Here is a 125,783-nt window from a genome sequence, read left to right as displayed (position 1 = left end):
AATCAAAGTTTTTAAAATCCTTAAAATTTGAAAAGACACCCAATTCACCCCCTCTTGGGTTGCTAAGTGGAATTTCAAAAAGATATACTCCCGCAAACAAACTTGGTAGGAACCAAAGTAATTTCGATTCCAAAATTCCCCATTAAAACTATTCATTGAATATGTTAATGTAATGGGTTGTGCTTTAATTTCTATATCATTTGAATTCTCTCTCGATACTATTTTAATGTTGCATTTATTTTATCTAGATCACATGTGCTTAAACGATATATCATTTCATTTTTGAACTTAGATACATATTTTTATACATGATTTAATAGAATGTATCTTTACTCATTGTGCTTTAATGATCACATCATATTCATGCTATAGTCTATAAGTAAAACAAAGTTATAGTTATCTTAGACTATATATTTTGTGCTTTATTGAACATCTTTTAGAAGAATCCATCTAAGTGCAAAAAAACATCACTATGCACTAAATATTCATCCACAAAGAAAACCCACAATAGAAAATTTCAATGTGAAAGTCATATGTGTGCTTCCATGAAAATCAACCACTCCTTTGCCCATGAGTTCAACTTGATCTAACAAGTTCAATTTCTTCATATTTAAACTCTATCTAGGACAAATTTGGCACTTGCTATATGTTAGAACATTCAAATTGGTTAGGATGTAACCTCTAGCAAAATTAATGAGTTAAAAGCCATGTCTAAGGAAATCCTCTCAAATCATTTCTTAGACATCTCTTGTGCCCTAGGTGAGTAGTCATGTCTATTTCTTTGCACCTAGTTGTCCTTCAGACCCATTCTTGTGTACTTAATGATTATCATTAAATACATAAGAAATCTTGAAGGGTTAAAGTAGATGCGTTCCAAAGACTTAAAATGAATATCTTCTTATGGCTAAGATGAAACCATCTAGTCATAGTAGTTCATTTTTTAATACATTTGTCCAAGGTGTTTATCTCTTGGTATACTCTAAAAGAGTCCTTGGATCTTTCTCTAAAGTTCATATAGGAATATATTATATAGGAAAGTTGGAAATGAGTCTAGATTCATTAAATGAAACTCACTTGGGTAATATTGAAAATCTTATAGGAATCTAGTTTCATTTTTCGGCATTTACTCTAGCAATCATGCATTTGTAGCCCAATGGTTGATTTTAAATCATTTATCTATAAATGCCTTGGTGACTATGTGGTTGGATAGCCCTTTGGATTCATAATTTGTATGAGTCACTAACAAAGGGGAGCTTTACATATAAATATTTGTCCATCTATCTTATCATATGTTGTTTGATGTGTATACAACATCACATATGATAAGTGCACCCATTTGGAGCCTCATTGCTTCATTTATGATGCAGTTAAGGCTTGTCTTGTGGTTTTACTTTGAGATAGCTTCTCATTTATGATAAGTTTCCTTAGCCTGAGCCTTTATGGCACATTCTTGTAGGCTTTATACTTATCTTTGATGAACTTATATGGTTTCATTATTTTTAATGATAAGTATCTTGTTCTAGAGTTTCAAAACTCTCTAGAACTCTCCTTCATAGGATAGGCTTAAATTGATCATATCATTGCCTATGAAGTTGTCTCTTATCATGTGGTTTTGAAGATAATGATACATTTATCATGATAAGTTCCTGTGGCTATACATTAACATTCATATCTGTAGCCACTCTGTATTGTCATGCCTTACATTATAGGCTGTATCAAAGCCTATGACAAATACTTAGGGGGAGAGCTGATGGCCTGAAGGACTTCAGTAAATTGATTTGCTCATCAGCAGACTTGTCTGTAGAAGAAAAGACCCATTCAGATAATAGGTCATTCACAGCTTGTCTAAGGTACTTGTCTCCCTCCATCTGTAGACACCCCCATTTTGCTACGCTTTGAAAAGTAAGAGATTCAGAAGTTTCATCGAGTCATGAGCCTGTCTTCTGCATTAGACTAGGTATTCTTACATTTTAGGATAATTTTCGCCCCATTTTAGGATTTTTAAAGTTGATTCGCAATCCTAACAGTCTCTAGGGGGTTCCATTGGACTCCGAAAGATGAAAAATCAAGTTTCCAATCAAGTAGGAAAAACTACTATCTTTTGAATTTTTAGGGTTTCCCTCATTTTTGCCCATTTTTGTTCTACAGGGGTATTTTGATCATTTCCAATGTGTCCCATTTGACCCCCGAGTTGTGTCTGAGAAATCTTGAATGATTTCATGAATTTTGAAAAACCTACTAAATTTAGAACCTCTCAAGGGTTTCGGTTGATTTGAAATTTTGAGTGTCGATGGCATTATGGGTATTTTCAGGGAATGCCAAATGATCCTGTTTGATAGTACCCATCAAAAGAAGCAAACTTAAAAAATTTCTATTTTTAGGTTTGACCATGAGGATTTTCTATTTTTAACTTTCCCCTTTAAGGGTGAACCAATTTGAGGGTATTTTGGTCGTATTTGAGTGTGTAATGGTCTTGAAATATCTACCTTTTAGGACGGGAATCTTTCATATATATGTTATATTTATCTTGTGAGAGCTTCTAGAAGAGTCTTGAAATATCTACCTTATGCAAAATGGCATGCCTTGCTTTGCAAGTAATCCTAATTAGAAGCTAATCCAATTTAGAAAGTAAAAACAAAAGAAAGCTAGAGGAAAAATTAGGAAACTAGCTAAAGTAAGAGTCCTCACATTGGAAACTCCTTATGCCTTGGTAACCCTAATCATTTTCTATTTAAACAACACCATTCAACCCTAAGGGGGAGTGGCAAAAACGCCCAACCTTGCTCTCTGCCTTGAGAAAACGCCCCACCCTAGTTGGGTGAGTTGGATCATCTTCAAATTTCATCTTCTTCAAAAGTTTCATCTTATTTCTTCATATCTTCTTTTATATACAACATATTGGAGATTATTGGATCGTTCTTCGGGGTTTTTTAGCATTTATAAGGGTGTGACAAAGTGAATATCCCAGAATTACACACCCTAGAGACAAGGATTCGAGATCAACGGTAGGTGTTATTCCACTTTTTAATTTTTGGTTTAGAAAACATGTTTAGGATGTTTTTTATGGTTTGAATTTTGAATATAGTCTAAACGGATGAATTATTCGACAAAATTTAGTATGTTGTAATATGAATCATAATATCATTAATTCTAGAATTTCAATGGAAAATTAATTTTTCTTCATTAAATATTAATTTTCTTTTGTTTTTCATTCGAGATAAATTTCAAGCTTCGTTTTCAAAGCAAGTGTTTAAAAACATGATGCTTTTATAAAACCTCATATTTTTTGAGATTAAAGTAAATCCTAAAACCACTGGAAAATATAATTTTCACCCATGAATGGCTTTTTTTATTTTTCGTTTTACTTTTCGAACGGTAACCCAAAAAAGGGTTATTTTTCGATGAATATAATAAAAAACGTATCAAATCAAATTGAAACAGGGTGAAATTTTGTTTCCAATCCGATTTTGATATTTCCAGATTAGCCAAAAATTTTCAAAATTTTTGGAATTTATTTGACTCGATTTTAAATTATTTTAAAATTGTCTTACTTATAATAAATATTAAATGGTTTCGAAAACACATGACACCTTCCAGATTTTAAGTTTAGACATAAATAGAATTTTACATTAAAGACAATTTTGAAAAATCAATTTTCTTTATGGTTTTCTAATCAAATCTTCGTTTTACGTGTTGTAATTATTTTTCATACTAAAATTACAAAGTTTTGGAATGTTTCTTTACAAACCAGTAACATATGTTACTAGTATGTCATAGAGATATTTTCATGAATTGTTTTAAAGTTTTGATATGGTTTTTGAATTTTTTATGATAAAACGGGCTTGGATTTCAAGAAAACAATTGACCTCTTTCCTTAAAAATTGAATTTCTAGAGAAATATTAAATTTCGAGTTCTGAAATTTGGATATAAAATATTATGATTCATATTCAGTATACCTTAATTTTATCATGATTTTAGGATTCCATTATGCATGCTTTTGTATTTCTTTTTTTGAAATAGTCATTGTTTGTTAAATCTGGAATACATAGAAAATCGAAATATTATCCGATTAAACTTTTACTTTAAAATTTTGATTTGAATTAGAATTCATTTACTATAAGTTGCTTCGTAATGTCATGAATCTGATCCGATTTTGGAAAAATCACTAAAAATCGAATTTAGTCTGTAAAATCATAAAAAAATGCTAGAAAGTCATAATTTTATAGACCACATCATATCCTAAAGTTTCTGAAACAGATAACTTAATTTTATATAGAATGCTTTGTAAAATTATGATTCTGGTCCGATTCTAATAAATTCACCTAAAAATTTAAATCAATTCAAAACCTCATGAAAATTTTCAGAATACTTTAATTTTTCATCATTTATTCAATCCATAAGCCACTTAAACATAAACCCTAAATATTACATACTTCCTTTGTAAAATTGTTATCTTAGGTTAGTTTAAGTGCTAGGTTTGAGTTCATGATTGATTATTCATCGTGATCGATCGTTGAATGGTTTAGCGTCTAAATTATAATATGTTGTTAGCTCCGGGGTCTTTGTCCACGGAAATCCTGAGAATATGCCAGGCAATAATATATTATAACTTTTATGTTAAATTGTTAAGGGGTTGAAGGCATAATTCTTTGTCATGAATGAAACCCAAGCACGAGAATGGTGGAACCGTAGATCCATAGGTTTTAGATGTTTGGAAACCATAAAAGAACTGAAAATCATGAATTTAATGAATTTGGGTTGGACAAACCCAAATTCAAGTTGATCGGAACCGTTGGATTGCGGTCTCACCTTGTCAGAGTCCTAGAGTTAGGAGTTCAGCCTCATCACGGCCGGTTGCTATTATTAGCAATTGACCCTTAGATTAGTTTCACTAGTCAATCTCTTTCCCTTATAGGACAAATCTAGTTAACCTAGGATGTAGGGCCCACCTGCATTAGTCTAAGGAATTGTCTTGCACTTAGATAGGACCATATAACATCTTAGATGAAGTCCTAAAATAATAAAATCTATTCAACTTGAACTAAATAATCTCTCTTAAACTGTTAAAACAATTAATCCAGTCTAGGTCGGTGTCTTAGACGTCTTAGGCATATAGCCTAGTTTAGGCCACCAAACTACGTCGACTCTGATCCCAGTGAGGCTAGCGTACGTAGGCAGCTTGGATGCTGGGATGGCATTCCATGCACGAGTCGGTCCTACACATTTCAGTAGGGTTTTTAGGATTTTATTTAGTTTATTTCTTTGTCACTTTCAAATCCTAAATCAAATTGATCAAATCACATAGGATTTTTCCCAAAATTAGATTCTAGGAGAACTTTCACATAGATTGAATCCAAACAAATCAAGAGAATCAAGAAATAAACTTAGGAACCACATTGAAATTAGATCATCTAGGATATATGTCCCATAGTTTGCACATCAAGAGAGTTTAAATGAGCCATTTAAAAGAAATTTAAATGAGTTAATCTTTGGAATTTAAGATCGGATTATCGGGCAAGAATGGTGCATATGGTGGTAATCCGTCGTACCTTCCATTCTCGTAATCAGGTAACGAATCTAGACTTCTGGGATCGCAGATCAATGCAGTGTCACTTATGGGTCCTAGATCCCTTACCTAGGTGGCGACTCTGGTCATTCTCTTTTACGTGAAATTCGGATTTCTTTTGTGATCCCAAGTTCCTGAAAAAGATGATTTGTATCAATAATAAAAAACACACACCATTCGCGTGGGTACGAGAGACCAAGAGAGGGAAGCGGCTCGCGCCCCCATCACGAGATCGGGTCCCACACCATTAAGGGTGTCAATTTTGGCTCGAGCTCGGCTCGAATCCTTAACGAGCCGAGCCGAGCCGGCTGGCCATGCTCGTTAAGCTTAACGAGCCGAGCCAAAGTTAGACCAGGCTCGGCTAAGCTCGGCTCGTTAAGAATTTAATATATTTAAATATATATATATTATATATTAATATATACACTAAAAGGGTTGTCCAGGGAGTGAAAGGGGGAGGCAAAATATGTCACTTCTTTTTTGGAACCCCATTTGTTACTTGGACCACCCCCTAGTGTAAAAAGAGTAGTAAAAAAAACACTAGATAGGGCTGTCCAGGGAAGATGAGGGGTGTGAAATTAATATAATCCGAGCTCGATAGGGCTCACGAGCCGCTCGTGAGCGAGCCTGATTATCAATTTAGGATTAGGTTTAGGGTATAAGTTTTGGTTTTGGATTTGGATTTTCGGTTCAGGTTTGGGTGTTGAGTTTGGTTTTTAGGTTTAGGATTTTTTGAAAAAATTAGTTTATTAATACTTTTTATTTTTTACCCGGTGTTTTGATCGCCGGTAAAGGTATAAAAATTTAGCGGCGGTTACGTAAATACTAATGCAATCACAAGTCCTTCACATCTTCGCCGTCCGGTCAGAACCATCGGTAAAAAAAACTCTAAGCCCCTGTTCGATTAAGATTATAACAACCTATTGTGAATGCCAAACTGATTAATGGAGTCAAATTTAAATGGAATTTTGACTCCAATAATCAATTGGGAACTCACAATCAGTTTTCATTATCTTAAACGAACAGAACCTAAACAAAACTCTATACCACTGGTATATGTACCCGTGGATAGGGGATCTTTCACGGGCGTGATGAAAGCTGGTAAAACCCCACTTTCTTTTAGGGGTGATAGACATAAGTATGTAAATTTGAATGAAGTTTTGGTTGTTTTAGTAGGTACTTAGAAGGATCTAATGAATAAACAAGTAAATAATAGGAAAGTTATGGGTGTTGTTAGATATATTAAATAACCGCAAGTGCACGGATCATGTAAATACGGGTCGAACTCAGGGAAGAGAAATCTAGTTGTCAATCCTATTCTTGTACCGATTAGAATACTAGCTATGATGTAATGTTGCCTGGAATGGACTCAGGATTTCCGTGGACTTGACCTCGGAGCCAACACTATATATAAGCGTATATTCTAATCAATCTAAGAATCAAATTTAACTAAGATCTTTTTTATTTAAAATCCTAATTTAGGCAAAGTGTACCAAGGTTCTAATGATCTCTTTTAACTACTTATCTAATTTAATTAGAAAACCAAAAATTCTAAGGGCCTGAGTTAATTGGAAAATTGCAAAAATAATTTGGTATAGTGTAAAAACCTTAATTCAATATAAAAGATTACTTAGGGTTAGAATCCACCATGGGTTTGGATTAGATTGATTAATTAAAACAACTCTTGAATTGAGTTGAAAATTCGATTAACTAGTCAATAAGGAATAAGATCAAAGGGATGCCATTCCTTATAAGTAATTAATCAAATCCACTCTTCAATTTACATTGATTATATAGAACTTTATATTTGTTAATCAACAATCATTCATACGAAAGGGGAAAGCCAATGGCATGAATGATTGGGATTTTTCAAACACAAAATCCTACACAATTTTTCAATTGAGTAGATTGATTTAATTATAAATATTTCTCCTTCCCCATGGCTTCAACTAAATCCTAAGTAATTAGGATTTAGTTATTCATGAAGAAGTGAAAAAAATAAAATAAAAGAGATAGATGGGAGAAGAATTGCCATATAGAACTTGAAAGGAAATGAAACAAAAGCAAATTACTTCTTCACTAACTTGAATTGAAACAAAATTACATCAAATTGAACTTAAAATAAATAACAAAAATTAAATAGAACTTAGTCTTTTTCTCCTCCAACTTTGGCCAAATCCTCCTCTTCAAGCTTTAGTGTCACCTTGGAATGAACGGTGGATGATTGATCCTTGGTTGAGAGTAGAAAAGAAAAAGAGCATGAAAAAGAACAAGAAAACCTAAGGGAGAGAGAGAGAGAGAGCTTGAGATTGGTAGAGAGAAAGAGAGAATGAGAATTAGAGAATGTCGAGAGCTCTTTATTATTCTTTACACCAATATATGGAGGGAATCTCTTTCTATTTACAAGCCCCAAGGAAGTTCACAAAAATAACTTGGTATCTTTGAAATTTTAGCAACTTCCACCTCGTGTGTATAATTTCAGCAACTTCTAGCTTAACTTTGTAATTTTCAGCAACTTTTACTCTTCTCCTTACAATTTCAGCAACTTTGTACCTTGTCTTGGTAATTTGAGCTATTTTTGTTGACTTTTTCCTCTTCTCTTAGGTAGAAATGGGTGGGATTTTGGCAACTTTCTCTCCTTCATGGTGTGCCCCACCTATATTAAATGTGCAAACAAGTAAAACAAGTTAGGAAGTGGGTCCCATTTGCATTATATAATATATATAATACATGCTATTTTTGAATTCAAAACCGTAGGATGCTATTTTGAAACTTCAAGTGGGTCCCACAAATGCATGTGTATGCATTACACAATTAGAAAATGCTATTCTTCTCCAACGAAAAATGTGGGCTACTTTGGGTATCCAAAAACTTGCATGCTTTTATAATAAGTCCATGTGGGTCCCACTTCCTATTGCTTGGATTAGAAAATAATATTTTCTAACAAAATAGGAAATCCGAGTAGAGGACATTCTTGTTGTACGTGGCTCCAATATGGATTGTTGTCATATAAGTTAAACTTTCAATTTCAAAAAAAAAATCCTTGTTGTCACTTTCCATTATAGCATTCTATTTCTATGGCAATACAAAGATGGGACCCACTTTTATCATCCGATTACCATCCAACTAGCAAGATGCATGCACATGTAAGTAATATGGATTACCACCATGCATGCATATGTGTGTTGGCTTTCTATTTTATCATCCGATCTATGTAAAGTAGTTGTAATCATATCATTCACGCCAAAATGGGTGGCCTTATATAGATGGGACCCACTCTTTAAATCACTTTCGTGGATTAATCTAAGCCGTTCAATTGATGGACCATGGTATAAATATAAGTTGTGTCATTTCCATGGAATAATTCTAACTGTCCAATTTGGTGGGTAGACCATCACATCTTGGGCCCATTCAAGCACAATTGACAAAGATGCCCATCCATTTTAATTGATAATAACAGCCCATAACTTTCTAAATTGGTAATAGCTGGTTCCGTTCCACTTTCTATTGCACTTCTCTATTCAATGAGTCACTATGTAGAGACCTCATGTAGGGCCGAACCATCAAATCAGTGGGCCCCACTATAGGTTGGAATGATCCAAACCGATCAATTGATTAGCCTTAGTGTAAATGGGTTGTACCTCCCAATCTTTCCCTAGGATGATCCATACGATCCAATTATTGGGTTGATCCGAATCGTTCAAATGATGGGTCATCTTACAAAATAATCTCAATCATCCATTTTATGCATCACCAAGTAAATAGGTGGTGCCCCAAAACCATTTTCATAGGAGGATCTAAACCATCAAATTATTAGACCCCTGTGTGAATTGGTCGTGGCCCTACCATATTGATTTCTATGGGCTGATTTGAACCACTCAATTGACGGTCAACAAATGTGAATGAATTGTACTTTCAAAGCATTTCCAAAGGCCAATCCGAACCAACCAATTGATGGGCTATAAAATAATCCAAACCCTGCAAATGATGGTCAACAATGGTGGTAATCCTATGGTTGTTCTCACACTTGAGTTTTCCTTTGAACTTTCATCTTTTTAGCTCCATTTTTCGTGAAATTCGAGAATATCCCTGAAACATCAAAAATAAGGAAAACACATCAAATAGCACTGCTCTAAAAGTAAAAAGATAATCTTTTCCTACCTACAATTCACACATAGACCTGGCAAACGGGTGGGTCGGGCCGGGTCAACCCGCGGGTGATGCGAGTGAGGGTCCACGGGTCGGGTGAGAAAATGACCCGCATTTTGGCGGGTCAAAATTTACGTGACCCGCGCGGCCCGCGGGTGGGCCGGGTCAACCCGCGGGTCACCCGCAAATATGCCGCAAATATGGGATTGTAATAATTATTTTGATTTGACAGCCTCTATTTTTCCCGTAATTGTCATAACCTCGATATGTGATTTGGTATTTTTTTTGTAATTTTAAAATTTTATAACCCTTTCTAGGTAATTTTTCATTCAAAACTTTATAATTTAGCTAATTTACTTTTTGTGGTGTAATGATTACTTTTTTACATTTTCTAGGAACATTTTAGCAACATTTGGATGCGCGCATCTTTGCATACACAAAGGCCACTTGCCGAGAAATTGCCAAAGGAGAAGCTTGATAGCAAATTCTAATAAAATAAAAACCACATTTAAATGTTATCAACACTACTGGGCACTCTCACTTTATGTATGGCCCACACCATAGGATGATCCAAACCGTCCATTAGTTGGGCCATAGCCTAAATAGGTTATGCTCCAAAAATCATTTCCATAGGATGATCCTATCCCTCCAATCTGAATGTTAGAGGGTTGATCCTAACCCTCTATAGATCGGAGGGTTAGAATCAACCGATGAAAATAATTTTGGGGCATAACCTATTTAGGGTATGGCCCATCTAATGGACGGTTTGGAACTTTGGATAATCCTACGGTGCAGGACATACCGTACTTTTTATAAAGTGAGGAGTTACTCGTAAAAAACAAACAGCAGTGATGATAACATTCTCAAAAAGATTAAAAAATACTGTAAAAATGCGGGTGCCCGCGGGTTGACCCGACCCGACCTGTGTTTTTGCGGGTTGGGTCACCCGCGGGTTGGTTTTTGACGGGTCACGGAAACTTAGACCCGTGCCCGCAAATTTGCGGGTGGGCCGGGTCGACCCGCGGGCACGGGTCACTTTTGCCAGGTCTATTCACACATAAATGTGCTCATCAGGTGTATTGGTGGTTGTTTAAAAGCTAGAAGATGAGAACCGTTTTCCCCCACTTGTGTTACCTCAAATGCTGACTTGTGGTAAGAAGTGAACCAATTCTGCACGTGTCTAATAAGAGAACAAAAGAAGGAAAAACAAGCACTACAAGTGACGATGGGAACGAGACTAAAATGGTTGGGCGGCCTGACTTTTTGCTGACAACAACCTTAAAATCTATTAAGAGAAAATTCTATAAAGGGACATTTCTCTTCGACACCAAATAGACATTCTAGTGTAACACTAATAATGGATCTATCCATTTTGATCCTTCTCCTCCTTGCCTTCATTCCTGCATATATCCTAATAAGGAAGAAGCGAAAAAATGAGCTAAGGAATTTACCTCCAGGTCCAAAAAAGCTTCCTATCATTGGTAATCTACATCAGCTCAGCGAGTTACCCCATCTCTCTCTCGAGCAACTCTCACATGAACATGGGCCTCTAATGTTCTTGCAACTTGGATACATACCAACACTTGTGATCTCCTCAGCTGACGTTGCCAGGGAGATCTTCAAGTCCCATGATATTGTGTTTTCTGGTAGGCCAGTTTTGTATGTTGCAAACAAGCTTTCTTACGGATGCTTAGGAATATCTTTCTCCCCCTACGGAGAGTACTGGCGGCAGGTGAGGAAGGTTAGCATCTTGGAACTCCTGAGCACAAAGAGAGTGCAATTGTTTCGTGCTGTGAGAGAGCAAGAGGTGGCTCTTCTAATTGGTTCACTTCGTAGTTTATCTATCTCTTCAGTACCGATTAATTTAAGCGAGTTGATGCTTTCGCTACTGAACAATATTATCTGTAGAACAATTTTTGGTAAGAAGTATGAAGACAATAGTGGAGTCGGTAAGAGTAGATTTCATGACATTCTAAAAGAATCACAAGCCTTGTTAGGTGAGTTCAGTATCTCTGATTACTTCCCGGGCTTGGAGTGGGTCCACATATTCACTGGCCTGAAAGCGAGGCTAGAGAAGAACTTCAGGGAACTCGATGATTTCTATGAACAAGTCATCAAAGAGCACCTAAATCCCGAGAGGCCTGAAGTTGAGAATGATGACATCGTCGATTTTTTGCTCCGAGTTCAAAAGGATCCAAGTCTGGCAACCCCACTTAATAGAGATCACATAAAGGCCATCCTAACGGTTTGCTTCAGCTGTCTCCCTACTCAATTTTCTTCTTGGTTTACAATTCATGAATTTATTCATTTCAATTAACATCATCTAGCATTAACTTGGCCAAATCTACATGGTTTGGGCCCTAAGTGAGTCCATCAGCAACTTGTAAAGCTTGCTCAATTTGATGGAAAAGTAAGCCTGGTCAATGAAAAACACATTTTATCCAGTTGAGTTGAGTCACTCTGCTCACAGGCAACTCCTTGTCGAGTCTGAGTTTCTAAATAGTGTTAGTCGTTTCAAAATAAAAATGCTTTTGAAAAGCTTGTGAAAATAAAAGATTATTTTATTTGGGAAGTGGGTGCTTTTTGAAAGAGGTAAAAAGTGCTTCTCGAGAGGAGCAACATAGTCCGACATCGGAAAGTGAAAAAGTTGGAGGGGTTAATATAGTCCCTCCTACTTCTCTTTTGTTGGCTGTAGCGTGGTAGTGACACTTTTTGGTGCATTTCACTCTATGCATCGTTGAATTGGAGTGCTTAAGTTTGTCCAGATTTGATCATAGCCATTGATCAATATCTGTGTGATCGGATGGTGGTTCCTAACAGCTGCAATCTGGACCATAGGATCGTAATCGGATGTGTCCAACGGCTGGTGCTCCAACGATTATGATCTGGATCGTAGGATCAAGGGAATGGCTAGTGTCCAATCTGGGAGCAATCTTGATTGTCTGAACATGATCATTCGTGTACCAATGGTTAGATGCTGATCGGGTGCAATCCGGGCTGCAGATTTGCGATCGGATGTGATCTAACGACTATGGGGAGGACAAAGGTTTACTCAAGCCAGCAATCACTCTACGAGCGATCTAAACCATAGAATCACGATTTTGTGCGATCTAACAATTAAATGAGTAGCCACTGATAATCAGCTGCCATCAATTGGTGCAATTCAAAGTGAAAAGGCGCCAAAAGTTGTATAAAATTACCAGAAACTCACCATTTCACATGGAATCCAAAAATATCCGTTGTAACTTTGAATTTAAAAATTAAAAAGCAAGTTTCATTCACTTGAAGCAATTCCAAAATTCGTTTTTCCTCCTTTTGAAGTTTTCTCTCTAGTGTACTATTATTCTCGAGAAACAGACACTAGTATCTTACATAATTGTAAAATCTAAAGAGTGATTCGGGGTTTGTTGCTATTTTTCAACAAACAATTGGTGATGATTCACCAGTTTTATTGTATCTTGGAAATCATCACCAGTTTTATCGTATCTTGGAGGCGTATTCGTAGATCTCCTTGCATATAATTGGTGGGGGTCAATATCATCTCAAGGAAAGCAACAGTACGACTTGAAGGATTTCAACTTCCATTTCTATTTTCCATCATCTCCACAGTCAAATTCTCCAACAAATAGCACCTTGAAATGATGATTTTGGGTGATGCAGGATATGTTCTTTGCCGGAACCGATACATCTTCATCATCGCTAGTATGGACCATGGCAGAGCTCATAAGAAACCCAAGAACGATGAAGATAGCACAAGATGAAGTGAGAAGGATTATCGGCACGAAAGAAATGGTTCAAGAAAGAGATCTTCACAAACTAAACTATCTAAAAATAGTTGTAAAAGAGTCCTTGAGATTGCATCCTCCAGCTCCTTTACTACTTCCACGGGAAACAACAGACAAGTGCACTGTTGGAGGATATGAGATTCCTGCAAAAACAAGGGTATTGATTAATGCAAGAACCATTGCTATGGATAGGAAATATTGGGAAAACCCTGAAGAGTTCTGTCCAGAGAGATTTGTAGACAATCCCATAGATTACAAAGGGCAAGATTTTGAGCTCATACCATTTGGGATTGGGAGGAGGGGCTGCCCGGGGCTCCAGTCTGCAATATCGGTAATTGAACTTGCACTAGCAAATCTACTGCACTGTTTCGACTGGGAGTTGCCGAACAAAGAAAAAAGGGAGGATGTGGATATGAGTGAGGTAGTAGGAGTTACAGCTCACAAAAAAATTCCTCTCTGTCTAGTTGCCACTTTCAATGCTATTAATGGCTAAGCAAGTGCTTGTAGATGCTCGAGAGTATTGAGCAGAATGAACTTTTAAAATTAGTGTTCTGTGTTTTGTTTATCTTGAGATTTTGGATCTTCCTCTCTCATGTACTCCGAGTTAGTGATTTTGTCTTGTGCCTATGAATGTAACATCTTTATCTCTATCTAATAAACCAGTTGGGTTCCCCTCCAAACCCAAGATTACCTACAATAAAAAATGCATGTACTTTTTTTTTATGGGCAAGCTTGGGTTTAGCGGAGACCTCTACCGATTTATTTCATAAATAAAGATGATACAATGAAGGCACAAAACCAACCCTAACTCGAAAACTTGCGAGGAAGGGAGAACCAAAGCTCAACACATATGAGTGACAAATACTAAAGCCTAAGAAAAAATCAGAATGCTCAATGCTTATGAATTACTTAATCGGCTAATTTGGAAGAGATACGTTGAGCTCCTTGAGAGCATTTTGGCCAAAGTTTCTTATGAACTTCCTGTTATTCTAAACATTACTTTAATGATCCCTTAACGATCTTTGGTATTGAAAACAAAGAAAATTTTGAAATTGAATGAGATGGGTTTGTGGTACCTTGTGTCATAGCTTGTTCATGAAGGCATGAAATCCGGCGATCCTTGTAGTTTTTCCGATCACAGCGAAAGGCTTAGAAATGCCCCTTGATTCTTCTCTTACCTTCACACCAATTGGTCTATGGGAAGCCTCTCAAAGTGAAGTCTCACTCTCTCAATGAGTTCTTAGGTTAATGGTGTGTTGTAAGAGGGACCAAGGGTCTCCTTTTATAGGCTAAGCTCCCATAGTGCTTCTATTCATATGCCCAATTCGTTTGGCCATTAAACTCAAAATAGAAAGTGATATTTGAGCTTAGTTTCCTTCACCAAACGTTTCCAAAGTTAAGGTATTGCCCTAAGATTATGAAAGGTTGCTAAGAATGCAAGGCCACACCCAAATTAGAAAGTCTAAACATGGAATCCTTGTTCCATTAGGGATTCTAACAAGTTTTAGAAACAACTTTCTAACATTCTCCCACTTGGCTTGCATGGGCTTTATACCTTTCATATCAGCAACTTTAGATTCCGTTCAATAAGTTATACTAGCAATGGACCATGTAATCATTGGAAATTTTAATTATCCAATGACCTCCCCATGATCACAAACTTAGCAAACTTATCAACATGAATAAGGTCCACTTTATGTCATTACCGACATTCTGCTTTCAAAATATTCATTTAATGTGCACAATAAAAATAATGGAAAAAGCAGAAAACTTTATTTATCAGGATCAATTATCTCAAAAGTGATCACAATATAATGTCTATAAACTTTATGCAGACTCCCACTAATCAACACAACCGGACTTACTCACCAACCCCATGTGCGCTACCTGGTCATTAAAGACTTTAGGTGGTAAGCCTTTTATCATCGGATCTGCCAACATAAGTGCGGTACTTATGTACTTGATAGACACTAATTGATCCCGAATCCTTTCTAAAATACAGGTGTGACAATCCATGAGGGGGGGAGTGAATTGGTCAATTAGAAATTTTAGGCTTAATTAAGGGAGATTAAAAATTAAGCCATATAATTAAGTACTAATTAGTCTAACCCTTGTTCAAATATGTATATCAATGAAAGCTAGGATTTAGACTTTCTAATCATGCACATTTTGCTAACCCTTGTTCAAATGGATATTATAATGCTGTTAGGGTTTATAGCATTTAACACAAGTGCATTTACTAACCCTTGTTCAATTAAAGCATAAACATAAGTAAGGTTAGAGATTACCAATCACCACACATGCAAGAGAAGGAAAGGAAGGGGGAGAGAGAGACAATGCACACCACAATGAGGACACTAAGATTTATAGTGGTTCGGTTACAACTTGACCTACTCCACTCTTCCAAGTTTGGCTCCTTGGGTACTTCACTATGGTGAGATTTCAAGCCTAATCTCGAAGCTCTTACAATAAGCTTTTCCATTCTCAAGGGCCAAAGCGAAGCCCATCTGCGCGAAGCCTTCGGCGAGGGAACAAACCCTCATATGCCGTCTTCACCTTTCTTGGGCCGAAGAGGAGACCCTCGTCTTCATCTTTGTTCACGGGCCGAAGAGAAGACCCTCTTCTTCACAATTCTTGCCGGGCCGAAGAGAAGACCCTCAATGAAGAACAAAAATAATAAAAACTCTCAATGCCTCTTAATAGGCTGATTACAAAGTTTAAGCTCACAATCACTCCCAAGAAATAAGCAAAAGAAAAGCCCTATTGAGTGCCTCTCGAAAGAATGTGGAAATACATGTTCAAAGAGGTTTTTGCTTTTGAAATAAAACTTGAAGCTCAAAGAGAAATGAGATTTGATATTTCTCAAATGTTCAAAATGCATGTAGAGATAGGTTTTAATCATGTATATATAGTGTATTTGAAAATATGACCGTTTGGGGTAAAACTGTAACTATTTGGCTTGAAAAAGTCAAGCAGAAAACTCCCCAACGTCTAGTTTGGTCGACCGCAGCGGTCGACCGGGCTACAGCGGTTGCCCACCCCTATCGGGCGCCCTATTCTATTTTCAAATTTCTTACCGTTGGGGTCGACCAGCCACATGGCGGTCGCCCGGTGAGGGTTAACTGTTTGCTCAAAAAATTTGGCTCATAAAACCTATCTCGGTCGATATGCCCACGACGATCGCCCGCCTTAGACCAAAATGGATTGCTTCTGTAGAAACAGAAGCGCATCCGCGGTCGCCCGGATCATCCCGGTCGACAGGCCCGATAAAATTTGAGATGGCCTGGATTTCCAGGTTCCATCCCGCGGTCGTCCAGCATAGCCTGGTCGCCCGGCGCTTAGTGGAATTATATTTTAACTTTAAAATCCAGGGGCTTTTGGGCTATGTAAATTGGTGGTAGATGCTTTTACACAGTTCAGTTTTGTTCCTGCTCATTTCAGTCTTGAGTTGCTTATGCCTAATCTCTAAACAGTTGTAAATACCCCAAGACTTTTGTTTTGGGGATTATTTTCTGCATTGAACTGCATTCTTGATAGTTGTATAAATAAGGAAGGTACACGACAAGCTCTGTCCTGATGTGGAAATGGAGTAGTACTCATGTTGGGAACCTTCCTCTCATGGGACTTCTAAGTATTTTGGAGGATAGCATAATGTCGACCTTAAGGTTATGAATTAGCATGCTATAATCATGCATTTTGGGTACCATGCCACAGTTTGTTTTTAGCTTTTAGAGGGGATTTCAAGGTCCCTGTTCTAGGTTCATTCTTTTGGGCATCCGGTTGACCCTAGTTACTTATTGGTAACATGGAAAAGAGAAGGCAGCAGCTTCTGTCAAGGATTTATGTTTGTATCTTTGGGTCAGTTGTTGGAGTCATTGGGTGGTATTGTTTTCTTTGTGGGTATTTAATTAGGATAGAAGAATAGAATTGATCCCTTACATTGTGCTCACCTTGGTGTGAGATTTTCTTGATTGATGGTCAATTTTTGGTGCTCAGTGATTTGTTTCATTTGATTTGCAAGGATCCATTTAACTAGTGTTGTGTTGTTGTCATATATAATATATGTTTTATCTTTCCTTATGTCAACTTTTGAGTCTTATAAGTAGATAGGGTTTTATTTTGTCTTACTATAAAAAAAAGAAGGGAACGTGTCAGTACCATTATATCTAGTAACAAAGCATGTTTAGTTATCCTTGTTTATTTTTATTAATGCACACAACAAAGCAACGTAGTGTTCTCCTTGAACCCAAACAGGGCAGTAACATAGTGTGTGTCTGTGTATCAATGTATATGTGTGTGAGTGTGTGTGCATGCGTATGGTTTACTGCTTTCTTAGATGTGTTGTGTTAGGATTAGATGGATGTTTAGAGACTGGTAACAGGGTCATCTGTTATTAGATCGACACTAGTCGTCTACGCCTCTTTATGAGATGGTGGATTCTAGTGTTTATTCTAATGACAAATGAAATTGGTACTAACTCTCTTTAGGTATGGATGTTAGACCTGATGTATAAAGATAGATAGCAGGGCTATGTGATATTGGATAAACTCTAGTCTTCTCTGCCTCTTTTAGAGATGGTGGATTCTAGTGTTTAATTCAATGTTGGGTGACACTGATATCATTTCTCTTTAGGACTTGTTTGTTTTCTTTTACCCATCCCCGGGTCATGCATGCTTAGGTAGACGTTATCTCTGGGCAATTTGTTCCCACTTCACATGATTTTTGCCCAAAATTCTTCAAAATTAATTAAATAAATGGCATAAGAGACCGAGTGCTTGCACTTCGGCGGATTGGGTGCTCTTAAAACCTTCCTCATTTGTAATCAGGCATGAACCCATATATATTTATTCTTGGTTATCCATTGCACAAAGGATTTGTTTTTATGGGTTCCAGGGCTGACTTTCCTGGATGGCGACTCTTAATTGTTTAGGTACGTCTTGGTTTCGAGCCCTGGCTCCGGATAAAGAGGTATCTCATTTATATCGCTACTCGTGCTATGCTATGAGGGTGGGACTGTTTCGAGAGTTCCTTGATAGAGCTCTCCTTCACTTGTGGAGATCTTAGAGGATTGACGGGGATTTCGTATCATCGCCGCCATCCTCAGGATCGGGGTCCACAGGGGCACGGAGTGCGAAGTGAGGCTACGCTTCGCAAAAAAAAAGAAGACCGTATATAACAGGTAATTACCGTAGGTGGTTACCGTATTGATACCATATACACGAGGTAATTACCGTATGTGGTTACCCAATTGATACCGTATCTAAGAGGCGAAGAATTTAACGAAAATTACAAGTATGGCAGTTCATCCTCAACCCAAGCCGTCCAGGATATGACGTGTTTCACAAAACGACAAAATCCTGGTCGTCCTAAGCCGTTCAGGTAATGACGCGTTTCACAAAACGACAAATCTTAGTTGTCCCAAGCTGTTCAGGATATGACTCGTTTCACAAAACGACAAAAATCATGGTTGTCTCAACCTGTTAAGGATATGATGCGTTTCACAAAATGATAAATCATGGTCGTCTCAAGCCGTTTAGGATATGACACATTTCAGAAAACAACAAAATCCCGGTCGTCCCATGCCGTTCAGGATATGACGCGTTTCACAAAGCAACAAAATCCTGGTCGTCCCCAGCCGTTCAGGATTTTTCACCGCAATATTCTGCTCCTCTAGGGCCGTTCAGAGTTTTCGGCCGGACATAATATTTCACTTCAATACTCTGCTCGTCCAAAGCCGTTCAGAATGTATGGCCTGACATGATATTTCACTGCAAAATTCTACTCGTCCAAAGCCATTCAGAATGTATGGCCGGACAAGATATTTCACTTTCATGTTCTGCTCGTCCAAAGCCGTTCAGAGTTTTCGGCCGGATAGGATATTTCACATTGATGTTCTGTTCGCCCAAAGCCGTTCAGAGTTTTCAGCCGGATAGAATATTTCAAGTTAAGAGAGAAGGTGGAAGTAATCGAAACAAGGGGTGAAAAGAATCTAATCTTTCTCTCTCTGAGTTGCTTCTTATACATACATATGTTTTACATGACCTTTCACATTGAAGGAATGGGTACGTGACCTTTTTGCCATCTTCCTCCACTTCCTTCTCTACAGAATCATGAGAAACCATGCTGCATTAAGAAACTGGCATACTGCCATGCGGGGCGACAGCTGCTTAGCTACTGGGGGGAAATACTAGACGGTTGCCGCTGTATTTTATTAGTATTATACTATGTGTGTGCTGACTATGGATATGTCCTCTTAGGGTGGTTCCATGTTAGTATTCTACTATGTGTGTGCTGACTATGGATATGTCCTCTTAGGGTGGTTCCATGTCGTTCCCTTCCCTACCCGCCTTCTCTTTTTTTTATGTATGCTGTTATCACCTCTCTCTTTCTCTCCAACATGAACGGTTGGTGGGCCCAACAATTATTTTATTTAGATCTTTGAGCAAGGTAGGCCCCACCCATTTTTTCAAAATGAACCCAACGGCCCACACCATAGGATGATCCAAACTGTCCATTTGATGGGCCACATCATAAATACCTTGTGTCTAAAAAATCATTTCCATAGGATGATCCTAGGCCCCCAATCTAAAGAGAAATTGAATATTATGGAAACCTTATAGATTGAGGGTTACGATCATCCTATGGAGATGATTTTGTATTTATGTTGCGGCCCATCAAATGGACGCTTGGATCATCCTATGATGTGAACCGTACACTTCATTTTGAAAATATGGGTAGGCCTACAATTGGTCTTCAGCTCGTGCATTCCTTCTAGAAGTTATTCGCTCGGGTCCCGAGACATACGACAATTTTTCTCTCTCCTTCGACCGTAGAAAAACATTCTTCTTTTCTTCGAATGCACCAACAAAAAAGTGAGCTTTTATTAGGGTAATGATATCAGCACAACCACATTTTAATAATTTCACAAACCCGGCTTATCTTTTCTTTTCTAATTGCATAGTGATAGGAACTGCAAAAAACTTTTACAGCTCTTTAAATACGACAAGAAGGTTTGTGGGAATAACAAAACATTGCCCAAGATCTATAAAACCAGACGCTATGCCGAAGCAATTTGCACAAATCCAGGTACAAGTGCATTTGCTTAAGATAAATGAAGAAAACGACATTCGTCTTTGTTCTCTCCTTCCTCTCGATGTCCATGGTAATGGTATGGTCAGGATGATCGAAACAACGGCCCATGGGAGAATCTGCAGTTATTGGGACCCCAGGTGTTGTGTTCTCTCTGCTCCGGCCAAGGGTTTACCAAACGTCCTTCCTTCTACCGAGACTTTAAATATGACACCAAACCCCATTCCCATTCCCGCTTCTAAGATCGCGGCACCAACCATTCCATCTGCTGAGGCTTCGGCTAAAGGAGCACCACCAACTATATCCTCTCCTCAAGCTTCGTCTAATGGAGCACCACCAACCTTTCCTTCTCCTCAAGCTTCATCTAAGGGAGCACCACGAATCGTTCACTCTTCTCAATTAGTCATTGGAATAACCGGCCATGGTTGACTCAATTGTTATCGGGACCCCCAATGTTGCGTCTTCTCCGCTACTCCGGCTAAGGAAGCACGAAACTTCCTTCTACTGAGCCACCAAACTCTATTCCAGTTTCAATGTTTGCGACGCCAACTGTTCCCTCTGCTCACTCTGCACCCAAGGGGGCACCACCAACCGTTCCCTCTGCTAAGGCAGCAACACCCAACTCAGTTGCCTAGTTGAAGTTGTCTTCTTGGTATGTCTTTCCGTGTGTTTTCCAGAGAGTGTTCTTCGTGGTGGGTGTGTTTACATGTTTTTCGTTTCAGCATGTTTGCTTGTACCTTTCCTTGTCTCCAGGTGGAGGGTGTGTTTACATGTTTCTAGTTTTAGTGTATTTACTTGTATCATTCTATGCCTTCTGGCTTGAAGCAATGACTAGTAGCTATTGAAGAAATCAAGTGCCTTGTCTGTGCTTTCATTTGACTTGACCATTTCCATTTATGAGAAATTAAAATTGTAAAGATTAAAGATCAACTGAAGGTGCCTGTGTATTCTGCCTATTTGGTGGAGATATGGATACATAGTCCAATTTTTTTGGCTTATATACCAGTTTGCATTATTGGTTTTTCCGAAAATTGACTTATTATAATGTATATATTGTTTTTGAAGTACTTTTAACCAAGGTTTTATTTCGGTTTTGGAATGAGTTTCAGTCGTCACCGAAACCAAAATCTCAGTAGAAATTTTGGGATAATATTAAATAAATAATAAAATCTGATTTTTTGGTCATATCCCTTAAATTTCAGCCTGAAATTTTGAAATTTCGTAATGTTTGGATTTAACCCAATTTCGAGTTTGTTCCAGACCGAAACCCGAAATATCATTTTGAAATTTTTGATTTCGTCGAAATTTAAAAGCTTGATTGAAACCCAGCCATCTTAAGAGCAACTGTTTCTAACTTCATATGGTAGCCTTACCATAAGAGGGTTGAGTAAGCCTCTAGACCTTCACTTGGTCAACTCAAATATCCGTGACCTACACTTCTGGGGCATGATATCAGGATGAAGCCCATTCTTTTTAATCTGTGAAAGAGGCTTCCATGGACAAGTCAAGATACGAGGTTTTCTATTGTCCTGTTTTCAAGGGGCTATATTATTAAGTGACCAAATGGGTCCCACTTGGCTGAAAGAAATTAGTTTAGATTTGTGTTAGTTTTAGATTTGCTTTCTAGTTGTTTAGGATAGGTAGCAGTCTTATTGATAATGGCTAGCTAGATTAGACTCAACTCAAGTCAACAAAGCCTTTGTCCCAAACTAGTTGGGGGCTAGCTAGATTAGAGATTTCTATAAATAATATGTATGCAACCTTTTTAGAAAGTGAAGAAAATTATTTGACAGAACCGTGCCTGGCGCACAAAGAGGAGGACCCTTCCCTCAAAGCGGGTTAAGAGGCTGATCTTCCCTTTAAGAAGATCAATCCGTTGCGATCCGAACCAAGGTCATAACAAAGTGGTATCAGAGCCGTTGATCTTGCGACATGGCTGCGTATCGCGAGATTTTAGATTCCATGCATGACGATTTTTGCAACTTTTTCTGAATTTATGGAAGAACAACTGTGATTTTCGGAAGGCCTAAACAAAATCAAGATGCCGACGGAGATGATTTAGTTGAATGCCATGCCAAGGTTCATCTTGATTTTGCCGACCCACGATCATTCCATCGCTTCAAAGGGCCGCATGAAAAATCGTATTTTCTTCCACCATTGATCACACCTGAATTTGAAAGTGAGATTCGAATGATCGTGGTCATTATTTATGAAGAACATGAAGGTATGGCGGCAGTTACGGCGTTCAACAAAATTGTACCCAATACAATTTGGGATCCTGATAGTATAAAGCATTTTCTCCAATAATCCAACCTTGAGGACAGGGTTGATTCCGAGGGGGTGGAATGTTACGTGACCAAATGGGTCTCCCTTAGCTGAAACAAATCAGTTTTTTAGGATAAGTAGGAGTCTTATTGATAAGGGCTAGCTAGATTAGAAATTTTCTAAAAATAATATGTATGCAGCCTTTTTAGGAGAAGGACCCTTCCCTCGAAGCGGGTCAAGAGGCCGATCTTCACTCTAAGAAGATCAATCCATTTCGATCCGAATCAAGGTCATAACATATATGCATAAATACACTGGATATATGCACACATCCCCCTGATTTATTGTTCTCGTTTTTGTCTCGATAAGGTTATTAATCTCACATGATTATGAGTTGACACTTATCCAAGTAAGAGTAGTTAAGGTGTGACCGTAGTTAGCAAAACATGATTCGTCAAAAAAAATGGGATGGCAAAAATTGGAGTTTAATACGGTACTGGTTCAAAAAAATGAAAGCCATAAAAACGGAAACACAAGAAAATGAGTTTAGAAATTTGTCATTTACAAAATATGTTGAGAGTAAAATTGGAAAGTTGGCCCAAAAAATGTATATAAAACGTTTAAAACACATTTTAAAAGTGTTTAAAACATTTGCCTAAAAACACGGAGTTTTATTCGTTGTGAAAGTTTTAAACGACACACCAATAAAATGCGTTTTTTTCTTCAGAAAAACGTAGTTTAAAACTGAGTTTTGCGAACTATGGGTGTGACTGTTTACCTTCATTTCATTTTTCTTCTTTCTATTTCATTTTCTTTGATATCTTGTGTATTGCTTACTGCTTATCCAAGTGGAAGCCTTTCTTCAAAAAATGCCTTTGTTCACCAAAGAAACCAATGGCGGTGAGAGAATGGTGTTGGAATTCCTTTTTTCTATAAAGCTAAGCTTTTCTCTCAAAGTCTACCTAAAGTTATAAAAGAAAATGAATCTCCAAAAATAAGCACTGAATTCAGCCATTGAAAGGGAATCGGTTGAAATAATTCAGAAATATGCAGCCCTGGGCATTCTCGTTTGGACCTATGATGTGCTGATGAAACTGGAACAATGTAAGTCTGCAGATCTGTTGTTTCTCTGATATGAGATCAACCCGATTTGTAGTTCTTTTGAGATAAGTCTCTGATATGAACAATGCAAGTTTGCAGATCTGGTGTTTCTCTGATATGAGACTCAAATGTACCTTATATGGATGTTAAGACTTGACAAGAACAATACAAGTCTAGAGATCTGGTGTTTCTCTGATATGAGAGTCAAATGTACCATATATGGATGTTAAGTCTTGTTGGAGCAAGCGGTTGAATGCAATAGATCTAACTAGAAAAATAGTTCAAAAACAAAAAAATGAAATATACTAACTTGAATACAGGATGATAAGCAATCTGGATTGCTATATTGCCGTATGTCCTCAAACTCCAACCTTAAAATGTTATTGCGCCCAAGCCTAGTGCAAGGATCACACGATCGAACTGAAATAGTACATCAAGCTCTCTATTGAATTGAATAAGAAGCTTTCTATTACGAAAATAGTGGACCTCATCCACACAAGAATGGTTGGCGTTTCCTCTCCCACGAAAATGGAGTTGGTTCTCTCACTTTTTGGTTCTCTCCGATGCTTTACCTAAGGCACCTATTTATAGGATCCTAGGAGCAAGCTAATTAAGAGTCACCATTAATGGGTTAAACCAAGAGTCACCACTAATGAGAGAACTCAAATCCAAGAGTCACATTAAATGGAATATAAAGAGTTACTTAGAAAGAGTCAATGCTTTTATGAACCTATTAATATGAACCATTAAATATATTCATTAGTCTAACTCATTCACTTATCCAAGCCATGACTCTTGGAGTTTCAACGAATATGAAAAGCCACCACTAAAGCCTCAAGTATATTTTTGAAAATTTGAAACTATTTGATGCAATCCAAAAGTTAGCAATAAATTTTGAGGATGGCTATATTAGGAAGATTCATAAGTGGAAGTTTCATAAGTGGAAAATACAGAAAGTTTTCGTGAATAAGGAAGTGTTTTAGCGGAATGGAAACTTACTAAGGTTACATGATTTTGAGATATGGGAAACTTACATTCTTGGAAAGCTTGCAAGATTACAAGCTTTGAGATTTAGCAAGTTTCAAGATTTGGAAAATATGATATCCTATTCTCTTAAGTATTTTGTTTCCTAAAAAGGTTATCATTTTCTAATTTAGCTATTTACTAGATTTGATAGGCTCTAGTTGCTTTTCTTAGTTTTTAGCTAAGGAAACTTTAATATTTTAGATAGATATGCCAATATCATTTTAGCTACTTTTTAGATTTTGGAAATCGTTTAGAAATGTAATAAAAGAGATGGATGATTGGAGTTGTGGGAGTTTTTAGATTGAATAAAATTTTATCTTCACGGCATACGTGAGATTTCGTATGAGTTCTTCTTGTTACTTGTTCTTTCTTGTTTTTTATTTGATCTTGGTCTTTTGGGCTGCACCAGATTGGTATCAGAGCTACTTTGCTCCTGCGGTTGGCAGTAGATTGATCATGCCACCAAAAAGAAGAGGCGCTCATACTGTTCTGATGGCGGAGATTGATACATGAGACGAACTAATCACGCTTCGAAGACAAGTCGAAGACTTGACGGCCCGGATTCTTCACTTAGAAACTTCTGGCCAAGATGAAGAAATCGAAGAGGAAGATGAAACCCACCTGAACCCTTTCTATGACATGGTGCAAATGGAGGCTCCAGTGAACCCGCTTGAAAGAGACAACCATAGATTGGAATCCAGACTGAAAATAGAGATGCCCAAGTTCCATGGTGGATTGTCCGCGGAAGAGTTCTTTGATTGGTTATGCACGGTGGAAAGAATATTCGAGTTCAAAGGGGTTCCAAACCACAAGCAAGTCCAACTTGTGGCTTTGAAGCTAAGGAGACGAGCCTCGGCATCGTGGACACAATTGGAATTGACACGATCCCATCGTGGAAAGTCCAAAATCAAAACATGGGAGAAGATGAAGAAGAAAATGATAGAAGCCTTTTTTCCTTTTATCTACTTTCAATTCATTTATCAACGACTACAAAATTCGAGAGAGAGAAAGCCATTGCTTGTCGAAGCGAACGAGGAAGACCAAGGTCAACCTATCCATGATGAGTACGAGGATGATGAAGATGAAATAGTGGAACTACAACCCATTATGATGAGTACGATGATGAGGATGAAATAATAGAACTACAAGGAGTTGTTGGGGAAGCCTCTGTCATTCGAAAAGAAATGATTTCACTTCAAGACAATTTTGTGGACTATTTTAGAAACAATATTTTTCATTCTACATGTACTCCAAGAAAATTTGCTCATTTGTTGTCGATAGTGGGAGCTGTGAGAGCAACCTATCAAAGTCTCTCTCGTCCAAGTTGCAGATTGACATAACAAACCACTCAAAGCCCTTCAAGCTTGTATGGTTGAATCGAGGAAGTAAGGATGATTCGTCGAAGGATGGTGTATCGAATTCGAGGGTGAATTCTTCTCAACAGGGGGTGAGTGATGCAGTCCAAAAATTAGCAATAAATTTTGAGGATGGCTATATTAGGTATGTGGCAACTGAGATCAAATCCATAAGGTGGCGTGACATCCAGTACTTGGACCAGTTGTTACTAGAGCTGAATAAGATCTCCTAGTTTAATCGAGTGGGGCAGAGTTAGATGGAGGGCATTTCTGTGAATTAAAAAGTGATAAATTTGCCGGCAAAGGAATAAGACAGGTCGGATGACACATCAGCCTACAATGCGGGTGAATGGGGGAGAGGAGGTTGATTGTGACTTGACGGGATTCCGTTAGTTGTAGTCCGTTTTAAAATTTTAAACTGGACGTAGGTATGCTAAACTCAAGGGCGCCCCTGCATAAATGGGCTGAAAGGGCTCCCTCATTTGCTTCAAGTCACCATCCTCCCTTTAATACTCTCTCACTTGCAGCCATCATAAATTCACAGGGTGAAGTGCAGCCAAAGTGGGTGCCTTCCAGCCCATTTTTGCAAGGGTACCCTTGAGTTTAACTGTTGGGTAAATCTCAAGGAAAAACTCAATTCGAGGTTGAGTGACCTCCAGAAGAAGATAGACAGAGGAAGAAGAAGAGCAAAAGAAAAAATTTGGGGGAAATAATTCTCCGCCCCTCTCAACGAGGGTTTCTCTTTACAATATTGATTCCCTTTTACATCATTATCCAACACTCTCTAACAAACTAACAGGTGTCATATTTTTATTGGTTCCTTTATAACAAACTTAGGCCTTTTTCTCTGCAGAAAATGTTTGAAATGAAGAGCAGCTGGGCTTTTAGCCCATGTACACATAATCGGCTAGGTGACATGGACGAAACCTACGCCTAGCTGGGGCTCTTGCTGATGGTGTCTCACTAAGTGGCTAGTCAACCAGGTGCTCTTGTGTAACATTCCTTCCTCCAACGAGAAGAACCTTGTCCTCAAGGTTCAGTGTAGGAAAGAGGCACCAAATTTCTGCAGTATCCTCCCATGAAGCATCTGAAGATGGCATTCCATACCACTGAATGAGCACTTGGGGATAGAGAGACTGGCCACGTTGAATTGTTCTAGTTGCCAATACTAGAGAAGGTTGCACAATTGGATGGGGCTCTCTGGTTAGAGGTGGTATATGGATGACTTGAGTAGAAGGGTCACCCATACATGGTTTGAGGAGGGAAACATGGAAGGTGGGATGGATCTTTGAGCCTTCTGGGAGGTTGAGGGGATAGGCGACATTACCAATTCGTTCCAGGATTTGAAATGGACCGTAGTAACGGCGAGAGAACTTGTTGGATGTGCGGCTGGCGACGTTGGATTGTCGGTAAGGTTTTTAATTTGAGGAAGACCTAGTCACCGACCATGTATTCGCGTTCAGTTCGATGTTTGTCGGCTTGATGTTTCATTCGAAGTTGGGCATGTATAAGGCTGGCTTTCAGTAGTTGGAGTAGTTGATCACATTGTAGCAGAGCACAGTCAACCTGGTCCACCTTAGCAGGTCCACGGATGTAATCAGGGATGGATGGAGGTTTGTGACCATATAATGCTTCAAATGGGGTCATACCAGTAGCCTAGTGATAGGTCGTGTTGTACCAGTATTCTGCCCAATGTAGAAATTTAAACCAATGGCGCGGTTGATCCATGACAAAAAAACGTAAGTATTGTTCGAGACAACGATTGAGTACTTCTGTCTGGCCATCCGTTTGTGGGTGGTAGGCGGTACTCATTTTGAGTGATGTCCCCTTTTGCCGGCAGAGCTCTTGCCAGAATTTGCTGAGAAATAAAGGATCGCGATCGCTGCCGATACTCCGGGGCATGCCGTGGAGTTTGTAGACATTGTTAGCGAAGAGCTCTGTGTAGATACCCCCATTTTGCTACACTATAAAAAGAAAAAGATTCGGTAGTTTGTCAAGTCTCGAGTCCATATTCCGGAATAGATTAGGCATCCATGCATTCTAGGGTAGATTTCATTTCAATTTAGGTGTTTGGAATTTGAGTCGCAATCCTAAAGATTTCTAGGCTGTTCCAATGATATCTGGAAGATGAAAGTTCAAGTTTCCAAGCAAGTGAAAAAACTTGCTATTTTTAGAATTTTCAGGGCTTTCCTCATTTTTACCCATTTTTGCACTACAGGGGTATTTTGGTCATTTCCGATGTGTCCCGTTTGACCCCCGAGTTGTGTCTGAGAAATCTTGAGCGATTCCACGAATTTTGAAAAAGCTGTTATTTTTAGAATCTCTCAAGATTTTCCCCATTTTGTGTAACTTCGGGTTGTGTTGGTCATTTCTGGTGTGCCTAAAGATTATCTCTAAGGTATGACTGAAGAATCCTAAAAAATTTTAAGTAGTTTAAGGAACCTGCTATTTTTAGAAACTGATAGGGCATTCATATTTTCATTATCTTATAGATATTTCAACCATTTCCTATATATCCAAAATCATCTCGAGGGTATGGCTGAGAAATCATGAGTAATTTCATAAGTTTTGAAAGGCCTGCAAAATTTAGATTTCTCCGGATTTCCCTTATTCTTGCACTCCAGGGGTATTTTGGTCTTTTTCTGTGTGATTCATTTGATCCTTGGACCGTGTCTGAGAAATCCCAGGTCGTTTCTTGAATTTTGGAAAACCTGCTATTTTTGGAATTTCTCAGAGTTTTTCCTAGTTTCACCAAATTTTGTACCTTAGGGGTAATTTGGTCATTTTCAATATGTTTCATTTGACCCCTAGGGTGTGTCTAAGGAATCTTAGATCATTTCATGAATTTTGGAAAGCCTAAATTTAGAATTTCTCAGGGGTTTCGCTTAACTTGAAATTTTTATGTGTCAAAGGCATTTTGGGTATGTTCAGGGGGTAACAAATGATCTTGTTTGATATTGCCCACCAAAAGGAGCCAATTTTAAAAGTTTCTATTTTTTAAGTTTGACCACAAAGACTTTTCATTTTTTACTTTCCCCTTTAAGGGGTGAACCAATTTGAGGATATTTTGGTCGCATTTGGATGTGTAATGGTCGAATAGGGGTATTTTGGTCCGAATTTTTTTTTTTTTTAAAGGGGATGGTTCGACTATATGTTGATGGTGCACCATAAATGTCATATGAGTTAGGTTCATAAATAAAATTTTAAATTTAAAGGATTTTAATGAATTTTTATTGAAAAAAACCCAAAATACATGTCATAAGGCCCATTGGGCTAAAGCCCACAAGGTGGGGTCCATGTGGACCCACCCATGTGGGTTGGCCACATAAGTAAGCGCCTCACATGAGGAGGCCACATGCAAAAATGTCCAACATGGGATGAGGTGGTTGGTGACATCATATTTGTTTTGGAAAACTTATAAAGAAAGGAAGAGTTATAATTAGAAAGGGCTTGTATGATCAGGTTACTAAAATGGGCCATAACTTTTTATCTTCTCGTCTAAAAATTTGTAATTTTACTTCTTTCGAACGTCACGAAAAGATCTACAACTTTCTAGTTTATGACTTTTCCTGACTCAGCCTCTAAATAAGTAAAACATGAGCTCAAACGTCGGGCACCCCTTTTTGGACGAAAATCATTCATAAAAGCTAGTTTCCTATGTGAGGAGGCTTCTAGATTGATCTTGAAGGATCTCCATTGTGTAATTTAGCATTGCCTAGCTTGCAAGAAACAAGGTTTAGAAATAAGTTGAATATGGATATCAAAGAATGCGAACGTCAAAGCACAAATTGGAAACAAGCCAAAGGGAAGAGTGCTCACAATGAAAATTTCCAAAATCATTCAACCTAAGGTAATTCTTTCTCTTGGAAATTGGTGCAACCCTAGGAGGCAAGGCTTGGAAAATTTGTCCCTCTCTCTCTCTCTGTCTCCCCTTGGAATTCATTCCATCATTTTTGTGCTTTGGTGCTCATCTCTCCCACTTGGTTCTACCCAAAGTACTTTCACATATTCAACATATTCAACATATTAGAGGCGAGATTATTATTCTTTAGGGTTTTCTTTTGCGATTAAAAGGGTAAGTCAAAGTGTATATCTAAGGATCACTTACCCTAGAGATAAGGAGAGCTGGTAAGGTTGGTTTTCTAAACTCTCTTCCATGTAGTTTAAACTAGAAGCACGCTAGGAGTAAATTTAGGATTTTTCTTGAAAACTTATCAAAACGAAAGTGTTTACATGTGAAATTTTGAGGAGATGGGATCAGGTTTAAGTTATTTTATAATTTGAAATTTTTCTTGGAAAATCTATTTTTTAATATTAAAATCTTACTTTTGAAAACAAGAAGGTTTTAACCCACTTTACAAAGCAACTATAATACTCCCCTGAAATTTCTTGAATTTTTCAATTCCTGTGTCTTTTGTGTATTAAAAAGTATAGAAAATCTGGAATTTCCAAGAATTTTGATTTCGTTTCGACCGTGTTTTGACCTTTTGAACTTTACCCTCAAAAGGGTAAATTCGAAAGATCAAATTAAAAAGATGTCAAAACAGATCAAAAATCAATGAAAATTTAAACATAACAGACTTTTAAGGTTTTGAAACAGTATAAATTTTTTGAAGAATTTTAGATTTAATTTAAGGGGTTTTAAAAATTTATTTAATTCAAGGGGCTTTTTTGGAAAAATCAATTTTCGAAAAGTATATAGGGTTTCTAGAATTTAAATTTGGATGAGAAATAACTAAAACCTAATCTAATCTCCTGTGAATTTTTCAAGATTTTTGGTTGCTGTTAGATATTTTTTTATGCCAAATCAAGCATGCCATATTAAATTTAAAAAATATAGTAAATTGCAATAAAAAATTCTGAAAATATTTTATTGCAATTTACTACTGGAATGACTTGTCCTCACAGAGTTTGGATTGATTCAGACTATTTTTGCTATGAGTTCCTTTGTAATTGCATAATCTGGACAAATATTTTTAAAATAAAAAATTGATAGTAAATCATTTTTCCAAATCCATAAAAATTTTAAAATAATCTACTCTAGTCAAGAGAAAGCTACTGTAAATATTTCATCTTATTTCGATTAGATTTGCTATAAGTTTATGTTTAAATTTATAATATGAATAGAAATCTTCAACATTAGAAAACTGATAGTAAAACCCATTTAAAATCCATGAAAATTGTACAATAGTCTTTTCTGCTCAAGAGAAAGCTAAAATAAAATTTTCATCTTATTTCGATTAGATTTGCTATATGTTGATGTGTAAATCTATAATCTGAACTGAATTTTTTTAAAATATTTAAGAAAATCGAAATAAATTCAAATTGTTATAAAAACTTCCTGAGAATTCTAATGCTCCATCATGTATTCAATCTTTAAACTATCGAATTAGAAACCTTAGGAATCATTGATTTCCTTTGCTAATTTGCAATGCTATGATAGTTTAACCGCCAAGATTGTATTCATAATCGTATCCTAATTGCGATCAATCCTTGATAATTTGAGCATTTAAATTATCGTATGTTGTTGGCTCCGAGGTCCACTATCCACGAAAATCCTGAGAACTATGCCAGGCAATAACATACTATAACTTACGTGCCATATTATGCAAGGGTGGAAAGCACGATTCCCTTCCATGGATGCAACTCAAGGCTGAAACTTGCCAGTATTAGAGCCATCCCAGAGGAATCAATCAAAATGTCAATCCAATCTAATCCCCAGTTCACCAATTATCAATTTTTGACTCTCCAGTTTTCTAGTAATCAAGCTCTACAATTTCCAGTGAACCAGCTCTTCAACTTCTCAGTTCTTTAATTCTCCAATAATCCGACTATTAAGTCCCTTAATTATCCAGTTCTCCAGTTTTCAGCTCTGCGAATATCCAGTCCCTAAATTTTCTACTTCTCCAGTTCTCCAATTTTTCAGTTCATCAAATGTTCAATTCTCCAGTTTCAAGTTATCCAGTCTTCCAATTCTCTAGTCCACCCATTGTTCGATTATCCGATTTCTCAGTTCTCCGGTTCTCAAATCCTTAAGCCTCCAATTCTCCAGTTATCGAGTCATCCAGTTTTTAAATTGTCATTCCCAGTCTCATTCTCAATTATCGGATCCAATCATAAAGCCATTAGCCTCCCGTCTCGCTCGCAGATAGGCTAATTCTCTCATTCCCTTCAGAATCCATTCAAAAATGATCTCTCATTTCCTCATTGCCCGTTTGAAAATGGCGCTACATCATAATTATATTTCATTATGAGTTGTGTAATTTTTACAATTAGATTGAATCTATTTCTTCGTTATTCTGAACTACCAGCTCATGGTGGTAAGAATAAATGATCTTGATTATGTTCTAGGATATCATCTAGGGTCTTGCATTATGTTAGCTTGCATTGTCAAGAGAATCCTTTGTTGATTAACGCTACGCAAAATGGTTTTGTCACTTTCGCTTTGGTATTCGATGACAATGTCATCTTTACCAAAGAGGGGCATCTGTCGACACCCCATTTTGCTACACTTTAAAAAGCAAAAGATTCGGTAGTTTGTCAAGTCTCGAGTCCATATTCCGCAATTGATTAGGCATCCATGCATTCTAGGGCAGATTTCATCTCATTTTAGATGTTTGGAGGTTGATTCGCAAGCCTAAAGATTTCTAGGGTGTTCCAATGGTATCTAGAAGATGAAAGTTTAAGTTTCCAAGCAAGTGAAAAAACCTGCAAATTTTAGAATTTTCAGGGTTTCCCTCATTTTTGCCCATTTTTGCACTACAGGGGTATTTTGGTCATTTTCGATGTGTCCCGTTTGTCCCCCGAGTTGTGTCTGAGAAATATGGAGCGATTTCATGAATTTTGAAAAAGCTGTTATTTTTAGAATCTCTCAAGATTTTCCCCATTTTGTGTAACTTGGGGTTGTGTTGGTCATTTCTGGTGCGCCTAAAGATTATCTCTAAGGTATGATTGAAGAATCCTCCAAAATTTCAAGTATTTTAAGGAACCTGGTATTTTTAGAAACTCATAGGGCATTCATATTTTCATCATCTTATAGATATTTCGACCATTTCCTATATATCCAAAATCATCTTGAGGGTATGGCTGAGAAATCATGAGTAACTTCATAAGTTTTGGAAGACCTGCTAAATTAAGATTTCTCAGGGTTTCCCTTATTCTTGCACTCCAGGGGTATTTTGATCTTTTTCTGTGTGATTCATTTAATCCTTGGACCGTGTCTGAGAAATCTCAAGTCATTTCTTGAATTTTGGGAAACCTGCTATTTTTGGAATTTCTCAAGGTTTTCCCTAGTTTCACCAAATTTTGTACGTCACGGGTAATTTGATCATTTCCAATACGTTTCATTTGACCTCTAGGGTGTGTCTAAGGAATCTTAGATCATTTCATGAATTTTGGAAAGCCTGCAAAATTTAGATTTTCTCAGGGGTTTCGCTTTACTTGGAAATTTTAGGTGTCAAGGGCATTTTGGGTATTTTCAGGGGGTACCAAATGATCATGTTTGATATTGCCCACCAAAAGGACCAAATTTTAAAAGTTTCTATTTTTGAAGCTTGACCACAAAGACTTTCCATTTTTAACTTTCCCCTTTAAGGGGTGAACCAATTTAAGGGTATTTTGGTCGCATTTGGATGTGTAATGGTCGAATAAGGGTATTTTGGTCCGAAAAATTATTTTTTCTAACGGTGATGGTTCGACCATATGTCGATGGTACACCATAAATGTCATATAGGTTGGGTTCATAAATAAAAATTTGAAATTTAAAGGATTTTATTGAATTTTCAATGAAAAAAACCCAAAATACATGTCATAAGGCCCATTGGGCTAAAGCCCACAAGGTGAGAGTCCATGTGGACCCACGCATGTGGGTCGGCCCCGTAAGTGGGCGCTCCACATGAGGAGACCACATGCAAAAACGTCCAACATGGGATGAGGTGGTTGGTGACATCATATTTGTTTTGAAAAAATAATAAAGAAATGAAGAGTTATAATTAGAAAGGGCTTGTATAATCAGGTTATTAAAACAGCCATAACTGTTTATCTTCTAGTTTAAAAAATTTGATATTGTACTTGTTTCGAACGTCATGAAAAGATCTACAGCTTTCTAGTTTATGACCTTTCCTGACTCAGCCTTTAAATAGGTAAAAAATGAGCTCAAACGTCGGGCACCCTTTTTTGGACGAAAATCATTCATAAAAGCTAGTTTCCTATGTGAGGAGGCTTCTAGATTGATCTTGAAGGATCTCCATTGTATAATTTAGCATTGCTTAGCTTGCAAGAAACAAGGTTTAGAAATAAGTTCAATATGGAAATCAAAGAATGAGAAAGTCAAATCACAAATTGGAAACAAGCTAAAGGGAAGAGTGCTCACAATGGAAATTTCTAAAATCATTCAACCTAAGTCTCTTACCTATAAAATCAAACCTTCCCAAGGCAATTCTTTAGCATGAAAATTGGTCCAACCCTAGGAGGCAAGGCTTGGAAAAAATTTCCCTCTCTCTCTCTCCCCTTGGAATTCATTCCATCCTTTTGTGCTTTGGTGGTCATCTCTTCCACTTGGTTCTACACAAAGTACTTTCACATATTCAACATATTAGAGGCTATATTATTATTCTTTACGGTTTTCTTTTACGATTAAAAGGGTAAGTCAAAGGGTATATCTAAGGATCACTTACCCTAGAGATAAGGAGAGCTAGGAAGGTTAGTTTTATAAACCCTCTTTCATGTAGTTTAAACTATAAGCATGCTAGGAGTAAATTTAGGATTTTCCTTGAAAACTTATCAAAACGAAAGTGTTTACATGTGAAATTTTGAGGAGATGAGATCAGGTTTAAGTTGTTTTATAATCTAAAATTTTTCTTGGAAAATCTATTTTTTAATATTAAAATCTTATTTTTGAAAATAAGAAGGTTTAAACCCACTTTACAAAGCAACTATAATAAGATATTGACATTTCTTAAATTTTGCAACTCCTGAGTCTGTTGTGTACTAAAAACTATAAAAATCTCGAATTTCCAAGAATTTTGATTTCGTTTCGACCGTGTTTTGACCTTTTGAACTTTACCCTTAAAGGGGTAAAATTTCAAAGACCGAGTTTAAAAAGATGTCAAAACAGATCAAAAATCAATGGAAATATAAACATAATAGGATTTTAAGGTTTTGAAACAGTACGATATTTTTGAAGAATTTTGGATTTAATTTAAGGGGTTTTATAAATTTATTTAATTCAAGGGGCATTTTTGGAAGAAATTAATTTTAGAAAAGTATATAAGGTTTCCAGAATTGAAATTTGGATGAGAAATAACTAAAACCTGATCTAATCTCTTGTGAATTTTTCAAGATTTTTGGTTTCTAGATATTTTTTTATGATATTTTATGCCAAATCAAGCATGTCATATTAAATCTAAAACAAATAGGAAATTACAATAAAATATTCTGGAAATATCTTTTTTTATGATTTACTGCTAGAATGACATGTCCTCACAGAGTTTGGATTGATTCAGACTATTTTTACCTTGTGTTCCTTTGTAATTTCATAATCTGGACAGATATTTTTAAAATAAAACATTGATAGTAAATCGTCTTTAAAATCAACGAAAATTTTAAATTAATTTTCTTTGGTCAAGAGAAAGCTACTGTAAATATTTTATCTTATTTCGATTAGATTTACTATAAGTTTATGTGTAAATTTATAATTTAGACAAAAGTCTTCAACATTGAAAAACTGATAGCAAAACCCATTTACAATCCATGAAAATTGTGCAATAATCTTTTCTGCTCAAGAGAAAGCTAAAATAAAAATTTCATCTTGTTTCGATTAGATTTGCTACAAGTTGATGTGTAAATCTATAATCTGAACTGAATTTTTTTAAAATATTTAAGAAAATCGAAATAAATTCAAATTGTTATAAAACTTTTCTGAGAATTCTAATGCTCCATCATGTATTCAATCTTCAAACTATCGAAATAGAAACCTTAGTAATCATTGATTTCCTTTGCTAATTTGCAATGCTATGATAGTTTAACCGCCAAGATTGTGTTCATAATCGTATCCTAATTGCGATCAATCCTTGATAATTTGAGCATTTAAATTATCGTATGTTGTTGGCTCCGAAGTCTACTGTCAACGGAAATCCTGAGAACTATGCCAGGCAATAACATACTTTAACTTACGTGCCAAATTATGCAAGGGTGGAAAGTACGATTCCCTTCCATGGATGCAACTCAAGGCTAAAACTTGCCAATATTAGAGCCACTAGTATTCCTTAGATTTTAGGAGTCAGAAACCTTTAAAGATCTAAAATCATTATCTTCAACAAATTGAATTAATTTCCTCCATGTCTTTTGGGAACTGTTGGATTGCGGTCTCCCATCATAGGAACCTTTAGGACCCCTTAGGAATACTTACGTCATGTTGTGTTCTAGGTTTTAGGGTGTCCTAGAGTTAGGGAGTTCAGCCATATCACGACCGATTGCTATTATTAGCAATTGAGTCATAGATCTAGTTACACTAGTTACCCATTTTTCCCATAGGACAAACCTAGTTACCTAGGATGTAGGTTCACCTGCATTAGTCTAAGGGATGTCTTGTACTTAGATATGACCATATAACATCTTAGATAGAGTCCTAGGTTAATAAAATCTACTCAACTTGAACTAAATAATCTCTCTTAAACTGTCGAACAGTCCTTCCAGTCTAGATTGGTATCCCAGATGTCTTAGGCATGTAGCTTAGTTCAGGCAGCGAACTCTGATCGACTCTGATTCCAGTGAGGTTAGGATACGTAGGCAGCTTTGGATGCTTTAAATGGCATACCAAGCACGAGTCGGCCCACCACAAATGGTTGGGTTTTATATGTTAGCTTTTTTTTATTGAATTAATTAAAATATATAGGATTTTCCACAAATTAGAATTTTAGGGGAACATTCACTTACATTGAATCCAAACAAATTTAGAAAATCAAAATACACATTAGGAATTACATTGAAATTATATTTCAGGATGCATGTCACATAGTTCGAACATTAATGTAAAGTTAAATGAGCTATTTAAAAGAAATTCAAGAGAGTTAACTTTTTAAATTGAAGACCGGATTATCGGGCAAGAATGGTGCATGTGGTGGTGTGGACCCCGATCCGAAGAGGACGAGTGCGGCGAGGGACGCGAGGTCCCCACAGCAATCCTCTAAGATCTCCACAATGTGAAGGAGAGCTCTGCCAAGGAACTCTCGAAACGGATGCCACCCTCACAGCATAGCACGAGTGGCGATACAAAACGAATGAGATACATCCTGATCAGGAGCCAGGGCTCGAAACCGAGACATACCCAAAATAAACTCAGAGTCGCCATCCATGGATAGGCCATGGAACCCTAAAATCAAATCCTCTGTGCAATGGATAACCAGAAATATATATGGGTTCGTGCCTGGTTACGAATGGGGAAGGTCTGAGAGCACCCCCAATTCGCCCGAGTGCAAGCACTTGGTCTCTTATGCCATTTTCATTAATTCCAAAGAAGTTTGAGTAAAAATCATGTGAAATGGGAACAATCCTCAGGAATCGTCTACCTAAGCATGCATTTCCTGAGAATGGAGAAATAAACACGTAAAATGAAATGAAAAATGTGTCACCTAAGCAAAGCTAGGTTATGAGTGACATGCCTAATGGGTGTCTAAGTTTCTGGTGGACACGCACATGCAAGCTACAACCAAAGGTATAGTATCAGTACAAGAAAGTAAGAAAACATATCAAAACATGAGACACAAATCTATGCTATGTATGACGGGACAAGACAAGTCCTAACTCTAATGCAGGACTGGACTCGGACCAGAATGGCCATCCATCCTAGCTGCGCTACGTATCCCGGCCTCGGGAAGAATCGGAGCCCACGTAGTTCGATGCCCTATTCTAAATTATGATGCCTAAGACACCTAGACCTCTATCCTAGACTCGATCTAAAAGAACGGACTAGTTATTAAAGCTTCTTGAAATATTATTTAAATTCCAGTGAATGGTGGATTTTAGGACACCCTATATGCCCTAACTAAATGCAGATTGATTAGCCTTAAGCTAATGCAGGTGGGTCCTACATCCTAGGTATAACTAGGTCGTGCATCCTAAGGAAAACCAAGGGATGACTATATGCCTAGTCTAGCCATCGGTTCGACTAAATGTCTAACCGATCGACTCGAGGCCTCCTAACTCTAGGGACACTCACACGACAGGACATACCATATCAATACAAATCAAGACAAACTCCTAACTCTAGAACACAACCTAAACAGCTAGGACATACTCCTAACTCTAGAGGAAGATCTTTTTGAAAATGGTTTGAATATTTTTGTAACTTTGAAAGATTTAAAATTTTTATTTTTAAAGGTTTGGCTGGACTTGGGATGTGGATCCCAAGCTGCACTACGTACCTCGTGGAAGAGGATCAAGCCAACGTAGTTCGAAACGAACTCTCTACCTATCAAACACTTACGGCAAATCAACTATGCTCTAATAATACTATTATAAGAGCAAATGAGTCAAAGACTCTCTAATGACAGTAACTGGAGAATAAATGAGTCAAAGACTCTCTAATAAAAGCGACTAAAGGATAAACGAGTCAAAGACTCTCTAATAAGAGCAACTGATAACACTGAAATGAGATAACGAAGTCAAAGACTCTCTAATAATACTGCAAATAAAACAGATGAGTCAAAGACTCTCTAAAAACGGAAACACGAGTCAAAGACTCCAATGACACCAACTAAAAGATAAATGAGTCAAAGACTCTCTAAAGGAAAAGAAACACGAGTCAAAGACTCCACTAACACCAACTAAAGGATAAATGAGTCAAAGACTCTCTAAAAGAGATGAAAACACGAGTCAAATCAGATAATATAAGATTGAAAATCTGTGATCAAGATGAAATGAGATAGCATAAGATTGCTTTCAACGGATGGATCATGAATGACTAATCCTATGAGATCTTTGGAAATGAATGGGATTTACATCCTAACCCCAAAGGAAAAGTTTTTTAATCTTCACACATTTTATCAGTGTTACCTGAAGGCATCAACCCTAACCCTAATCTAGCGGAGTGGAGAAAGGATCTCGACTCATGACTTTGTTTGTGTACCTAGGACCGATCGTAGCCATTGGAAGATGGACTACGGCCTAATCTAGACATAAATGGGTAGGATATCCTAAACTAGGCTCACACACGTGATGCACATGTGTTCGTATACTACATGCATGTGTGGGTTAATCTAGGGGTAAGGCCAAGAGTTCCCTTAGCGCGAATCCATGTTCGATATACTGTACCAGTGTCCGGCGTATCAGTACGTGAACAAGAGATCCGTTTACGTACCATAAAGGTACTAGGCTAAGGGTGGAATGCTTCTCTAGCACAGAGGCACCAGGTGATGAAATCCCAGTCAACCATGCTAGATAACACTCCGGGTTCCTAAAATAGGACGTGTGTGCATGTGAGATGCAGGGGTTTAGATGCAAGTGATGTAAGTGTGTGCAATAAGTTCGCGCAATCTATGATACCTTCAGGTTTTGTTAGATTAAGTTTGAGTAAATGTGATTTTATCAATGGATTTTATCAATTTTAATTTCGAATTTCGAATGTTGAAAATCACTTGGTAGTAATTAATTTCAAATTTTCAATGGATTGTATCAATTTTAAGCATATGAATGATTTTACAAGTGAAATTATTGCAAACGAATTCGAAATGAGTTGAAATTTCTACAGCAGCAAGATGGGAATGTATGTAGCTTAATAGATGAGTTTTGCAGATTTTTACATTAAATTCATATTTAATCTTGATTTAACAATTAAATGACCAGATTGCCAAATTAACACAGAAACTACAAGAAATAGACATATAAATTCTATGAAATTTCTACAGAAATAAGATATCAATAAAATGAGCATACGGTGAGAATTTCATAAATTATAAAGACTATTTACTACCGATTTCGGATTTTACAATTTTCAGACCAGATTAAGAATTAACACTACATCCCATATGAAAACAGATCCAAATCACTCGAAAATTTTACAGTAACAAGAAATATGGAAGATAAGACTACTGTAAAAATTTTAAGAATTTTAAGGGTGATTTGATGTCAGTAACAAGTCTCACAAAATCTGATAATTTTCAAAGAAAGCATTAAATAATATACCAAATAAACTCCAAAAATCCTTAAAAATTCATGGTAAAATGAATCAGTACCATATTAATTTCCCACGAAATTGCATTAAATTTGGAATCTGTTTGGTATATAATTTAATTTTTCTTCGTCAAAAGATGTTTTTTTGAAGAGTTTTCTATTTTTAAAACACAATTTGCGGAAAAAATCAGAAAAATTCGGAAAAATACAGAAATATTTTGAGAAAAATGCACCTACCTGTGGTGAAGATCTTGCCGCCGCCGATCCGATCCGCCGTCTTTCGCTTTCTCTTAGAGGGAAGGATTGGGAGGTGATTGGGAGAGATAATGGAAGAAGAATATAGGGAAAGGGATTTGAGGGAGTGATTGGAAGAGATAATGGAAGAGAAAGAGATAATGGAAGGTAAATCTCCTCCTCTTTCTCCTCCCCTCTTTTTTATGGATGGGAAGGAAGAAGATATATATAGGGAGAGAAAGAGAGAGAGAGAGATGTGTTGGTGGAGAGCTCATCATGTTGTCCCTCTTAGTGGAGAATCCATCATCATTCTTCTTAGTGGAGGGCCCATCATGTTTCTTAGTGGAGAATCCATCATCATTCTTCTTAGTGGAGGGCCCATCATGTTTCTTAGTGGAGAATCCATCATCATTCTTCTTAGTGGAGGGCCCATCATGTTTCTTAGTGGAGAATCCATCATCATTCTTCTTAGTGGAGGGCCCATCATGTTTCTTAGTGGAGAATCCATCATCATTCTTCTTAGTGGAGGGCCCATCATGTTTCTTAGTGGAGAATCCATCATCATTCTTCTTAGTGGAGGGCCCATTATGTTTCTTAGTGGAGAATCCATCATCATTCTTCTTAGTGGAGGGCCCATCATGTTTCTTAGTGGAGAATCCATCATCATTCTTCTTAGTGGAGGGCCCATCATGTTTCTTTAGTGGAGAATCCATCATTATTGTTCTTCATAAGAGGCCTCACAAGAGGCCCTACTGAGGCCCCACAATGTGGGCCCCACAACGCGGGCCCCACAACGCGGGCCCCACAATGTGGGCCCTCGGTTGATTCGAATTTTAAACAAATGTTCAATGCGGGCCCACCAAACGGGTCCAAATTCTCCCTCGCTTGGATTCTTATGAATAATCTCTCTCAACCTCTCACGGAAAAATGCGAAACATGGCGGAAATGATCGGATGGGGTTTCTCCCAAGCATAGCGAACTTGGGTCCGGTCAAAATGGGGTGTCTACAGATGCCCCTCTTTGGCAGAGCGTGTGTAACACGCGAATGGCAAAGCTGAACAGACGACACATTTTGACTGACCCGAAACCAAAACAAAGCAAATTTTTGGGTTTTCAGTTTTAAAACGATATTCACAAAGATAAAACTCTACTAACAATAGGGAGATAGTCTCTCACCGACTCTTAACTCGGCAACTAAGACATCTCAAAGAGATAGTCTCTCCCTAATACTCATGACTCGACTAATTAATAAAAAACGAACGAACGATTACAAAAACACAAACATTTTTTCTTTTTCTTTTTTTTTATATATCAGGCTAAGCCAAAGTACACATAACAATTGCTCAAAGAGCACAAACCAAACAAACAAACCAATCACTTCAATTACTCAAAGAGCTTTCATTTTTTTTTTCTTAGAAACCACGTTGCAATTTGTCTAAGACAAGCACAAACTCAAACACTTAAAGAGTTTTTCCTTTTTAGAAACCTGCAAAAATAGGCCAAAGACCAATGTATTGAAACTCGTCCAAAACAAGTTCAAAACCAAACACTCAAAGAGTTTTTCCTTTTTAGAAACCTGCAAAAATAGGCCAAAGACCAATGTATTGAAACTCGTCCAAAACAAGTTCAAAACCAAACACTCAAAGAGTTTTTCCTTTTTAGAAACCTGCAAAAATAGGCCAAAGACCAATGTATTGAAACTCGTCCAAAACAAGTTCAAAACCAAACACTCAAAGAGTTTTTTTTTTCTTTTTAGAAACCTACAAAAATAGGCCAAAGACCAATGTATTGAAACTCGTCCAAAACAAGTTCAAAACCAAACACTCAAAGAGTTTTTTTTTTTTTTTTTTAAATCATGCCGATCAGTCAAAGACTCGACCAATTATTAGGGTAATCGAATATTCAAGCTAAACTCAAACTTCTAATACCCGAGGCGAGACTAAGTCTCAAGCCCAGCGATAGTTATACAGATCATTGCTGAAAATAAATCTGTGTAACTATCCGAGTAACTCTGACTCCTCTCTTTCAAGGTAGCGAATCACTCCGGATCATGCGGTTCTGCTAAACAGTTCCACGTAAATCCAAATTCGTAGGTCCTGCTAAACAGTCCCCTACAAACCTCTTCGCAGATACACATGACTCCTAACACGTTAGGAAGCTGCACATTGCGGGACGATGATTAGGTAAGTCACCACTTGACATTACACTACTAATCATCTGGGTACTAAGTACCAGAGGCGAGACTAAGTCTCAAGCCTAGCGATAGTTATACAGATCATTACTAAAAATAAATCTGTTTAACTATCCGAGTAACTCTGACTCCTCTCTTTCAAGGTAGCGAATCACTCTGGATCACGCGGTTCTGCTAAACAGTTCCACATAAACCCAAATTCGTAGGTCCTGCTAAACAGTCCCCTACAAACCTCTTCGCAGATACACATGACTCCTAACTCGTTAAGAAGCTGCACATTGCGGAACGATGATTAGGTAAGTCACTACTTGACATTACACTACTAATCATCTGGGTACTAAGTACCAGAGGCGAGACTAAGTCTCAAGCCTAGCGATAGTTATACAGATCATTACTGAAAATAAATCTGTTTAACTATCCGAGTAACTCTGACTCCTCTCTTTCAAGGTAGCGAATCACTCCGGATCACGCGGTTCTGCTAAACAGTTCCACATAAACCCAAATTCGTAGGTCCTGCTAAACAGTCCCCTACAAACCTCTTCGCAGATACACATGACTCATAACTCGTTAAGAAGCTGCACATTGCGGGACGATGATTAGGTAAGTCACTACTTGACATTACACTACTAATCATCGGGGTACTAAATACCCGGGAGAAGGAAGAAAAGACCAATCCGTGTAACACAGGATCAGAAATATTTTCCTTATTAAAACATTTCAAAAAGATCAAACCGTGTAACACAGGTTCGATAATTTCCATCTCTATTAAAATCTTTCAAAAGGACCAAACCGTGTAACACAGGTTCGGTAATTTCTATCTCTGTTAAAAACTTTCAAAACGACCAAACTGTGTAACACAGGTTCGGTAATTTCAAACTCTGTTAAAATCTTTCAAAAAGACCAAACTGCGTAACGCAAGTTCGGTAATTTCAAACTCTGTTAAAATCTTTCAAAAGGAATGAAGAATTTACCATCTTTGATCGATTTCACTAATGGGCCAGTCATCTCTTACCAAGAATAACTAGGAGCGCATGATCTTTGCTGAAAGCAAAACTCAAATAGATTGATGAGATTTTCAGGTGCTGACTCTCTTTAACAGGTGAGAAGCATTTTGATGAGGTTTGAAGGATGCAGGAGTAGATTTTATACTCCGCTGGGAATTAAAGTTTCTGAAACTGACTCCAAAAGAAACAATTGGATCAAGGAATTCAACTCAAAGAGCATGTTCAAGCTTCTCTGCTTTCTATTTGCTAAGAATAGATATCCCAGTTATCATTGTGTAATATCTTTTATGACGTAAGTCATAAAAGATGCCCCTAGTATGATGTGCTTCCATGACAAAGTCTTAAGAAGGCAAAAGCAAGGTAAGTAGAAAAAATTTGAGTTTGCATGGGTTCTTTCTTTGGTATAGTGGTAAAACCAACTCTACAAAGGCTGAACGTAAGAATTCTTCATTTTGCTCAGTGTTTGAGGCTTTGATGTTTCAGGCAGGTCAGAATAAAAAATCTCTTGCCCTTCTTTGATTCTTAAACCAGGATCTACTTTGAATTTTCTTTTCACTTTGGAAGGTATACACCCATTCTCTCCAGTGCCAAACACTTTTGATTCTAAAAGAAAACAATGATAAACAAGGAACAGACTCCTGAAGACTCTTTCAAAGAAGACTTACAATATTAAAGGGACTTGACTAAATTCTGATTCATCCTTAGATAAAATGTGTTATTTTTTTAAATGGTAAGGTCAGCCACTCTTAGAGTAGTCTCAAAAACTATGTCAAGATGACCTAATTTCCTCCATCGGGATCTCCGTCATGGTTGTTACCCCTTTCGGATTGCTCGGTCTTAATGCCCCTAGTTTAAAAAGGTGTCAAAATAAGTCTCGCTGACACTACTCGGATTCCAGGATTCTGCCCTGTGCAGAGGTGGCTTCTCCGTCTCCCTGATTTCTCTCTTCAAAAGAAGTCATAACTTTTGCTTTCCAAGCTTTCAGTCTGAAAGACCACTTATCTCAACTTTTGCTTGTACTCAAACTTGGGAATTCTACGTAACTGAGGAACTCCTTCTGCTTCTATTCAACTCAACTGTTCATGGGAAGTCTTTGCCCTTGACTGGATTACCTCTTCAAGTTTTCAATCCAGCAGACCACTACCCTGACTTTTTGCATAAGCTAACTCTTTTGGCTGTTAACTTAGCAAATGTATATCTCTAGGCCGCCCTTTCGGGTTTTCAACCTAGTGGGTCTTCAGACTCTCATTCTTTTCTTTCTGTTTTTCTTTTCATTCGCCTCGAACCTTTGCTTGTTTCACCAGAAGGACTTTCTAGGTGGGCTTGGGTTCGAAAGGGTTGAATACCTAAGGTTCTAAAGATTTGAACCGAATCTGGTCTAGCCAGACTACCTACATACCCCAAAGATGGAGGATCAGATCCGCGTAGTTCGCTTTGGGATTTTTCAAAGAATGGTTTAGCATTTAGCTTCAAAATTTTCAAAGGGGATTTTATCCCAAGGTTTGACCGAACTTGAATTAATCAAGTTGCCTACGTACCCCTGAAGAGGTGGGGATCAGGTCCGACGTAGTTCGGGTGCATAAATGCCCCGGGTTTATAATGTGTTTGAAAAGAAGTTGTTTTAATTTTGCTTTTGGCCCAAAGGGTTTACAAATGGATTTTAAAACATTAGGATTTTGGCTATAAAAGCTCAAACGATCAAGGATGGCCTCCTGATGTATTTGATGTACAAGCCCTTTTGTTTAAGGTTCAAAGCCTTTGAATTTTTTTTTTTTTTTGAGGATTCTGGTGGTTTTCTGGCAAAACTTCAACCACTGTGCTCCACTCCCGTCTCAAAGATCTTGAATTTATGCTCAAGATTCCACAACTCTGTCTGAAAATCTTCTCTCAATATCTCATCAGCTCCACAGGATGCCTGACGCTTATCTCTTTAAAATTTTATTCCTCAACTGGATGTCTAAAGCAGATGAAGTCTTGCTTTGATCAACGACAGGGCATTCCCCTGGTTTATCCTTATAGGATCAAGCAAAACTACCTCAAACCCCTCTAAACAGGTTTATCAATTCTTTGCGCTCCTTAGGAGATAAAGTTTTTCCAATCCATCCATCCCGAGTTTCGGATTTCGATACCACTATCAATGGATTTGATTTCTTCTTTAAGTGGCTATGCTCGACGCGCTTCCTCTCGTTCGACCATCTTTCAGATCTCGAGGTGAATTTCGTTTGCATTCTCATCTGAGAAGGGGGTCTTTAGTTGTTTAAACATTAGATCTAAGAGTGAATCATAGAGTATCAAAGATATGAAATCAACAATTTTATTGAATTGAAGACTGTAAGTACATTGATGATTTTTAACACACCTCATTGGGCTCTTCATCAGTTCTGATAGAAAACAGAATACTGACTCCATATAAGAAAGATTGACAGACATGACTTCTTCTTTTTTCTTTTAACATCCACATGACTGAACTTTTTCAACTTAGAGAGAAGAAAGTTGATGTACGCTCAAAGACAAATCTAAAGATACAGGACACTTCTTCAAAGGTAGTGAACTGACACTGAAAGCTTATAGGTGATACACCTTTCCTCATGATAATGATAACTATAAAGTTCAATCCCGGAGTAGAAATCCCAGAAAAAGCAACTCCACAAGGTCTTGGTTAAATGGGGCAACAAAAGGCTTATGTTGACAATGTGGGTAAAATAATAGACTGCCTAGATCAAGTATGATTGGAAATTGTCAGTCTTTAGAAAGAATGGCCTTTCGCTAAACACAGACTCTTGACTTGGAAGCACACACACTAGATCAATAGTCATGGGATAAAGATTCTGAACAAACAGAGAAAAGAGTAATCTTGAAATACACCAAAGGGTATTTTATTCTAAAAATCAAAGAAATACTGTCTATGAAGGTCAAAGCGAAATAGACAGTGATATTATGACCTACATCAACAGGGTTTCAATGAATTCTCAATCCACACCTTGAAGTCTCATTTGAGTATAACTGCTCTTCTTTTTGGGAATGAAAGAGTCAGGAACGATAAACATCCATAATCAAAATAAATTTTGATCTCAGCAATGATCATGCACTCAAAGAATACAGGTAAGATCAAACTTTTCCATTAATGATTTCGATATGATCCAAGGGTAAAAGATATATGATAGGTAAACATGGATCAAAAAATCAATGGCTCAGATAATAGACCATGGCCATAAGAATGACAAAAGTAGGGTCAAAGACCAGATCTAAAATCTGAATGATGGATATCAACAACTGTACGATCAATATGATCAGAAATGATAGACCATGGTCATAAGGACAGCAAAAGAGCCATCGGCCAGGTCTCAAGATAAAACAGGTAGACAAAGACAAGGATCTAATCCCACTGAGTGATGTATATATGAGAATCAAGATAAGGCAGACTGACTCCAAAGGATAGCAATCATGCTTAACATGCTTTTGGATAAAATCCAGCATAACGGCTATACGAGGAGGTCAAGGTCCAGACTAAGTAAACTGACTCTAAAGAGTAGCCGTCATGCTCAAAATGTTCTGGATAAAATCCGGCAGCATAACGACTATACAAGGGATCACCCTAGCTCAATCGAAAGGTATGAATAACGGTTACTAGAGAAGGGTGATCAACAGATGGACTAACCAAAGGTGAGAATATACAACAATGGGTCAAACCCTATAATCAACAGATCAAGGGCTAAACCCGGCCAAGGTAATGGCGGTCAAAATCCACTGACTAGATCTAGATCTAAATTCGGAATGGATATAACCGACTGAAAGGAATAAGGAATCTCTGACTAAGAGGAGAACCATAATATACATAATCAGTATATATAAGTAAATACACATACACACAAATCCTAACCAGGGGCACCAGCCCTAATTCTAATCTAACGGAGTCAAGGAAGTCTCGACTCAAGACAGACTGGTGAGTGTACTAGGACAGTGTTGTAGCAATGTAAAAATGAGCTACCCTAGTCTACAAATGGGGCAAAGCTCCTCTAGGCTCCACATGTGTAAGCAACAGATGTTCGACCCTATATGAATGCAATATACACACGGGTACTCCCTAGTTGGGCTTCACTAGGTCAGTAAGTATATATATAATATATATAAAACAAAGTAGGGCTCCGGACTCAATCTAATGGGTACTATGCGTATGAAACATACTTAATATGCTGCAGCGCTGGCGCATAGCTTGGAAATAGATTCAATAGTACCATCAGGATGTAATAACATCCCAGTCAGGCACGCATTGAATCTATCCCATGGAGCCAATAATGAAAAACAATGAAAAACAATAAAAGAAATAAAAAAATATGACAATGCATGATGTGCAGTGTGTGAATCCTTTGTTTTAATTACGCACCTACCTGGTGCCCCTGGATTCTAACGATAGAGTTCCCATTTAAAATGATTTTAGCTCAAATTTCTCCAAAGTTAATAAAAATGGCATTTTTAAAGAGTTAGGCAATGTTTCAAGAACTCCCCAGCAGAGTCGCCAGCCTGTGGACCCCGATCCGAAGAGGACGAGTGCGGCGAGGGACGCGAGGTCCCCACAGCAATCCTCTAAGATCTCCACAATGTGAAGGAGAGCTCTGCCAAGGAACTCTCGAAACGGATGCCACCCTCACAGCATAGCACGAGTGGCGATACAAAACGAATGAGATACATCCTGATCAGGAGCCAGGGCTCGAAACCGAGACATACCCAAAATAAACTCAGAGTCGCCATCCATGGATAGGCCATGGAACCCTAAAATCAAATCCTCTGTGCAATGGATAACCAGAAATATATATGGGTTCGTGCCTGGTTACGAATGGGGAAGGTCTGAGAGCACCCCCAATTCGCCCGAGTGCAAGCACTTGGTCTCTTATGCCATTTTCATTAATTCCAAAGAAGTTTGAGTAAAAATCATGTGAAATGGGAACAATCCTCAGGAATCGTCTACCTAAGCATGCATTTCCTGAGAATGGAGAAATAAACACGTAAAATGAAATGAAAAATGTGTCACCTAAGCAAAGCTAGGTTATGAGTGACATGCCTAATGGGTGTCTAAGTTTCTGGTGGACACGCACATGCAAGCTACAACCAAAGGTATAGTATCAGTACAAGAAAGTAAGAAAACATATCAAAACATGAGACACAAATCTATGCTATGTATGACGGGACAAGACAAGTCCTAACTCTAATGCAGGACTGGACTCGGACCAGAATGGCCATCCATCCTAGCTGCGCTACGTATCCCGGCCTCGGGAAGAATCGGAGCCCACGTAGTTCGATGCCCTATTCTAAATTATGATGCCTAAGACACCTAGACCTCTATCCTAGACTCGATCTAAAAGAACGGACTAGTTATTAAAGCTTCTTGAAATATTATTTAAATTCCAGTGAATGGTGGATTTTAGGACACCCTATATGCCCTAACTAAATGCAGATTGATTAGCCTTAAGCTAATGCAGGTGGGTCCTACATCCTAGGTATAACTAGGTCGTGCATCCTAAGGAAAACCAAGGGATGACTATATGCCTAGTCTAGCCATCGGTTCGACTAAATGTCTAACCGATCGACTCGAGGCCTCCTAACTCTAGGGACACTCACACGACAGGACATACCATATCAATACAAATCAAGACAAACTCCTAACTCTAGAACACAACCTAAACAGCTAGGACATACTCCTAACTCTAGAGGAAGATCTTTTTGAAAATGGTTTGAATATTTTTGTAACTTTGAAAGATTTAAAATTTTTATTTTTAAAGGTTTGGCTGGACTTGGGATGTGGATCCCAAGCTGCACTACGTACCTCGTGGAAGAGGATCAAGCCAACGTAGTTCGAAACGAACTCTCTACCTATCAAACACTTACGGCAAATCAACTATGCTCTAATAATACTATTATAAGAGCAAATGAGTCAAAGACTCTCTAATGACAGTAACTGGAGAATAAATGAGTCAAAGACTCTCTAATAAAAGCGACTAAAGGATAAACGAGTCAAAGACTCTCTAATAAGAGCAACTGATAACACTGAAATGAGATAACGAAGTCAAAGACTCTCTAATAATACTGCAAATAAAACAGATGAGTCAAAGACTCTCTAAAAACGGAAACACGAGTCAAAGACTCCAATGACACCAACTAAAAGATAAATGAGTCAAAGACTCTCTAAAGGAAAAGAAACACGAGTCAAAGACTCCACTAACACCAACTAAAGGATAAATGAGTCAAAGACTCTCTAAAAGAGATGAAAACACGAGTCAAATCAGATAATATAAGATTGAAAATCTGTGATCAAGATGAAATGAGATAGCATAAGATTGCTTTCAACGGATGGATCATGAATGACTAATCCTATGAGATCTTTGGAAATGAATGGGATTTACATCCTAACCCCAAAGGAAAAGTTTTTTAATCTTCACACATTTTATCAGTGTTACCTGAAGGCATCAACCCTAACCCTAATCTAGCGGAGTGGAGAAAGGATCTCGACTCATGACTTTGTTTGTGTACCTAGGACCGATCGTAGCCATTGGAAGATGGACTACGGCCTAATCTAGACATAAATGGGTAGGATATCCTAAACTAGGCTCACACACGTGATGCACATGTGTTCGTATACTACATGCATGTGTGGGTTAATCTAGGGGTAAGGCCAAGAGTTCCCTTAGCGCGAATCCATGTTCGATATACTGTACCAGTGTCCGGCGTATCAGTACGTGAACAAGAGATCCGTTTACGTACCATAAAGGTACTAGGCTAAGGGTGGAATGCTTCTCTAGCACAGAGGCACCAGGTGATGAAATCCCAGTCAACCATGCTAGATAACACTCCGGGTTCCTAAAATAGGACGTGTGTGCATGTGAGATGCAGGGGTTTAGATGCAAGTGATGTAAGTGTGTGCAATAAGTTCGCGCAATCTATGATACCTTCAGGTTTTGTTAGATTAAGTTTGAGTAAATGTGATTTTATCAATGGATTTTATCAATTTTAATTTCGAATTTCGAATGTTGAAAATCACTTGGTAGTAATTAATTTCAAATTTTCAATGGATTGTATCAATTTTAAGCATATGAATGATTTTACAAGTGAAATTATTGCAAACGAATTCGAAATGAGTTGAAATTTCTACAGCAGCAAGATGGGAATGTATGTAGCTTAATAGATGAGTTTTGCAGATTTTTACATTAAATTCATATTTAATCTTGATTTAACAATTAAATGACCAGATTGCCAAATTAACACAGAAACTACAAGAAATAGACATATAAATTCTATGAAATTTCTACAGAAATAAGATATCAATAAAATGAGCATACGGTGAGAATTTCATAAATTATAAAGACTATTTACTACCGATTTCGGATTTTACAATTTTCAGACCAGATTAAGAATTAACACTACATCCCATATGAAAACAGATCCAAATCACTCGAAAATTTTACAGTAACAAGAAATATGGAAGATAAGACTACTGTAAAAATTTTAAGAATTTTAAGGGTGATTTGATGTCAGTAACAAGTCTCACAAAATCTGATAATTTTCAAAGAAAGCATTAAATAATATACCAAATAAACTCCAAAAATCCTTAAAAATTCATGGTAAAATGAATCAGTACCATATTAATTTCCCACGAAATTGCATTAAATTTGGAATCTGTTTGGTATATAATTTAATTTTTCTTCGTCAAAAGATGTTTTTTTGAAGAGTTTTCTATTTTTAAAACACAATTTGCGGAAAAAATCAGAAAAATTCGGAAAAATACAGAAATATTTTGAGAAAAATGCACCTACCTGTGGTGAAGATCTTGCCGCCGCCGATCCGATCCGCCGTCTTTCGCTTTCTCTTAGAGGGAAGGATTGGGAGGTGATTGGGAGAGATAATGGAAGAAGAATATAGGGAAAGGGATTTGAGGGAGTGATTGGAAGAGATAATGGAAGAGAAAGAGATAATGGAAGGTAAATCTCCTCCTCTTTCTCCTCCCCTCTTTTTTATGGATGGGAAGGAAGAAGATATATATAGGGAGAGAAAGAGAGAGAGAGAGATGTGTTGGTGGAGAGCTCATCATGTTGTCCCTCTTAGTGGAGAATCCATCATCATTCTTCTTAGTGGAGGGCCCATCATGTTTCTTAGTGGAGAATCCATCATCATTCTTCTTAGTGGAGGGCCCATCATGTTTCTTAGTGGAGAATCCATCATCATTCTTCTTAGTGGAGGGCCCATCATGTTTCTTAGTGGAGAATCCATCATCATTCTTCTTAGTGGAGGGCCCATCATGTTTCTTAGTGGAGAATCCATCATCATTCTTCTTAGTGGAGGGCCCATCATGTTTCTTAGTGGAGAATCCATCATCATTCTTCTTAGTGGAGGGCCCATTATGTTTCTTAGTGGAGAATCCATCATCATTCTTCTTAGTGGAGGGCCCATCATGTTTCTTAGTGGAGAATCCATCATCATTCTTCTTAGTGGAGGGCCCATCATGTTTCTTTAGTGGAGAATCCATCATTATTGTTCTTCATAAGAGGCCTCACAAGAGGCCCTACTGAGGCCCCACAATGTGGGCCCCACAACGCGGGCCCCACAACGCGGGCCCCACAATGTGGGCCCTCGGTTGATTCGAATTTTAAACAAATGTTCAATGCGGGCCCACCAAACGGGTCCAAATTCTCCCTCGCTTGGATTCTTATGAATAATCTCTCTCAACCTCTCACGGAAAAATGCGAAACATGGCGGAAATGATCGGATGGGGTTTCTCCCAAGCATAGCGAACTTGGGTCCGGTCAAAATGGGGTGTCTACAGGTGGTAACTCCCCATACCTTCCATTCTCGTAATCAGGTAAAGAATCTAGATTTCTGGTCACTTAGGGGTCCTAGATCTCTCATCTAGGTGGCGACTCTGTCATTCTCTTTTGTGTGAAATTCGGATTGCTTAAGTGATCCCAAGTTCACAGAAAAGATGATTAAATCAATAATAAATAGCACACGTCAACCGCGTTGGTACGAGAGACCAAGAGAGAGAGGGAGGCAGGTTGCGCCGCCCCTCTCGCGGGATCGAGTCCCACAGTCTGCAACCAACGGTGCGGTGTAGTGTGGCAACAATGGTAAGAAGTGAGAGCCTATCAACGACTACCAGTATTGCTGTCTTTCCATGCGAATTTGGCAGATTGGTGATAAAATCCAAGGCAATATCCTCCCAAACTTTGTCTGGTATGGGTAAGGGTTGAAGAAGGCCAGCGGGGGAGCAAGTGGCATATTTAGTTTGTTGGCAAACTTGGCATTCAGCGACTAGTTTGCGGATGTGTGAGCGCATGTCGGTCCAAAAGAAGCTTTGTTGAATGCAAGCCAAAGTTCGTGTAAAACCAGAGTGTCCTCCAATAGGGCTCGTGTGGAATTCGTTGAAGATGTCAAGGCGTAGTGAAGAATGGGAAGGTACGACCAAACGATCTTTGTAGAAGAGGAGGTTGTCACTAACTCTGTGATGTGGGTACTGACCTCGTTGTTGTTGGATCTGTTGGATCAGCTTTTGTGATTCCTCGTCAGATTGCAAGGCGATTTTGAGTTGGTTTGTTAGGGTGAATTGTGGGCTTGAAATTGCATAGAATTGTGGGCATCGGGATAGAGCATCAGCTACTATGTTGTCCTTGCCTGGTTTGTAGATTATACGGTATTGAAAACCAAGAAGTTTTTGCAACCAATATTGCTGTTCAGGTGTTTGGATGGATTGGTCCATCAAATGTTGCAAACTATGGTGGTCTATGCGTATAATGAACTCTCGACCAAGAAGGTATTGGCGCCATTTTTTGACTGCTTCCGTTATTATGAACATCTCAGGGATGTAGGTGGAGGAGGATTATAAACGGGGTGAAAGTTTCCTGCTATAGAATGCTTGCATGGCCTTGCTGGGACAATACGGCTCCGATGCCCATGCCGGACGCATCTGTATCGATAGTGAAGGGAAGGTTGAAGTTTGGGAGTGTAAGGACTGGAGATGTGGTCATGGCCTGTTGAAGGGATTCAAATGCCAATTATGCTTTCTCTGACCAATTGAAAGCATGCTTCTTTAGAAGGTCCGTAAGTGGTGCGGCAATGGAGGCATACCCTCAAACAAATCGACGGTAGTACCTGTGAGGCCTAGAAAGCCACGAAGGGTTGTGAGCGATGATGGGCGTGGCCATTCGAGGATTGCCTGAATTTTGGAGGAATCAACTTGAACGCCATCAGCTGAAATAACGTGTCCCAAATATTCGATTGACTGCCGCTTGAACTGCATTGGGATTGTTTGATGAAGAAGGCCGAGCTCTGTAGGAGTTGTAGCACTTTGGTGAGATGTTGGAGATGAAGCTCCCAAGTCGGGCTGTAGACGAGAATGTCGTCGAAGAATACGAGGACAAATTTTCAAAGAAAGTTCTTGAAAGTGGAATTCATGGCTGCCTGAAATGTGGAAGGGGCATTGGAAAGCCCAAAGGGCATCACGAGGAACTCGTAATGGCCTTCGTGTGTGCCGAAGACGGTGGCGAGTATAGATGCGCTACTGACACGAATTTGGTGAAAGCCGGAGCGGAGGTCCAATTTGGAGAAGAAACGGGAGCCGTGCAATTCATCGAACATCTCATCGACGGTTGGAATAGGAAATCTATCCTTAACTGTAATGACAGGGAGGGTGTGGTAGTCTACGTAAATATGCCAAGTGCCGTATTTTTTCTTCACTAGGAAGACCGGAGACGACAAAGGGCTTTTGCTCAAGCGGATTACACCGTCATTGAGCATTTGAGACACTAGCTTCTCAATCTCTTGCTTTCAGAAGTGTGGGTACCTGTACGGGCGAACATTTACAGGTGCTGATCCAGGGGGAAAGAGTATGTTGTGATCAAATGCTCGGGGAGGTGGTAATCCATGGTGTGGAGCGAAGATTGGGGGGAAATTGGAAAGGATTGTGGCAATATCGGGATGAATGGGAATATTGGCCGTTGGGTTGGGTTAGATAAGTTCCAGTCGGTAATAGGTGGAGATTGAGGATGTGGAGAGGCATCGATATAATTGGGAGGATTGCAACATATGGAGGATTGGGAATGGTTCTCCGGTAAGTGTGACCGGTTTGGAGTCTTTGAGAATGGAAATTGTTAATTTGGAGTAGTCAAAAGTGACTGGACCCAACTCTAGTAGCCTTTGAACACTAAGAACTACGTCTGCACTGTGTAATGGAAGTACGAATAGATCCAAGATGAATTCATGGTCTTTAATTACGAGGGGGATTTGGAAGTAGCGGCCAATACAGAGGAGAGTGTTGCCATTACCGACTGTGACGGCAAATGATGATGCAGGTTGGATGGGTAGGCGAAGGTGGCGCACCATCCTTTCTTGGATGAAATTATGAGTGCTTCCGCTGTCCACGAGTATTTGGATAGGGGTACTGTGGAGTGTGCCGGCAATGCGGAGGGTACGGGGAAAGGGATGGCCGGCTAGGGCATTGTAGGAGATTTCTGGAGGGGGTGGTGTATCCACAGGGTTGGGGTTGGGTGATGAGTTTCTAATGGAAGTTGGGGAAGGAACTGGCACTTCAGGTGTTTGTGGAAATTCCCCATCTGTTTCATCGGCCAATAGTAACAGAAATTTGCCATTTGGTTTGCAGCGATGGCCATGATGAAATTTCTCGTTACGGTTAAAACAGAGCCCCTTATCTTTCCTGGCTTCCATTTGATCAGGAGAAAGGCGGTGGATGGGTAAGCGAGGGCTGGCTGGAGGAGAAGGGGGACGGGTGGTGATAATTGGGGGAGGTGGTAAAGGGGGCGTGTGCGTATTTGTCAGCTTGGAGTTTGGCGAGGCCAATGGCTTGCGATAAGGAAGAAGGACACCGGGATTGTGCTTCTCGGCAGAGATCCGGTCGTAATCCGGCGACGAAGCAACTTATCATGAAAGAAGGGGGTAACCCCACTGTTTGATTTGCCAAAGCTTCGAATTCCATCTGGTAAGCTTCAACTGTTGTTGTTTGTGTCAGCTTTGATAGGGCTCCTTGTGGATTGATGTATTGTGAAGGGCCAAATCTCACGAGAAGTGTGTCGGTGAATGCAGACCAGGAGGTGAGCTGTTTGTTGTTTGTCATCCACTGAAACCAAGCAAGGGCGGGACCGTCCATGTAGAAGGAGCTAATGGTGAGCCGTTGTTCATCTAGGGTGTTGTGGTAAGAGAAGAACTGATTAGCCTTGAAGCTCCACCCGAGGGGATCGACGCCGTCGTAGCGAGGGAAATCGAGCTTGATGGAGCGGCTATACGGTGGATCTGGGTTTGTGAACGATGATGGGGATGGTGGTGGTGACTGAATTTGGCGCTAATCGACTTGTCCCTTGATGGTTGTAATTGCTGTGACAAGCTCAGCGAGAGTAGTATTTATAGTATAGAGTTGGGTGGTGAGGGAATGGATTTGGGAATTGTGTGAGTGTTTGTGATATTAAATAACCGCAAATGCACGGATCGTGTAAATACAGGTCGAACTCAGGGAAGAGAAATCTTGTTCTTGAATCCTATTCTTGCACCGATTAGAATAATAGCTATGATATAATGTTGCCTGGCAAAATCTCAGGATTTCCGTGGACTTGACCTTGGAGCCAACACTATATATAAGCGTATATTCTATTCAATCTAAGAATCAAATTCAACTAAGATCTTTTTGATTTAAAATCCTAATTTAGGCAAAGTATACCAAAGATTTAATGATTGTATTAATTACCTACTAAATAAGAAAAATCAGTTTTAATTAACAAACAATTTACATCTATTCTAATTAGAAAATCAAAAATAAAAATCTGAATTTTAGAATCTAGAATTAAAAAAAATATTTACTAAAATAGTCATATCTCACTCATCTGAACTCGGATTTTAACCCTTAAGTACGCGTTTCGAAGGATTTTGCAAGATCTACAACTTTTATGTTTATGATGTTTCCTAATTTGGTCGTTTACCTATCTAAAATTGGCTTTGAAAATTGACTAATAACATTAAAACGGGAAAATCAGATTTGAAATCAAACTTAAAACCTATAATTAAAAGATAACTAAAACCAAGATTTGTTTAAGAGATAAAAGATAGATTAAAAACTTACTTAGGGGCTGGAATCCACCATGGTTCCGGTTGGGATAATTAATTAAATTAAAATTTTGCTTTAACTCATTATATAATTGATAAACAAGGTCTATGAAAGATAAGATCGAAAGATGTCATTTTTCATGAGTTGTTATCGATTATCTAACAAGTTTTAAAGAATATATAGGGCTATATAATCTACTTCATCAACAATCAATCATACGAACGGGGAAAGCCAATGGCATGAGTGATTGGGATAGTGCAATTATACAACCAATATATACGTACGCTATATTTGCATCATAAAAGATTTTTAACCAAAATTCTTTCCTCTTCCCATGGTTTCATCTAAACCCAAGCAAGGGAGTTTAGTTGCTCATGGAGAAAGGAAATGAATCCCAAAAATTAATGTAGAACACAAACATATCAATCTAAATGAAAAGAAAAAGAAAATAAAAAAAAACTCTTCTTTAATTGCTCTTATAACAAGATTACATCAACTTGAAACAAACATAAATAAAAATAAAGAAGACTTAGTCTTTTTCTCCTTCGACCAACGCCAACATGTCCTTCTCCGTCTCTTGATGTCACCATGGAGTGGAGCCTTGGATGGTTGATCCTTGGTTGAAGAGAGAAAGCAAGAGAGCAAGAAAGAGAGTAAAAAAGAATGTAGAGAATGAGAAGGAGAATGAGAGAATGAGAGAATGAGAGAATGAGAGCAAAAGAGGAAAAATGGGCAAAAAAGGTAATTCCAAGGGGCTGGAGAGAAAGAGAGCTAGAGAATATATATAATGGCCTCCTTCAATTGCTTTCTTTTTTTTTTTCTTTTTTTTTTTTAACTTGTTCCCCCTCCCAAAAACAGAAGGTTGGATGGGATACAAGAGATCAAAATTGCTAAAGTAATGAGATTTGGCAACTTGCCAAATATTAAAAAAAAATCTCCCAAAATATCCAACCAAAAGGATCTGTTTCTTTTTAAAAAAAAAAATGCACGACCTTCTTCTTTTTTCAAAGTGACCAAGCATTGCCTTTTCAACACCTCCCTTGCACCAATAGAAACATGATATTTATAACACATCTTGCCAACTTTGTATTCCATCTTGCCACCTCATTGAGACCAAAAAAAAAAAAAAAAGCTAGCATTCTTACACGTATAAGAAAGTGCTTTTGCATGTTACTGCTATCTTAAATAGCAACCCCATATGTGGAATGTTTGGGTAATCTCTTATTTATAAAATAAAGGCCTCTCATATAAGCTCCTTTCTAAAAATGAACAAATTTCTAAATTTGAATTCCTATGCACGACAGTTCGGATAAATGCATGGCAATTTGGATTCCCATGCATGGGTTATATAGCCGTCCAAACCGTTCATTTAACAAGCCACCTTATCATTCACCTTATTATATCTGTCATAATAAATTCGACACTCAATATTTGTGGCCCCCACAACTTTGTTCTACATGCTCATCCAAACCGTTCAACTCATGACCATGCCCTCCATTAGACGATCCAAACCGTTCACTTGATTGGGCCACAATATCCTTTTTTTTACTTTTTTACTTTAGGGCAACAATTAATATGTTTCCCATATGGTGGTCGATCCAACACAATTGCCAACGTTGTATACTTATTCCCATTTAACAACTAACCCAAAATTTCAAGCCTCCTTCCACTTATATAATTTTATTGGCGGCAAAAATCTCCCAATTTGGGTAGCCTTCAATCACTTTCCATATGTTCGGCAAGCAATGGATGAAAATATTTTATTCACTTGCCATCTTAGATTAGGAGAGAGAGAGAGTAACCCCAGTAAATTTCCCCACCGAGCATGTCTTTCTAAAAAGAAATATGCATGCATTACATAAAGTGGACACCACTTATGTTACCATAGAGTTAAAGCTTCTATTGTCGACACTCCTTACTGTCGTTTCTACATGCATGTACATGTACGCATATTCATGCAAAGTAATAATATAAAAAATGGAAATAGAATTTTGTTTCCACTTAAAAAATGGTTGGACATTTAATGCATGCATGTGGCCCCTACAATACATTGCTTTTCATGCATATTTATGCATACTTTTCTCCATGCAACACAACAATACCTTGTATTGTGTTTTTATCTATAATAATGTCCTTAATGGCTGGACGAGAATGCATTTGTAACAAGAGAGAGTTGGTGATGGGACATAAATACGGCGGTGCCCCCAAATCTCGCCACGTGTCGTCCATGCACCAATACTGCCTAAGCCATCATGGAGAAAGGCGCTGGGAAACGGCAAGACCGTAGGATTACGACACGTGTCATGTTTCACCGTCCGAGCCTCATCATCACAAATTATGGAAGGGATTACCCAGCAAAGCCACGCGCGCCGCCCTGATAGGAGAACGGTCCAATCCCGCCAAGGAAGGTCTTCTCTCTATAATGATGAAAGGTCCGCACGCCACCCCTTTAAAATGAGGAAGAAGGGAAGAAGAAAGGGGAGGAATCCTGTTTTTCTTAGCTCCCGCAAAACAACCAAAGAAAAGAGGCAAGACAACAACAGAGGAGACTAGGAATTTAATCCCACTCTCCCTGTTAGTCTCCTCTGACCCATCCACCCACACACCCAGAAAAGAATCTGCGCCTTGGTCCCGGTAAACCTGATCAAACCCTCTCCTCTTCTCGCTGTCCTTTATATTGATTGGTCGAAGGATCTGACTTGGGTGTCGAAGTGGTCGTCCGGGACCCACCCCGGACCCCCTAACCCGTGATTGCAGACCCCGCGGAGGCCCTCTACCGACTGCGCGATCACAGACCCGGATTCCGACGCCATCATATTGGCGCCATCCGTGGGACTCGTCGAGTATTGAACGCCTTATGGCGATGAGAAACCACACCCAACAGCAAGAAATAGGGGTAATGACCAGGAGCCAGGCCCAACACGCGCAAGCCTTCCCGGGAGCCGAACTCGCCTCTCTCGAGCCGACACCAGCCCTCCTCCAGCACACCGCAAATGGTCCCCACCATGGAAATGTTCAACGAACGCCTTATGGCGATGAGAAACCACACTCCAACGCTTGCCTCCGCCGGAACCACCGGCCCCGGGGAGGCCCCTGACAACACACGACCAGACGGAAGCCTACGACGAAGGTGACGAGCAACGGTGCCCGCCGGACGCCCTCCCCATCGGCCAATAGCCCTTTGCCTCCCACAGCCAGAGGGCACTAGCGAAATGACGGAAAGCAAGCTACGTTTAGCCACGCTCCCCCTGTCCGGACGGCTCACTTCCAGGAACCGCCCCCAGCCTGGACAGAGGAGGTACCGACCTCAGTTCAGCCCGCCTGGCCAGACCCGATAGCCGACTTGCGAAGGCAAATCCGAGAAGTAAAACTGGAAATGAAAAAGCCTTATGCCCACGGCATCCTCGACGAATGGGAGAAAGAAATGACATCTTCATTCACCTCGGAGGTCTTAAAGACCCCAGTGGAAGCAGGAATAGACCTCTCCCGTTTCAGTCTGTACGATGGGAGCACAGACCCTCTTGAGTTCCTCCAAACTTTCAAAAGGGTAATGACGCTCCGGGGCGCCTCGAACGGATTTATGTGCAGAGCCTTCGCCTCCCTGTTAAGAAAGACCGCTAACGACTGGTACATGAGGTTGGAGCTCGACTCCATCGCGTCCTTCCACGAATTCGGAAGGAAGTTCAACGCAAGATTCGCCAATAACCGCCTCCGCCACGATCCAGCGGATGCCCTCGTAGCCCTCCGGCAAGGGAAAAATGAGACCCTAAGAGACTTCATGTTGAAATTCAACGCCGAGCTGACCCAACTTTCCAACATGGACGTCCAAATAGCGGTCGCAACGCTGAAGCATGCCACCACCGACCCAAATCTCAAACTGCACCTCACCCTCAAGCCACCACGGGATCTGCAGGAACTGGAATCCAAGGTTGACAAGTTCGTACGAGCGGAAGAAGCCTGCGCACGAGAGCGGAGCCGACCTGGCCCCGAGGAAAGAAAGAGCGATGATGGCCGAAGAGTTTTGAGGCCACGGGCCGGGGAAGGACAGGCCAGCCGGAACGTCGTCCCCGTCTTCGAAAGGCTCGGAAGTGCCCCCCTAAAGGTTCCCCTCTCCCATGTCCTACTCGCAATCAGAGATCAGGGTCTCCTCACCACCCCTAAGAGGATGGCTACGGACCCAAAGAAGCGGTCCGCCAAAAAGTTCTGCGATTTCCACGGGGACCACGGCCACGAAACCGACCATTGTTTCCACCTCCGGCTCCAGTTAGAAAAGCTGGCCGAGGAAGGGCATCTAAATCAATATCTCAGAAATGCTGTCGAAAACTCGCACGAGGCCCCCCCACCGACGACGAGCCCAGAGACAGGCACCGGTCGCATAGCAGGCACCGGTCAAGTAGTCGGTGCCGATCCGGCAGCCGACGCCAATCCGATAGTCGACGCCGATCCCCCAGCAGGTATTGCTCCCAGAGCAGACATCGGTCACGCAGCAGGCATGACTCACACCGCCACCAGCGCCTCAAGGAAGAAGAGCCAACTGAACGCCCGCAGGCCCACGCACAACCGCCTATCGTCATCGAAAAAATCAACATCATTGCAGGTGGGCCCGCAGCAGGAGGTCCAACAACAGCTGGCCGACGAGCGTATGCAGAACGGGTGTTTTCCCTAGAGATGCCTTCCAAAAAGGCCCGGACGGATCCTCCACATGAAGATCAGGTCATCACTTTCTCCTCAGAAGACCTCGACGGACTACAAGTCCCGTACGACGACACACTGGTCGTCAGGCTAATCGTCGCCAACTTCGACATAGGGAAAATTCTTGTCGACACGGGGAGCTCCGTCAATGTACTGCATCTCGAAACCTTTGAAGAAATGAAACTAGGCGAAGGGAGACTAGGATCGGCGGAATACTCGATCTACGGGTTCTCTAGAGCATCTGTACGAGTCAAGGGCAAAATCGACTTACCCGTAACCTTCGGAACATACCCCCTCCAGAAAACCATCTTGACCACATTCATGGTCGTAGACATACCGTTTACCTACAGTGCTATCATAGGGCACCCCGCCCTGAGAGACTTGGGAGCTGTAGTCTCCACTCCCCACCTCAAAATGAAGTTCCCCACTCAAACCGGGATAGGGGAAGTCCGGGGGCAGCAGATAATAGCACGCCAATGCTACGCGGCAAGCCTGAAAGGAAGCAATGCCCCGGCCGAAAACTTCACGATCGGGGGTGAGGACCCTCGGGAGCGGGCCCGAACAATCAGAGGAGAGCCCGCCGAGGAGTTAGACTCCATCCCTATAGCCGAAGATCAGCCAGAGAAGCAAGTCCGGATCAGTTCCTTGCTAAGAGGCGCCTTACGAGACCAAATGATCAATTTCCTCAGAGCCAACAAAGACGTGTTCGCATGGTCCGCTCAGGACATGCCCGGGATACCCGCCAAACTCACATAAAAGCTGAAGTGGAGAAACTACTACAAGCCGGATTTATCAGAGAGATCCGGTACCCCGAGTGGCTGTCCAACGTGGTCATGGTCAAAAAGACCGGCGGGGGCTGGCGGGCCTGTATAGACTTTACAGACCTAAACCGAGCCTGCCCGAAAGATCCTTACCCTCTTCCGCGCATAGACCAGCTCATCGACGCCACATCCGGACACGAGATCCTCACCTTCCTAGATGCCTTCTCAGGCTACAATCAGGTAAAAATGCACGAGTCAGACATTCCAAAAACTACGTTCATCACCGATCAAGGCGTCTACTGCTATACTGTCATGCCCTTCGGGTTGAAAAACGTGGGGGCCACATACCAGCGGCTCGTGAACAAGCTGTTCCGGGAACAGATCAGAAGAAACGTGGAGGTGTATGTTGATGACATGCTGGTAAAAATCTTGGAAGCCTCCAAGCACATCTCCGACCTTCAGGAAACCTTTGACACCTTGCAGCGAGCCCGGATGAAGCTGAACCCCGCAAAGTGAGCCTTTGGAGTGACTTCCGGGAAGTTCTTGGGATTCATGGTCAGCCAGAGAGGCATCGAGGCCAACCCCGAAAAAATCCAGGCCATCCTGGACATGGAGCCCCCGGCAACAGAGGTAGAGGTGCAGCGACTCGCGGGATGAATCATCGCCCTCGGCCGTTTCATGCCCAAGTCGGCGGAGAAATGTCAACCCTTCTTCAAGCAGTTAAAAAATATAAGTAAATTTGAATGGACCCCGGCCTGTCAAGAAGCCTTCGACCCCTTGAAATAGTACCTCCAAACACTGCCCATACTGGCCAAACCCGAGCCCGGGGAAGAACTATTTTTATATCTGGCCATCGGCCCTACGGCGGTAAGCGTGGTACTGGCCAAGCAGAGCGACAAGATAACACCCGGTGTACTACGTGAGCAAGACCCTACACAGTGCGGAAACTCGGTACTTAAACATAGAGAAATTCGCCCTCGCGGTTGTCAGCGCCGCTCAGAAACTCCGCCCCAACTTTCAGGCCCATCCCATAATACTCTTGATTGACCAGCCCCTCCGGAGGATCCTCCAAAAGCCGGAGACCTCAGGTAGGATGGTAAGCTGGGCCGTCGAGTTGGGAGAATTTGACATACAAATCCGACCGAGGTCGGCTATCAAATCCCAGGCCCTCTCCAGGGGGCCCACCGGGCAGACGACTCACGAAGGCATGGGGCCCGACTCGACGGAACAAAGCAAAGAGATCCATTGGACCCTGCACGTTGATGGCTCAGCAGATAAAACGGGGCATGGGGCACGGAGCGGGAGTGGTCCTCCACGGCCCTGACGGATTCACAGTAGAATACGCCCTCCGGCTAGATTTCACAGCTTCTAACAACGAGGCTGAATATGAGGCCTTATTGGCAGGGCTAAGCCTAGCCGCGGAGCTCGGCGCTGGAAAGTTAAAAGTCTATAGCGATTCCCAGCTGGTCGTCAATCAAGTGAACGGGACATACGAGGCCAAAGGCCTCAGAATGAAGAGATACCTCTAGAAGGTAAAAGATAAGCTGCAGAGAATGGGGGAAGTCGAGATTCTCCAGGTACCGCGAGACATGAACAATCGAGCGGATGCTCTGTCAAAAATGGCCTCGGAAGAAACCCATGACTTCGGTACCGTGCTCACAGAGATACTATCCTACCCGAGCATCGACGAGGTACAAGCCTTGGAAATTCCACCAGGACCTAATTGGATGGATCCCATCATGCGATACCTAAAAGATGGGATACTACCTGAAGACAAGCTGGAAGCCCGACACCTAATCGCAAAAGCCGCCCACTACGTGGTCCACGGGCCCAGGCTGTACAAACGGTCATACACATGGCCGTACCTCCGATGCCTGGTACCCTCCGAATCAGAATACGCACTACGGGAGGTACACGAAGGAATCTGCGAAGACCACGGAGGCGGCAGGATCCTAGCTCAAAAAATCGTAAGGCACGGGTACTTTTGGCCCAGGATCCTCAGGGACGCCATAGAGTTCGTCAAAAAATGCAGCCCGTGCCAGAGATTCGCCACCACCCCCCGTCAACCGGCCAGCCCCTACACCGCGATGGCAGGGCCCCTGCCCTTCGCCATGTGGGGCATGGACCTGCTCAGGCCGTTCTCAAAATCCCCGGGGGGACACACGATGTTGTACGTCGCCATCGACTACTTCACCAAGTGGGTCGAAGTCAAAGCCGTGGCAAAGCCCAACTCAAAAGCAACGGAGAAGTTTTTCTACCATGACGTGGTCTGCCGCTTCGGCATTCCAAGAATACTCGTAACAGACAACAGACCCCAGTTCGCAAGCGCAGAATTCAGCAGATTCTGCGATAATTTAAGCATCGAGCACCATTTCGCCTCCGTAGCACACCCGCAGGCCAATGGGCAGGTGGAGGTAACTAACAGTATCTTGCTCCAAAGCCTCAAGAAGCGATTGGGAGAAGCTGGAAAGAACTGGGTAGAAGCACTCCCTAGCGTCCTCTGGGCCTACTGAACAACGCCACCGACCGCGACCGGGGAGTCCCCCTTTAGTTTAACTTTCGGGGCCGAAGCAGTCATTCCATTGGAAATTGGCCTCTCCAACTTCCGCACGGAGAACTACAACAACAGGAAAATTCTGAGCTCCTCCGGAACGCTCTCGATATCGTGCTTGAAAAAAGAGAGCAAGCCCTCCTCCGGACCGCCTCCTATCAGCAAAGGGTGGAGCGATACTACAACACCAGAGTAAAAAAGCGCACAGTAAAGCCCGGAGACCTAGTACTACGACGGGCGGAGGTATCCGACCCCCGAAACACTGGGAAACTCGCACCGAAATGGGAAGGACCCTACCGGGTCGTTCGAGCACTCCGCCTAGGGGCCTACCAGCTAGAGCACCTCGACGGGACCCCAGTCCCTCGAAGTTGGAGCATGGACAACCTCCGAGAATTTTACCAATAAAAAGGAAGGGTAAGGTTCGTGTTTTTCTTTTAAGTTATGACGGATGTTGTGTGTGTTTTCTTTTTGTTATTATGTACTTTCGTAACATAGACACATGAAACACATTGTGCACTCCAGATAATGATGGAGTAAAGCCAATCAATAAGCCACTTTTTCAATCTTTTCTAATATTTCATATGGTCCCACAAATCTTGGGCTGAGTTTTCCTCTAACCCCAAACCGCATCACTCTCTTGCTGGGTGACACTTTCAGAAGTACCTTATCTCCGATCTGAAATTTCAATTCTCTTCGTCTGACATCTGCATAGCTCTTTTGCCGGCTCTGTGCCGGGCGAAGATGCTCTCTAATCAAATGGATTTTGTCCACTGCTTGCTGAACCAAATCCGGGCCTAAGAGTTTTCTTTCACCCACATTATCCCAGCGTATGGGTGATCTACATCTCCTTCCATAAAGGGCCTCAAAAGGTGCCATCTTAATACTGGCCTGATAACTGTTGTTGTAGGAGAATTCAATCAAGAGAAGATGGTCATCCCAAGATCCTTTCAAATCCATAACACAAGCCCTAAGCATATCTTCTAAAATTGGAATAGTTCTTTCAGATTGTCCATTTGTTTTTAGGATGGAAAGTTGTACTGAATTTAAGGGAAGATCCCATTGCTGAATGAAAGCTATTCCAAAACTGAGATACAAAACGAGTGTCTCTATCTGATACAATGCTTTTAGGCACACCATGATACTTCACTATCTGATCAACATATAACCGGGCCAACCTTTCAGGTGTCAAGCCAAATATAATAGGTATGAAATGAGCTGTCTTTGTCAGTCTGTCCACAATTACCCATGCGGAATCATTGCCCGATGGAGTATGAGGTAGAGCTGACACAAAATCCATTGTAATCTCCTCCCACTTCCATTCTGGGATGGGAAGTGGTTGCAATGTTCCGGGTGGTCTCTGATGTTCTGCCTTAATCACCTGACAAGTCAGGCACTGAGATACATACTGAGCTATTTCTCTTTTCATATTATTCTAGCAGAAAGTTCCTTTCTAGTCCTTATACATTTTTGTACCTCCAGGGTGTACAGAATAACGCGAACTGTGCGCTTCCTTCAAAATTTTATTTTTCAAATTAGAGTCATTCGGAACACAAATGCGGTTACCAAACATCAAGGTACTGTCATTGTGAGTTCGAAATTCAGATTTAGATCCATCTTCTAACTTATTTATGATTTTACAAAATTCTGGGTCGGATTCCTGAGCTATTCTGATTCTTTCTTGCAATGTGGGCCGTACTTGGAGTGCTGCCATCAGTACAACAAAGTTTGGACCCCGAATTTATATTTCTGATCTTCAGAGGTCTTCTAAGAGATACTTCTGAGAAGTGATCAAAGTTTCCAAATTCACAGACGACTTCCGACTTAGAGCATCAGCTACCACATTAGCCTTTCCAGGGCGATAGCTTATGGCAAGTCGTAGTCCTTCAATAGCTCTAGCCAACGCCTCTGCCTCATGTTCAATTCTTTCAGAGTAAAGATATACTTCAGACTCTTATGATCAGTGAAGATTTTACAAGGTTCTCCATACAGATAATGCCTCCAAATTTTCAAGGCAAACACAACCGCTGCCAATTCCAAATCATGAGTCGGATAATTCTCTTCGTAAGGTTTCAACTGACGTGAAGCATACGCAATCACTTTGCCATTCTGCATCAACACACATCCTAAGCCTTTCTTTGAGACAACACTGTAAATCACAAATCCCATTCTGCCAACAGGCAAAGTTAGGATGGGAGCAGAAACTAGCCTCTTTTTCAATTCCTGAAAGCTCTTTTCACAATTTTTAGACCAAACAAATTTTGTCCCTTTCCATGTCAAACGGGTCAAAGGGGCAGCCAAACGTGAAAAGTCCTGAACGAAACGGCGGTAGTATCCCGCCAATCTCAGAAAATTATGAATTTCAGGAACATTATTCGACCTATTCCATAATGTTACTGCCTCAATCTTCTTTGGGTCTACTGAGACACCATCTTTGGAGACCACATGACCCAAAAAGGAGATTGAGTGAAGCTAGAATTCACATTTCTTCAGTTTTCCATATAGCTTCTCTTTTCTTAAGGTTTCTAAGATAACTCTCAAATGATGCTCGTGGTCAGACTGACTTCTAGAATATATCAGAATGTCGTCTATGAACACAACCACGAACTGGTCTAATAATGGTTTGAATATCCTTTTCATTAGGTCCATAAAATCTGCCGGGGCATTGGTTAAACCAAATGGCATAACAAGAAACTCATAATGGCCATACCGAGTACGGAAGGCCATTTTCAGAATGTCTTCTGATTTGATTCTCAACTGATGATATCTCGATCGAAGATCGATCTTGGAAAACACACATGCCCCTTGTAATTGATCAAACAAATCATCTATCCACGGAAGCGGATAATTATTCTTTATGGTAACCTTGTTCAATTCCCTGTAACCTATACATAATCTCATACTTCCATCTTTCTTCTTAACGAACAACACTGGTGCTCCCCATGGTGAAACACTGGGTCGCACAAAATCCTTCTCTAAGAGTTCTTCCAACTGAGTTTTCAATTCTTTCATTTCTAAAGGTGCCATACGATACAAGGCCTTAGAAATAGGCGTCGTTCCAGGAACTAAATCAATAGTAAATTCAACTTCTCTATTCGGAGGCAGACCTAGAAGGTCTTTAGGAAACACATCTGGAAACTCCCTAACCACATGGATATTCTCATTCTTCATATCATTATCACTAACCTCAATTACCGAGGCCAAGAAAGCTTTACAACCTTGTCTTAGAAGTCGACAAGCTTGCAAAGCAGAAAAAACCACAGGAGTCGAGTGAGCTCCACTCCCTTCAAAACAAAATTTTCCTTCTCCAGGGATTTCAAAATTTCCTATCTTTTAATGCAATCTACTGAAGCATAATGGGTAGACAACCTGTAGACACCCCCATTTTGCTCCGCTTTAATCAATGAAGTGGTTAGTGTCTTTCTATCGATTTTCTAGTGTTTTTTTTTTCTTGTCCATCTTTTACAATCTTTTCGGTCGTTTCCGTCCTAATATGCATTTTTCCGCTAAGAGTTGAGGAGGGTTATTCACAAGAACTTAAACAAGAGAGATTTGGACCCATTTGGTGGGCCCGCATTGAGCATTTTGATTTGATTTGGATCGAGCAAGTGCTCTCCGCATTGTTTTTAATGGGAAACATGATTTTTGAACTTATTTGGATCCAACAAATAAAAAACGCTTTGCATTGGGGGTCCATATATGTTTTGGCCAATATCTGTTGTAGCCTATCAATTGGGTGGTTTGGATCGACCGAGGCGAAAATGATTTGGGGCACAAATTATTGCAAAGTAGCTTAACAAATGAACTGCTTGGATCATCCCATGAAGATGATTTATAGGTATGATCGGGTTACATTTCAGCTCACCAAATTAATAGTTCGGATCATTCTACAGAAATATTTTGCGGGGCGCAATTAATTTATGTTGTGACCAATCATTTGGATGAGGTGGATCAGCCCATGGAAAGGATTCAAGGGGTGCAACCTGTTTATAGTAAGGCCCAACAATTGAACGGTCAGGACCATCCCATGGAATTGATTTCGAGGGGGCACAACCCATTTATGGGGAGCCCATCAAATGGACAGTTATGATTATCCTATGGAGCATAGTTTTGGAACATAACTTATTTATGTTATGGCCCATAAAATGAACGGTTTAGATCATTCTACAATGAATTATTTGGGGGCGCATCCAATTACATTGCCTCTCATCGAATGAACGGCTAAGCTTATTTTTCAAAGATAGGAAACAATTAATTTGGGATGTGGTCTAACAAATGGACAATGTTGGATCATTCCTCGACAAATTGGATCATGGGGCCCACCGTTTTCTTGATGGATTCCATGCATTTTCGACAAAACTTAAAAGTGGGGCCCGCTAAATATTTAATATACGATCACAAAGCGTTGGGAATTTACCAAAGTTGGTAAGATTTGCCGAGGTTTATAGGATCGAATTTTTGAAGGAATATTCGTTAAGTATTGGGTCCAACTCATAAAAGATCGGATTGCTAATGAGAGTCGGCAAGTTTATTTTTAGCTTGAAGGTTTCATAGCTACAAAAGATGGAGAGGTTGAATCTGAGTACCAAAATTGTCCACCTTGGCGGGCCACTTGCACTTGTTGTCCAACGTTTCTTTTTAATTTGGGAAGACCCATTGTCAAAATTTAGAAGAATGATAAAAGGAGAAGTATTGTTGCCAAAGTTGTTAGTGGGCCCAAAAGTTTGAAAGAATTGAATTGCATGGGGAAAGGATCTATGGTTAGCAACCACATGCACATTGTTGATAGTTGTCACCATTTTTAGAAGCTTCTATTTTTCCAACAGCCTATGGGATGGAAAAGCTAAAATCTTTGTTGACCATATTTTTAGACGTGTCATCAACATGCTGTTAATTGGTTGCAGAAATTATTATTGTGGCTTATTTACTAGTTGTAAAAGAAAAGTGGAATAGAGGTCAAATTAGAAGTTACACTTTGAAAAATAGAAAGTGTTGTATATAAAAGAAGGTTATTTTATTTGGGTTAGTTTTTTTGGGTGGTTTTTGGGATTCTTTCCACAAGTGATAGCCGAGGAACCTTCTCTCTCTGGCTAAAAATTAAAAGGCAACTTATCACATATATAAGAAAAGGGGAGCTCGTTGGGTGGGGAGGTTTTTCTTTTATTTTCATTTTTTTGGGGAGGGACTGAATTGGCGACTCTCACCCGATTATAAAAAGAAGAGGGACATTCATCTTTTGGGGGTTCCCTTCCATCTTCCTCTAAAAATCCATTATCTCACACCATTCCGACTCTCTATATCTCACTAGATTTTGTTTCTCTCTCTCTCTATCTCTCTCCCCTCTTCCTTCTCTCTCTCACAGATTTTGGTAGCCGCCTTTTATTTTATTTTACTCTAATCAAAGCCCTCTATCATCTCTCTTTCTTCCATTGACGAACTCGAGTTCTATTCCTCTTCTCTCGTGGCTATTTTTGTGTCGGCAAATTCTCTTGGACGCAGATCGGATCGTCACCAAAGCGGTTTATCTCTTCCGGCGATTCGGATTTTCTAGAGCTTATTAAAGGGTGCGACAAAGCGTCTACCTCGGATTTACGCACCCTAGAGACAAGGAGCGCGATCAACGGTAGGTTCCTCCATTTATTATAATATCAAAGGTTGAAAAGTATGCTTAGAGCCGTTTCTTCTTTGTTTTCTTCATGATTTTCGTAAAACCTACCATGCATTATCTAATATGATTTTGGTAGGTCAATTTATTTGATTATTGATTTTGGTAAAAAAAGGAATCGTTATATGAGAAAATTGGGTGTTTAACCGATTGGGATATCTAGTGGCTTTTGAATCATTTTACAAAGTGAGTGTTTTAAAACCAAGGGTTTTTCGCGAAGCTATATTTTTTGAGTCTTAATGAGGTTAAAAGAACACCAAAAATCTAAAAATTCCGGTAGATTTCATTTGTTTTGATGGCTCAAAAAATACCCGGAAATAGGATTTTGATGGTTCTAAAAATCGTTCATATAACAAAAAACCTCGAAACTGATTGAAATTTGGTCCTCAGAAGATTTTTAAGGTTTGAATATCACACAAACGTTTTCAAAATATTTGGAGTTTATTTATTATTTTTATTGGAATTGTTTTGGTAAAATCACTGATTTTCATGTATATGAAGGACATATCATTAAACAAACTCTTTAAAATCCAAAATTTGGTAGCAAGATGAACTGACCAGTCAGAATCATATTGTGAATTTCTCATGAATTTCGGGCATATGTTAATATTTTGTATTGATTTTTAATTGCTCTGACCAGAACATAAATATATCTGTGAAAAATACGAAATTATCGAAATAATGTCTGAAAGTTTTCTCATAATTTTCTATTTGTCCGAGAATGTTCTACTAAAAGTTTAGTTGGATTTGGAATTAATTTTCTATATTTGTTAGTGTAATGTCATCAATCTGACCCGAAAGTGAAAAATCAATTAAAGATTGAATTGCAATCTCTAAAATCATGAAAAATTCAAGAAGAATATATTTTGAAAGAGCACATCATATCCAAAAGTTTCTAGAACAGATAACGTAAGTAGCTATTGGCTTCTCTGTAAAATCATTAATCTGATCCAATTGTGATAAATTCATTTAAAAATCCAAATTAATTCAAAGCACCTTGAAATTTTTTAGAGAACTCTAACTTTTCATCATGTATTCAACCGCTAAGCCATCTGAAATAAAAATCTTAGGAGTAATAGATTTTCTTTGTAAAATAACATGCTAGGATAATTTAGATGCCGAGATCGTAACCATAATTGTATACTAATTGCGATCGATTCAGCATAATTGGAGTGCGTAAATTATAGTATGTTATTGGATCCGAGGTCCACTGTCCACGAAAATCCTGAGAAATATGCCAGGTAATAAGATACTATAACTTACGTGCTAAATTATTCAAGGGTTGAGAGCACGATTCCCTTCCATGGTTGCGATTCGAGGCCGAAACTTGCGAACCATAGAGCCTTTGGTATTCCTTAGATGTTTAGGAATCGAAAATCCTCAAAAATCGAAAATTATTAAGTTCAACAAATCGAATTAACTCGATCCGCGTCTTAGGAGCCGTTGGATTACGGTCTCCTATCGTAGGAACCTTATAGAGCCCCTTAGGAACACTTACGTCACGTTGTGTCCTAAGTTTTAGGGAGTCCTAGAGTTAGGAGTCTAGCCTCATCACGACCATTTGCTAGGGATAGCAACCATATCATAAATTTAGTTACACTAGTAACCCAATTTTCCCATAAGACAGGCCTAGTTACCTAGGATTTAGGTTAAGCTGCATTAGTCTGAGGGACGCCATGCACTTAGCTAGGATCATATAACATCTTAGATGAAGTCTTAGGATAATAAAATCTTCAACTTGAACTAAATAATATCTCTTAAAACTGTTGAAACAGTATATCCAGTCTAGAACGATGTCCTAGATGAGTTAGGCATAAGTAGCATAGTTCAGGTGCACCGAACTATGTTGACTCTGATCCTAGTGAGGCTTGGGTACGTAGGCAGCTTGGATGCTTGATGGCATACCAATCATGAGTCGGCCCCACACACAAATGGTGGGGTTTTGTATATTAGTTTTTTTTATAAATTCTTAATTAAAATATATATGATTTCCCTCAAATTAGCATTTTAGGAGAATATTCACATATATTGAATCGAAACAAATTAAGAAAATCAAGATACACATTAGGGAATACATTGAAATTAGATCTTATGATGGATGTCACGTAGTTCGCACATTAATGTAGAGTTAAATGAGCCATTTAAAAGAAATTCAAAAGAGTTAACTTTTGGAATTGAAGACCGATTATCGGGTAGGAATGGTGCATGTGGTGGTAACTCCCCATACCTTCCATTCTCGTCACCAGGTAACGAGTCTAGATTTCTGGTCAATTATGGGTCCTAGATCCCTCATCTAAGTGGCGACTCTGTCACTTTCTTTTCCTTGGAATTCGGATTACCTTTATGATCCCAAGTTCACGGAAAAGGTGAATTAAATCACATCTTGCTAGGCTCGGCGGCTTACACCTGCCCTTATGGGTACTGGGTTGCAAGTTTGTTTGCACCCTATGGCTTGGTTGCTGCTGTGGATCCCGTCTCGAGGGGGGGTCGTCCCACGAGGGTGTGTTTTGTGATGATGATGATAGCGCCTTTGGCCATTGGATTTGAATGTGATCGTTTTTTTTTCACAAATTTAGGATAAAAGTCCTAACTTCACGAAATAAGCAACTGACCAGAGTCGCCACCTAGATTAGGGATCTAGGACCCATGATTAACTCTGTTAATTTGGTCTACGTTTTGAATTCTAGGTAAGTTACCTGATTACGAAGTCGGAAGGTGTACCGCACGAAGTGTACAGCACCGACCTTGCCTTACTTTTTAAAATTTTTAATTATTCAGGTTTAACTAAGGGGGTGAATGTGAATTTTATTTTAGAAATCTAAACATTACTAATGATTTAGCCGTTCACAGTTTAGACTCATGCGGGCCAGGAGTGCATCCTACATGCAACTACATGCCTACGTGCCTGTCTGATTGTTTTTTAGTTTGATGAGATTTGGTTTAAGTTGAATTTGATTAATTGATTTGAGGTGAAGTGACTTACGCTACATGAACCTAGATCTAATGCAAAGGGCCTAAGTTGCATCTTAATATTTCTGTGAGAATTTGGACTCTAAGATTCTGTTGGGGAACCTAAAGTGCAACCTCTAAGTTCAGAACCTAAAAGATTTTACGATTGATCTTGAATTGTGATTTTTCAATTGGGTGAAAGTTCTTAGGTTCTTTAAGGCTTTCAAATTCCAAAGAGTTCCAAATTCAAACAAAAAATCTAAACATGCAATTTCTACCGAAGACAATTAACATGACATTTTAAATGATGAAACATGTAAAGAAACTAAACATGGAAAGCCAAGTAACTAATCATGCAAAATGACCAAAGAACTAAACATGCAATCAATGATTTGAGAGTGGGAGAAGGGATAGAAAGAAAGGTGGAAGAGATGGGGAAGGGTGTGAGAGAACAGGAAGGATGGAGAGGGGGGCGGCTGAACTTGATTTTGCCAAGTTGCCTACGTACCCCGTCGTGGGGATCAAGCCATACGTAGTTCCAATTGGTGGTTGAGATTGAGAATTGGGATTGGGATTTGGATTAGCTTTGGAAACTAGGATTTGAGAATTAGAGACTTGGATGAGGAATTTTGAATTGGAAACTTGGGATTAGCTCCGAAGGATTGAATGACAAGGTCATCAAAAGAGATGGACTTTAGATTCAGGCATAGGAATGCAACTCGGTTGGGGTCTAGGGGTGCAACCCGGTTGGACAACGGTAGGTGTGGCTGAATTAGGCATATGACTCGAGTAAGTCAAGGGGCGCAACTCGGGTTAGGATCGGGATAACTCGGGTTGATTTAGCTTAGGTTGAGCCGGATTGGGGTCCGGTTGGTTTAAGGTGGAAAGATTGGGTTTTGTTGAGTAGGGTTTATGATGTAGGGAACGGCTTGGGTTTGGGAGTGTTAGGGCTAGGCCGAGTAGGCCCATGGAGTCGGATTGGGTTTGGTGGGACTAAGTGAGTGGGTTAGACCGGGTTAGACCCGTGTTGGCTTGAGTTGTAATTCGGATGGGTTTAGGTCCAGGTTGCGGGTTTTGTTCCAAGTTAGACTCAGGGTTCGGGTTAGCGGTCCGGGGTTGGGGCTCGGGTTAGGGGTTGGGTTAAGTTGTGCGGCTGGGTTGGGTTGGGCTGAATTGGGTTGGATCAAGTTGGATTGAGTTAGGGTCAGGTTGGGCGCGGGTCAGGAATTTATGGATTAGGTGGGCCATGGGCTTGGAATGGGTTAGTGTGGGCTGATCCACTTGGATCGGGTTGGGTTATATTTGGTTGGGTACAGGTTGACTCAAGTCGGGTTCATTTGCAGGGCCGGTTTTGGGTTGCCGATTCGAGTTAGGTCTAGGATGGGACTCGGGTTAGAAACGGGTTGGGGTTGAGCTCAGATTAGATTAAGTTGGGTTAATTTGGATTGACCCCAAGTTGAGGTCCGGGTTGCATCTGGTTAGGCCCAGGTTGCAGGTTTTGGTGAAGGAATGAATGGTTCGGCCAAGATAGTATCAGGGAGTGGGTTTGCTTTAAGAGAGAGGATTCTAGGTAGGGGTTTTGATATGACATGATGGGCCATGGGGAGGTGTTGATGGAGATGGGGTATGTAGCTATGGAAATGGAGCATGTGACCATGGCTATAAAATGGGTATGTGGCTATAGAAGTGAGTGCTGTGTCTGATGGGCATAGAATTGTTGTGATGGGATACATGCTGTTAGGTTATGGGGTTATCCTATTGTGATGCAAGAACATGATGTATGGGTATGTTATGGATCATGTGAGATATGATATAAATTTAATGGGGAGGGGACAAGGTTCGGTTGGGATGGGGTGTGAATGCTAGTAATACAGGTTGGTTTAATTAGGTTGAGTGTGGAGTCTGTTGGGGGGATATGGATCAGATTGGGTTGGGTGTGGGGTCGGTTGGATTGGGGTGGGGTAGTAAGGAATATAGGTTGGGTTTGGGTTGAATTGGGTTGAGTGTGGGGTCTGTTGGGGGGGGCGTGGATCAGATTGGGTTGGGTTGAGTCGGTTGGATTGGGGTGGGGTAGTAAGGAATATAGGGTGGGTTGGGTTTAATTGGGTTGAGTGTGGGGCCTGTTGGGGGGGTATGGATCGGATTGGGTTGGGTTGAGTCGGTTGGATTGGGGTGGGGTAGTAAGGAATATAGGTTGGGTTGGGTTTAATTAGGTTGAGTGTGGGGTCTGTTGGGGGGGCATGGATCAGATTGGGTTGGGTTGGGTCGGTTGGATTGGGGTGGGGTAGTAAGGAATATAGGTTGGGTTGGGTTTAATTGGGTTGAGTGTGGGGTCTGTTGGGGGGGCATGGATCATATTGGGTTGGGTTGGGTCGGTTGGATTGGGGTGGGGTAGTAAGGAATATAGGTTGGGTTGGGTTTAATTGGGTTGAGTGTGGGGTCTGTTGGGGGGCATGGATCAGATTGGGTTGGGTTGAGTCGGTTGGATTGGGGTGGGGTACTAAGGAATATAGGTTTGGGTTTGGGTTTAATTGGGTTGAGTGTGGGGTCTGTTGGGGGATATGGATCAGATTGGGTTGGGTTGGGTCGGTTGGATTGGGGTGGGGTAGTAAGGAATATAGGTTGGGTTGGGTTTAATTGGGTTGAGTGTGGGGTCTGTTGGGGGGGCATGGATCAGATTGGGTTGGGTTGGGTCGGTTGGATTGGGGTGGGGTAGTAAGGAATATAGGTTGGGTTGGGTTTAATTGGGTTGAGTGTGGGGTCTGTTGGGGGGCATGGATCAGATTGGGTTGGGTTGAGTCGGTTGGATTGGGGTGGGGTAGTAAGGAATATAGGTTGGGTTTGGGTTTAATTGGGTTGAGTGTGGGTCTGTTGGGGGGCGTGGATCAGATTGGGTTGGGTTGAGTCGGTTGGATTGGGGTGGGGTAGTAAGGAATATAGGTATGGAGTGCTGGCTATGAAGTTTGATGCTAATTGGGTGGTGGCTCGGATGTATGGTATGTACTACGGATCTAATGGGATGAAAGGTCTGATGGTATTTCTGATGGATTAAGATACATAGGTTTAATAGGATGGGGACGTGGCTAAGGAGATGGGGGTTGGGCCTTAATGGCCAAGTGGCCTGGGAAGGGAAAGAGGGACGACTTCTTTTTTTAGAGGGAAGCTAAGAGCTATTGGGTCCACACAGAACATTAACTTTTATAGCATGTAGATTTGTTTCTTTGAGCTTATGTTCGTGGGCTTATTGTCCACATTTACACACACTGTATTTCGATAATTGACCATGATACACTTAGTTATATGCAACAAAGGTTTGTAAGTCTATGCATAGCACATGTACGTGATGTACGGATGCATGCATAGGCAATGCATTTGCATATACAATTCATTAGATTTAGGAATGGTGTGTGACTTCAAAAGATTTGGTTCATTAAAATGGGTCAAAAATGAAGAATAAAATGATGGCCTACCTCTCCCAAGGCTTGATGTCGTTCCTTGCTCCAGGTGATGAAGACGATTCCTTGGAGATGACTCGATTCTTTAGCGTTTCCACCACCACTGAGCGGTGGTAAGACGAAATGAGAGAGGGGAAGGGGGAATTTGGGGCGGAATTTAGGGGGGGAGAGAGGGCTGAAAAATAATGTGTTTAATGAAGAGGGGGAGAGGGGGTATTTATAGGGAAGAGAACGCTTGGATTGCTAAAGATGGAGTTAAGGAAAAACAAGGGTCATGATTGAAAGATTGGAAATTAGCAATATTGCAATGGTGGGGATCCAAAGAACCGTAATATTCTCTTTCCAATCTTGGGAATGTTTTTTTTAAGGCAAGAGAAAAACGTCCAAATTCTTCTCTTTGTGACTAATGGAATGTCTTTCAATGATAGAGATGAATTGCCAATATTTAGAGACAACTCCAATGAATGAGATTATGCCACTTGCGCCATATTTTCCTTTTTTTTTTTATAAATTGAGAAAGAAAAGGAGATCAATTGGAAACTCCCATATTGGACGTGCATGTGAGTGGAATGGAAAGAGCTTTGAATGAATGGGATTTCTTTACAAAACTAGGAAAGCAATTAGGATAATGACAAGTGTTTCAACCAAATTTTGCAAATCAAGAATAATTGGGAATGTCCAAATGAGGAGTGAAAGCTGGAATTTTAGCAAGATTTGTACTCAATTGGAAAAAGACAAATGCCCTTTTTTAGCTTTAGGCAATTCTTTTGGCCAATGTGCTTGAAACACACATTTCCTCTCAATATACAAAATTAGCTCAAAATCTTTTAAAATATCAACCCAAAGCCTTCAAAATAGGAAAGTGGACATCATGGAACGTTTTCCCAAGCATGGGAAAACGTGTGGGAGGGGAGAGAGAAAGTGCGGAAAAAAACTCAAAAATGTCATTTTCTGAAGATTTTGGCGTCCGATTTCGATAATTTTTTCGCCTTTGGAATCCTTGATTTCTCCTCTTTCATTTAAGCCCAATATTGCCATAGAAATACTGATTTTGAAATTTTTGACCAATGAGAGCCGTCGATCTCCATCGACAAATCGATTTTCCAAAGATTGGGCAAATCGGTGATCCAAACGAACCAACCGATTCGATCAATCTTGGATCAACGATTAAACCCTTTAAACCAAGATATCAAAGCCAATTAAGACATTAAAATGTTTTGTTATCGATGATTTAATGGGATAATTTCGACGGATCTCATTCGTCCTGCCTTGATCCGTAACTTTTCACTGGATTTTCGCTTAATTAAAGTGACCCAATGTTTAATCCAAATTTGAGATCGAGCTTGATTAATATTAATTTGAATAAATGATCACAAATCCTTGGTGAAGAAAGACACCTATGAAAATCAGCCCTCGATCTGACGATTTACGGAAATTGGATCTCGTAATGGAATCAGGGTCCGGGCTGTGAAGTGACCCTAGCTTATTTTGTCTCGATTGATGATCCGTAAAGTCAAATCGAGATATTAATATCTTAAAACATATAAATCCATGATAGAGGGAATCTTACATGGATTTAACACTTTAAGCCACCAATTAGGGTATTTTTCCCATTTTTCGGATCTAATTGTCTTACCAGGTATATTTCTTTTATCATTTTGGTTTTCAGGGAATGTGAGGATGCATATTTTACCAGTGAAATTCTACGGATCAATATATTAGGTTATTGTTGGTTAAAGTGTAGCAAAATGAGGGTGTCTACAGATGCCCCTCTTTGGTAAAGGTTACGTAGTAACCGCATGCCAAAGCTAAAGAGACATTCTCATTTTGCAGAACTTTGACTGACAATAGCCCCAATTCAGATGGACGATGTGTTGTATCGATTTGTATTTCTATGGCAATTTTAATGAAACATTCCAAACAAAACAACCCGATACCCCCCAATGCAATGCAATCCTAAATGCAGACTAATGCAGAATTTTTGTAATTTTTATTCTTTTTTATGCAACATGCTTTTCTATCCTAATGAGGCAAGATGAGATGATAGAAGTGTGGCTAAAAGATTACGAATGATTGAAAGCGATGATGATAGGTGTAGGTGGGTGCGAGTGCAACTCAGGTTAGATTTTGAGGTGCAGCTGGGTGCGGGTGCAACTCAGGTCAGATTTTGAGGTGCAGGCGGGTGCGGGTGCAACTCAGGTCAGATTTTGAGGTGCAGGTAGATGCAAGTGCAACTCAGGTTAGATTTTGAGGTGCAGCTGGGTGCGGGTGCAACTCAGGTCAGATTTTGAGGTGCAGGTAGATGCAAGTGCAACTCAGGTCAGATTTTGAGGTGCAGCTGGGTGCGGGTGCAACTCAGGTCAGATTTTGAGGTGCAGGTAGATGCAAGTGCAACTCAGGTCAGATTTTGAGGTGCAGGCGGGTGCGAGTGCAACTCAGGTTAGATTTTGAGGTGCAGGCGGGTGCGGGTGCAACTCAGGTCAGATTTTGAGCTGCAGGCGGGTGCGAGTGCAACTCAGGTTAGATTTTGAGGTGCAGGCGGGTGCGGGTGCAACTCAGTGCAGCTGAATTAGTGAGATGGGGGTTAACGAAATTTGATTTTCCTGCGAAATTGACCTGTCTGCGGAAAAGGCCTGTCTGTTAATGAGACGAGGGCTAGCGGGACTGGGGGTCAGAGAGACGGGATCCAAAAGGAATTTGATTTTGTCTGCGAAATTGACCTGTCTGCGGAAAAGGCCTGTCTGTTAATGAGACGAGGGCCAGCGGGACTGGGGGTCAGCGAGACGGGAATCAAAGAGGATTGGCCTAGATGGCCGGGTGAAAATAGCTTGGATGTACTAAATCCTGAGAGATCTTGCAATGACTGATTGTTTCTTGTTGCTGCGAAAAAATGCACGAATGGATTTTACAAAATTTTTCGAAACAAACTCGAATTTTATTTAATTTTCAGTTGATGCAGGGGTACATTGTTTCCAAGGAAACCACATCTGGAGTTCATTAAGTGAACCGGTATCATTTTTGGTTCTGCTGAATTGCTTGACTGTGAACTGCCTTGTCTGGATTGGGCTTTGATGGCTTCGCTGGTTCTGCTGATTCTGCTTTCCTGTATCTACCCTGTCTGGATTGGGATTTACTTGATCGGCTAGTTTGATTGCTTCTGAGACTCTTTCTCTTGGGTTTTAGCGACTTATTGCATCAATTGGAGAAGATTGGTTCTTTCCTTCTTTTGTCGCGGCTTTGGGGGAAGAAGAATAAGGAAATAGATGTGCAAGTGCACTGAAGATGATTTTTAGAAATTTTTCACTGGAGTGCAACAAAAATGGGGAGATGATCCGTGCTTCTGAGAATGATTTATATCTTTTTATTTGGTAGGTCAGGCCTTTCAAAGAAGAATTTATCCATAGATAAATATTTGTACTTATTTTGCTAGTTCAGTAATACCCCTCAGATTATTACTAACTCCTTTTGGATTGTTTGGTTTCGTTTCCCCTCGTTACAAGAATGCAGAGTTGGCTTGTTTGACCTATTTGGATTGGAGAGCTGCTTTGAGGTTTTGCCTTCTTCGATCTTATCTTACCATGACAAAATCGCCCTTCTGGGTTTTCGATTCGGCGGACCGCATGCCCTAGCTTTTGCCTGAACCGCCCTTTCGGGTTTTCGATCCAGCGGGCTTGCACCTTAATTTTTGCCTAAGCTGCCTTTTCGGATTTTCAACTTAGCAGGTGAATGACCTTAATTTTTGCCTAGACCTCCCTTGCGGGTTTTCAATCTAGCAGGTCTGCAGACTCCCCTCTTCTTTTTTTCTTTTTTTTTTTTTAGAACCTTAACACTGTTCACCGGAAGGACTTTATGGGTTGGATGAGGTTTAACAAAGAAATGGCTTGAGGTTTGCAAATTTCGACCGAACCCGAACGCGCAGGTTGCCTACGTATCCTAGTGTAGGAATCAGGTCGTGCGTAGTTCAAGGCAGATGCCCCTAGTTTCAAGTACAGTAACCTTTTCTTTTCTTTTCTTTTTTTTTTTTTTAAGCGACCGAACCTGGGTTGACCAGGCTGCCTACGTACCCCAATGTAGGGATCAAGTCATGCGTAGTTCAGGGCAGATGCCCCTAGTTTCAGGGTGTGAAAGGAATTTTTAGGCTCAAATAGTTTGCAGAATGGGGTTTTTCTTCTCTTTTTTGGGTCATAATTTCTGGGTTTTTGTTCGGCCTAAGGAGGCCTTCCGGTGTTCAAACGTAAAACCGTTTTAATTGATCAAGGTTCGTTGGTTCTACCATTATATCACCATTCTTATCTCGGAGTCTGACGGCTTTTCCAGGTAAGATTTGATCCACAATGTATGGTCCTGACCAATTCGGTTTGAACTTGCCCCTAGGGTCAGAGGTAGGTGCCCGGTTTGCTTTCAACACCAAATCTCCTTCCTCTAATTCTCTGATTTTAACTTTCTTGTTAAAGGCTCTTGCTATTCTGCGCTGGTAGCCTTGGGTGTGGTATAAGGCTTTGAGTCGCTTTTCATCCAACATATTTAGCTCTTCATATCTAGCATTCGCCCATTCTGTCTCGGGTAATTGACTTTCCATTAGTACTCGTATGTGGATTTCAACCGGCAACACAGCTTCCATCCCATAGACTAGGGAATAAGGAGTAACTCCAGTAGAGGTTCGAATTGATGTTCTGTAGGCCCACAGAGCATATGGAAGCTTGTTAGACCAATCCTTGTAAGTTTCTGACATTTTGCTGAGGATGGCCTTAATATTTTTATTTGCGGCTTCGACAGCTCCATTGGTTTGTGGCCTATAGGGCAAGGATTTGTGGTGCTTTATTTTGAACTCCTGGCAGAGAGTAATCACTTCTTTCTTAAAATGGGAGCCGTTATCTGAGATCAGCTCGTGTGGAACCCCATATCTGCAAATAATGTTGGTTCTGATGAACTTGGCAACCGATGCTGATGACAGTGAAGCATATGAGGCTGCCTCGACCCATTTGGTAAAGTAATCGATGGCTACAAGGATGTACTCGTGTCCATTTGAGGATTTTGGTGAGATTTTTCCAATAATATCAATGCCCCACATTGAGAATGGCCAGGGCGATGTGAGAGAATGCAACTCTGAAGGTGGTACATGGATAAGATTGGCATGTACTTGACATTTATAGCATTTCTTAACAAATGCAAAACAATCTGATTCCATTGTGGGCCAATAGTATCCAAGGCGCAAGATTTTCCTAGCAAGCATTTTTTCATTCATGTGTGGGCCACAAACACCTTCATGGGTTTCCTCAAGGATCTTAGCAGCCTGATCTTCTGTGATACACAAGAGTTGAATGCCATCAAAAGACCGACGATACAATTCATTTCCGCATATGACAAAATTGGAGGCTAACTTCTGTAGGGTTCTTCGTTCTTTGCTGGAGGCTTCGGCGGGATGCCCCTGGCCTCAGATAAAGTTTTTGATATCTGTAAACCAGGGTTGGCCATCCGGACATCTGGCCGCTATTTCTATAACATCACAATGAGCAGGAACCCACTGTTCTTGGATTGTTATCGGCCTCATCTTCTTTCCATCGGGTACGTCTATCATGGAGGCTAATGTGGCCAAAGCATCTGCAAATCGATTCTTTGCTCTCGGTAAGAAAGTAAACGTGATGTTTTTGAATTGATCCACAAGAACATCTAGGTATTCATGGTATGGGATGAGCCTATCCTCTCTGGTTTTCCACTTCCCTTTGGTTTGACAAATGATCAGCATCGAATCACCATATGCATCAAGCTCATCAATGCCAAGGGCTAACGCTGCTTCCAATCCCACGATACATGCCTCATACTCTGCCATGTTGTTGGTGCATTCGAATTGCAGCTTGACAGCGAGAGGGATATGTTCATTCCGTGGTGAAATGAGCAATGCCCCTACTCCTTGCCCCTTTTGGTTGGAAGCACCGTCAAAGTATAAGGTCCACCTAGGTTCATAGCTCTCCTCCTCCATTGTCATAATTTGCTCATCTGGGAAGTCTGTTCTCAAGATACCAGTTTCCTTTATTGGGATCTCTGCTAATTGTTTAGCCACAGCCCTGCCTTTAATAGATTTCTGAGTGACATAGGTAATATCGAATTCTGAGAGCAACAATAACCATCTAGCGGTTCTCCCTGTTAGAGCAGGCTTTTCAAAAAGGTATTTCAAAGGATCCATTCGAGACAAAAGTATCACTCTCTGAGAGAGCAGGTAATGCCTAAGCCTTTGGGTGGCCCAGACAAGTGCTAGACATGTTTTTTCTAAAGAAGTGTACTTTTGCTCGTATTCCAACATTTTCTTGCTCAAATAATAGACGGCTCTTTCATGCTTGGTTTCAGGATCTTGTTGAGCAAGCATACAACCCATAGCTGTATCAGTGATTGACAGATATAGTAGCAAAGGTTGCCCTGAAATTACTAGTGCAAGCACAGGTGGTTCAGATAGGCATTGTTTAATTTTGTTAAAGGCCTCTTGGCATTCTTCTGTCCATTCCTTAGATGCATTCTTCTTCAGCAACTTGAATATGGGTTCACAGGTGGAGGTTAGGTGAGCTACAAATCGGCTCAGAAATTGGATCCTTCCCAGAAAACCTCTAATTTCCTTTTCTGTCCTTGGAGGAGCCATTTCTTGGATTGCCTTAATCTTTTGAGGATCAACTTCTATCCCCCTCTGGCTGACTAGGAACCCCAACAATTTGCCGGATGTAACACCAAAAACACATTTACTTGGGTTGAGGCGAAGCCGGTATTTCAAGATTCTTTGGAAGAATTTTCTCAAATTCCCGATGTGATCTTCCCTTTCTTTTGCTTTGACAATCATGTCATCCACATATACTTCCACCTCTTTATGAATCATATCATGCAACAGAGTGGTGGCGGCTCTTTGGTAAGTAGCTCCTGCATTTTTCAAGCCAAATGGCATCACCTTATAGCAGTAAGTGCCCCATTGTGTGATGAACGAGGTTTTGATCATGTCTTCGGGCGCCATCTTGATTTGATTATAGCCGGAAAAGCCATCCATGAAGGAGAGTAAGGCATGGCCAGCAGTATTGTCGATCAAGACGTCGATATGGGGTAAGGGAATGTCATCTTTAGGGCTTGCTTTGTTCAAATCCCTGAAGTCCACACACATTCGCACTCGGCCATCTTTCTTAGGGACTGATACAATGTTTGCTAACCATTCAGGGTACTCCACCACTTGTAAGAATCCTGCGTCGAGCTGTTTTGTTACTTCTTCCTTAATTTTCAGAACCCATTCTGGCTTCATTCTCCTTAGTTTCTGCTTTTTTGGTTTTACCCCTGGTACCAATGGAAGCTTATGTTGGACGATTTCCTCGCTTATTCCTGGCATGTCCTCGTAGGACCAAGCAAAGACTTCTTTGAACTCTTGCAGAAGGTTCACTAGTTCCTCATGCTCCATGGAAGTTAGTGTTTTCCCGATTCGTATTTCCTTAACTAGTGTTTCGGTACCAATATTTATCACTTCAGTTTCTTCTTTTAAAGGCTGGGCTCGGCGTTCCTCCTCTTGTTTAAGCAGTTGCTGTAACTCAAGGGGAGGTTCGTCGGCCTCCTCATTCGAGGAAGGTTGTTCACTTTGATTATTATCATTATCAGAAGCACAAATATCAGAAGAAGACACAAGAGGATACTGAGAAATAGATTTCATTGAAGCCAGAGCAAGTGCATTCTTATTGAAACTATCCTGAACAGGCTCAAGATTCACAATGGAAGTAAAAGCAGAAATAGAAACATCAGAATTTTCAGAAATGACAAATGGATAAGGGAGAGGATCTGCACTCCAGTTGGAAAGGACACAATTAGCTGCGGCAATGAAGCTTTGAGGATTAGCATATGCAGAATCTTCTCCAATCGCTGCAATAATAAGACAATCTCCTGGGAAGAGAGAGTTCAGAAGGTTTGGAGCCAAGCAATCCTGCCAATCTTCCTCTGTATCTGTGGTCTCAGTTGGTTCTGCAAAGAGGGACCCCAAGAGTTCTGGAGTAAGGTAGTCCTGCCAATCGATAGGGGGTTCTGCAATGGTACTGATGAGAGGTTCTTCTGGTATTTCCAAGTCATAGAAGATTTCGATCCCACAAAGAATCCTTCCCGTGTCTGGCTCAAACCACGGTTCTGCAAACCCGTGGTATGGAATGGTTTCTCCCCTTCTGGTAAAATACCCGTTTAGAGACAATGAGTACGAAGGTATCGAGATCACACCCCCATTTCTGCGAATTTCATTTCTTCTCATCATTTTAGCTTTCATCTGGTTCTTCTCTTTGTTTGTAGGTTCATATCCCAAGCCAAAAGTTCCCTCCATAGGCTCAACATCAGGCCACGACACCATGCCCTGTTGGTGCCATCCCAATCCCATTCCAGGGAAAAATCCCTGCCTCTTCATCATTTTGGCGACTGAGGGGTTGAGGGTGCAAATGATTATGGGAAAAATTTCTTTTGCTGCTTCTTCACAAGTGATCTGTGCAATTTCCAAGGAAAAACCATTCAGCATGACATCTTTTCCGGTGATAAGGAGTGACTTTTCTTCTGAAATTTGGGTGACTTCCAAATCTTCATCACCTCTGACGGTGATTATCTTGTTGTTCTTGATGAATTTTAGCTTCTGGTGAAGGCTTGAAGCAATGACCCCCTCTTTATGCAACCAAGGGCGGCCTAACAGCAGATTGAATGAGGTTTTTATATCAAGGACCATGAAGTCTATTTCGAAATTCTCACCCCCAAGAAGGATTTCTGCGGTAAGAATCCCAATGACATTTCTTCGGGTGTTATCATAAGCCAGGATTCCTTGTTGGGAAGGAGTGAAATTCTCGGGTCCAAAACCCAACATGGTAGCTGTCTGGAGAGGGCAAACATTTAAGGCTGATCCATTATCAACTAGAACAGAGGGAATTCTCATGCCCTGGCAGACAATGGTAACATGGAGGGCATGAATGTGATCACGACCTTGAGGTGGCAAATCCTGATCGGTGAAGGTTATAGACTTGGCGGCTCTAACCATGGCCACTAGGTCAGCCAATTGATCCGGAGATGTTTCAGTTGATACTTGTACCGCATTCAATTCTTTGAGCACTGCCTCTCTATGCTGACGGGAAACCATCAGTAGGCCCCACACTGTGATGTGGGCCTGAGTTTTCTTCAATTGTTTGACAATCTCATCATTCTCTTCAGCAATTCTCTTTTGAACGTGATCCTCTACTACCTCCCTGGCCAAGGCTGCTGGGTTTTCATCTTGGAGCTCAGGAGGCTTGAATACCCTACCTCCCCTTGTAAAATGCTGGACCTCATCCCATTGAAGCTCAAAAGGATCAAGGTTATCATATTGAAAGGTCAGAGGGGATGGAGGTTCAGTTTTATGGGTTAGGACCTCGGGTGCGACTTCTGGTTCATCGACCTCTTCCCAACGAAAGTAGTAAGGCTCAGGATTGGTATCAATGGCACATATTAGAGTTGATGGATCAAATTTAGGAACATCAAGGGTGATCATTCCCACTTGCGCGGGTGGGGGTAATGCATGGTTTGGGAGAGGGTTATTGGTGATATTGGGTTTAGGAGGAAAAACTAGAAGATCATTCTCAAGCAAGTCTTGAATAACATGTTTAAGGGCTATACAACGATCTGTAGTGTGCCCGGGACCTTGGTGGTACTCGCAATGTTCACGGGGATTGTAGTTTTTTGGCAAAGGGTCGGGGGGAGGGCGAGGGGCGGGTAATGTGATTTTTTTCGCGGCCAGGCATTGTTTTAGAACCGCGGAGGGGGGGGGGGCAGGTAAGGGAGTAAATTCTCTTTTTTGCCGAATAGGAGGTTTAGGAGGATCCTGGCTGTAATCGAAAACCATCGCTTTCTGGGTTTGGTTGGATGAGGAAACATTATTGACTTCTTTATTGGGAGGGAAGGGCTTCTTGAAGTCACTTTTTGCTTGAACAGTCCTGGCCAGAATTCCTTTGTTCATAGCATCTTCAATCTGGGTCCCAGCATTGATGAAGAGATCAAAAGTAGGGCAATACTGCAGTGTCATGTGTTGAAGCATTGAGGGGAGGAGGTTATTCAGCATGATCTTGCACTGCTCCTTTTCGGTAGGGCGGTCCATCATTGAGGCTGCCAACTTCCTCCATCTTTTCACAAAGGCGATAAATGTTTCCTTAGGCTCCTGCTTAGTTGCTTCCAGATCCCGGATAGTCACCTCAGACCCATCATCGTAAGAAAAGTGCTTAATGAACTGCTCGGTGATCTCATTCCAGCTCTTAACTTTCATCTTGTCTAAACCCAGATACCATTTACGTGCAACATCGGTTAGCGAGATAGGAAAGAGCTGGGCCATCTGCTCTGAATTCAAACCCTGGGACTGCGATCGTTTGATGAACATTTGCACATGAGCAGTAGGAGAACCAGTACCATTGTACTTGTCAAAACCTGGAATTTGGAAATTCGGAGGTAGACGGACATGAGGGAACAATGTAAGATCATCTGGGTTGAAAGTGCTTAATTCTCAGCTCTTGATCCCTTTGACTTCTTGAAGTAGCAACTCAAATTTCTCAGCAAGGGACTTGTCTTCTGGGGTAGGGACTTGAGTGCGATCTCCCTCATCATATTGTTCTTGATCTTCGAAAATCAGAGGAGACAGATTGGGTTGAGGGGAAACCTCAGATGTGGTTGCTATAGACTTTCCTTTTGTTGTGGGAGTACCAAATTTTTCCTTCCATTGGTCTTTCATGATCTTATTCTCTTCACGAAGTAAGCTCATCTGACGGGTGAGTTCGATCAGCAATTCCTCAACACGAGGAGTCTGAAGGTTTCCAGTAGGTTCAGACATTGAGACGAGAGTGGGAGAAGTTGGTGGTGAAATTCTCAAGAGACGAGCGGAAACTCGGGTCCAACTAACTTTTGGATGATCAATGGTGAATGTAAGAACTCCTGACAAAGAAAATGTTGGAAGTTTAGACATGATAATATTCCTTACTAAAACATGCATCGGCTAGAAGGACACACACATCTGAGGTTGAGAAATTTTCCATTGAAAAATATGGTCTTATTTATTTGAACATTGAAAGAATGCGACCAATAGATTGGTGAGGCATGATCCTCAAAGGGGATGCCCCTTGAAGGTAATGGCATTTTAGGGGTTTTAAGGATGTACTTGAAGAAGATGCCCCTAGTTCAGGGGAGATAAAAATCCTAAGCCAGAGTTATGAGATGAGTCCTTGAAATGGAATCCTGGTCTAAAGGATATCAATCTATGATCAATGCATCATTGATCAGTGAGAGATGGGACTTCCTAGATCTAAGAGCAATGAGATTATTATCCCAACCTCAAAGGCATTTTCTTTTCGTGCTTTACTTGGAGGGCACAATTCCTAACCCTTAATCTAGCGGAACCAAGTGGTTTGGTTCATGACTTTGTTCGTGTTCCTGAGACCGATCATAGCCATTGGAAGATGGACTACGGCCTAATCTAGATACAGAGGGGTAGGATATCCTAATCTAGGCTCACACACACGTGAGGTACGCATGTTCGTGCTATATGCATGTGTGGGGTAATCTAGGGGTAAGGCCAAGAGTTCCCTTAGCGCGAATCCGTGTTCGATATACTCTACCGATGTCCAGAGTAGTAGTACGTGAACCAACAGATCCGTTTACGCACCATAAAGGTACTAGGCTAAGGGTGGAATGCTTCTCTAACACAGAGGCACCGGGTCATGACCTCCCAGTCAACCATACTAGATAACACTCCGGGTTCCTAAATAGGACATGTGTGAATGTGATATGCAAGGGTGTAGATGCAAGTGATGTAAGTGTGTGCAATTTGGAGATTCACATCTAATGCCCTCAAGTCCTTTAATTAATCTTTTGAAGGTTTAGGTGATGGATTATTCAAGTAAACTACATTTTTTGGTTCTTTTTGTTTTTTGAATTTTTGAGTTTTTTGAATTTTTTTGTGTGTTTTGGTTCACATTTTCCCCCTTTAGTGATAACCTAAATGACTAAAACTTTTAAAAGTTATGAAGTTAGGTAATTTCATCCCCAGCAGAGTCGCCAATCTGTGGATCCCGTCCCGAGGGGGGGTGGTCCCACGAGGGTGTGTTTTGTGATGATGATGATAGCGCCTTTGACCATTGGATTTGAATGTGATCGCTTTTTTTTCACAAATTTAGGATAAAAGTCCTAACTTCACGAAAGAAGCAACTGACTAGAGTCGCCACCTAGATTAGGGATCTAGGACCCATGATTAACCCTGTTAATTTGGTCTACGTTTTGAATTCTGGGTAAGTTACCTGATTACGAAGTCGGAAGGTGTACCGCACGAAGTGTACAGCACCGACCTTGCCTTACTTTTTAAAAGTTTTAATTATTCAGGTTTAACTAAGGGGGTGAATGTGAATTTTATTTTAGAAATCTAAACATTACTAATGATTTAGCCGTTCACAGTTTAGACTCATGCGGGCCAGGAGTGCATCCTACATGCAACTACATGCCTACGTGCCTATGTGATTGTTTTTTAGTTTGATGAGATTTGGTTTAAGTTGAATTTGATTAATTGATTTGAGGTGAAGTGACTTACGCTACATGAACCTAGATCTAATGCAATGGGCCTAAGTTGCATCTTAATATTTCTGTGAGAATTTGGACTCTAAGATTCTATTGGGGAACCTAAAGTGCAACCTCTAAGTTCAGAACCTAAAAGATTTTACGATTGATCTTGAATTGTGATTTTTCAATTGGGTGAAAGTTCTTAGGTTCTTTAAGGCTTTCAAATTCCAAAGAGTTCCAAATTCAAACAAAAAATCTAAACATGCAATTTCTGCCGAAGACAATTAACATGACATTTTAAATGATGAAACATGTAAAGAAACTAAACATGGAAAGCCAAGTAACTAATCATGCAAAATGACCAAAGAACTAAACATGCAATCAATGATTTGAGAGTGGGAGAAGGGATAGAAAGAAAGGTGGAAGAGATGGGGAAGGGTGTGAGAGAACATGAAGGATGGAGAGGGGGGCGGCTGAACTTGATTTTGCCAAGTTGCCTACGTACCCCGTCGTGGGGATCAAGCCATACGTAGTTCCAATTGGTGGTTGAGATTGAGAATTGGGATTGGGATTTGGATTAGCTTTGGAAACTAGGATTTGAGAATTAGAGACTTGGATGAGGAATTTTGAATTGGAAACTTGGGATTAGCTCCGAAGGATTGAATGACAAGGTCATCAAAAGAGATGGACTTTAGATTCAGGCATAGGAATGCAACTCGGTTGGGGTCTAGGGGTGCAACCCGGTTGGACAACGGTAGGTGTGGCTGAATTAGGCATATGACTCGAGTAAGTCAAGGGGCGCAACTCGGGTTAGGATCGGGATAACTCGGGTTGATTTAGCTTAGGTTGAGCCGGATTGGGGTCTGGTTGGTTTAAGGTGGAAAGATTGGGTTTTGTTGAGTAGGGTTTATGATGTAGGGAACGGCTTGGGTTTGGGAGTGTTAGGGCTAGGCCGAGTAGGCCCATGGAGTCGGATTGGGTTTGGTGGGACTAAGTGAGTGGGTTAGACCGGGTTAGACCCGTGTTGGCTTGAGTTGTAATTCGGATGGGTTTAGGTCCAGGTTGCGGGTTTTGTTCCAAGTTAGACTCAAGGTTCGGGTTAGCGGTTCGGGGTTGGGGCTCGGGTTAGGGGTTGGGTTAAGTTGTGCGGCTGGGTTGGGTTGGGTTGAATTGGGTTGGATCAAGTTGGATTGAGTTAGGGTCAGGTTGGGCACGGGTCAGGAATTTATGGATTAGGTGGGCCATGGGCTTGGAATGGGTTAGTTTGGGCTGATCCACTTGGATCGGGTTGGGTTATATTTGGTTGGGTACAGATTGACTCAAGTCGGGTTCATTTGCAGGGCCGGTTTTGGGTTGCCGATTCGAGTTAGGTCTAGGATGGGACTCGGGTTAGAAACGGGTTGGGGTTGGGCTCAGATTAGATTAAGTTGGGTTAATTTGGATTGACCCCAAGTTGAGGTCCGGGTTGCATCTGGTTAGGCCCAGGTTGCAGGTTTTGGTGAAGGAATGAATGGTTCGGCCAAGATAGTATCAGGTAGTGGGTTTGCTTTAAGAGAGAGGATTCTAGGTAGGGGTTTTGATATGACATGATGGGCCATGGGAGGTGTTGATGGAGATGGGGTATGTAGCTATGGAAATGGAGCATGTGACCATGGCTATAAAATGGGTATGTGGCTATAGAAGTGAGTGCTGTGTCTGATGGGCATAGAATTGTTGTGATGGCATACATGCTGTTAGGTTATGGGGTTATCCTATTGTGATGCAAGAACATGATGTATGGGTATGTTATGGATCATGTGAGATATGATATAAATTTAATGGGGAGGGGACAAGGTTCGGTTGGGATGGGGTGTGAATGCTAGTAATACAGGTTGGTTTAATTAGGTTGAGTGTGGAGTCTGTTGGGGGGATATGGATCAGATTAGGTTGGGTGTGGGGTCGGTTGGATTGGGGTGGGGTAGTAAGGAATATAGGTTGGGTTTGGGTTGAATTGGGTTGAGTGTGGGGTCTGTTGGGGGGGGCGTGGATCAGATTGGGTTGGGTTGAGTCGGTTGGATTGGGGTGGGGTAGTAAGGAATATAGGTTGGGTTGGGTTTAATTGGGTTGAGTGTGGGGCCTGTTGGGGGGGTATGGATCTGATTGGGTTGGGTTGAGTCGGTTGGATTGGGGTGGGGTAGTAAGGAATATAGGTTGGGTTGGGTTTAATTAGGTTGAGTGTGGGGTCTGTTGGGGGGCATGGATCAGATTGGGTTTGGGTTGAGTCGGTTGGATTGGGGTGGGGTAGTAAGGAATATAGGTTGGGTTTGGGTTTAATTGGGTTGAGTGTGGGGTCTGTTGGGGGGATATGGATCAGATTGGGTTGGGTTGGGTCGGTTGGATTGGGGTGGGGTAGTAAGGAATATAGGTTGGGTTGGGTATAATTGGGTTGAGTGTGGGGTCTGTTGGGGGCGCATGGATCAGATTGGGTTGGGTTGGGTCGGTTGGATTGGCGTGGGGTAGTAAGGAATATAGGTTGGGTTGGGTTTAATTGGGTTGAGTGTGGTCTGTTGGGGGGCATGGATCAGATTGGGTTGGGTTGAGTCGGTTGGATTGGGGTGGGGTAGTAAGGAATATAGGTTGGGTTTGGGTTTAATTGGGTTGAGTGTGGGTCTGTTGGGGGGCGTGGATCAGATTGGGTTGGGTTGAGTCGGTTGGATTGGGGTGGGGTAGTAAGGAATATAGGTATGGAGTGCTGGCTATGAAGTTTGATGCTAATTGGGTGGTGGCTCGGATGTATGGTATGTACTACGGATCTAATGGGATGAAAGGTCTGATGGTATTTCTGATGGATTAAGATACATAGGTTTAATAGGATGGGGACGTGGCTAAGGAGATGGGGGTTGGGCCTTAATGGCCAAGTGGCCAGGGAAGGGTTTTTTTAGAGGGAAGCTAAGAGCTATTGGGTCCACACAGAACATTAACTTTTATAGCATGCAGATTTGTTTCTTTGAGCTTATGTTCGTGGGCTTATTCTCCACATTTACACACACTGTATTTCGATAATTGACCATGATACACTTAGTTATATGCAACAAAGGTTTGTAAGTCTATGCATAGCACATGTACATGATGTACGGATGCATGCATAGGCAATGCATTTGCATATACAATTCATTAGATTCAGGAATGGTGTGTGACTTCAAAAGATTTGGTTCATTAAAATGGGTCAAAAATGAAGAATAAAGTGATGGCCTACCTCTCCCAAGGCTTGATGTCGTTCCTTGCTCTAGGTGATGAAGACGATTCCTTGGAGATGACTCGATTCCTTAGCGTTTCCACCACCACTGAGCGGTGGTAAGACAAAATGAGAGAGGGGAAGGGGGAATTTGGGGCGGAATTTAGGGGGGGGAGAGAGGGCTGAAAAATAATGTGTTTAATGAAGAGGGGGAGAGGGGGTATTTATAGGGAAGAGAACGCTTGGATTGCTAAAGATGGAGTTAAGGAAAAACAAGGGTCATGATTGAAAGATTGGAAATTAGCAATAGTGCAATGGTGGGGATCCAAAGAACCGTAATATTCTCTTTCCAATCTTGGGAATGTTTTTTTTAAGGCAAGAGAAAAACGTCCAAATTCTTCTCTTTGTGACTAATGGAATGTCTTTCAATGGTAGAGATGAATTGCCAATATTTAGAAACAACTCCAATGAATGAGATTATGCCACTTGCGCCATATTTTCCTTTTTTTTTTTATAAATTGAGAAAGAAAAGGAGATCAATTGGAAACTCCAATATTGGACGTGCATGTGAGTGGAATGGAAAGAGCTTTGAATGAATGGGATTTCTTTGCAAAACTAGGAAAGCAATTAGGATAATGACATGTGTTTCAACCAAATTTTGCAAATCAAGAATAATTGGGAACGTCCAAATGAGGAGTGAAAGCTGGAATTTTAGCAAGATTTGTACTCAATTGGAAAAAGACAAATGCCCTTTTTTAGCTTTAGGCAATTCTTTTGGCCAATGTGCTTGAAACACACATTTCCTCTCAATATACAAAATTAGCTCAAAATCTTTTAAAATATCAACCCAAAGCCTTCAAAATAGGAAAGTCGACATCATGGAATGTTTTCCCAAGCATGGGAAAACGTGTGAGAGGGGAGAGAGAAAGTGCGGAAAAAAACTCAAAAATGTCGTTTTCTGAAGATTTTGGCGTCCGATTTCGATAATTTTTTCGCCTTTGGAATCCTTGATTTCTCCTCTTTCATTTAAGCCCAATATTGCCATAGAAATACTGCTTTTGAAATTTTCGACCAATGAGAGCCGTCGATCTCCATCGGCAAATCGATTTTCCAAAGATTGGGTAAATCGGTGATCCAAACGAACCAACCGATTCGATCAATCTTGGATCAAAGATTAAACCCTTTAAACCAAGATATCAAAGCCAATTAAGACATTAAAATGTTTTGTTATCGATGATTTAATGGGATAATTTCGACGGATCTCATTCGTCCTGCCTTGATCCGTAACTTTTCACTGGATTTTCACTTAATTAAAGTGACCCAATGTTTAATCCAAATTTGAGACCGACCTTGATTAATATTAATTTGAATAAATGATCACAAATCCTTGGTGATGAAAGACACCTATGAAAATCAGCCCTCGATCTGACGATTTACGGAAATTGGATCTCGTAATAGAATCAGGGTCCGGGCTGTGAAGTGACCCTAGCTTATTTCGTCCCGATTGATGATCCGTAAAGTCAGATCGAGATATTAATGTCTTAAAACATATAAATCCATGATAGAGGGAATCTTACATGGATTTAACACTTTAAGCCACCAATCAGGGTATTTTTCCCATTTTTAGGATCTAATTGTCTTACCAGGTATATTTCTTTTATCATTTTGGTTTTCAGAGAATATGAGGATGCATATTTTACCAGTGAAATTCTACGGATCAATATATTAGGTTATTGTTGGTTAAAGTGTAGCAAAATGAGGGTGTCTACAGCTGCCTACTTGGTTGGGTAATTAAAATCAATAATAAAAAGCACACGCCATTCGCGTGGGAACGAGAGACCAAGAGAGAGCGTGGCGGCTCGCGCCCCACCCCTCTCGCGGGATCGGGTCCCACAGTTTGGCGACTCTGCTGGGGATAGCCTAACTTCATTAAAATTTCAAAGGATAATTTGTTTGAATTTATTTTAACTGGCTCATAAAAACTCTATCTTATATCTTATATACTTGTTAGATTAGTTTGTATGTGTTATTTTCTCATCACATCATATCCAAACTTAATCTAACAAAACCTGAAGGGATCATAGATTGCACAAACTTATTGCACACACTTACATCACTTGCATCTAAACCCTTGCATCTCACATGCACACACGTCCGATTTTAGGAACCTGGAGTGTTATCTAGCATGGTTGATTGGGATTTCATCACCTGGTGCCTCTGTGCTAGAGAAGCATTCCACTCTTAGCCTAGTACCTTTATGGTGCGTAAACGGATCTCTTGTTCATGTAATGATACGCCGGACACTAGTACAGTATATTGAGCACGGATTAGCACTAAGGGAACTCTTGACCTTACCCCTAGATTAACCCGCACATGTATGTAGTATACGAACACATGTGCATCACGTGTGTGAGCCTAGCTTAGGATATCCTACCCATTTGTGTCTAGATTAGGCCGTAGTCCATCTTCCAATGGCTACGATCGGTCCTTAGGTACACAAACAAAGTCATGAGTCGAGACCCTCTCTCCACTCCGCTAGATTAGGATTAGGGTTTGATGCCTTCAGGTAGTACTGTTAAAATGTGCAAAGATTAAAAAACTTTTCCTTTGGGGTTAGGATATAAATGCTATCTTTCCTAAGATCTCATAGGATTAGTTATTCTTGATCTACCCATTGAAAGTAATCTTATGTAATCTCATCTAATCTTTTGATCAGGTGTCTTTCATTCATATGATTCGATCATGTCTTCATACTTTCTTTAAACTGGGAGGAACTTGTCCCAATCTCATGTTTATGTAATATTGATCTTTCTTGTATCCCTTCTCTTGGCATACAGGCACCATGTCTACTCGTAAAATTCTTGATTGGATCCATGGTACATTAAAGGAATCACACATCTATGCCATAACTGAGCAAGAGAAAAATCTCTTCGGCTACATGGCAACCATTAAGCTCGATTGGGGATTACTCTATGCCGCATCAGAGTGTTGGGATCTCGATCATCATGTCTTCCGTTTTGGCAACCAAGAAATGTGTCCCACTTTTGAAGAATGGTGTGCCTTGTTGGAATATCCTGTGGATGGCCCTCTGGTAAAGCCATCCTGTGTGCCGAATTATCGTCCTTTGTTCCTTCGCTTAATGAATAATCCAGATGAATCCATGGACTCTTTCATAAAAGGCCAAGAAGTGTTCATGCAACAGCTGATCGACACTTACCCTCCTATTGGACACATTGGCGCTGTTGATATTCAAAAGGCCCGACGTCGCGCTTTGAGATTCTGCTCCTTTGCTAGGTTCCTCAATGTCCAACCTTCTCGCTTTGCGTCAGCTGTTCTTTTAGATCTCGTTGATCAAATGGATCGTGGAGCCAATCCAATTCCTACTATACTTGCAGAAACCTTCAATGGATTGGATGATATGGCTCGTCTTCGTGGCAGCTCAGGTCCAGGTTTTTACCGTTTGCTCTTTCGTTGGGTCTTTCTCAGGATGTTCTGCATTGCTCCAGGTATGGTTATGCCACAAGCTAAAAATCACAGCTCTTGTACATTTCGACCATACATTGTACACCTTGACCGAATGGCGTCATGATGTTTCCTTCGATCATAAAAGCGATTGGGCTGATTGGTTAAGTTCTCGCCAACAAGATCAGATTCGTTGGCAAATTCCTAGAATCCGAGAAACTGTCTTCAACACTGGAGAAGCTAACTACGCTCGCCTTCTTGGTCTAAAAAAGACTTCCTTTTATGTTCCTGCCAGGATTCTGCATTAGTATGGAAGGGAGCAATCTATTGTGCCTCCCCTTCATCATTTTTATCCGCCTGAGGATCTCAAGCCCAAGATTGTCAGAGCCGTTTCATCTGCTTGGGATGTCAAAATCATCAAACCTTTAAAGGAGTCAGTTGAGGAAGAATATCGTCCGAAGAAAAAGTCTAGAAAGAATGTTTAATTTCGTGTTTAATCTTATCAGTTTATCTTTGAAAGAATAAACCATGTACTCAAGCTTTAATGATTGATCAATAAAGTCCATCTTTTTCTTTCATTATCTTCGTCTATGCTTATATCATCGTCTATTTTCTCTGTGATTTTAAAATATGTCTTTCAAATATTTCAGGGAAGTGACACCATAGCTAAGCCTACTACTCCTTGGGTTCAGATTTCTTTACGGTTAGAGAGGAAATCTGTCTCTCCACCACCTTCTCTGAGAACCCCGTCATCTCCTTCTTTCTCATCCTCATCCTCGCCAATGGCAGAAAACCAAGGTAATCCTCCACCCATTACTGTTACCGATACTCTCGCCTTAATTCTCCAGGTACTTCAAGAGCTCAAAGAGGAGAACCGAGTTATCAAGGCCTAGCTTTCCGAGAAGTTGGCGCCATGTCTTCCAAAGATAAAGGGCATATACACCATACAGCTACTTCAGCAGCACCTGCCCAGCCAGTGTTCATCTCTATCCCGGATAAAACCGAAGAAGAATTGGAAAAAGAGCAGTACAGCGAAGATCACAGTAAGCCTTCTCAGTCAATGATTGATAAGACGGTTATGGAGAAATAGAAAGTCTTACCAGGAAAGTTCAAGACATCCAGCTTCAAGACCAGGGTGGTTTCAACCCAAGTGATCTTACATTGTTTTCCGAAATCCGTCTCCCTGCTGTGGGACCCGATCCCGCGAGAGGGGCGAGCGCGCGAGGCGCTACACACTCTCTTGGTCTCTCGTACCCATGCGAATGGCGTGTGCTTTTTATTATTGATTTTAATTACCCAACCAAGCAGGCAGCCACCAAGCCATAGGGTGCAAACAAACGTGCAACCCAGTACCCATAAGGGCAGGGGTAAGCCGCCGAGCCTAGCAAGGTGTGATTTAATTCATCTTTTTCGTGAACTTGGGATCACTAAGGCAATCCGAATTTCACGCAAAAGAGAGTGATAGAGTCGCCACCTAGATGAGGGATCTAGGACCCATAATTGATCAGAAATCTGGACTCGTTACCTAGTTATGAGAATGGAAGGTATGGGGAGTTACCACCACATGCACCATTCCTGCCCGATAATCGGTCTTCAATTCTAAAAGTTAACTCTTTTAAATGTCTTTTAAATGGCTCCTTTAACTTTATATTAGTGTGCGAACTACATGACATGCATCCTAAGATCTAATTTCAGTGTAATTCCTAAATGTGTATCTTGATTTTCTTAATTTGTTTGAATTCAATCTAAGTGAAAGTTCTCTTAAAATTCTAATTTCATGGAAAGTCCTAAGTGATTTAATTACTTTTAATTTAAGAATTAATGTACAAAATCCCACCACTTATGTGTGGAGCCGACTCGGGCTTGGTATGCCACTCAAGTATCCAAGTTGCCTACGTATCCCAGTCTCACTGGAATCAGAGTCGATCGTAGTTCGGTGCACCTGAACTAAGCTACTTATGCCTAACTCATCTAAGACACCGATCTAGACTGGATTGACTGTTTTTACAGTTTAAGAGAAATTATTTAGTTCAAGTTGAGTAGATTTTATTTTTCTAGGACTCCATCTAAGATGCTATATGGTCCTATCTAAATGCAAGACATCCCTTTGACTAATGCAGGTGAACCTACATCCTAGGTAACTAGGCTTGTCCTATGGGAAAAGGGGTGACTAGTGTAACTAGATCTATTGGCACAGTTGCTATCCATAGTAAACGACCGTGATGAGGCTGGACTCCTAACTCTAGGACTCCTTAAAACCTAGGACACGACGTAAGTGTTCCTAACGGGTCCTAAAGGTCCCTACGATATGAGACCGTAATCCAACGGCTCCTAAGACGCGGATCGAGTTAATTCGATTTGTTAAACTTAATGATTTTCAATTTTTGAGAATTTTCGATTCCAAAACATCTAGGCTCTGTTTGGTTGCTTTTGGTTGCTGGGGTTTGGATGGAATTAGAAGTCAAATGGCATTTGGGTGGGATGTCGGTCAAAAAGGAGAAAGCTGGCATCTTTGAAAAATGGTGTTTGGTTGTAAAGGCAAAAGGTGGAAGTTTGATGGAAATGACATAAATTCCTGCATTTGGTTGCAAGAATATGTTGAGGAGAGTTGTGGAAAAGTTCTTAAAGTTGCATTGGGTTGTGTGAATATGTAGAGGAGCTTTGTGGAGAAGTTGTAAAAGTTGCATTTGGTTGCTTGAATATAGGTGGAAGACTATTCAATGTTATGTTTATTTTCAGTGCTTGGGCTTGGTTATTTGAAAAAATACGGGCCACACTATAGGATAATCCAAGCCGTCCATTTGATGGGCCACACCATAAATAGGTTGTAGGTTGTGCCCAATAATTCATTTCTATAGGACGATCCTAGCCCTCCTAAATGAACAACATCTTATGAAAACGTCCATGCATCGGACGGCTAGGATCTTCCTATGAAAATGAATTTTTGGCCACAACCTATTTACGTTTTGGCCCATCAAATGGACGGTTTGGATCATCCTGGCCTATCAAATGGACATTTTAGATCATCTAATGACTTTTCAATGTTATGTTTGAACACAAGTAATCACAAACATGGCAACCATCTAGACTTACAAGATGCAAAAAAATAAAAAAAACAGTGCTCCAAAATTGATATAGGGACATCCAACAGCACAACCCGAATGAATTTTCGGAGTTGGAGTTCCTTTGTTGTACTAACCCCTTGCAACTACTCTGAAATGATAATGGATCCAATTTGTTCCTGCACTTGAAGAAACAAAGATATTTCCAGTGTCATGATTAAGAAGAGGCTATGTTAGGAACCATTGACCTGTTCCAATGCCTCTCTTTCTAAACAAGAGTTATAATCTGAGCATGTAGAGACATAAATTAAGAAATGGCTGCATAGAGACATGAAATGAACTGTAAGCCCAAGGGTTCCCCATGGGTTCATTCAATCACCTTGTTTTGATGATTAACAAACGCAAATTGATTAGTCGTTTATGGACTAATCATTTGCCTTGAGTGTTGTGCTTTAGACAGGTCCTACACAAGTCAAATCATACTAGCACACACCTTGTTGGCCTATGCTTGAAGATGAACCAAATATAATGGCAAAAGAGCTCGGAACATGCTTGGACCAATCACACCTCGGAGGATCCACATAGGAGAAGCTCATCATCAAACATCATCCATATCAAGCATTGAACAGACAGAGAAGATCATGAAGGCCAATGCTGGAGGATCAAGAACCTAATGCAAAGGACCAAGGAGCTTGTACCACAACTTGAAGATGTCAAGCATGGAAGCTCAACCATAGAAGATCCCAGGTCAAGACAAGAGTTCAAGAGAGTGATAGAAAAGGTAGAATGTATTCCTATCTCTCTTGCATTTCCTCTTGTCAAAGCACAGTGTTTTATACCCCTAAAACAAGTGAAAAATCATGTTTTCCAAAGAGACTACAACATACCCTTAGAGCCTAATTGGTTTAGTGAATGACCATGTGGTGTTCCATCATTGTGGGACCCTCATGACATTCCATTTAACTTGGGTAAATTGAGTTCCAAAAGCCCAAATGAATTCAGCAACAAAAACAGAAAAATATGATGTTCATAGGCTTCTCGGAACTCCGAGAAATGGTCTAGTAGAAATTTTATTTCTTCTGGCCGTTCTCTCGGAACTCCAAGAATATTTCTCGGAACTCCGAGAATTTCTCGGAGCTCCGAGAATGGTTCTCGGAACTCCGAGAACCTCGCGACAGATTAAAAAAGAGCCGTTGGGATTTGAATTAAAATTTGTTTTTTGATATTACCACCCCCAAACGGTCATATTGAGTTGGAACTCTATATATATACATTGTATGGATCTAAAACACAAGGAGAACATGTTCCAACCTTAACAAACCCTAGAAACTTATTTGCAACCATTTTTGGGTTAAGTTTTTCTCACCAATCCATTGTGCCTTGATTTTGGGAAAATCATTTGAGATTGGTTTAGGCTTTCATTTGCAAATTATTTTTGAGAGAAAGTGTGTGAGCTACAACTTGTAATCAAGCCTAGTAAGAGGCTAATACTTCTTCTTCTTTATTCGATCGGTGGCAAGGGCATCCTTTGTTTTTAATTCCCTTGGGTGAAGCGCTTAGAACTCGGCGGAGAAGGAGAGTCATTGTAAAGGTGGAAGGGCATCCTCATTTAATTCCCTTGGAGTGTAACCGCCTTGGAGCCGGGCGTCGTGGAGGTCTCAATAGTGGAAATCCTCAAGTGCGACCTTGAGTAGAGTGGAGTAGGCCATTGGCCGAACCACTATAAATCTTTGTGTCACTTGTGTGATTGGTATTTCTCTCACTCCCTCTCACTCTCTTATTTGATTATTTGTGCTTAGAATTGAGTGAGTAGTTAGCATTGATAATCAACCTAAATATCTTAACCTTGCTAACTAGGCTATTAAAATTACCTAATTAAGTTTGCTAATCAACAAGGGTTTTGAACTTATATTAATTTGTAATATTGTTTAAGTTCAACTATTTCAAACTTAATTAAACAAGGGATAAGTCTTGGGTGAAATCTTAGGAAAAGTTTTTAAAAGGTAAAGATTTTATAAACATCCTATTCACCCCCCCTCTAGGTTGCCAAACCAAGTCACTACTTGGATTTCATGAACAAAGAAATAAACACCCTTAATGTCATACATTGACATAGCACAAAAAATTACTTCTACAAATCCAAAAGGCAGAGTACTTAGTTCAGTTCGACTATGGGGAAGCATAACCAAAGCAATGGTTACACGGGCCATATCACAAAATATCACTTCTACGATTCCCACCATTTAATAACAAAATTATGACCAAGTTCGTTGTCATAGTAGCAACGACTTCAAAAAACCGACATATCCTACAACACGAATAATGTCCCCATAATCTGAAGATAACCCTCACAGCCCACAGTTGGAGGAATGTTGGACATTTGAGCGACATTGGAGGAACCTGTTGACAAACAACACACGCATATCCTTGGGACGGTTTAAAAAGCCACGCCCCTCTTTCTCGTTTATGACGAAATAGTCGTAAATATCAGATACGTCATCACGAGTGAGCCCATCTATCTCCTGTAATGCTTCCATCACTTTCCTGCATTGGATATCACCTTTCTCAGTCCTAGCATGAAGAGCAGAAGCAACCTCCTTGATGCTTTGAGTGAAATCCAGTACACATTCCTTCAATTCAGAAGCAGGTCTCTTCTTGCGTCGTGATGAACCAACAGATCGACTGGCACCTGCAGCATTACTGGTTTCCATAGGAGTAGTTGCCACAGGAGTAGGGTGTGACTGAAATCCAAGTAGTGACTTGGTTTGGCAACCTAGAGGGGGGGTGAATAGGATGTTTATAAAATCTTTACCTTTTAAAAACTTTTCCTAAGATTTCACCAAAGACTTATCCCTTGTTTAATTAAGTTTGAAATAGTTGAACTTAAATAATATTACAAATTAATATAAGTTCAAAACCCTTGTTGATTAGCAAACTTAATTAGGTAATTTTGATATAGCCTAGTTAGCAAGGTTAAGATATTTAGGTTGATTATCAATGCTAACTACTCACTTAATTCTAAGCACAAATAATCAAATAAGAGAGTGAGAGGGAGTGAGAGAAATACCAATCACACAAGTGACACAAAGATTTATAGTGGTTCGGCAAACGGCCTACTCCACTCTTCTCAAGGTCGCACTTGAGGATTTCCACTATTGAGACCTCCACGACGCCCGGCTCCGAGGCTTTTACACTCCAAGGGAATTAAATAAGGATGCCCTTCCACCTTTACAATGACTCTCCTTCTCCGCCGAGTTCTAAGCGGTTCACCCAAGGGAATTAAAAACAACGGATGCCCTTGCCACCGATCGAATAAAGAAGAAGATAAAAGCTTTGCCTCTATGTAGGCTACAATGCAAGTTGAAGCTCCAAGGATGCTCTCAAGAATAAACAAGTTTAAGCCTAAACCAATCTCAAAAGATTTTCTCAAATAAAGACACAAAGAGTTTGGTTGGTGAGAGAATTTAACCCAAAAATAGTTCACAAGTGATTTTCTAGGGTTTGTAGAAGTTGGACAATGTTCATCTAGTGTTTTGGACCCTTGAATGGGTATATATAAAGTCCCAACTCCATGCGACCGTTTGGGGGGTAAAACAGTCAAAACTGGGTCAAAAAATCAACTAGCCGTTGCACCCCAACGGCTATATTTTTTTGAAGAAAAACATTTCTCGGAGTTCCGAGAATTCAAACAGAGCTTTTAATTTTGGAACCTGGTGCATTTCTCGGAGCTCCGAGAATGTTCTCGGAGTTCCGAGCTCGGAGCTCCGAGAATAATTCTCGGAGTTCCGAGACTGGTTTCCAGCAAACAGTGTCGAACTTGTAAAATTCATATCTCCCTCATTTCTCATCGGATTTTGACGTTTCTATACTCTACGGATATGAGAAAAATGAGAGCTATCTGTTAAAAATATTTTCAAAAATATTTGAAAATGTTTTAAATAAGTTTTGATAGGATTTAGTTGCTGGTCCAGGTTGTTGCTTCGGAACTCTGTTTTGTTCATTCTTGTGTTGAATGCCATATGGGTCCCAACATGTTGGTACACCACCATGGCCATTCACTTATCCATTTAAGTCCTTAAAGGGTGTGTTAGTCTCTTTGAAAAACATATTTTTTAGGGGTTTAAACAATGTGCCTTGACAAGAGGAAATGCAAGAGAGATAGGAATACATTCTACCCTTTCTATCACTCTCTTGAACTCTTCTTTTGAGCTGGGATCTTCTATGGTTGAGCTTCCATGCTGGACATCTTCAAGTTGTGGTACAAGCTCCTTGGTCCTTTGCATTAGGTTCTTGATCATCGACCTTTGGCCTTCATGAACTTCCTTTGTTTGTTCAATGCTTTGAGATGGTTGATGATGAGCTTCTCCTTGGTACTTCCAAGGTGTGATTGGTCCAAGTATGTTCCAAGCTCATTTGCCATTGTGTTTGGTTCATCTTCAAGCATAGGCCAACAAGGTGCGTGCTAGTACGATTTGACTTGTGTAGGACCTGTCTAAAGCACAACACTCAAGGCAAATGATCAGTCCATAAACAACTAATCAATTTGCGTTTGTTAATCATCAAAACAAGATGATTGAATGTACCCATGGGGAACCCTTGGGCTTACAATCTTCCCCTTTTTGATGATGACAAACCAAATTGATTAGATAGGTGGGAGGAACCTCTTATGAGGATAAGATAGACAAATTAATCATTACTACTCCCCCTCATCATATGCATGAGTTATATTTAACAAGTTATAATACAAGAATGCATATGGTAATGGATCTAATCAATTATACAAATTTTCCCCCTTTTGGCATTAGCAAAAAGGAAGGATTAAGCATTTAAGCACAATTACATAAAGCATCAAAGATATTCAATGAAAATATGATGCTCCCCCTAACTTCTTATCATGAGTTAGCAATTAAAATCAAAGTGTAATCCAAAGTATATATGGCATGATAAGAGACAATCAACATAGGAAATGAATAATCACAAAATAAATCAAGCCTATGTTGGCAAAACAAAGAGACATTTCAATTTTAGCACAAATTTTTAGGGTGTATCTTAGTATATATATATCCAATATAATTTTACCCTATGACCCATAATATAATAATAGATTAGCAAGTTAAAGCTTATATTTTACTTATCATGAAAGAAAACAAGCAAGTTTAAAGTTTAGCATGATAAGCCCTCTTTTCTTTTCTTTTTTTTTAAATTTAATGATATGCAATTTTTAGCATAATTAGTGGGAAAATGCTTGAATGGATAGTGTAAGCATCTTACAATGATCCATATAAACATAAAGATAGCAATAATTAGCTCTCCCCCTTAGTATTTGTCATTGGCCTTAGATAAACCTAAGATTTAAGGCATGACATGACCTAATAGGCCAAAGATATGACAATGGAATACTTGGCCACCAAAACTTATTCTTGGAATAGATGATATCATATTAGACCATCCAAGATAAGTCAAAAAGCCTAGAAGAATATGTCACTAAGACCTAGGGTATGGGCTTCTTGTCTTAAATTCTAAAACACAAATAAAAACACAAGACAAGCCCGAACACCCCATATGGAGCGATCATGCTCCAAATGAGTGAACTTATCATATGTGAGGTGATAACCACATTAGGAATCATATGATAAGTAACTAAGGACAAATTTACCTTTAAGCTCCCCCTTTGAAAATGAATCATGCAATGCATGAATCCAAAGGGATGTCCTTGCATAGACTCCAAAGGTTTTTGGATATATTTTCCAAAAGATGACATGTTAGACTCAACCCTTGGGCTACAATGACACTTACTCTCCAAGTGTCGGTTTATCATGATAAAATGATAGCCATAGTTTAGCTCATCATGATAAATAAGAATAGCACAAAAGATTTTCAATCTTTGGCTCATGCTCCCCCTAAATGTGATATCATATTTTCAAATTCACGCGTTACTTCCTTAAGTATGTAACGTACATTACTAGCTAGGGAGATCACATATATATGTATACCTATTCATGTTTGAGATGTTGGCACAAGGCCAATTTGTTAGATATTTTAATTAATGTGAATGTACCATCTCCCTCTTAGAATCTAAGAAGGCTAAGGGCACCAATTGAGTGACTTTTAAGATTAAAGTTTAACATCTCATACGTGTAGATATTATCAAACAAGGGGTGATACCTATAGAATATATATAAACCAATTTGAGTTCAATTCTATAGGACTAAGACATAATGAGAATGGTCAATAAAGTACCATGTCTTAGAGAGACATCCATAAATCATGAAGGTGAGAGTATACCTTACAAGAAGGATATGATCCATATCAAGGCCTTCATGGATAGTCTACTATGTTTGGACAAAGTGAACATGACAAATGAAGTACAAGGTCCAAACATTACATCTACATCCACATCCACAACCACATGTAAAATGACAAGGCATTGAGCATAAAAGTGCATAAGCCCATTGAAAACCAAAAATGTGTGGGAGGCACATGTTCCCATCACAATCTAATGTATACAACCACCTTAGTGAATTTTAATTTTACTCAAGTGAGTAAATGCCCAAATATGATTCTAGATTTCTATGATATTTTCATTTGAAGTCATACATTGAATCTAGATTCATGATTTAACTTTCCTATATAATATATATCCTTTTATGAACTTAAGGAAAGATCCAAGGATTTTATAATATATATGTATCAAATGATGCAAACTACCTTGGACACATGTATTCCATTTATGAACTTTCATGACTACTTGAACAAAATACATATAACATATCTATACATATTAAGGTTCATCTTAGTCATGAGATTATCCAATTAAAGCTCTTTGGAAATACACTAATTTTTAACCCATCTATGATTCTTATTAGATTTGATGAAAATCATTAAGCATGTAATAGAATGGATTTTGATAGGACAACTAGGTGCATGTTCGTTCACCTAGGGCACAAAAAGTTGTCTAAGAAGGGATTTGAAGTGAATTCTTAGACATAGCATCTAATACCTTAGTTTTACTAGAAATGATATATTAAAACAATTAAATACTCAATTGTCTAGCAAGTTCCATGTTTGTCCAAAATAAAGTTCAAAGAATAGTACTTTGGCATTTTCTCAATTTTTGCTCAAATACTATTTGATTGCCAAAAATAATTTCATTTAAGTTCAAGCCTTAAAACCTATGGGTTTCTTTTCTTTTGGTTTTTCTAGAATGATGTGATCATTTAACCTAACTCCTAGCAACTACAAAAAAAGGTTCAAGTTTTGAAGATGTACTTGAAGCTTTAATTTGAACACATGGGCAAGAGGTGTGGTTGAATATTCTATAAGCACAATTTATGATTTTCACATTGAATGTTTTATTGTGGTTGTCATGTGGATGAATGACATATTCTAAGTGCATGATGATTTTTAAGTATATGTGGGCACTTAAACTAGGAAACTCAAAATGATATTAAATTAGGCTCATCATATCGAAGTCTCAAATTAATTACATTTAAGCATATAGACTTTGAATTTTAAGGTGATATATAGATATATGTTAAGCAAATATGAGCATATGATATCTACATACACATGTTTTGAAAGGATTTTCAATTTTAGGCACAACATATATTGATACAAAAAAAAAATTAAACAAGAACAAGCACATTGTATCAACAAATATATTTTCAAATGATATTCAATTAAAGCACATCCCCTAATCTAAAATAAACACAATATAGATCATGTTAGGGGTTTTGGAACCCAAACCATCTTGGTTCCAAGCAAGTTTGTCCTAGGTGATAAGTCATTTTTAACCCAAACAAACTTACTACTTTTTACAAATCTAAACATACATTTAGATTTGTAATGTCCAAATCTACCACAAAAATCACAAGACATATATGAGTAGGTAGATGGACGGGATGAACAAGATGATTTACAAGAATGACTATGATGAATACTATGTTTTGCACTTTCTTATAAATAATGATTTTCCAACATTAATGTTTCATTCTTGATATTTAAGTCATTGATTTCCATTTTAAAATTTATTAATTCAAGAGATGAAAGCATTTTAATTTTCTCTTCTTCTTCTTTAAGGAGTAGATTTTCCTCTCTTAGTGAAGCAATAGTATCACTTAGTTCAATAAAATCTTTTTTAAAAATTTCATTTTCTTCACTAAGATGTGCATGATCTATTTCTAGTGACCTAAACTCCTTGTGAATACTAGCCAAATTGTTTTTCAAGTTTGAATTCTTAGCTAGTTGATCCTCAAGTTTCTTATGTAATTCTTGGACATTTTCAACAAGTTCTTCAAATGTGAATTCGGCATTATCCAAGGGGTCTTCATTAGATAATCCCATTAAGCACATGTTTTGATTTTGAAGATTTTCAATAGAGTCCAAAACATTTTTAGCATTTTTACAAGAGGATACTTTTTCATAAATGTTAGGTGGTAATGCACAACATATTGTAATTAGGGCTTTTGTATTTAGTAAAGATAATTTTTTATCATAATCATTTGATCTTTTAGATTTAACATTTAAATCAAAACTATTTTCAATTATCTTTATCATATCTTTATCTAGACCTTTTAAGTATGTCTTCATATGGATCAACCATGATCCATAATCCGAACCATCCAAAATAGGTAGTCTAGATCCCTTCTTTTAAGTTGCCAAAAAGTTTGATCTTTTAACTCTTAACCGGTTAGGGTCTTAATCAAGAGCCCAAGCTCTGATACCAATTGAAATCCAAGTAGTGACTTGGTTTGGCAACCTAGAGGGGGCGTGAATAGGATGTTTATAAAATCTTTACCTTTTAAAAACTTTTCCTAAGATTTCACCAAAGACTTATCCCTTGTTTAATTAATTTTGAAATAGTTGAACTTAAACAATATTACAAATTAATATAAGTTCAAAACCCTTGTTGATTAGCAAACTTAATTAGGTAATTTTGATATAGCCTAGTTAGCAAGGTTAAGATATTTAGGTTGATTATCAATGCTAACTACTCACTCAATTCTAAGCACAAATAATCAAATAAGAGAGTGAGAGGGAGTGAGAGAAATACCAATCACACAAGTGACACAAAGATTTATAGTGGTTCGGCAAACGGCCTACTCCACTCTTCTCAAGGTCGCACTTGAGGATTTCCACTATTGAGACCTCCACGACGCCCGTCTCCGAGGCTTTTACACTCCAAGGGAATTAAATAAGGATGCCCTTCCACCTTTACAATGACTCTCCTTCTCCGCCGAGTTCTAAGCGGTTCACCCAAGGGAATTAAAAACAACGGATGCCCTTGCCACCGATCGAATAAAGAAGAAGATAAAAGCTTTGCCTCTATGTAGGCTACAATGCAAGTTGAAGCTCCAAGGATGCTCTCAAGAATAAACAAGTTTAAGCCTAAACCAATCTCAAAAGATTTTCTCAAATAAAGACACAAAGAGTTTGGTTGGTGAGAGAATTTAACCCAAAAATAGTTCACAAGTGATTTTCTAGGGTTTGTAGAAGTTGGACAATGTTCATCTAGTGTTTTGGACCCTTGAATGGGTATATATAAAGTCCCAACTCCATGCGACCGTTTGGGGGGTAAAACAGTCAAAACTGGGTCAAAAAATCAACTAGCCGTTGCACCCCAACGGCTATATTTTTTTGAAGAAAAACATTTCTCGGAGTTCCGAGAATTCAAACAGAGCTTTTAATTTTGGAACCTGGTGCATTTCTCGGAGCTCCGAGAATGTTCTCGGAGTTCCGAGCTCGGAGCTCCGAGAATAATTCTCGGAGTTCCGAGACTGGTTTCCAGCAAACAGTGTCGAACTTGTAAAATTCATATCTCCCTCATTTCTCATCGGATTTTGACGTTTCTATACTCTACGGATATGAGAAAAATGAGAGCTATCTGTTAAAAATATTTTCAAAAATATTTGAAAATGTTTTAAATAAGTTTTGATAGGATTTAGTTGCTGGTCCAGGTTGTTGCTTCGGAACTCTGTTTTGTTCATTCTTGTGTTGAATGCCATATGGGTCCCAACATGTTGGTACACCACCATGGCCATTCACTTATCCATTTAAGTCCTTAAAGGGTGTGTTAGTCTCTTTGAAAAACATATTTTTTAGGGGTTTAAACAATGTGCCTTGACAAGAGGAAATGCAAGAGAGATAGGAATACATTCTACCCTTTCTATCACTCTCTTGAACTCTTCTTTTGAGCTGGGATCTTCTATGGTTGAGCTTCCATGCTGGACATCTTCAAGTTGTGGTACAAGCTCCTTGGTCCTTTGCATTAGGTTCTTGATCATCGACCTTTGGCCTTCATGAACTTCCTTTGTTTGTTCAATGCTTTGAGATGGTTGATGATGAGCTTCTCCTTGGTACTTCCAAGGTGTGATTGGTCCAAGTATGTTCCAAGCTCATTTGCCATTGTGTTTGGTTCATCTTCAAGCATAGGCCAACAAGGTGCGTGCTAGTACGATTTGACTTGTGTAGGACCTGTCTAAAGCACAACACTCAAGGCAAATGATCAGTCCATAAACAACTAATCAATTTGCGTTTGTTAATCATCAAAACAAGATGATTGAATGTACCCATGGGGAACCCTTGGGCTTACAATCTTCCCCTTTTTGATGATGACAAACCAAATTGATTAGATAGGTGGGAGGAACCTCTTATGAGGATAAGATAGACAAATTAATCATTACTACTCCCCCTCATCATATGCATGAGTTATATTTAACAAGTTATAATACAAGAATGCATATGGTAATGGATCTAATCAATTATACAAATTTTCCCCCTTTTGGCATTAGCAAAAAGGAAGGATTAAGCATTTAAGCACAATTACATAAAGCATCAAAGATATTCAATGAAAATATGATGCTCCCCCTAACTTCTTATCATGAGTTAGCAATTAAAATCAAAGTGTAATCCAAAGTATATATGGCATGATAAGAGACAATCAACATAGGAAATGAATAATCACAAAATAAATCAAGCCTATGTTGGCAAAACAAAGAGACATTTCAATTTTAGCACAAATTTTTAGGGTGTATCTTAGTATATATATATCCAATATAATTTTACCCTATGACCCATAATATAATAATAGATTAGCAAGTTAAAGCTTATATTTTACTTATCATGAAAGAAAACAAGCAAGTTTAAAGTTTAGCATGATAAGCCCTCTTTTCTTTTCTTTTTTTTTAAATTTAATGATATGCAATTTTTAGCATAATTAGTGGGAAAATGCTTGAATGGATAGTGTAAGCATCTTACAATGATCCATATAAACATAAAGATAGCAATAATTAGCTCTCCCCCTTAGTATTTGTCATTGGCCTTAGATAAACCTAAGATTTAAGGCATGACATGACCTAATAGGCCAAAGATATGACAATGGAATACTTGGCCACCAAAACTTATTCTTGGAATAGATGATATCATATTAGACCATCCAAGATAAGTCAAAAAGCCTAGAAGAATATGTCACTAAGACCTAGGGTATGGGCTTCTTGTCTTAAATTCTAAAACACAAATAAAAACACAAGACAAGCCCGAACACCCCATATGGAGCGATCATGCTCCAAATGAGTGAACTTATCATATGTGAGGTGATAACCACATTAGGAATCATATGATAAGTAACTAAGGACAAATTTACCTTTAAGCTCCCCCTTTGAAAATGAATCATGCAATGCATGAATCCAAAGGGATGTCCTTGCATAGACTCCAAAGGTTTTTGGATATATTTTCCAAAAGATGACATGTTAGACTCAACCCTTGGGCTACAATGACACTTACTCTCCAAGTGTCGGTTTATCATGATAAAATGATAGCCATAGTTTAGCTCATCATGATAAATAAGAATAGCACAAAAGATTTTCAATCTTTGGCTCATGCTCCCCCTAAATGTGATATCATATTTTCAAATTCACGCGTTACTTCCTTAAGTATGTAACGTACATTACTAGCTAGGGAGATCACATATATATGTATACCTATTCATGTTTGAGATGTTGGCACAAGGCCAATTTGTTAGATATTTTAATTAATGTGAATGTACCATCTCCCTCTTAGAATCTAAGAAGGCTAAGGGCACCAATTGAGTGACTTTTAAGATTAAAGTTTAACATCTCATACGTGTAGATATTATCAAACAAGGGGTGATACCTATAGAATATATATAAACCAATTTGAGTTCAATTCTATAGGACTAAGACATAATGAGAATGGTCAATAAAGTACCATGTCTTAGAGAGACATCCATAAATCATGAAGGTGAGAGTATACCTTACAAGAAGGATATGATCCATATCAAGGCCTTCATGGATAGTCTACTATGTTTGGACAAAGTGAACATGACAAATGAAGTACAAGGTCCAAACATTACATCTACATCCACATCCACAACCACATGTAAAATGACAAGGCATTGAGCATAAAAGTGCATAAGCCCATTGAAAACCAAAAATGTGTGGGAGGCACATGTTCCCATCACAATCTAATGTATACAACCACCTTAGTGAATTTTAATTTTACTCAAGTGAGTAAATGCCCAAATATGATTCTAGATTTCTATGATATTTTCATTTGAAGTCATACATTGAATCTAGATTCATGATTTAACTTTCCTATATAATATATATCCTTTTATGAACTTAAGGAAAGATCCAAGGATTTTATAATATATATGTATCAAATGATGCAAACTACCTTGGACACATGTATTCCATTTATGAACTTTCATGACTACTTGAACAAAATACATATAACATATCTATACATATTAAGGTTCATCTTAGTCATGAGATTATCCAATTAAAGCTCTTTGGAAATACACTAATTTTTAACCCATCTATGATTCTTATTAGATTTGATGAAAATCATTAAGCATGTAATAGAATGGATTTTGATAGGACAACTAGGTGCATGTTCGTTCACCTAGGGCACAAAAAGTTGTCTAAGAAGGGATTTGAAGTGAATTCTTAGACATAGCATCTAATACCTTAGTTTTACTAGAAATGATATATTAAAACAATTAAATACTCAATTGTCTAGCAAGTTCCATGTTTGTCCAAAATAAAGTTCAAAGAATAGTACTTTGGCATTTTCTCAATTTTTGCTCAAATACTATTTGATTGCCAAAAATAATTTCATTTAAGTTCAAGCCTTAAAACCTATGGGTTTCTTTTCTTTTGGTTTTTCTAGAATGATGTGATCATTTAACCTAACTCCTAGCAACTACAAAAAAAGGTTCAAGTTTTGAAGATGTACTTGAAGCTTTAATTTGAACACATGGGCAAGAGGTGTGGTTGAATATTCTATAAGCACAATTTATGATTTTCACATTGAATGTTTTATTGTGGTTGTCATGTGGATGAATGACATATTCTAAGTGCATGATGATTTTTAAGTATATGTGGGCACTTAAACTAGGAAACTCAAAATGATATTAAATTAGGCTCATCATATCGAAGTCTCAAATTAATTACATTTAAGCATATAGACTTTGAATTTTAAGGTGATATATAGATATATGTTAAGCAAATATGAGCATATGATATCTACATACACATGTTTTGAAAGGATTTTCAATTTTAGGCACAACATATATTGATACAAAAAAAAAATTAAACAAGAACAAGCACATTGTATCAACAAATATATTTTCAAATGATATTCAATTAAAGCACATCCCCTAATCTAAAATAAACACAATATAGATCATGTTAGGGGTTTTGGAACCCAAACCATCTTGGTTCCAAGCAAGTTTGTCCTAGGTGATAAGTCATTTTTAACCCAAACAAACTTACTACTTTTTACAAATCTAAACATACATTTAGATTTGTAATGTCCAAATCTACCACAAAAATCACAAGACATATATGAGTAGGTAGATGGACGGGATGAACAAGATGATTTACAAGAATGACTATGATGAATACTATGTTTTGCACTTTCTTATAAATAATGATTTTCCAACATTAATGTTTCATTCTTGATATTTAAGTCATTGATTTCCATTTTAAAATTTATTAATTCAAGAGATGAAAGCATTTTAATTTTCTCTTCTTCTTCTTTAAGGAGTAGATTTTCCTCTCTTAGTGAAGCAATAGTATCACTTAGTTCAATAAAATCTTTTTTAAAAATTTCATTTTCTTCACTAAGATGTGCATGATCTATTTCTAGTGACCTAAACTCCTTGTGAATACTAGCCAAATTGTTTTTCAAGTTTGAATTCTTAGCTAGTTGATCCTCAAGTTTCTTATGTAATTCTTGGACATTTTCAACAAGTTCTTCAAATGTGAATTCGGCATTATCCAAGGGGTCTTCATTAGATAATCCCATTAAGCACATGTTTTGATTTTGAAGATTTTCAATAGAGTCCAAAACATTTTTAGCATTTTTACAAGATGATACTTTTTCATAAATGTTAGGTGGTAATGCACAACATATTGTAATTAGGGCTTTTGTATTTAGTAAAGATAATTTTTTATCATAATCATTTGATCTTTTAGATTTAACATTTAAATCAAAACTATTTTCAATTATCTTTATCATATCTTTATCTAGACCTTTTAAGTATGTCTTCATATGGATCAACCATGATCCATAATCCGAACCATCCAAAATAGGTAGTCTAGATCCCTTCTTTTAAGTTGCCAAAAAGTTTGATCTTTTAACTCTTAACCGGTTAGGGTCTTAATCAAGAGCCCAAGCTCTGATACCAATTGAAATCCAAGTAGTGACTTGGTTTGGCAACCTAGAGGGGGCGTGAATAGGATGTTTATAAAATCTTTACCTTTTAAAAACTTTTCCTAAGATTTCACCAAAGACTTATCCCTTGTTTAATTAAGTTTGAAATAGTTGAACTTAAACAATATTACAAATTAATATAAGTTCAAAACCCTTGTTGATTAGCAAACTTAATTAGGTAATTTTGATATAGCCTAGTTAGCAAGGTTAAGATATTTAGGTTGATTATCAATGCTAACTACTCACTCAATTCTAAGCACAAATAATCAAATAAGAGAGTGAGAGGGAGTGAGAGAAATACCAATCACACAAGTGACAAAGATTTATAGTGGTTCGGCAAACGGCCTACTCCACTCTTCTCAAGGTCGCACTTGAGGATTTCCACTATTGAGACCTCCACGACGCCCGGCTCGGAGGCTTTTACACTCCAAGGGAATTAAATAAGGATGCCCTTCCACCTTTACAATGACTCTCCTTCTCCGCCGAGTTCTAAGCGGTTCACCCAAGGGAATTAAAAACAACGGATGCCCTTGCCACCGATCGAATAAAGAAGAAGATAAAAGCTTTGCCTCTATGTTGGCTACAATGCAAGTTGAAGCTCCAAGGATGCTCTCAAGAATAAACAAGTTTAAGCCTAAACCAATCTCAAAAGATTTTCTCAAATAAAGACACAAAGAGTTTGGTTGGTGAGAGAATTTAACCCAAAAATAGTTCACAAGTGATTTTCTAGGGTTTGTAGAAGTTGGACAATGTTCATCTAGTGTTTTGGACCCTTGAATGGGTATATATAAAGTCCCAACTCCATGCGACCGTTTGGGGGGTAAAACAGTCAAAACTGGGTCAAAAAATCAACTAGCCGTTGCACCCCAACGGCTATATTTTTTTGAAGAAAAACATTTCTCGGAGTTCCGAGCAGAATTCTCGGAGTTCCGAGCAGAATTATCGGAGTTCCGAGAATTTAAACAGAGCTTTTAATTTTGGAACCTGGTGCATTTCTCGGAGCTCCGAGAATGTTCTCGGAGTTCCGATCTCGGAGCTCCGAGAATAATTCTCGGAGTTCCGAGACTGGTTTCCAGCAAACAGTGTCGAACTTGTAAAATTCATATCTCCCTCATTTCTCATCGGAATTTGACGTTTCTATACTCTACGGATATGAGAAAAATGAGAGCTATCTGTTAAAAATATTTTCAAAAATATTTGAAAATGTTTTAAATAAGTTTTGATAGGATTTAGTTGCTGGTCCAGGTTGTTGCTTCGGAACTCTGTTTTGTTCATTCTTGTGTTGAATGCCATATGGGTCCCAACATGTTGGTACACCACCATGGCCATTCACTTATCCATTTAAGTCCTTAAATGGTGTGTTAGTCTCTTTGAAAAATATATTTTTTAGGGGTTTAAACAATGTGCCTTGACAAGAGGAAATGCAAGAGAGATAGGAATACATTCTACCCTTTCTATCACTCTCTTGAACTCTTCTTTTGAGCTGGGATCTTCTATGGTTGAGCTTCCATGCTTGACATCTTCAAGTTGTGGTACAAGCTCCTTGGTCCTTTGCATTAGGTTCTTGATCCTCGACCTTTGGCCTTCATGAACTTCCTTTGTTTGTTCAATGCTTTGAGATGGTTGATGATGAGCTTCTCTTTGGTACTTCCAAGGTGTGATTGGTCCAAGTATGTTCCAAGCTCATTTGCCATTGTGTTTGGTTCATCTTCAAGCATAGGCCAACAAGGTGCGTGCTAGTACGATTTGACTTGTGTAGGACCTGTCTAAAGCACAACACTCAAGGCAAATGATCAGTCCATAAACAACTAATCAATTTGCGTTTGTTAATCATCAAAACAAGATGATTGAATGTACCCATGGGGAACCCTTGGGCTTACAGTGACCTCTCACTCTCCTCTGGCGGCGAAGTCGTATGAGGGGAAGGTACATGAGGTGCTTCTTGCGTCAAAAAATCATTATTCATATAGTCGAATTGAGACCCAGTACCCATATAATCGAATTGAGACTCAGTTTCTGGGAGGTCTTCATGCTCGTCATTAGCGACATTGACGATGTACGACTCTTCTTCAACTGACCGTGCAACATTCCTGTTAAGTTTTTTGAAAGAACCATGTGCGTATTCATCTCCAAATATTTCAGTCATCTCCTCATAAAACTCATGACGGCTAGTGAAAAACCTCTTCCTCTCGGGGTAAGACTAAGAAGAAATAAGCATAAATCAGTTTACAGCTTTGATCAGTTAATATAAGATTAGATTGAGAAACAACTTAAGTTTGCACTTGATACCTTCAAGTAATCCATGGCTACATCCTTTGTAACTGTAATTTTCTTTTTCTCATCATCCCAACCAAACCCACTAGTGGCGAGCATCTCAGCTAGCACCTTGTAGTTTGCCTTCATTGTCTTGACATGGTTTTTGACTTGTGAGACCGTCAAATTGGTTCCGCAGGCTTCATTAATTTGTACTTGTGCAAATTTATGTGCACTCTCTTTGAACCCATTGAGGATTTTGCCCCCCTCTATGGATTCGTGTCTTAGGGCCTGTACTAAGACTGCATTCATCTCAGATGACCATGACGCATTTTTTGTCTTCTCCCCATCACCGGATGGTTCCATTACATGCCTCATTTAAGAATATTATGTAATTTTGTGATCACCAGCCATAAACACACAACTGGTTGCATTTAATACATAATTGATTGTATTTAAATGATATTGACCAAACCATAGTAGAGTTGAGACTACCACCATTCAAACACTACATTACATTACCAAACCATAGTACAATTAAGAGTATTAAAACCACCATTCAAACATTACATTACAATACCAAACAGGAGAGAGTTTAAGAGTACCAGTACCACCATTAAAAAAAGAGTAGAGTTAAGAGTACCATAACAACTAATATAATTCAGATCAAAATAAAGACAAAGACTTTCAAATTAGTGATCCACGCGATAATCATTCCACATATTGGCACAAAGCTCCTCACGAATTCGATTTCCTTCCCTTGCATCATCACTTCTACCCAAGCGTGCTGCAGTCGGTATGCGAGCAGGGCCCTCCTCCACTGGATCATGTCTACGGTGGTTACGCATAGCTTCAGCTGCAGCTATTTCCCTATTGACCTCGGCAATATACGCATCATTCGGCATTACGCCTCTAATGAAGTTGTGAACACAACAGCATGCCATAACAATGTCGACTTGCTTTTCGTAGGAGTACATTTGTTCACCATTAAGTATGGGGAAGCGCTTCTTCAGAACACCAAATGCACGCTCGATGACATTCCTAGCCGACGAATGCCTGTGATTAAATAACTCTTTCTTTGTGCGTGGTAAGCGTCCTCTCTGTTCACTCAGATGGTACCTCGTTACACGGTACGGAGTGATAAAGTTGCTCAATAATGGGAATCCTGCATCTGCAAGGTAAAACTTCCCAGGATGGCGGATAATACCCATTTCATCGGCGATGGAATCCCTTAATATTCTAGAGTCAGACGCCGATCCCTCCCATCCCGCAGCGACAAATGTGAATATCAGGTCGAAATCGCATGCGGCAAGTACATTCTGGGTAGGGGTACCCTTACGACCTATAAACCGCTTCTTCATTTCGGCCGGCACTTTGGCAGGAATATGTGTCCCATCTATCGCGCCAATGCAATCCTAAATAATGACAAATGAAACAGTTAGAGGTATTCTCCCTTATGTGCTCTACAATAGTAACGGTCAAATGTTAATGGTATGAAGATGACTAAAAAAAGTAAACTTATGGAGGGTAAGATGTTACCTTGAAATAAGGGTACCATCTAGGATTCTCCCTAATCTGCCTTGGTGTATCGGGCGATGGTGGTTTTATAAATATGTCTACCATAGACAGTATAGCACGGAGAACCTTATTGAAATATCGACTTATGGTTTCACCCGATCTTCTACAATATACTTTCATGCAGCGATTTCGTAGGTTGTGTGAAACAGTGTGCAAAAAAATAGATATCTGTTCGTCAACACTGCAGTGGATTGTATCTTTAAGTATACTGCTATCCTTAAAAATATCCACGAATCGTCTAAAGCATTCGACGTTCATCCTAAGCAGATCATGACAGCGTTCATCACTCTCCACGACAAACTTCACAAAGCTACGATCGGTTAGATAGTGGTTCTCGTAAGGCGCCCGTTCTATGAAAAGTCCTTCGTGCTCCATAAGCATCGCTAAAAATAAAGATGCACCAACAACAACCACTGATGCTGCTTTGGCAAACATATCATCATCATCATGATCACTATGTCCAGTTCCGTCGATATAGTCCACGGCATATATGTCCTCATCATGGTGGTCCATCCTGATATCTTCTCGGAGATAATCAAGTCTAACATAAGTAGTTTTGAATTCTCGGAGTTCCGAGAATTATTATCGGAGTTCCGAGCAAATTCTCGGAGTTCTGAGAATTCAAACAGAGCTTTTAATTTTAGAACCTGGATCATTTCTCGGAGCTCCGAGAATTTCTCGGAGTTCCGAGACTGGATTTCCAACAAACAGTGTCTCATTTGAAAAATTCATATCTCCTTCGTTTCTCTTCGGATTTTGACATTCCTGTACTCTACGGATATGAGAAAAATGAGAGCTATCTGTTAAAAATATTTTCAAAAATATTTGAAAATGTCTTAAATAATTTTTGATAGGTTTTAGTTGTTGGTCCAGGTTGTTGCTTCGGAACTCTATTTTGTTCAATGTTGTGTTGAATGCCATATGGGTCCCAACATGTTGGTACACCAAAATGGCCATTCACTTATCCATTTAAGTCCTTAAACGGTGTGTTAGTCTCTTTGAAGAACATATTTTTAGGGGTTTTAAGATGTGCCTTGATAAGAGAAAACACAAGAGAGAAAGGTGATGCATACTACCATTCTAAGTACTCTCTTGTTCTCTTGAGCCAATCTTCATTTGATCTTCAATGGTGTGCTTGGCTTGCTTTGGGATCTTCAAGGTTGAGCTTCTTTGCTTGACACCTTCAAAGGATGATGCCACTATTTAGTTCAAGCTCCTTTGCAAGTTGTTGATCCACAAGCTTTGGCCTTCATTGATCTTTCTTTGTTTGTTCAATGCTTTGAGATGGTTGTGTGGAACTTCTCCTTGGTTGAACCTCCAAGGTATGGTTTGTCCAAATATGCTCTAGCTCCTTTGTCCTTTGTTTGGTTCATCTTCAAGCATAAGCCATCAATGGTCTGTGCTAGCATGGATTGACATGTGAATTCCCTATGTATAGCACAACACTCAAGGCAAACAATTAGTACATAAAAGACTAATCAATTTGTGTTTGTTAATCATCAAAACAAGGTTATTGAATGAACCCATGGGGAAACCTTGGGCTAACAATCTCCCCCTTTTTTATGATGACCAACCAAATTGATTAGAGAGGTGGGAGGATCCTCTTATGAGAATTAGATAAGCAAGATGAGTGCGACTACTCCCCCTCAACATATGCATAAGTTATATTTAATAAATTATTGTATAAGAATGCATATGATTATGGATCTAATTAATTACACAAATTCTCCCCCTTTTGGCATTAGCAAAAAGGAAGGATTAAGCATTTAAGCACAATTACATAAAGCATCAAAGATATTTAATGAGAATATGATGCTCCCCCTAACTTCTTATCATGAGTTACCAATTAAAATCAAAGTATAATCCAAAGTATATATGGCATGATAAGAGACAATGAACATAGGAAATGAATAATCACAAAACAAATCAAGCCTATGTTGGCAAAATAAAGAGACATTTCAACTTTAGCAAAAAAATTTAGGGTGTATCTTTGTATATATATAAATCCAATATAATTCTACCCTAAGACCCGTAATATAATAATAGATTAGCAAGTTAAAACTTATATTTTACTTATCATGAAAGAAAACAAGCAAGTTTAAAGTTTAGCATGATAAGCCCCCCCCTTTTTTTTAATCTAATGATATGCAATTTTTAGCATAATTAGTGAGGAAATATTTGAGTGGATAGTGTTAGCATCTTACAATGATCCATATAAACATAAAGATAGCAACAATTAGCTCTCCCCCCTTAGTATTTGTCATTGGCCTTAGATAGACCTAAGATTTAAGGCATGACATGACATAATAGGCCAAAGATATGACAATGGAATACTTGGCCGCCAAAACTTATTCTTGGAATAGATGATATCATATTTGATCATCCAAGATAGGTCAAAAAGCCTAGAAGAATATGTCACTAAGACCTAGGCTATGGGCTTCTTGTCTTAAACTCTAAAACACACATAAAAGCACAAGACAAGCTCGGACAACCCATGTGGAGCAATCATGCTCCAAATGAGTGTACTTATCATATGTGAGGTGATAACCACATTAGAAATCATATGCTAAGTAACTAAGGACAAATTTACCTTTAAGTTCCCCCTTTGAAAATGAATCATGCAATGCATGAATCCAAAGGGATGTCCTTGCATAGACTCCAAAGGTTTTTGGATATATTTTCCAAAAGATACCAAGTTAAACTCAACCCTTGGGCTACAATGACACTTACTCTCCAAGTGTTGGTTTATCATGATAAAATGATAGCCATAGTCTAGCTCATCATGATAAACAAGCATAGCACAAAAGATTTTTAATCTTTGGCTCATGCTCCCCCTAAATGTGATATAATAATTTTTTAAATTCAGGCTTTACTTCCCTAAGTATGTAACATACATAACTGCTAGGGAGATCACATATAAATGTATACCTATTCATGTTTGAGATGTTGGCACAAGGCCAATTTGTTAGATATTTTAATTAAGGTGAATGTGCCATCTCCCTCTTAGAATCTAAGAAGGCTAAGGGCACCAATTGAGTAACTTTTAAGATTAAGGTTTAACATCTCATATGTGTAAATATAATCAAACAAGGGGTGATAACTATAGAATATGTATATACCAATTTGAGTTCAATTCTATAGGACTAAGACATAATGAGAATGGTTAATAAAATACCATATCTTAGAGAGACATCCATGATTCATGAAGGTGAGAGTATACCTTATGAGAAAGATATGATCATCAAGGTTTTCATGGATAATCTACAATGTTTGGACACAAAGGACATGACACATAATGTGCATGGTCCAAACATTACATCTACATCCACAACAACATGTAAAATGACAAGGCATTAGGCACAAAGTGCATAAGCCTATTGAAAACCAAAAAATGTGTGGGAGGCACATGTTCCCATCACAATCTAATACATACAACCACCGTAGTGAATTTTAATTTTACTCAAGTGAGTAAATGCCCAAATATGATTCTAGATTTCTATGATATTTTCATTTCAAGTCATACATTGAATCTAGATTCATGATTTAACTTTCCTATATAATATATATCCTTTTATGAACTTAGGAAAAGATCCAAGGATTTTATAATATATATGTATCAAATGATGCAAACTACCTTGGACACATGTATTCCATTTATGAACTTTCATGACTACTTGAACAAAATACATATAACATATCTATACATATTAAGGTTCATCTTAGTCATGAGATTATCCAATTAAAACTCTTTGGAAATACACTAATTTTTAACACATCTATGATTCTTATTAGATTTGATGAAAATCATTAAGCATGTAATAGAATGAGTTTTGATAGGATAACTAGGTGCAAAGTAATAAACATGTTTGTTCACCTAAGGCACAAAAAGATGTCTGAAAAGGGATTTGAGTTGTTTTCTTAGACATGACATTTAATACCTTAGTTTTGCTAGAAATGATATATTAGAACAATTCAAGTACATAATTATCTAGCAAGTGCCGTATTTGTCCAAAATAGAGTTTAAAGAATGATACTTTGGCATTTTCTCAAATTTTTGTAAGTATTATTTGATTGCCAAAAAATTTCATTTAAGTTCAAGTTTTTAAACCTATGGGTTTCTTCTCTTTTTGGTTTTGCTAGAGAGATGTGATAAATCGTACAACCTAGCTTCTAGCAACTACCAAAATAATGTTCAAATATGATGATATACTTGAAGCTTTAATTTGAACACATGAGTAAGAGGTGTTGTTGTACATTCTATAAGGATCAATTTATGGTTTTCACATTGAATGCTCTATTGTGGTTATCATGTGCATGAATGACATATTCTAAGTGCGATAAAATTTAAGTCATAGTGTGAGCACTTAGCAAAAATACATATAAATACATACAAGTCAAACAATATAAGTATATTGTATCTATAGGTTGTTTCGTCACAAATGATGTGATCATGAAGCACAAATCAACTAGATATCAAAAATAAAATATCTAGGGAACCTTTTCCAATAGATATAACATTTTAGTGCAAGATATCAAAGTCTTGCGAAAACTAAGTTTCAAGCATAAAGATTTTGAATTATAACAAAATGATTTCTCATTAAAGCACAAACATGGATACATGTGAATCAAACAAGAATAGCATATGGTATCCAAAGAACATTTTAAAATGATCTAACATTTAAGTGCATCCCCTAATCTACTAATTATATGATGTGATTCAAGTAGGGGATTTTGGAACCCAAACCATGTTGGTTCGAAGCAAGTTTGTTCTAGTTGATGTATCTTTTCTAACCCAAACAAACTTACTATTTGTTACAAATCTAAACATGCATTTAGATTTGTAATGTCCAAATCTACCACAAAAATCACAAGACCTATATGAGTAGGTAGATGGACAGGATGAACAAGATGATTTACAAGAATGACTATGATTAAAAATATTTTTTGTACTTTCTTATAAATAATGATTTTCCAACATTAATGTTTCATTCTTGATGTTTAAGTCATTGATTTCCATTTTAAAATTTATTAATTCAAGAGATGAAAGCATTTTGATTTTCTCTTCTTCTTCTTTAAGGAGTTGATTTTCCTCTCTTACTGAAGCAACAGTATCACTTAGTTCAATAAAATCTTTTTTAAAAATTTCATTTTCTTCACTAAGATGTGCATGATCCATTTTTAGTGACCTAAACTCTTTGTGAATACTAGCTAAATTATTTTTCAAGTTTGAATTCTTAGCTAGTTGATCCTCAAGTTTCTTATGTAATTCTTGGACATTTTCAACAAGTTCTTCAAATGTGAATTCGGCATTATCCAAGGGGTCTTCATTAGATAGTCCCATTAAGCATATGTTTTGATTTTGAAGATTTTCAATAGAGTCCAAAACATTTTTAGCATTTTTACAAGAGGATACTTTTTCATACATGTTAGGTGGTAATGCACAACATATTGCAATTAGGGCTTTTGTATTTAGTAAAGATAATTTTTTATCATAATCATTTAATCTTTTAGATTTAACATTTAAAACAAAAATATTTTCAATTATCTTTATCATATCTTTATCTAGACCTTTTAAGTATGTCTTCATATGAATCAACCATGATCCATAATCCGAACCATCCAAAATAGGTAGTCTAGATCCCATCTTTTAAGTTGCCAAAAAAAATTTTGATCTTTTAACTCTTAACCGGTTAGGGTCTTAATCAAGAGCCCAAGCTCTGATACCAAATGAAATCCAAGTAGTGACTTGGTTTGGCAACCTAGAGGGGGGGTGAATAGGATGTTTATAAAATTTTTACCTTTTGAAAATTTTTACTAATTTCACCCTAGTTTTATCCCTAGGTTAATTAAGTTGAATTATTTAAGCTTAACCAATTTTCACAAATGTATATAAGCTTAAAAACCCTTGTTTAAACAACCAACTTAATTAGGAGATTTAGTAGGCTAATTAACAATGTAAAGATATTCACGTTTGATGGCAATGCTAACTCACTCAATTCTAAATAATAAGACAAGCACAAATAAGAGAGTGATAGAGGGAGTGAGAAATCGAGAAATACCAACGCAAGCGACACAAGGATTTATAGTGGTTCGGCCAACGGCCTACTCCACTCTACTCAAGGTCGCACTTGAGGATTTCCACTATTGAGACCTCCACAACGCCCGGCTTCAAGGCTTTTACACTCTAAGGGAATTAAATAAGGATTCCCTTCCACCTTTACAATGACTCTCCTTCTCCGCCGAGTTCTAAGCGGTTCACCCAAGGGAATTAAAAACAACGGATGCCCTTGCCACCGATCAAATAAAGAAGAAGATAAAAGCTTTGCCTCTATATAGGCTACAATGCAAGTTGAAGCTCCAAGGATGCTCTCAAGAATAAACAAGTATAAGCCTAAACCAATCTCAATTGATTTTCTCAAATCAAGACACAAAGAGTTTGGTTGGTGAGTGAATTTAACCCAAAAATAGTTCACAAATGATTTTCTAGGGTTTGTTGAAGTTGGACAATGTTCATCTTATGTTTTAGACCCATTAGATGGGTATATATGGTGTCCAAACTCCATGTGACCGTTTGGGGGGCAAAACAGTCAAAACTGGGTCAAATAGTCAACTAGCCGTTGGACCACAACGGCTATTTTTTTTTAAGAAAAACAATTCTCGGAGTTCCGAGAATTCAAACAGAGCTTTTAATTTTAGAACCTGGATCATTTCTCGGAGCTCCGAGAATAATTCTCGGAATTCCGAGAGTGGATTTCCAGCAAACAGTTTCTCATTTGAAAAATTCATATCTCCTTCGTTTCTCTTCGGATTTTGACATTCCTGTACTCTACGGATATGAGAAAAATGAGAGCTATCTGTTAAAAATATTTTCAAAAATATTTGAAAATGTCTTAAACAAGTTTTGATAGGTTTTAGTTGCTGGTCCAGGTTGTTGCTTCGGAACTCTGTTTTGTTCAATGTTGTGTTGAATGCCATATGGGTCCCAACATGTTGGTATACCACCATGGCCATTCACTTATCCATTTAAGTCCTTAAAGGGTGTGTTAGTCTCTTTGAAGAACATATTTTTAGGGGTTTTAAGATGTGCCTTGATAAGAGCAAACACAAGAGAGAAAGGTGATGCATACTACCATTCTAAGTACTCTCTTGTTCTCTTGAGCCAATCTTCATTTGATCTTCAATGGTGTGCTTGGCTTGCTTTGGGATCTTCAAGGTTGAGCTTCTTTGCTTGACACATTCAAAGGATGATGCCACCATTTGGTTCAAGCTCCTTTGCAAGTTGTTGATCCACAAGCTTTGTCCTTCATTGATCTTTCTTTGTTTGTTCAATGCTTTGAGATGGTTGTGTGGAACTTCTCCTTGGTTGAACCTCCAAGGTATGGTTTGTCCAAATATGCTCTAGCACTTTTATCCTTTGTTTGGTTCATCTTCAAGCATAGGCAATCAATGGTGTGTGCTAGCATGGATTGACATGTGAATTCCCTGTGTATAGCACAACACTCAAGGCAAACAATTAGTCCATAAAAGACTAATCAATTTGTGTTTGTTAATCATCAAAACAAGGTGATTGAATGAACCCATGGGGAAACCTTGGGCTAACATTGCTAAAATCCAAAAAAGAAAGACCAACTTCTTTCACATCAACTTTCTTTATATAATATATACTCTTCTTCTTTCTATTATTTTATTTGAAAAATGATATGGAGATCAACTTAGGTATAGAGAGGAACCGGACCAACAGTGCATTCACATGATAGAAAAATCTTATTCACCTTAAATGGCAAAACTACCCCTCATGCCACATTCGACCAAGGCCCTCTCAAATTGGTTTCTT

At 39.3% G+C, this 125,783-nt stretch overlaps 4 protein-coding genes and 1 long non-coding RNA gene across 5 annotated transcripts; 1 reads left to right on the top strand and 4 right to left on the bottom strand.

The window, feature by feature from the left end:
• Nucleotides 1-11,061: 11,061 nt before the first annotated feature.
• On the top strand, nucleotides 11,062-14,187 carry LOC143861980 (cytochrome P450 71A9-like). The gene is made up of 2 exons (XM_077372963.1): nucleotides 11,062-11,961; nucleotides 13,377-14,187. Exons 1-2 carry the CDS (start codon nucleotides 11,074-11,076, stop codon nucleotides 13,992-13,994), a joined length of 1,506 nt encoding a protein of 501 aa, XP_077229078.1. The 5' UTR covers nucleotides 11,062-11,073; the 3' UTR covers nucleotides 13,995-14,187.
• Nucleotides 14,188-20,412: 6,225 nt separating this feature from the next.
• Nucleotides 20,413-77,789, bottom strand: LOC143862246 (uncharacterized). Its single transcript, XR_013240228.1, has 2 exons — nucleotides 77,114-77,789; nucleotides 20,413-21,190 (listed from the first exon to the last, which is right to left on the bottom strand). It is a non-coding gene; the product is annotated as an uncharacterized LOC143862246 (long non-coding RNA).
• Nucleotides 77,790-81,095: 3,306 nt separating this feature from the next.
• On the bottom strand, nucleotides 81,096-93,034 carry LOC143862245 (uncharacterized). Its single transcript, XM_077373254.1, has 2 exons — nucleotides 92,880-93,034; nucleotides 81,096-88,030 (listed from the first exon to the last, which is right to left on the bottom strand). Exon 2 carries the CDS (start codon nucleotides 87,480-87,482, stop codon nucleotides 82,533-82,535), a length of 4,950 nt encoding a protein of 1,649 aa, XP_077229369.1. The 5' UTR covers nucleotides 87,483-88,030; nucleotides 92,880-93,034; the 3' UTR covers nucleotides 81,096-82,532.
• A 22,960-nt stretch (nucleotides 93,035-115,994) lies between these two features.
• Nucleotides 115,995-116,737, bottom strand: LOC143861341 (uncharacterized). Its single transcript, XM_077372274.1, has 2 exons — nucleotides 116,408-116,737; nucleotides 115,995-116,318 (listed from the first exon to the last, which is right to left on the bottom strand). The coding sequence occupies exons 1-2, from the start codon at nucleotides 116,735-116,737 to the stop codon at nucleotides 115,995-115,997; spliced, it is 654 nt and encodes a 217-aa protein (XP_077228389.1).
• A 178-nt stretch (nucleotides 116,738-116,915) lies between these two features.
• LOC143861340 (protein ANTAGONIST OF LIKE HETEROCHROMATIN PROTEIN 1-like) lies at nucleotides 116,916-118,462 on the bottom strand. The gene is made up of 2 exons (XM_077372273.1): nucleotides 117,911-118,462; nucleotides 116,916-117,786 (listed from the first exon to the last, which is right to left on the bottom strand). Exons 1-2 carry the CDS (start codon nucleotides 118,460-118,462, stop codon nucleotides 117,064-117,066), a joined length of 1,275 nt encoding a protein of 424 aa, XP_077228388.1. The 3' UTR covers nucleotides 116,916-117,063.
• Nucleotides 118,463-125,783: the final 7,321 nt, after the last annotated feature.

This window comes from Tasmannia lanceolata, unplaced genomic scaffold (genome assembly GCF_043159265.1).
Source record: "Tasmannia lanceolata isolate RefF3 unplaced genomic scaffold, GAP_Taslan_0.1 ptg000037l, whole genome shotgun sequence".
Lineage (NCBI taxonomy): Eukaryota > Viridiplantae > Streptophyta > Magnoliopsida > Canellales > Winteraceae > Tasmannia > Tasmannia lanceolata.
Note: the sequence above shows the minus strand (reverse complement) of the source record. Positions and strands in the feature narration are given on the sequence as shown.

Coding starts and splice junctions, on each gene's coding strand:
- LOC143861980 (XM_077372963.1), top strand. CDS start 11,074: ATGGATCTATCCATTTTGATCCTTCTCCTCCTTGCCTTCATTCCTGCA. Junction 11,962..13,376: donor ACATAAAGGCCATCCTAACG/GTTTGCTTCAGC, acceptor TGGGTGATGCAG/GATATGTTCTTTGCCGGAAC.
- LOC143861341 (XM_077372274.1), bottom strand. CDS start 116,737: ATGGAACCATCCGGTGATGGGGAGAAGACAAAAAATGCGTCATGGTCA. Junction 116,319..116,407: donor TAGCCATGGATTACTTGAAG/GTATCAAGTGCA, acceptor ATTTCTTCTTAG/TCTTACCCCGAGAGGAAGAG.
- LOC143861340 (XM_077372273.1), bottom strand. CDS start 118,462: ATGGACCACCATGATGAGGACATATATGCCGTGGACTATATCGACGGA. Junction 117,787..117,910: donor GATGGTACCCTTATTTCAAG/GTAACATCTTAC, acceptor GTCATTATTTAG/GATTGCATTGGCGCGATAGA.
- LOC143862245 (XM_077373254.1), bottom strand. CDS start 87,482: ATGTTCATCAAACGATCGCAGTCCCAGGGTTTGAATTCAGAGCAGATG.